Below are 144,179 nucleotides of genomic sequence, written 5' to 3'. Positions count from 1 at the left end.
ACCATGAGTGTACCGATACTGGAGGATGGACTACATCACTCAATCACTCAATCAAAGCCAACCAGTGGCGGCTCCTGAAAAAATTCTCAGGGGGGGCAATTTTTTTGATAATGATTAAGGCGACCCATTCAGTAGGTTCATTAAGTTAGCTGATTAACTCATACAGCAATACCTTTTTGTCCACTATTGGCAGCACACAACAGTAATATGTCCCCTCTTGCTACATAGCTAGAGTAGCAAGTTACAGGTGGAAAGCTATGGAAGAAAGTTGCATCCAGGAGCCTTCATAAGCAAACATGATGTGGCTCCACATTAAATTATCCCACTTTTTCATTATCCACGTGTCTCAAATGTTGCATGATGTAACATAGCTTAACAGGACACATGATATGTCCAGTAACATCATAAAGAAGGGGTAACATAAGTCAAAACCAACAATATTTATTGACTGATCTTGAAAGTATTGGCTTACAAAAGCAAAATAAGTCATCACATAAAAAATTATTCAGTGTTAGTGCAAGAAGCGAACTGTGAAACCTATGAAAAGTGTCAGTGGTATATGGAATACAGACCGCTTTAGCCACTTCACGAACGCGATTTTCTTTCGTTCCAATTTGTCAGGCTTTTCTCGGGGATTGAACCCGAGATGCTGGATCTGGGGAACTAGCGCTTAGCCCAGTGTGCTAATGAGAGGACCCAGTTGCAGGATGTTAAAAAGGATTTTTATTACAAAACAGCGGTAATCCAAAACACAGGAGAGCAGTGGAAAATCCAAAAACAGAGAAGATATGAATCCAGGGCAAAAGGCCATAAACTAAAGTAGCTACTAAAAGTGTAGCTATCAGCAGAACTATGCCCTAGCAGCGAGAGGCGATGCTTGAGAGCAACACGACAAAAAGCAGTACGAGAACTGCACAGTGAACGAACCTTGAACTCGCTCTAGGCATAGCAAGGAAAACACTAACGACCCGATGAGGGCCACAGCGATTAGCCAGGAATTTATACCCTAGCTAATAGAGGGAAGTGACAATCACAAAAACGCGAGACAGGTGGGGAAGAGGTGAGAACACAAATCACAATGGGGAACAGGTGAGGGCACACAAAGACAACAAAGGCACATGTGGACACAAATGAGTTCATGATGTCCCTTTGGCCACCAGAGGCCGCCAATGTGCCAAATGGTTGCCCGAAGTTGTGACACAATTCTTGGATGTAGGATTTCCCTCCCTTTGTAGAAACCTGTTGAATGGAAACATTTGGTCTAGGAAGTCCTAATTTTTTAGTTGTCAATTTATCTTCATTAGTACGCCGACTAAAAAGGAGTTTCTGTCAAAGAGCGAATCGGGTTATTGCACTGAACAGGGCAGCCATCTTGACAGAATATGCCTCCGTCGAAGCTGTATGACGTTCGTATAGGCTTTTACGTCCACTACTTATGACACGACATGGAGGGGCGAGCCCTCCCGGAAGCCATAGAGAATGCATTGAGAGCTCTGTTTTGTGAAAAAAAAAATGTATTTAACATGGGAGAGGTCTGGGGCGATTTTCTGGGGCGATTTTCATTTCGCCCCAAATCGCCCCAGAAGGGGCGGGGCCATTTGAAGCACGACTTTAGGCTGACTGAACGACTGTTACCTGATTCCACAATGACATACAGAGGCAGATCAGACGGTCTAGTGGTAGAATCCGACAGAAAAAAAATGATTACATCTAAATTTACATGTAATTTACGCGACTTACAAAGATATTGCGTTTATACTGTACATCAGGATGTTTTTTTTTTTTTTTTTTCCTTTTCCCCTAGGCAGTGCGTCGCCCCAATCGCCCTTATGGACCCAAATGAATTTGTCCGTGTGGTACCCTGACTCTCTTCCCTCATATTGTATTCCTCATGGACAAGCTCTTCTATTTATAAGTGTTCATTTGTTGCATTCATATTTGGCAGTTTGTGTCATGTACATAAGATGGTCACTAGGGCTCTCAGGATTGTTGAATTTTCAAAATTGAGAGCAAAACAATTTGTAAAGTACAGCACTGTTCTGTCTCATCCATGATTTGAAGTTACCACATTTGAAAGAGAAGGTGCTGTGTCTACCCATATGATTTATTATGCTGCCGGTTAATTATAGTTCAAATCATGTCTGAGCAATTACTACATCTGTTCAATTTGTGTCCTTTATTTTTAATTGTGGACTCAAAATAAAGAAGTTAAATGTGTGTGTGTGTGAGAGTGTGTGTCCTGGGAAAGGTAATAACTATTTCTCAAATGGAGGCCATTCAGGGCAGGGAAACTCTTACAGCGAAGTAATAGATTCAGCCACTATCTTCCTTTAGAATTTATTAAGTGGTTCATTTTCCTCCATTTCCTGAGTAAGAAAGGCAATCTGAGAGCCACACTACTGTAACAAAGAGAGGAGGGAGGAGGCTGAGAGAGATCAGAAAAGAAGTATCGTAAAGAAAGTGGCATGTTGTCTGCCGTTCCACCCCTACTCTGAGCTACTCTAAGGCAACTGTGGCCTGGCCTGCCTATCGCATCTATCTGTTTAATAGGCTTCTCTCCCTTCCATCTCTCTACTCCATTTGTGCAAAAAAGGCAAGTTTTGGTATTTTTTTTTCCTTGTGAGAAACGTTGATGCCTCCTTTATCAATCACAGGGAAGGTCCAATTGCAAATGCATGTAACATGGCCGATTGGCGATATACCATGAACACACCAATTTTCAACGCAGAGGAATATGATACCACATCTCACTATCGACTGGTCATGCTGATCACATGCACAATTATCACTCGCACACATACAGTGTGAGATGGCACTTGGTGTTGATAATATGGAGAATAAGAGGAGTTAAGTTTAGTATTTTTTAAACAGGATTCAACTTTGCTAGAGCCTTGATGGAGCTCTTGTTGTGTAATAATCCCTACATAATGGGTTTCATCTTGGAGTATGAAACATTCATAGACTTTTAGAGCAGCAAGTAGAACTTTTATCAGAATAAACCATCCTGAAGTTTGGTGATAGGCCTAAAATTAAAGGCATCAATAGAAACTTAGAGCTAAGTCTTTGAAGCCGCTACTTAGGATTCCAGTCGTGTTTATATGTTTTGTTTAATATTTATGACCCAAAGCAGGGCCGAGCACATCTGACACATCAGATCAGGGCTTCAAGATTGATCTCTTCACAATACACCACAGGATAGTCTGAGTAGATAAACACTGATGACCAGTCCTTTGAAGGGTCGAACTGATGGAAACTCAGTCCAATCTGTATGTTTCCCTGTGTCTTTAGACCCATTAACACTGTTTAAGAAAACATGAAAAAGATAGGCATACCATGTAGAGTTGAAATAATTTTGTTTCCTGTGTGTGTGTGTGTGTGTGTGTGTGTGTGTGTGTGTGTGTGTGTGTGTGTGTGTGTGTGTGTGTGTGTTGTTGGGGCTGAATATACAGCAATCGGCACCATCTCATTTACTCAAGCTGAGTTTCTGGCTTATTAAATGAATTCTGTAATATCACAGAGCAATTTGTGCACTGATCCAATATAGAATATTAAAGAGAGCTGAAACGGATGCCAGAAGCCTTCTCACATTAATGTGTTTGTTCATCAATTATTCAGCAACTCTCTCCATAAATGTTGTCACACCCTTAAAATACCTGTATATAGCCTCACTTGTAAACCTTCTGAGCACACACATTTGCAGAAACACACACACACACACACACACACCATAAGACACAGCATAGAAACACACACACACACAACATAAGACACAGCATAGAAACACACACACACAACATAAGACACAGCATAGAAACAACAATAGCACTGAGAAAATTAAATCAGTGCTATGGCTTGCTATGATTCAACTTGATGGAAAAGTTTGATACATACTAAAAGTAGTGTATTTATTGCTTGCCTTATACCAAAAACAGAAGAAACAGAACAAAACAGAGAAAAACATTACACAGTGTTGACAGAAGGCCCACACATACAGATAAACAGATGTGGCTAATGTCTCAGTATAGTTTTGTCATGCGTTGCTATGGGCACACTTGTCTTGTTTTGATGAGGTTGTGAGAAAGTTCTGCCCATTATTGGTTCAGTTTGGTGATGTCACTTATGCCACCCCTGGGGAACTGACTGAGGTGTTTGTTTCCAAGTAATTCAATATCTTTTCCATTCTCTCTTGAATTTTGTCTTTCTTTTTTCCTTTTTTTACATGAATGGGGCTGCATTATACTGTTTGCTGTTAGCAGTCCACCGTCCACAGGAGGCTATGTGTTAGAGTGTGCATGCTTAGCTTGTTTGGATGAAATACTGAGAAAGGCATGCTCATTTTATATCCCTGGGGCACTGATTCAAATCAGTGATACATCTCTCAGAAATGGCCTAGATAATAATCTTAAAGCATTGATATAAATATGCCAACTTTCAAAAACTCCATCTGTTCAAACTTTTTTTAATCAAAATCAAAAATGGAATGGTTATTTATAGAATTCATCAGTGACACTTTAATGAAAATTTTCACCCTCTGTTTGTGTGTCTGTTTGTATCTCCTCACCTGTGCCTGTGTGTGTATGTGTGTGTGTGTGAGTGAGTGTGAGTGTGTCTGTACGTGTGAGAATGTCATGTTTATGCCTGCATACACCCACATCGGCCGCAACTGTGTTTATTTTCTTCTCCTCGGCGATGGCCGTCGCTTGGGTAAACAAGGCAATGAACTCCACTATCAGGCTTGGTGGTAATGGTCGCCGAAAGAGGGGGCGGTGTACACGCGGATGCAGGGAGGAAACAACAGCAGCTCATTAAATCCGCCACTTATTACCACACTGCTTCAGCCACACCGCAGCATTCATCACGTTTTAACCCCACATGAGGAATCACAGCAACAAATTGCACCCCAATAGGAGCGGAGCGAAAATGAACTCAGGGAATGGCGGCGGCGGCGGCGGCGGCTTCAAATGGCACATCTGTCTGCGGCCTCAGTGGACTTTGTGGACTTTGCCTTTGCATTGTCGATCCAAATGTTCCCAGAATATTCACTGCCTAAATCAAGAAAGAAAGGAGCCTTCATTATTCAGGTTGAAGTGTTTACCTCTGACAATGACAAGACCCAATTATGCTTTTTAGACATAGTGCAGCTCAGTCTGAGCCTCAGTGCTAAATTGAAAAGCCGTTGTAGTAGAATCCCATTAAATTAGGACCAATAATTGGCTGCCATCCTTCAGGGACCTGGACGGATAGAATTTAGGAGGCTAAAGTAATTGCATGGGCAGGGACTTCATTATTGAAGTTATCTGCCATCATATTTTTTTTCTCCATTCTGTCTTGCTCGCTTTCTTTCCTTTTTCCCCCGTGAATAGAAACGACAGACTCCGTGCTGCATTATAGCTTTTGCAGTTAGCAGCTCACTGGCTCTGTGCTCCTGTCTTCTCTACACATCCCCGGTGCCAAAGCATTGATGCTCTGTAATGACATTTCAATGTTTTCAACTTCAACAAACACTGCAAACGCACAACAAAAGCTTTTGCCTTGCAGACGATTTTGATTCTTTTGATCGGAGATATGAGGATATAAACTCACACGTGGTGGTGTTTTATTGTGTTCATTACGGTTAACTGCCAACACACATCCGTCTGTCTGTTGGTTGTCAGCTGATAAATCTTCTAGATCTTTCCATATCTATTCTAACTGCCATCTTGCACTGATACTCTGCTGGCGATATCCATGCAATAACACATTTCTCAAAGTGAAGTAAATAGACACAAATAGCCACATGGGGAAAACTATATTAAAGAGGGACAGACTTTGACATCATTGTGCCCTCATAGCTCAGACAAGGTTCATATACGTGTCAGACATGACACAGGTTTCACACATCTCCCCTCCCACAGCATCTCGGTAATGGAGCTCAAACACAGTGCAGTGACACCACATCAGACAGATGAGTGTAATCTAAACGTCGGCACAAATAAATGGGGTTGCCGTAGACAGAGGGGAGGGAGACGAGGGCAGGACCACCGTCGGTCATCTCTCCTTACTTGTGTAATTGGGGTTTTCACATTTACCCAAACGCACACCCACACATACTCACACATACACATACATGCTGCCTCTACCTCTCACTCATTCTCACGTTCACATATATACAAAGGGACATCCAAAACAGGTGGTCAGAGCTCATTAGTGGGGAGATGTATCATCGGCATAGGGACCTGTGGCGGTGTCATGTTCCTGCGGTTGCCGTGAGTAACTGTGTGGCGGGGTGCCAGAGCACTGGCAGGGAATTATGTGGCACTAATCACAGCTAGTGATGCACAGTCAGGCAGCGAGTTCGCGTCATTACTGCCCTATGACGGCAGGGGATGCACACACACACACAGGAACATAGAGAGACACGCACACACTTACCTATACAAGACAAACATGCACACATGCACATGCAGGTGCACTGGTACACTTACAGGTACACATATTTTCATGCCAGTGCTCTCATATAGAATAATATACATTCACGCACACACGCATACACATACACAGAAACACACACACACACACACACACACACACACACACAGCCATGCCGTATTCACACCCACTGGCTGTCTGATGCCCACACGCTAACTCTCAGACTAACATGGACGTCCTGCTGAGAACGGCTCCATTTCCTTGCCATCTCATTCCAGCTCCCACCAGTCACAGCAACCCAGGGATCCTCCTGCCTCACGGATCTCACAATAATAGGCCCTGATACCTACCCTCTCATACCTCATCTCTCTTCTCTTTCTTCCTCCACTGGGCGTCCGCACAGAACACAGAAATGATGTGTCTTTAGGCATTTTCCCCCTCAGCAGACAGATACCGGAGGTTCCGGCCCCCAGTGTGAGATCAGGAACAGGAAGTGAGAAAGAGGGGAGAGAGAGTGAGAGATGATGATGATGACGGTGATGGTAGAGTATGAGAGAAAATGAGAAGAGAGAGGGGATCGTGAAGAGATGAGAGTTTTTCACAGTAATAATGATGTGTTGTGTATGTTGGCAGCTCAGATTGAGGCGGTGTCATCTCCGCAGCCAGCCATGTTAAGACTTCAGACGTGCACTCATTAAAAAGTGCCTCGCTCTTCATCAACTTTGGCTCGAGGCGCGGATATGATGTCCCTGTGTCAGTCAGAGCGCAGGCTGTTTGACACAGCCGACAAAAAGCACAGATGCACGGCTTGATTTTCGTACTCCGTCAAAAGTCCAACTGCTGTTCACAGCAAAGATGTCAAGACACTGATCCTCTGGCATGCCAGACGCGGTTTATTATGAAGCGTGGATGGGAGCAAACGCTTAAATGAGAAAGGAGGCTGAGAGCGGGGGGAGGGGGGAGGGGGGGTGGCGAGATGGCAGCTGATCAGAAAAAAACAGCTCTTAACAGACAGCCAGGGATAAAGCCATCACAATCAGCCCCCTCGAGCCCCTCTCCAGTTAACCAAGCACCTCTGCTTTGGCAGATGAAACAACACAGGTGAGCCGGAGCACAAAAGCCCTGTCCACATGTCAGGGCGTGAGGGATGGAGAGGTGGACAGAGGTAGCGGGAGGAAGATAAAAACTCACCTCACTCTTAATGAGGAGGAGAGAGAAAGAGCTGCCAGGTGATGGAGAGATGAGGAGGAGGTGTGACGGAGGAGAGTGGGGGCAGGAAGGAGAGAGAGAGTGAAATGATGAAAGAGTGACAGAGGGGGGAAAAGTCTGTGAGTGACAGACGAGAAGAGAGACGGAGGGCGATGGGATGACGAAGCATGAAAGGGTGAGAGAGCGAACGATCGGGTACGTCGGAGTGGAAGAGAGAGAGAGTGTGGAGGACAGGGAGAGATAGACTGGCTGGATGTGGAGGAACAGACAGATAGAGGGCTGACAGAGACAGATAGACATGTCAGAAATGAGTGGAGGATTGAGAAAGATGGAAACAGCAGAGAAGGAAGCCAGAAAGCGATAGAGGGAGCGAGAAAGAAAGAAAAAAAATATATACCACAGATGCCACTTGGCTCGGAGCAAATATCCACGTGGGAAGACTCTTAGGAGCACTGCTCACGCGGCTCCCACGGCTCCCACGGCTCGCACGCTCCTTTACTGTCAGCTCACGAAAAGATCTCGCCCCTCACTTCTCCGCCTAATCACCAGATTGCCTCCTCCTCCACCAGCATCAAACTGTTGCTGGATAAATCTAATTAAACCATTTTTTAACCAGGCAGCGCCTCCCCAGCTGACTTTTAATCTCCTTGGCAGCCCTCTTCCACCTAAATCCTGGTGAGATAAATCACTAGGCGAGAGAAAATCATCCTGGAGTGCTGCACTTGATGAATGCTGCGGGGGCTGGTGAGATCTGGAACCAGTTATGGGTCATTAACGAACGGATTATTACCAATTAGCTACTCTGCAGATCTCATTGGGTTATTGAGGGCGGAAACCGCTGTGAGACGTGGAGTGAAATATGATCCTTACATGTAGAGAGAAGAAATATAAACAGAGTCGTTCTCCGTGCCGGTTCGTGTGGCCGACACGGGTCAAGAATCTGAATCTTTATTCTTTATTCAGTCAAAGTGATAAACAGCAGACTGGATCCAGCCTTTTCTATTGCTACAGTTGTTCTTGTTGCCAATAAAAGCTATGAAAAGACCAGCAGGATGGTCTGTGTTGCATAATATATTATATTTTCCAAAGATATTTTAAAGAAATGCTAAATACTAAATAACATTTACAGTTCAAGTTCAGTATGAACTGCTTTGCAAGATGGTTTGTCAGTAACCATGTTATCAGTTAGTCAGGATAGCATGATATTCTATTTTGAAGAAGTCTTTCTGCTAAATCTGGCAATATCCTGGAAATGCATGTCTGTCCCTGCTTTCCTTAGTGTTCGCCTGCATCACCCTACCTCTATAAAGAGCCTGGACTGACTCTGAAGTTTGTACTATATCAATGATCCTCTCAGTTCTATCATCATGTTTTAATTGGTTGTCAAATGATATGTATCTTTAGGGAGATGCACTTTATAACAGTTTGGGTTTTGGCCAGTCCAACGGTCCACGTGGCTTGGTCTCATTGTAAGAGTTTATGTTAACATACTGAGGATGGTTAATGGGCGGATGAAACTATAAGGGTGGCAATTAATCCAGTAAAAAGAAATGCTCACTGCCCCTTTATCCCTCTCCTTCTCTCCTTCTCTGTTCTGGCCGCGTACACATGAGTCTCCCATGTGTGTGAGTGTGTGCGTGTGTGTGTTTCAGAGCAATCACGTATGGTCCTGTAGGACACAGTGAAGGAGAGTCTGTGCACTGCGGGGAGAGGACCAAAGCACATAACACATAAAGATGATCCCCAGATCCCTAGAGTGGTCAGCCAGAAGAAATTGTGGGGTGAGCAAGGCTTAGAAGAGCAGAATAATTCTGTATGCACCATGCCTCTAACTTATGAAGAGAGAGAGAGAGAGAGAGAGAGAGAGAGAGAGAGAGAGAGTGAGAGAAAGGAAGAAGTGAATACATAATCTAGGCACTTGGGAGCAAAACAACTGGGATAAACATTAGCAATTAAACAACAGGCCAACTGAAATGTGAAGTGATCAGAGGGGAGCTTTTCTCTGTGCTGGCACTGAGCTGGTGAGATGGTTATTGTGGTCTCAGAGCAGGATTGCTGTCCAAGGTGCTGTAAGGTGCTTACCTCATTTACTATACAGTAGGAAGGTAGGTAACACCACAGGAGAAGCACTAATCTGCACTCTCAGGATGCATGACTCAACGGCATAACTATATTCTTTTCATATCAAAGTTTCTTATATAGATATACATTTTTGTTGTTGCTTTGTCGTTCTTATTCTCTCCATCTGCCTTGCTTCCCATCTTCCTTTGTTTGCTTTCTCCTCTCGCTGTCATTTTTTCTCATCTTGAATTTGTGTGAATGCCGTGTGCGTCTGTGTGTGTACGTGTTCTCATGCCGTGTGCGTCTGTGTGTGTACGTCTTCTCATGCATCTCAGCCTCTCCTGTTCCACGGGTCTGCAGTGCCCTCAGGGATTGTTTACTCACTAACATTCCTCATGTTCTCTAACAATGGTTCTCATGTTCTCTAACAATGGTTCTCATGTTCTCTAAAAAGGCTCTGTGTTTCTCATAGCGCTTTAGACACTCGCTCACTCCCTCCCTCCCTCTTTCACTCACTGGCCAAATGGCTATCTCTAAGGGTCAGGTGACCTTCTCATTTCCATCAATCACTGTCATTATCAGGACAATGAGTGGCAGACACTGATCAATTCAAATGATGAGGAGTGGTGATATGAGAGTACTGATGTTTAAAAACAGCCCCTGGTGCATTGGTGGTTACTTAGTCAAAGAGGAAGAGAAAGAGAGAGAGTTGAGAGAGAAAGAGAGGCAGAGAATGACAAGGAGAGAAAGCGAGGCAATATAGCACAAAATATTCTAGGATTTATTTTCTCCGGCTGCCTCATTTAGTGCCTTTCAGAACTAATAATAAAAAAAAACCTTATCTACACACCTACACACATGTAAACCCAATATTCCATCATTATCCTGTTTTCAGGAGGGTTCACGTTTGATTTCTCTTCCCTGGGTGTTTCTCCCTCAAAACACCTCTCCTGAATGGCAGGAGCGTTAATAGAAAGCTGAGAGCAGAAAAGGTGCGATTGTTTTGTCTGCTTTGGAACAGCATCTCATTTCTTTCTCCCATTTCCATTTCAAACTTCACAGCTTCTTGGGTGAGACTTGCGCCTCGCTTCCTACCCTATTAGGGTGTAGGAAGCAAATATATGATCATCCTTACAGAGAAAGACAGAGAGAGAGGGAGAGAGAGAGAGAGAGAGAGAGAGAGAGAGAGTGGTAAATGTTACTTTTTACAAAACATGTAGCTGTTGTTGGCCCCATCATTTATAGACAATTCACAAATGTTCTCAGCTCAGCTTTGCCGGTGTTACATAACAGATCGCAGACCTGATGATAAGAGAACAGAAAAAAGACCTGTGTGCGTAAGAAGACAGTCAAAGTGACTCAAAGGGGAACTCAGAGAGAACTCACAGACACACACACACACACACACATACACCAGTGGTGGCTGGTGCTTTTAAACACTGGGGAAGCACAGTTGAGCTTCTAACAGCATAAATACATAAACTGATGCTATCTGTGTCGGCACCCAACTCAACAGCTAGTCACTAAACACTACCCCACTTAACAGTTAACTTGTAAAACAAACACAGCTTACCAGATACAGAAGTCTGCATTAAACGTTGTATTGAATTTTGTTTAAGCTGCACAGTAAATGATGAGACTGTCACATGCCTATGATATTCGTATTATGGTTAACTAAATTGCCGTGCTACCTCCATATTTGACACTCATGAAGTGGCTGACAGCTAAAACTTGGCATGTTACTTAGTCCTACCCAATTGAGACCCAATTGGTGTTCAGAAATGCTGTCCTTCGGGGCGTGACAAAAACTAATTTAGAGAAGACTACTGTCCAATCAACCTTGAGATATTTTAGGCTGTACAAAATGCATTCAGAGCCCTCGCATAGACTCCCATTGAAGCTGTGCATCCAGGCGTGTCTCAAAATGAAGATTTCAAAGTCTATTGTCCAATAAATGTCTATCTTCTCTTCATTTAAATGAAATGTACTTTGAGCTGCCATCAATGGGGTTGTATGGGATGTGCCTCCACAGCATAGCATGGCCAAACAAACGCGAAAGCAGTTTAAGTTAAACCGAAAAAACAGTGCAGCAGTCCTGAAAGATATTGAACTTTTCAAGTCTATTCTCAAAATATTACTGACACATTTCACCGAAACAAAATGAAGGGGAAGCCGTGCTTCGTACAGTGGTCACCGCATGGGAACTCAGCATTTGCATTCAGCAAATATTCCCTCTCAGGGGCCAAGCCCACAACTTCCATTTCTGAGGAGACAGGTGCAGAACCGACCCCCCGGCCTCGGGATTTCAGATTGGAGAGCATCATCTCTAACAGGTCTGCGATCCACACCTGGACTGGTTGCATATGTAGCAGTCCTAATGGCGTCAATGATGACGCTGCTGTAATCAGACAGAGGAGCTGAAGTTGAAGTTGATATGCAGGTAGATATCCTGCGCATCTTTGCCCTTCTTGGTTCCACACATTTCATGAACTTCTTTGGAGCCAATGTGGTAGAACAAGACACTCATAGGATCTCATCCTGAATGTAAATCTCAGAAAACACCTGTGCCTGGGAACTAGCAGAATATGGAAGTTTTTTGGGTCTAATTTCACAACAATTACCCTGACGGACTTCCTCCAACATTCTTTTCCTCGTTACCATGTGGAACTTGTATATGCACAGCGCTTGATTCAATCGCCTCAGTTCCAAAAAATCCCCCATCCTTTTTGGGAACAAGAAAGTAGCAGCTGTAATTACCACAACGACTACTCTAAAAGCTTCTTTGTTAGAGAAACAAGTCATCTCCCTGACTAGTCTATGAAAACTCTGACATTTGCTGGATGCCGTGCAAATTGCTGAGCATAACCCCCCTCTGTTGCTTTTAGGACCCAGGTTGACTCTTTTTATACTGCGCCAATTTTCGAAGTGAACAGGGGGGGTCCCTTTTCATACTTAAAAGTGGAGGAGGCTGATGGGTAGTGTGTGCTTGTGACTATAGTTTGTGCCGTCCTTGGAGGAGAGGGGCAAAAGGGACCTGGTGTGGTAAAAGTTCTGGCAACCCAAGGAGGTGGGAGGATGCGTGCTAGGCAAGTCCATGTGTTTTTTTTCGCGAAGAGGGATAATGATGCTGTAGGGCTGTCTCCCATCCTGTTCATGCTCAGCCGCCCGTCAGGAGTGCCACGGGCGCTGTGAAGGTCACACGGAATGTGTTGTCTGCGCCTCCAGCCTGAATTCACGCTGTGCCCAACCCCTTCCTGTCTTAAGCTTCGGGGGGGGGGGGGGGGTTGCACTGCTGTGCGGACGTCATCCACTCTCCACTGCACTCTCCTTGTACTTTTCAGCAACATTAACGGCTTCCCCAAAGAGGCCATTCAGAGACAGAGGGACGTGCAGGAGGAAGGATTTGTCCCTATCCTGAATCTGAGTTACAGTCAGCCGCAGATGACATTCCAATATGGTTACATTAGACGTCATTCTGCCAGCAGTCTGGGCTATGCACTTTGTTACATGGAGAGCTATCAGGGAGCATGTCATCCTTAGCTTACCCTTTACCAGCCTCTTCAGCATCTCTACCTCAGCATCTCCACCTGACCAGCCTGCAACACAGCCAGTTGAGGGCTGCTCCCGTTTGAAATAAGCTTTCTGTGCCATGGCTGATGTAGTCCTACAGGGCTTCAAGGGCAAGAGAGGCTCGGACTTCCATTGTGGCGCTGCCAGCAGGCACAGATGAGAAACCGTGGAATCCTCCTGCAGATGGCATGGCCATGTAGCCAAGGTCTACGATTCCATTCACGTTTGTGTAAGCCAACACGCACAGCGTATGGCGTTTTCCATGACCGCTTCAGCTCCTGGTGTACCTCAGGGAAGATGGGAGCCTTGGCGTTTCTTACCTACCTGTTTCTTAGCCAGAAATCTGTCTTCAAGAGAAGATGGGGCTCGGGGGGTGCCTCTGGCCATTCTAGCTCCAGGAGCATAGCCACAAGTTTAAGGACCTCGTAAACTTGCTCACAACTGAAAGTGTAGCTTGTCTGCTTCACTCTCAATGTCGGGCTTGGAGTGGAGGGGAGAGACGTCACCGTGAGAAAAAAACGAAAACCCTGTTAGTGTCTTCACACACAGGTGGGGTGTCTGTCTGCTATTATTTCTGGTGAGAACAGCGCCAGCCACCCCTGGAGAGCGTGGCAACGGTCTCCGTCAGAGGCTGTGTCATTTTTGGATTTGTCCTTGTGGGAGGTCACTGTGTGAGCAGCTCTCTGGTCTCTTAGCGTTTTACCCAAAAGGGCATCTCAGTGGCGGCAGTCCGCCTCCGGCGAGAGGCATGGTCCATCCCTAGGCACTCTAAGCACTCGGAATGAGTGTCAGGCAATAAGATGCCTGTGCCACAATGGCAGAGTTTATCTGCCATGGTTTGCTTTCTTTTGTAGGAGGCCAGGGCTGCGAAAAAGAATGTAAGGTATGTATGGATAAGAGAGGTCATATGCCCACTACCGTCCAAGCTCAGTAGTTCAAGAGCGGTGGACTGTGGAGGCAGCGATCCAGGAGAATATTACACAGCTTACAGAATACACAGTCAGGGGTTCAGACACGCTGAAGGAAGGACGCATGCAGACAGAGCACGTGGATTTATCGCTGCGACACGGGATGATGCCGTGTGTCTTTGGACAATTCAATGACCCTTGGTGCTATACAGCTCCAGTAGTTACAAAAGAGAGGCAGCATACCAACACATTTTACATTCTTGTTTGTCTGCCTATGCTTGTGTCCACAACCCTATTCCTCGAAAGATATATTTAGTAGCACATAACCTTGTTAACAGTAAAACTTTCTTTCAGTAAAACAGTAAAATCTTCTTATTCGTCACCACTTCAGTTGACATCCAATGACATGACAGCCTATGCCAAATACGTTGATCACACTTTATTTGGATAGTCCCCTATAGACTATTTACAGACACTCAGATTGTAAACAAACTATCTGTTGAAACTCTGTTAACAGAAATGAATGGTTAGGGTTAGGGTAAGGGGTTGGGTCTGGTTAAGGTGATGTCCAGTGAACAATTAGAAAAACTTAACTTGAACTTCAACAAACCATCTGTAAAGTCTACTATCTAAATACTGTGTTACCAATACTGTCATAGTGCTGTCAATTACTGATAATGGTCACATGACACTGTTACATCACCGGACAGTGACTGCCAGTTTATGACAACATTTGTAATCTGCCATGGCGTGGTTATATCAGTCTTATGATGGAGAGGTGCAAGAGCAGTGTCACCAAATATTCATACAATACCATGGTCACATGTAGTGTGTCATCAGCATTGGAAGTGTAGCTTACCATTTTACCCAGTACTTTTGCAGGGAAGTTGCTTAAGGGCTTGTTATACATCATGTGTAGGGGAGGTTGAAAGTGCCAAATGTAGCAGCATCTCTTCTTAATGCAAACACATTCCTCTCCTCTCAGTCTGCAGGGAAATCATACACACACTCTACCCCGCAAATACTCTCCACTCTAAAGTGCAAAACTTTTTCCCATTAATATTTCACACGTGTTTATGATTTCGATGTTCCGACAGAAGCTCACAGAGACTTGCACGCTGCTTCATTTGCTGTACATTTTTGATCAGCCTATCTTCCACATTAAAAAATAACAGCATTGGTGATGTTCATGCTCCTGTGTATGTCATCTCTGATTTATGTCATTGTCATTGGCTGGGTTTCAGCAACACCCGCGTCTGACGCTGCCAAACCCCATCCATTGGCAAGGAGTAGAGGCTATCGAGCCAGATGGAAACACCACTGCATCAGAGTATGCATTTTTAAAACATGACCTTTTGTACCTCATATTCACTAAACAGCAGCTATACGTCCATGCGTAATTATGCACAGTGCAAGGTGGACAAGCATGATAAGCACGCTTATATAGTAGTTAATTTAAAACAATTATCTGACTTAACAATGCCAGGTTTTATTGAGAGGTAAAAATAAGTAGAAAACATTCATGGTTTTAAACACACACATCTTTGCCAGCTCATTTTAGAAAAAGTCAGTATATAATATTGTAGCTGTCAGACACTTGGAAGGCCTTGTGGAGAGAATGAGAGAGAGAAAGTTGGGGTGTGCTATCTCACAGCAGTGGCACTGCCAGCAAGGCCATTCGCAAAGAGTGATGACATAAAACTATATCAAACAGAAATATGGATGAAACTGAAAAAGAGAAGGAAAAGACAGACTGATAAATAGATAGCTAGATAGATAGATAGAAGGGATGGATGTGAATGTGCAGCTTTTATTGCATTTCGTTGATTTGAATCACTCATGGCCATCTGCTTGATGTGATTAAAGGAAAACAATGGCCTTATTGAATTTCATCTCTGCAGAGGCGGACAATTCAGCCGCATGTCTCGCCACAGAGCAGCGAAACGCACAATGGGAGCTGAGCTCCAGTCATGTGTGTGAGACCACACAGCAGAAGCCCTTCTGTTCTCCCATCTCTCTCTCTCTCTCTCTCTCTCTCTCTCTCGCTCTCTCTCTCACACACCTCCCCTCTCTGTCCTGTTTTAACAAGCTCTGTGTGTGTAGCTGTCAAGACATACAGTGTGGCCAAAGCAAATCATTTTATGACTTGTTATGCTAATGCTGCGCTAACTAGAAAGATTGGAGTAAGGAAGGAGGGGAGACGTCCTTTGTTATAACAATATAGTATGAGGAACAGGCAGCATGATTCTGATGATTCCTGTGTTTGGAGATATTTATGCTTTTTTTTATATTAAGTCGCTCTATCACCCTATTCCTTACGAGACAGCCCAGTTCTCTTCTGTCAGCCTCCATGTTTGGCCAGACTGCACACACATTCTTTTTACAATATTCTTCGATTTCAATCTATAACGGAATGTACTAGGGTACTTTCTTTTTAAGGTCCCATTTTTTGAGTTTGTACTGAGCTTGTTTGGTTTTAGTGACAGTGAGTGACAATTCCCTTAGCATCAGGACACGCAGCCATCCTCCCTCTCCCTCCCTCTCTCTCTCTCTCTCTCCCTGTATATTTGGGTCTTTCTGTTTTTCTCTGACACCCTTTTTCTTCCTCTGCTTTTCCCTACCTCTTCCTGTCAATGTGTCTTTCTTTCTCTCTAAGCCTCACACACAGGTCAAATGTGGTAGAGAATGACTACTGTTTTCTCTCCGAGTAAATGATTCCTGTTGGCTGGTGCGTATCATTTTCATTAATTTGTGAGGTAAATAATCAACGTCAGCAAAACCGACAGAAGAAAACCATGTTTTGTACAGCCATAGAAATCATATGTTGCCAAGGAGTGTGGTTATCGGGTAAATACAAATATGACAGTCCAATGCTGTGCACCTGTGTTTGGAATGTGAAATAAACAACATACAATGGCTGTTGTTAGCATTAGGATCAAGGGGCCCTAGTCTGAGAGCGAGACCGCTGGTGGAAGCTAAAGACACATGTGCATTGTTGCACAAAAACGAAAGTTTCAAAGAAAGAGGTAAAGGTGTGGTCAAAGGTACTAAGTGGGCCAAAGTTTATTAGTGACAGGTTTGGTTAAAGACGACCAATAGCATTGCCAAGAAATCCCTTTAACTTTGAATGTAGATGATGGCAATACTGCTGCTGGCTCTGGGCAATGTGCACAAGCAGCATTTTTCCAAGATATAAACTTTAATTGTAGCTTCTTTTGTTTTTCAAAACAATTAAATTCATTGACGCATAATTTTAGTGTGTCAGGCACATTTTAAAATCATTTTGAGCTGACTATATTGAGTATATTGTTAATCAGGGTATGTAATTTTCATGTTGTTTTGCTCAGTTAGATTACATGATAAGCTATTTTTTGTCAAAATCAATATAGCCATTAATTTATTTAGGCCTAGCATGTAATACATATTCATGTGAAACACATTCCATTTATTCACCTTAATTCATCTGATGAAACACATTTGCAACATCAGAGCTAAGTACTGAAATGAAAAAATTATAATGTATGTATAATGAAATGTTACGAAATTCACTGTTTCTACATTTTGTTTAAGTTTCAGTTTCCTGCAGTCATTTTCTACACTTCCTTTACAGTTATTGAAGTAAACAGACACAGGTAACTCTACAGTTATTGAGGTAAACTGACACAGGTAATTCTTTACAGTTATTGAGGTAAACAGACACAGGTCTATCTTTACAATTATTGAGGTAAACAGACACAGGTAACTCTTTACAGTTATTGAGGTAAACAGACACAGGTCTATCTTTACAGTTATTGAGGTAAACAGACACAGGTAATTCTTTACAGTTATTGAGGTAAACAGACAGGTCTATCTTTACAGTTATTAAGGTAAACAGACACAGGTCTATCTCTGTATGCATCCTTTTCATGTAGTCAGACACTTATACACATATAAGCCTTCCAGTGGCGGAAAAAAACAGTTTACTTTGCATAGATGCATGCCCCATGGGATTACATTGTATAGCCGTTTTGCGGTTGTGTGTTATGACGTTCTAACTCAATACTGGACCGATTTCAATCGTTGTCCTTAGTAAAAGTTTGAACCCAAAAAATAGGGCCCAGGTTGAAAAATCCCAAAGTTTCCCTTTAAATGTTTCAACAGACATTTTGGCACTCACTTCGGTGTGATTTGTGGGAGCATGAGAGGTCAGCTCTATTTTCTATGGAGATGGAAGTTTTGAGATGAAAACCCGGGTTTTCTTGGTAGGCTATGGTGTGGTAGGCTATGGTGTGGTAATGGTGTGATAGGCTATGGTGTGGTAGGCTATGGTGTGGTAATGGTGTGGTAGGTTATGGTGTGGTAGGCTATGGTGTGGTAATGGTGTGGTAATGGTGTTGTAGGTTATGGTGTGGTAGGCTATGGTGTGGTAGGTTATGGTGTGGTAATGGTGTGGTAGGTTATGGTGTGGTAGGTTATGGTGTGGTAGGTTATGGTGTGGTAATGGTGTGGTAGGTTATGGTGTGGTAGGTTATGGTGTGGCAGGCTATGGTGTGGTAGGTTATGGTGTGGTAATGGTGTGGCAGGCTATGGTGTGGTAATGGTGTGGTAATGGTGTGGTAGGTTATGGTGTGGTAGGCTATGGTGTGGTAATGGTGTGGTAGGTTATGGTGTGGTAGGCTATGGTGTGGTAATGGTGTGGTAATGGTGTGGTAGGTTATGGTGTGGTAGGCTATGGTGTGGTAATGGTGTGGTAATGGTGTGGTAGGTTATGGTGTGGTAGGTTATGGTGTGGTAATGGTGTGGTAGGTTATGGTGTGGTAATGGTGTGGTAATGGTGTGGTAGGTTATGGTGTGGTAGGCTATGGTGTGGTAATGGTGTGGTAGGTTATGGTGTGGTAGGTTATGGTGTGGTAGGCTATGGTGTGGTAGGTTATGGTGTGGTAATGGTGTGGTAGGTTATGGTGTGGTGGGTTATGGTGTGATAGGTTATGGTAGCTATGGTGTGGTAGGCTATGGTAGCTATGGTGTGGTAGGCTATGGTAGCTATGGTGTGGTAGGCTATGGTGTGGTAGGCTATGGTGTGGTAGGTTATGGTGTGGTAGGCTATGGTGTGGTAGGCTATGGTGTGGTAGGCTATGGTGTGGTAGGTTATGGTGTGGTAGGCTATGGTGTGGTAGGTTATGGTGTGGTAGGTTATGGTGTGGTAGGTTATGGTGTGACTTAGTGCTGTCAGCACATGCACAACCCCAGCAGAACCGAACAGGTGGGTGAAAGCTTGTTTAGCTGAGCGTTGGTGATCGGGAGATAGTGGACATTTAAATGTATTCATTTGACACAATGCTACTGGTGCCTGCATGTGTAAATACAGTGGCAACCATAATTATTGGCACTCTCGATAAAGATGATTGAAAAGGTTTAAACAAAAATCCGCTTTATAATCTTAATTCACATTATAATCTTAATATTATATTGAAAATAGAAATGTAATCTTTTTTTAGGTATGTTTAGCCTAAGAATAAAAAAACATTTAGTGACAAATACATTTTTAAAACAAAATCACATGTCAAAATGATTGGCACACCAAGAAATTTGAAGGAAATGATCCCACACATACATATTTAACTAATTTCAGTGTTCAAGTGTTTCTGTTCCAATATTCCTGTTTCCCAAATCCCAAATCCCTTAGTCATCCATTACCATGTGAAAGATTCAAGAGAATTCCATTACAATAAGGCAAATGTGTGTTGACTTGCACAAGTCAGGGAATGGATACAAGAAAATAGTTCCTCGACTTAAAATGCTCATATCAACAGTCAGAGCAATCATTAGGAAGACTACCATTAACCAGACTGGAAGAGGACGCAAGGCTATTTTGTCAGCAACCACAGTGAGGAAGAGGGTCAGAGAAGTAAAACAAACCTCCCCAAGACCACAGTTTCAGAATTACAGAGTTTGGTAGCATCTTGGGGTCACCATGTCTCCAAATCCACCCAAAGACGTTACCGCTGTGCCAACAAACTGTTTGGAAGGTATGCCAGAAAGAGGCTTTTCCTATCTTTTCATCACAAGCACAAGCACTTGGGGTTTGCCAGGCGCCACTGAAACTTTAACCAGTGCTGTGGTCAGACGAAACCAAAATGTAGCTCTTTGACCCCAAACTCTCAAGGTGGGTTTGGCATAGAAATAAAGATGGCTACATAAAACAGCACCTAATACCAAGCGATAAATACGGTGGAGGATCTGTGATGCTGTGGGGCTGGTTCTCATACATGGCATTATGGATTATTTGCTTATCAGGCTCAAGCATTCTGGACTGTATTCATGACAATGTTTACACAACTCAGGGGAATTTTCACAACTACTCGAGAAATAGACCATGATTTACCGTTGGTACCATTTTTTGCTACAGTGATGTTGGTTCCTTATCGCAGTTCACTGCGATATAACATAATGGTACATGACGTCAGTCATGGCTACAAATCGAAGCATTTATCTATTCACGCCTGAAAGGCCGCGAGATCTGTCAGCGCGCGCTCCTGGCCCCGCCTGCCAGGAGTACTATAATATCATTACGCGCCCTCAGATCTGCCTCTTTTGAAACTTCGCAAGACGGAGTGAACATCTCCGAGCATATCTCAAACGCTCTACCACAGTCAAAAGAGTTTTGTGTGCTTTCGCTCTCTACGGGTTGGTGAGTTATCCAGGTTCCTTAACCCTCACTAGCTCAGGGCGCTATGAAATTCATTGGCTTAATTTCATTTGAAAGTAGTGGCTGCTATCCTTGCTGCCTGGCTGGCTAAGTCTCTGACTAGCCTGCTAGCTTGCTAACAATGTGTTCGTTGCAGATAGTGTGCTTGTGTTTTAACATTCTTCTCTACTTTCAGATTGATTAAAGATGGCCAGACACTACCCCGACTGCGGTCACGTCCGTCCCAAGGGCGACCGCCACCGTCGGTGCGTGACCTGCCTAGGCAGGGACCACGCGGAGGGCGCGTTTTCAGGCGAAGCCCCTGTCTGTCCCATCTGTGCTAGCCTCCCGCTAGCTAAGGCTACCAGGCGCCTTGCGTTCTGGAAGCGCAAGGACGCCGAGGAGACTGCACTAGTTCCATCCGGGGCTGATGCCCCCGTAGGAATGAGTGTGTCTTCAGCCTTGGACTTGGTGAGCGTGAGCAGTCGCCTTGCGGCGGCAGCTCCGCTCCCGGGTCTCTCCCCGTCTCCGCCGCCTGTCAGCCCTGGGGCTGCGGGCAGCGAGGCTGAGGAGCTTCAACCAAGCGGTGTCCAGCCCATCCCCCACGATGCGCTCGAGCTGGACATCAGCCTGGATGATGATAGTCTGCTAGACTTCTCCGATGAGCACAGCTCATTCGCGGAAACAATGCAGACGAGCCATGACGTCAGGTTGCGGGTGGAGACACCTCCTACCTCGTCTCGGCTCCTGGGCCAGCAGCTCCACGAGGTTGCGCTGAGAGCAGCCAGCTGCCTCGGGCTCCCTCTCCCTCCCCTTCCCAGTGTGCGGTCCTCGCTGCTGGACGGGGAGTTCTATGCTGGCTCCGCCGCGTCAGTTCCCAGTTGCATTCCCTTTTTCGAGGAGGTGCACGAGGAACTGCAGGCGACATGGGGGATACCCTACTCGGGCCGAGCCCCGGTGCCGGGGTTCGCGCCCTACATGCAGCTCCACATGGCTAAGGAGAGGGGCTACCTCTCTTTTCCTCAGGTGGAGGATGCAGTAGCGGGCTACCTCTCTTCCGCATCCCCCACGATGCGTCTCGGCCAGAAGCCTCTCCTGCCCACGCGGGTGGGCAGACACCAGGCTCAGCTGGCAGAGAAGTCCTACTTGGCTGCAGGGCAGGCTGCCTGCACGACCAATACGGCGACATTGCTACAGCGCTACCAGGCAAAGCTCCTGACTGAGCTTGCCTTGTCGCTGGGGGAAGATCACCCGTCTGTGGCAGAACTCCGTCGCGCGACGGATCTGTCGCTCAGACTAACTCGGTGCACGGCACAGGCACTGGGGAGGGTGATGGGTGCCGCGGTGGCTACCCAGAGGTCTCTGTGGCTATCACTGGCTAAGCTGTCAGACAGAGAAAAAGCACCACTCCTCGACGCCCCGGTCTCTGTCCAGGGCGCCTTCGGGGAGGCAGTGGTCACAATGGCTGCCAAGTTCGAAGAACAGCAGAAGAGCAGAGAGGTATTCCAGGCTTGGATGCCTCGCTCTAGTGGCACGGGTGAGACGTCCTCCTCAGGACACACCACACCCGCACCGGGCCGGAAGAGAAGCAGGTTCCGCTCGCCAGCGCCTCCAGCAAAGGTATCCACCGGGCGAGGCTGGTAGAAACATCCCTTCCGCCCTCCAGCGCAGCCTCCAGCACAACAACCAGCTGCGCGCCCTGCCCAGGGCGCAGCCCAGGCTCCGCGGCAGCACGCCTCTCGCCGCGGGCGAGGCAGAGGGAGACCTCAGGCTTCCTGATCGTGACAGTCAGCCGCTTGTCACACAGGGGGGAGCGGTGGAGTCCACACCGCCTCCACAGAAATCAGCCCGTCGCTCACATGTGGAAATCATGTCCAGCACGGTAAGCAGGTTTTCACAAGCACCACAATCATATGTCCTAACTCCTGTCCCAGATGGCGCAGTGCCCAGACATGCTTGTGTAACTCCCCCCGCGATGCACACAGTGCAATCGCACCCCCACATTTTTTTCAAGAACATGAGGGGGCAGCCCCAGATCTCGTCTCCCTCCCTAGGCGGAGTGGGTGTAGATCTAGGCTTAGACTCATTGACCATGAGCGGGTTAGTCCCCGACAAATTCAACTCAGAGCACAACCTCCCTGGTTGTGCGGAAAGTTGGCGCGCATGCGCAGTGTCACCATGGGTGCTAAAAGCGATTACAAAGGGTTACGTGCTGCAATTCGCCCGTTCCCCTCCGCCATTCAGCAGAGTAATACAGTCTGTGATGCAGCGAGATCAGTCTCACTTCCTACAGGAAGAAATAAACTCCCTGGTCAGAAAGAAGGCCATAAGTAGAGTCCCTCTCAAGGAGAGGAATGCAGGCTTCTACAGCCGTTACTTCCTCGTACCCAAAAGAGACGGGAATTATCGGCCAATATTAGATCTACGTGTGTTAAACAAAGCACTCATGCCGCTACGGTTCAGAATGTTGACCCCACGCAGGCTTGTGCAGTTTATAAGGCCAAACGATTGGTTTATCACGATAGATTTAAAAGACGCGTATTTCCACATTCCGATCCACCACAGACATCGGAAATATCTGAGGTTTGCGCTCGGAGGAATAGCGTACCAATTCAACGCACTCCCATTCGGCCTGTCCCTAGCGCCGAGGGTATTTACAAAGTGCGTAGAGGCAGCTATCGCCCCATTACGTCTACGCGGCTTGCGCGTTTACAATTATTTGGACGACTGGTTAATTGCTTCTCATTCAAAAGCTGCAGCAGTGCAGGATGGCCATCTAGTGGTGGCACACCTGTATCGACTGGGTTTTGTTGTTAACAGAGAAAAAAGCGTTCTCGGCCCCAGGCAAGTTACGCATTTTCTGGGTATGATCTTAGACTCCACCCCCATGGAGGTCAGGCTGTCTCAAGAACGGATAAATGCCATCAGAGCATGCGTGCGCCAGTTCCGACGGGGACAGTCAGTCTCGTCGCTACGCTGCCAACGCCTGTTAGGGATGATGGCGTCGGCCGCTATAGCGCTCCCGTTGGGGATGTTGCGTATGCGGCCATTCCAAATATGGTACCTGTCTATGAAGCTCAACGCAGTCACAGACAGACACCGCAGAGTAGTGGTGTCCTCCAGATGCAGGAAAGCCCTGGCGATCTGGAGAACCCCCTGGTTTCTCGCCGCGTCGGGCACTATGGGCATGACCACAGACGCTTCCACCAAAGGCTGGGGAGCGGTCTGCGAAGGGAGAGGCGTGAACGGTCTCTGGTCTGTGACACCAGAGGTGGTGGTAACCCCATTCCGCAATCAGGTGATTGAATTAGCAGTTTTCTCGCCTCCTCCTTTTGCGTCAGCAGAGGAGGAACGTTTGAATAAACTCTGTCCAGTGCGCGCTCTCCGCTGTTACGCAGAGCGCACTAGAGCTTTCAGACAGTCAGATCAGCTATTCGTGTGCTTCGGTGCACGCGCAAAAGGCAGACCTCTATCAAAACCAAGCCTCTCCCGTTGGATAGTAGAGGCTATCGTGTTGTCTTATAAGAGCTTGTCTTTAGATCCCCCGGAGAAGTTGCATGCGCACTCTACGCGGGGGGTCTCGTCTTCCTGGGCCTTACTAAAGGGCGTCTCAGTGGAAGATATTTGCAAAGCTGCAAGCTGGAGTTCTCGCCACACTTTCATTAGATTCTATATGTTAGATGTGGCTGAACCTAGTTTTCTTCATAGCGTTCTGCGGGCAAGCGATCTCTGAATCCCTTGGCTCGAGAACGATATATATGATAAGTGTGTTCATCGGTGTCTACATGTTTGTTGCACATGAAACACTCCAGGGTGGTTTCCTACAGGCGCAGGATCGCGATCCTTGCCGCCTATGACAAAGGTTGCCCTGTTAATATGTTCACCGCCAGCGGCCGTATGAACCTCTATGAGGGCAAAGGCTTCAGTAGAGCTGGTGTGTGTAATTGGCTGCCACTGTATTATCACACGGGAATGTATAGGGTCCCATTATGTTATTTACTTACGTAACCTCGGTTCCTTAAGCAGGAACCAGATATAACAAGGTTGGCGTGTACAGTGTTACCTTGGATTGATTGTCTTGCTCAGTTTCTTTCCAAGGCAGATCTGAGGGCGCGTAATGATATTATAGTACTCCTGGCAGGCGGGGCCAGGAGCGTGCGCTGACAGATCTCGCGGCCTTTCAGGCGTGAATAGATAAATGCTTCAATTTGTAGCCATGACTGACGTCATGTACCATTATGTTATATCTGGTTCCTGCTTAAGGAACCGAGGTTACGTAAGTAACCGAGACGTTAACCTAGATATAGTTTTTATAGGGTTAGAGGGGTCTAACACCTCAAACAGGCATGGCCAGTGGCAAGTATTACCATACCAAGTTACAGATATGAAGACACACCCAATGTATCATCTCTGGAACTTCAGGTATACATCTGTAACTACGTATATGTGCAAGCAGATTTTTGTTGTTGTTACCAATTAGGTCCCCCTGAGATAAACTGAACAAAGATATGTGGAACAGAATGGCGATGGTAAGGGCTTCACTGTTGACATGAACATATTGCTAATCTTGACATAGACAGAGTTTTCGCTGTCCTGCTCTCATTTTAATTCTTATCTGTGCTGCTATCGTGGGGTTTTCATCATGTCCGCTGGTAGTCTCACGTGGAGCAGATCAATAAAGCCCCAGAGGCGGAGTGATGAAAGTCTGCTGGGCGATCTGTGGCAAAAACAACTGTGGGAATTACACAACAAAAAAGGCACTTTAAATGAACAATCCGGAGGCTTTCAGATACCTGCATGTAGTCCTGGAGCTATATGCTGTATGTGAACCCTTCTGTGCTGCTTTACACTGAGTCACTGAGTGTGAAACCAATCTTTTAGTTTCCTTTCATACAGGCAAACCTCCGGGTCACCAGAGAATCAAATTCTCAAAGGATTAGAGGATAGTTCTGAAGAACAAGTAACACCTTTGTCAGAATATAGAAATATCGTAGTGTATTTTATACAGCAACTCCTACTGTATGGATAATATAGATAAAAAGCATGTTGAGGTTCCTGAGAAATACCTCAAAGACCTCGCCTTAACAATATTTTTGAGATTCTAAAAGACTGAACTGACATGACACACTAAAAAGTCGAATAACTTTATTATGGAATATTTAAAGTGGAATTACTGCTGCACAATGATTCAATGAAGCCAGTAGCGTGTAGAAAGTACAGGTCCCAGAATGGAATGCTGAGAGACACCAGTGTGGAGGCAGTCAGTGGGGAGACAGAGGACACCAATATACCTGGAGCTGCAGCAAAATGGTCTACGTAAGGATAGGTTAAACATGAAGACATTAAGAGCAGTCCCATAAATTTACCCCCATTGCTTCAATCTGTCTGTTCAAACGGAATGACCTAGAGTGTCAGATGCTCCACTTAGATCAAGTGGCACTAAAATGGAAAGCTTCCCATCATCACTCATCGATGGAACACTGTAGATGTAAAGAGCAGTGTCTGGGCTGTTCATCCTTAAATGAGAGCCTAGACTATTTGGGCATCAGCCGTGCACTGTTTAACCTGATTGAACATAGATACATACATATGCAGACGTTTAACCACCAAAATGCATTATTCAAAGAAGGAGTTCTGGGTGGAAAACTATAAGTATTGCTCCTCTTATGTGCTGCCTTTGTGTGTCAAATGTGCAAGCTCTAAGTAAGGGTCCTGGGCGCCGAAGTGAAACCAGAGAAGTTCTGCATCACTTACACGCTGCTTCTGCATCTGTGCTTGAGGACTTAGATTGGACACGGTGTCTCTTTGCGAAAAGAGTCAAACTAGTCAACAAAGCCATGTTTATTCTACCATAAAGATGTTTCTAGGCCAATAGCAAAAACCATGGAAGTCACTGAGATGCTTTCCTCCTTTTCTTATGGACCAGTGGTAGAAAGACTGTACAGATGTGCTAAGACTTTCTATCACAAAGGCTAATGAATCGAGTTCAATCTAGAGTTCATCATCATTTACCGCCATGTCATCACAGGGTGTTCCAAATGTATTGTTTTGGCCTGTTTGATGACATCAATAACTTTCAAATCTAAGGAACCTCATTACTGTTCAATATCTGTGTGCTGCTTGATGAGCTAACATGGCATGAGGAAAGGCATACTGATTTAAAAAGTGTAGGGTACTGCTGTAATACATGCCCAAGAAAGACACTGGGCATTTCCTGGCAAGTGGTGAAACCCTCTTTTCTAATTTAGGATGATCAACAGTCTCAATACCAAGCAGGGGAGTGTTTCTACAGAGCGTCGTTGTCTAACCACCATCGCAATCTTGGTCGTTACAGCCACCGCTTGGATAGCGGGAACTAAAGTGTAGTTCCCACTATCAATCGCAAACATGAGATTGAGAGATTGTCCCTCTCCCACCAACTGAGAATTTCACTTATCATATATTTTAAAATAAATGCATCTTACTACGGAACCACTGCACATGTGCAGGTGGCTGTAATTAATACAATTTTGCTAGACAAAATAAATCTCTCCTTACACTTGGGTAAATTCTTTATTCTCAACAATTGCGTATTAGGCCGCTCAATCAGCTGCTGTAGTAAATGTGTAGGACTCATTTTTACCCTCTACATGCTGCATTACGTCATTAACAACATTGTTAGAGCTATGGTGGTTTGAACGACAGAAGTTGCTATTTGCGACACAGCTACTACAGTTTTGAGAGGTAGTTATTTCAGCCAACACTAAATTATTTGCATCATAATTATTCAAATGAAGCACAGATGCCATGAACTGAGGCTACATACAGGCACTGCCTTTTTTAGTATGTGAAAAACAGACTTTTGGACAGACTGCATACAACAGATCACTGACGTCTGTTTACTGATTACTTACATTCTAACTTCACATTAATAATAAGCAACACAATAATAAGTACTTTCCTGTGCATGTGAGGTGAACACTACTTTACTTCCTTGCTTTGCCAAGGATGGAATTTAACATCTGTACTGACAGAGACTGAGAAATGTAAAGAGGATGCAGAACAATGCAGCTGCGGTCAAAGATGTCACTCTCAAGTTCCATTTGAGTACTCATCAGACAACAGTGTGGAAGCAATTGACAGAGTTAGAAGCTAGCTTGAAAAGCCACATGAAATAAATTGAGGTCAAATCCTGTAAAGGCAATTTTATCAGTGCATGTGGTGAGAACCTCCAGAGTGCCAAAGTTGTATCTTCTGTTGGTGTGGGATATCATGATTTCCATTCTTTCCATTCATGAAATTAGAGCAGCAGACCATTGAGGAGACGTGTTCTGAACCCTGAAAGCCCTCCTTCCGCCATCATGGCCAAGGGTTCTGTGAAAGGATTAAACTGTCTCATTAGATGGTTTTGCTCAGTGGGAATAATATAAATCCTTTTGAATCCCAAAGGCGCTATCACTACCCTGTTTTTTATTCCTCACCAGCTCAGAGACACAGATGAGAGGAGAAAACAAAATAGAGGAGTAAAGCCCTTCACCAGCTGAGCATCGGGAGGGATTAGGTGCGAGAGGTTTGCGGTGGAACAGCTAAGAGGAACTGCTGAAGAAATTAAATGTATTTTTTAGACTTGGCTGTGTGTTGTTTTTTTATCATATCATTATATATATATATATATAAATATATATATATATATATATATAATGAGAAGAACATTCTGGGACATCTGAATGAATGAGAGCGAAACAAATGCAGGAACTTCCAAATACTGACTTTTGATACTAAAATTGTCAATGCAAAAGGAGTACCCATCATGTATCCATCGTGAAATTTGTGCAGGGGAAAATCTTAAATGAGACTATAATCTATCATGAAAGAATTAAACTAGGTTCCATGTATTAGCAATGAAATGCCAACTAGCAATTAGCATACAGATTGTTATTAATATTAGCTAATGTAGCATGAAAGGAAGCATATCCAGCTTATCCCTGGTATCCCTGAAAAGAAAGAAAAAATCTTTCACTGCTTCATCCACAACTAATATGGAACAGTGGACAAATTGTGTTTTCTATTTTGCATCTATCCATGAAGCAAGTGGATTTCTGGAAATTAGTTACAGGCTCAATTGGCCTCTAGGGTGCTTGTCATTACAGTACAAAGTCAACCCTGCCATTTCAGGTTAAACAATGTATGAAATTTACTTATAAATATTAATGGACTGCAAAATAATGCTTGCTGCCTGCCCTGGTAGCATGGCAATGGAGAGAGAATGTTTGAAGGTTTTCCTCTGTGAGGTTGTACCTCCATTGCCTGCTGTGATCATCATGTGATTATTCCCCATAAACACAGTTTCCTGCTTTGATATAAGCCTGCCGTAATCATTTGTAACAAGACATGCAGGTGGTTCTGAGTCTGCGTGAACATCACTGTTATTTGCTTGCTGTAATCTATGAACATTCCAGGTAATGGCAGACTTAAATCATGCCCCAACAGCAGGCGCGAAGAAGCCATCAGGCAGTTTCCCAGAGGGCTGCTCTTACCAGGGCTGGTGTGTTTTTTTCCCTTAGATATTACATAGCCCATACAGATATTCAATACGCCATCTTAGCCCCAGCGACACAGCTGGTGCAACTTTAAGGCTTTTGTCCTCACAACTGCAAAGTATCCAGCCCTTGGGCAGCTCATTGTCAAAACATGGATAGAACGAGGAAACCCACAGCTGGTGGTGCGGAAGAGGAGCAGCAGAAAAGAAAAATGCAGAAATACCTGACAGTCTGCTGCTACGTGATGAGAATAGGGAAGAGGCAGGAACATCATTGAATGCACAGGGAGCAGGTGTCTGTCATGCTAGGTGCTGTGAACTAGCTAAATGAACTAACTAAAGAAGAACATGTTTTTGTTAACCTCCAAAACTGGGCTTGGAATGCTTGAGTCCCACTGCAGGTTTCCAAGGGTTAACTAGTCAGTGAACTGTTTAGATGAGATAATGCTTAATCTCTTTAAAGTGCTCCAAATTGAAAAATAAAACAGGTCATCCCTTTGTTTGACTGTAAAAGAAACTATTAATTAGTTAAATGATGAAATAATGACTGGAAATAAGAATGATTTTTGTAATAAAATAAAGACAATGGGCTGCTAATAGCTGATCTCCATCAGTAGGCTGGAGGAGGGAGAAGGAACCAGCACAGATCTAACTAGAGGTGCACTATTGAATGTTATTGTGTAACTGTGAAGTAAGTTAGAGCACAACATATCAATGCATATGCTCAGGTTAGACTACTTAATTCAAATTATTTATTGTTGCATTACAAATAAAATCAATGGCAAATATGTTGAATAATACACCATGTTTTTACCTTTTTAGCATTGGAATATAAATTCTGAATTCAAAAAAATACAACATAATATTTGATGCTCTTGTCAGACAATCTAAATTATGTATGTTTCATGCATTTCTAGGAAAGAGGTGAACACAAGTCAGATAGGAAAAGTTTGGCATCTTTGCAGTGACCTCTATGGAGACGTTTTACTTTCTGTCCATACAAATAAGGGGAGGAAAACCTTTGAAAAATTAGGAGCAAATTCCTGGGCTGCCAGTCCGCCCCTGCCTGGCAGCTTACACCTTTTGAAAGGTGCAGAGGGTAATTGCGCAAATAGCACAATCTGCCAAACTTTCTCCTGTCAAAAGACTGAATAGTGCAGATTAAATGGTGCACCTGCAGAGGATCCAGCTTTTTGTATCCACTGCAGCATCCAGTTGTCAGGCCTGCACAGAAAAAAGGGTAACCATATTTAGTTTCCCGTTGGAGCTACAAAACATCAGTTTCATCTAAAGGATGCAGCAAACCTTCCCAACTTTTCCAACTTTTAATGGTTTTCACACATCATTTGCACTGTCTTTTTTAAGTATTAGAGGAAAGACTTAAAATAATCAATGCTCAATTTCCCTGAGCAAACTGACCTTTACCACTGACCTTTTACATGCGACTGAGTGTATGAGGGCTCTCTCTTACTGAGATATAATTATAGGTCTCTCTCTCTCTTGCCACCCTATACGCAAGGCTAACCACACAGCGAAAGCTAGCTGAGATACGACTCATGACATTTGCAGCTTCCATTACATTGCACTTTATCACTGAGTCAGCCAGAAAAACTGGCAGTGAACAGCCAATTTGGTGCTTTTGTTTGCATTATCAGCTTCAGAGAGGGGCTTAAGAAACCCATCAGCAAATGTTTTGCAAATGTTTTTTTTAAATATATTTTTAAACTTACAATGAGGATTTGAAATTATGATGGTCAGACTCTGCATTAACCGACGATTAACTGAGTAAATGGATGGATAAACCTTTTGTGGCTGTTATCTTACTTCTTTTGTTAAAATGCAACCAGCCAAAATACCTATTCTGATTCTGTTGATTCTGACAGACATTCTTGACAGATCTTAAATCAGAGGTACACCAAACCAACATCAAAGAACTAGTGGTAACTGCGGCCAACTTTTGCATTGCCTCATGTTGCCTGTGTCTGGGCCAAAAGGTTGTAATTGAACACACCACAGAGACTACAGCCAACGGCCAACTAGCACGTTTGTTCTGCTATATGTATTAACAGAGACTACAGCCAACGGCCAACTAGCACGTTCGTTCTGCTATGTGTATTAACAGAGACTACAGCCAACGGCCAACTAGCACGTTCGTTCTGCTATATGTATCAACAGAGACTACAGCCAACTAGCACGTACGTGCTGCATTATTTATTAACAGCTGTGTTCAGTGCAGAGGCTAGTTACTTTTCTGCTTGGGTACACAAGAGTGTGGCAGACTTGGACACCATGAACACTCTAAACTGATACAGCACTATTTTTTAATATGGACATTATATTGAAAACCATGCAAAATATGAACAAAATATTTACAAACTGTGAGTTTCTTCGTCTGAGGCATATAATACAATATTTCTACAATATGTCTTCATCATACTCGTATAACAGTCAATCAGAGTGATCTCTCTCACCGATGGGCTCCACTGCCAATTGAACATGCTCAATTGGCCGAAAAGCTACTGTCAGGTGTCTTATTAATGCCAACGGTGCACACCGCAAAAACTAGGGCCATGGCCGATGATCGACCCGGTGTGTCACGGGCCATAGGCACTAAAATCAGACACATGAGCAGATACTGCATTGCCCATATTTGCACAAACTAATCAAGCTTGACACAGTTCACACTCTCCAGGTAAGATACACTGTCAACCCTTGAACCTGTTGGTCATGAGGCTATTTTCCTAGAAATATAGAGAGGTGCCCCAGGAGCAAAGGCATAAATGTTCATGATTTAGGAGCCACAAACCATTGCAGGGCAGCAATAGTTCTCATGCGTTAATCATGCGGAGGTAGCCTGAGAAATGGCTCAGGGTCAAATCACTGGACTGGGGAGTGAGAAAAGAGCGAGGGTCTTAATGGCCGGCTCTGGCGGGTCACGCCGTGAGGAATGTGACTCAGTGTTTCGGTAGGGAGCCGCTGTGATTGCAATTCTGTGCAAATGACGAATGGGGCAATATGGAGGTGTGGCCGGGCTCAGTCGGAGCAAAGCAGGTCCCTCATTCCTTATATCAGCCTGATGGAGTGCCATGGTAACATGAGGCGACACAGAACGTGCCTGGGGGGCATCACCGGGGCAACGCATCCTGGACCAGAGATGCAGATAGAGCCCTCACTTCACATGCGGATCAGCGCATCCAACTATTCTGTTTATCTGTCCATGTTATTAGTCTTTCTTCCTCCATTTCTTCCAATCTGCCTGTCTCTAACTGTAACCTTTCTCTTCAATCTTTCTTTCTAAGTGTATATATTGTTTCTTACGTCCCCCATCTCTGGAGGGTAACAGGGGGATTTGGAAAAGAAGGATAAATGTTCTCACTTTACCCAGTCTAGATTCCGCTCCCCATGGATTCTGACAAAAGCCACAGAAGAGAGCATATTGGGAAATCAGGGGTTGTGAGTGATACGCGATCGAATGAGATGTGCCCTCACGAAACATGCAGTATGGGTGACCTTTGACATTCGCATTCTGATTTGTTGTTTCACCATGAGCAACAAGAGCACAAACATGATCCTGAATTTTGGATAGGACTTAGAGATATATCCTTCTCGCTAGCTTTAGGTTGTCAGCTTTGCTCTGCTCTTTTCTCTCTCTCTCTCTCTCTCTCTCTCTCTCTCTCTCTCTCTCTCTCTCTCTCTCCCTAACAGCATACACACAAACTTCATCGTACTCGCACAATGACATATTAACCAGGTCTCTTGCTAGATGAAGCAGTTCCGTGACTGCCGGCCACAGAGAGAAAGGGGTAATGGAAATGAATATCATTATTCATATGGCAGTCACAGCGGCCATTTGTTTCCATTAGTAGAAATATGTACTTATCATATTTCAAAGTCAAATTCAATCAGGTGGGATATGAGGGCAGAATGAATGTGGCTCCTGGAGCACGGAGGTCTCCACAGGCTCAGCCAGTGGCAGGGCAACACAAATTACACACAGCACCCAAATGATGAAGCCATGCGTGGAGGAAACAATGTAACTGGCCCCGATATGTAAAACTGTGTCTAATCAGTGTCCCGTGTAACAACACATCCTAGGACTGAGCGCAATGCTTTGAGGCAAGCGACAAAAGTGGACATGCATTTGGGCTGCCAGGATTCAGTGAGATGTGAAGCAAGCCACACATAATAATATAATAACTGCAGAGACAATTACAAATAAAACACACAGGCAGGCAGAACAGAAGAGAGAGAGAGAGAGAGAGAGAGAGAGAGAGAGAGAAAGAGAGAGAGAGATAGAGATAAAGCAACAAACTGATCCATATAAGAGAACTGAGCGGTACATTTATGCATGAAACTGGAATTAATAAATATCCTACACATTTGTTTTAAAGGAGGAAGTAGCAGTGATGCATTTCTGGAGTTTGGAGTCTCAAGTACTCTCTCTCTCACACAAGCATAGACTCAACCACTCAGACACGTACTTGTCTCATGAAGACATCTAGTGGTGTTCTTTTCAATTGAGTATAACTTTTATGTAACATAATGTTGGTGCTCAGAAATAATATTCATTATGTCATTTTCAGATATTATTCAGTTATAGTGGAAAATTAAGTGTATGGCCCGGGCACAGAATAAAAGTACTTCTCTCTGTATCTCTGGAGTTCGGAGTCTCTCACACAAACATAGACTCAACCACACAGACACGTACTTGTCTTATGAAGACATCTGGTAGTGTTCTTTTCAATTGAGTTTAACTTTTATGCTTGAGTTTAAAAGTTTAACATAATGTTGATGTCATTTTCAATCATCATTCAATTTTCAATCATCATTCAAGTACTTTTAACAAAGAAAAAGCTAAAAGAAAACTTCACTACAATTAAGAAAAGCTTTCCTGGATCCATACATTTGTATTGTATGTCTAGAAAGCCTTGATGACTATTAATGTGCTTCGGGAGGTATATACCATTCATGTGGGTTTAATATGTTCAAGGTAGGCAAGGGGAAGGAATTTCAATATGATGTCACTGTCTATAGTACTGCAATACCTTATTCAGGAGAAAAGCATGTTTTACTGTCTGCAACAAATCCTGCTGCTAACTTTATGATACCATATCTAAGGTCTGGGAGAAGTACATATAAAGAGAATATATAATTCTGAGAATATATAATCCTAAGTATATAGAGAAGAAAATATAATCCGGAGAGTATCTTGAAGTCCACAAAGAACATTGATGCAAAGCTGCTAAGCTTGCAGCTCAGTACATCATTTTAATAACTCACCTGTCGAATGTGTTTACCATGCAAAAAAGGTGCGTGGGTAGGTTTGTTCTGCAGTTTTAATGCTGATATAAATCAGAGACAGCGAGGGTGTGTGTGAGGACATTGGAAGTCTGCTGTAAATACATGAGCAGGTGTCCTCATTCAAGTTCAGTTGGACTGTGTGTTTACCCAGGTTCGTTTGAAATAAGTCTGAAAGATGCCAGTATCAGAGAACAGTCATAATATACATAAATATGGGAACACATACAGACGTTCTCTCTCTCTATCTATCTATCTATCTCCCTCTCTCTCTCCCTCTCTCTCTTTCTCTCCCTCTCTCTCTCTCTCTCTCTCTCTCTCTCTCTCTCTCTCTCTCTTGCTCGCGTAGGCTACACACAATCAATCAGTAACATCGATTTATATATACGATGAGTCAGCACTGCATTGGGATTGTCTGAGATTCATGTGTATAGATCGGTATGAAACAATAATCATACACATACTTGTCAACAGTAGAAAGCCATTTTCAAATCAGCACAGTTCACAGAAAAACAATGAACAGTGAAGTATAACCATTTAAATGCTAATGTCAGTCTCGTATTGATAACTGTAAGTCTATCCTCTCTGGTCTTCCTTTACAAACTCATCTATAGGCATTCAGCTGCCCATATCATTACCAGAACCTTCCATCATACATATTACTCCTATCTTCCAACAACTTCACTGGCTACCTGTCAAATACCGTATCGATTTTAGGATTCTGCTTCTGACTTTTAAGACTCTTCATGACCTAGCACCTCCATATCTCTCCGATCTCCTTCACATCTCCTCACCCTCCCATACCCTTAGTTCCTCCTCTTCCATCAATCTCACTATACTTCCTGTCCGCCTGACTACCATGGGATTTAGAGCTTTTAGCCGTGCTGCCATTTGCCTCTGGACATCAGTAATATTGACTCTTTAAATCCCACCTAAAGACACACCTCTTTAAACCTCTTCTTTTTTTTTGTCTTGTCTGAATGTTGATTGTTTGCCAAGTGTTGGTGATTTTTAGAGTGTGTTTTGTAAGGTGTCCTTGAGTGCCTTGAAAGACACCTGTAGATAATAATTTTTCTGTTAACGTGTTTTGGGTCGTGACTCCAGCATCCCATAACTTCAGGAGGGTGAGTCTGACTGAGTCTCAGGAATGGCGTGAAACTTTGATTTGCTCCGTCTATCTCATGGGTAGGCTTTCCGTTTCTTTCTCTTTCTCCAGGCCTCTCGCTCAGCCCAGTTCCTTCTGTTCACCATATTGGAGGCTGCCATCTTCTTGTAATTTGTCATTGCACGCAGGCTGGTTTCAATGTCGCTTTGGGTCACCCAATCTGTTCAGGAAATACGCTTTGTCATACTAAATAATGTCACCCAACGGGTTCTTGTAATTTGTTTGTTTCTATCCCCATTTCAGGGAATGCATAATGCACATTACAGCCCCAAGTCTTGCACACTTGACAGGAGCAGATGTAAGATATATGCAAGGATTGCTTCTGCTTGTGTGTGTGTGTGTGTGTGTGTGTGTGTGTGTGTGTGTGTGTGTGTGTGTGTGTGTGTCTTATTTTTCTTCCTGTTATTCTTTATGCTTGGGAGAGAGATAGCCTTTGCCAATTGCTGCCATTCTGCCACTGGAGGAATATGCAGCGGATTAGCTCTACATTCACAAGCCAATAAGGAGCCATGGAGACCCACTGAGGACCAAAACAGAGTAATGGACTTCTTTCTCTTTCTGTCTCTCTCCCTCTTTCTGTCTCTCTCTCTTTCTCCTTCCCTTTCTCTCTCTCACTTTGTTTCACACTCTCTCAGAGAGGGGGCAGCCGTGGCCGAAAGGTTACAGAAGTGGACTTGTGACCGAAAGGTTTGCGATTAGATCCCCTGGACTGGCAGGAAAAATGTGAACAGGGAGAGTGAATGAACAGCGTTTTCCCTTCCCTTAACATCCATGGCTGAAGGGCCCTTGAACCTAACCCCCAACTGATCCTCGGGTGTGGCACTGCTGCTGCCCATTGCTCCATGCTTCTAGTGTGTGTGTGTGTGTGTGTGTGTGTGTGTGTGTGTGTGTGTGTGCTGTCACTGCTCCTTGTATAGGATAGGTCAAATGCAGAGATTGAATCTCACTGCTCACTGAAAGTGTGTGTGTGTGAGACGATAAAACCTAACTTGTATCACTGCCTCTCACTCACTTTGAGGGACAGTGAACACAAGAAATGTTTGAGCACTAGAAATGCTTGAAGGAACGAAAGACGCAATGATAGAAGAAAAGTAGAAACAAACAAACAAAAATACAGACGTAAAGAAATAATACAGTTTTTTTGTGGTCCCAGTATTTAAACCTGTAACCATTTGAAAGCGAAACAGTGGCTCACGTCAAGCCGACGCAACCAGGCACTTTAGCAGGCGCTGCCATTTTTCTCCATCCATCCTGTGCTCTGCTCCAACTCTCTGCATTTAGGCCCAGCCCCGCTTCATTACAGATCGCATTGATTGATGCTATCGAGCTGGCCCCCACATTTTATGGGAGGAAAAAGAAAGACAGCAAATAACATTCTGTTGGGCCTCAGCGGTCTCCTACAATAAGTCAATCAGGCAGCAGGTAGCAAACGAACACAGTGGGTGCCAAATTAATCACCTTGAATAAACTGGAGGCTGCGATTTTTTTATTTCTTATTTTTTTTGGAGGTGGTGGTGGTTGTGGTTGTGTTTTTTTTTCCCCAGACCCCATTGCTCAAAATGACATCGTGAAAACAACCTGGCACCGATGATAAAGTGCATTTGATGTGACACTTAATAAGTCTCTGCGATCGATGACACAGGGAAAAGGGCAGACTGGTTCTCACGCACAAAACAAAAGGAGAAAAAAAATACGTCTGTATTCTCTTTATCCCTAGGGGATGAGAGCTACCTCCCCTTTTTGGAATCCAATCCAATGTCCCCAACTTTTTGGCTTGCTGTCTCATTGTCCTCCTAGTTCCTTTTGTTCTCCATATTCATCTCTGTGGAGTTCCTCAAAAGCTCACTTTTCTGCGGCTGTGGTTGATAGCGGCTGGTGTGATTAAGTTGCAGAGAGAAGGAAGGGAGACTGAGAAATGTATCCAGCACAAATGGAAAAGAGAGTTTATAGTCATTCCATTGTATAGCCATTAACTCGTCTACTTTATGAAATAACACTAGCATCAAAGTAAGGTGTGTGTGTTTGTGTGTGTGTGCGTGTGTGTGTGTGTGTTACTCCCTTTGAGTTCTGCTGCCTTAGACAGATTACTTTATTTTAGCCCCAGTAATGAGCCAAGGGAAGTGATGGAATTCAAAGGTGGCATAATTGTATGTGTCTCTCTCTCTCTCTCTTTCTCTCTCATTCTCTCTCTCTCTGTCTCTCTCCGTGTGTGTGTGTGTGTGTGTGTGTGTGTGTGTGTGTGTGTGTGTGTATGTGTGTTGTATACAATAAATGGTCACAATAGCTCAGTTTCCATGGTAATGCCACAAGGAATATGATTCAAACAGCAATACTGCTGCTATCAATTAGAGGGTGGCAAGATATTACAATATTTTTCTATTCTTTTACTTTCCCTCTTTCACACACACACAAACACTCACGCATATGTATTCACACTGTTTGCTCATGACAATTCCTTCCTTCCTAAAATTCAAGCTAATGTCATTTTTTTTTACCTTTCGTGTTTTTCCCCAGAGCATGAAAAACATCAAAATGAAGCAGATGAATGAGACATGCAGTTTCATTCCCACACACAGAAGCCCCTTCACAGATTGTGGGCATGAAGTTCTTCATCAGAAGCTTGTTAAGTTCTTCAAGACAAACATCTATGAAGCTTTTTTTTTTTTGCCAAGCCAACCAACCATCGAGGTAAACTTTGGTTTTTGCAGACTTTGACACCAGTCCAGAACTCGGTGCTCCTCTGAAGATCTCTTTGTAGAGAGAAGAGAAAAAAAGAAGAGAACTCTGAAAGAAGGAGGGGAGACACCAGCTGCCACGGCCGACGCCAAGTGCTCTGTCCTTGAGCGTTTGGACTGTCTGATCTGGGATCAGTGGCAGTCGCTCTGAGCTCATTAGCACTCTTGGATCATCCCCCGCATCATCTCAACAACGCACAGGCAACATTTCCCCAGTGACCTGAAAGAAGAGGGTAGAGTCTGTAGTTAATGTTGTCTCTCTCTCTCTCTCTCTCTCTCTCTCTCTCGCACACACACTCACATATCCCCTCACACAGACACATGCACACACACACGCACACACACACACACTCACACACACAAACACACACTCACAAAGACTCACAAACATATCCCCTCACACAGAAACACACACACACACACACACACACACTCCATGGGCACCATGGGCAAGCATTGAGTCACTGGTGTCCCCCATGGACGAGCCTGTCTGCGTCACCAACCCCACCAACCACCATTATAGTTCTCTATATAGGCTACAAAAGTCCTGAATACAAATAAAAATGATTTTTAACAATCATTTTAAACAGATTTGATTGGTTTGTCGATAGCAGAAATGACCTGGTTGTGTGCTAAGTCTTACAGTAGGCTTATGTAAGGCTGGTCTTCTAGTCCAGTGTTTCTCAAACTTTTTCAGGCCAAGGACCACTTAGCCAATAAAAAAAAACTTGCGGACCATCTAACTAAATATAATATCCCCGGAACAACAGGCCTCCTACCCAGACCTGGCACCAGACAATTGTTAGCGGCACATGATTTTCGCGGGTGGGCACTCTTTTTTTTATCGGTAGGCTAGTTATAGATATGACAATGCGCCAGGCAAAGCATCTGGAACCCTGCTCCATGCGTGACTTGGTTAAGTTACAAACTATAGTTCGCTCACAGCCTCATACTCCCATCACACACTCAGACACGCCAATGTATCACTAAACACCAATAAACACAACGATGCTCATATCGACCACGCGACCGCAGTAATTCACTACCAACCGTAGGCTAGCCGACTGGCATTAATATAGCCATCCTAGTAGTCAACTTTTTATAATTATGAGTTGTCATTATCCAACGTCACACAACACAGAATAAAGTTATCATCTTGCTTGCTGTCTCCGCAGCGGGAGAAAAAAAATGCTGTTTGAATGCAGCTCCGCGGCGGGAGTGACCCTTCTCCTTGTCTGTGTCAGAGGCATTCTCATTTAATTTTCTTTTCATTGTCCCTGTCTTAAACCACCGATCCATGACCTTCTTAATAGATTAGGCTACTCTTTAATAGATTAGGCTTCTACTGACTGTGTTCTCTTCGTTCTGAGTTGTATGTTAGAAATGTCGCAATAATTTACTTGTGGCCGTCGCGGACCACTACGGGGCACTTGCGGACCACCACACTTTGAGAACAACTGTTCTAGTCTATAGTTGAATTGGTTGTAAACTTCAGTCTGAGCTCCACCTTCAAGACCAGCACAACGTCCTTTTAGTGTCAGTGAATATAATATCTAATTTTGATTGACAGACACATCATTATGACCAGACAATCAAATTTTAATCCATAATCTGTATTCCATATTCTATCGAAAACATCCCTCCACTGGGTTTATCTGATATAACGAGACTTCACTTCACTTCTGTTCGTCCTAGTCACGGTTTGCAGTTGTTGACAGGTGAGTGAAAAACCTCTTCTGATGGTGCTGGACACATAATTAGTGATGTTCCTGGGATCATTGGGAGTTTGGGGTTGTTCAACATCATACTCCCTCCCCCAGATGATCCAGCAGGGGCTGATCAGACCCCTGTTTTTGCCCAGCTGGCAACAACTAACTACTTCACCTAGGGGATATTCCACGTACGTGGTTTAGTGACAAACCTGGATAAATTAACTCAGAGTAAGTGGTAAACCTCCTAATAGAAGAGCCCTCTGACGTTGTTTTGCTAGGAGAATGAACCAATGGGGGTTCTTTTATTAGGAGGTTTACCACTTACTCTGAGTTAACTTATCCAGGTTTGTCACTAAACGTTGTTTTGCTAGGAGAATGAACCAATGGGGGTTCTTTTATTAGGAGGTTTACCACTTACTCTGAGTTAACTTATCCAGGTTTGTCACTAAACCATACCCCCCTGGGGCAGTTCTCGCTGCAGCCATAGCCATGTGGACGGCACACTGCTGGTCTCATGAATGGCTGTTCTCTTTTCTTTGTCTTTCGATGCCAAGTGTGCTGAAGGCTCTGGACATCGAACATCGAAAATCCCGGCATCCAACTTCCATCAGCAGACACTTCTCCTTCCACCCTTCCATTGTGTGCTTGAGAGTTCCACATCATGAGCACAGTGGGCATGTTGGGGACTCTATTCTGCTCCACGTGGGGAGGTTAGCTGAGCTAGGTAGATACCCAGTGCCCAGTTCACTTTCCTTTCAATAGCATGATCCCATTTTGTCCAGGCTCCTTGACAAATACAGGATTCATAGTATTTAGGCATTTAGGTATTTAGTTGTAGGCTGTTCCTTGAGTAAAGATATGGATTCAAGTGTAGGCTGCAGTATATTTTACAGTATATTTTTTTTCTTCAGAGGTGATACCTCCAGAACACTCACACTGTTTTCAAATTGGAATATTTTGGTTTGAAGTGTGAAGGTGTTGCAAAGTTGCAGTTGTAGCCCACACTTTGGCTGACAGGCTTCAGACATTAAACGCTAACCCCAAGATGACATCCTTGTAACATTCTTTTAATATTTTGAAATAACGTGCTCATATAAGGTAACACCAGAGGCAGACCTTCAGGGCATGGCTGCTAAGCCAGACCATTTTAAAAAATGAAGAAAAAATAAATAATATTCCATAACACTTCATTTGGATAGTCTACAAAGACCTTACAGGTGGTTTGCTGAAATTTAGTCTTTCTAATTGTTCATAACATCACGTAAACCAAACCCAACCCCTACGCTAACCTTAACCATCAATTATTCTTAACAGAGTTTCTGTCACGAATTCCCCCTCAATTCTAGTTTGTTTTTTCACCTGGTTTGCTTTCCTGCCTTATCACTCTCCAGTCATTTCAGATCCTGCCACTCCTGCATGCCTCACAATCGACTCATCCCTCTCACCTGTGTTTCCCCGCCCATATCCTCACCTATAGCTCATCTCCTCATTAGTCCCTCAGTATTTATACCAGTCCACTTTCACTTGTTCCCTGCCAGGTTGTCTTTGTGTTTGTTTTGCCAAGCTATCCTGTGTTTTGTTACCCTGTTTTGCCTGACTTCACTGTTTTGCCTGACTTCACTGTTTTGACTGACTTCACTGTTTTGACTGACTTCACTGTTTTGCCTGACTTCACTGTTTTGACCGACTTTACTGTTTTGACCCTGTTTGCCTGTCTACTGGATTCTGGATACCCTGCCTGCCCCTCTTCGGATTTGTTTGTTTGCATGACGGATCTCCCTGTTTTGACCCTGCCTGAATATACGAAGTAAACTGAACTTTCACTACCCACAGTCTGTCTCGTTGTCCTGCTTTTGGGTTCAAATCTATCCGTACCTGTAATCGTAACAGTTTCAACAGAAAGTTTGTTTATAATCTGAGCATCTGTAGTCTATAGGGGACTATCCAAATAAAGTGAGACCTAATATTTTAGTGTAGGGCAGAAGGTACTGTTAATAATCTATCTATGCCTATACCCATCCCATCTCCCCGTGATGATGTTTCTCTCCTTTGTTGTCTGACTGACGCACACACACACACACACACACACACACACACACACAAAGCAGCTCAAGATGTTCCATTCCATTGTGACTTACTATTGACGCCACACTCTCTTCAAACTGGCGATCATAATAACTGTCAGAGCCTCTGAGGCTCCTCATTTGCACTTGATGATGCCTGTGTGCGCACACCACCCGCCCTGTTTTCTCTCTCTTCGCTCATGCAAGCTCTTTGGTGCCTCTTCCCCGACACTGCCAGGTCCTCATTAGGCACGGCCCACGACTGTTCAACCCCTGCAGATGAGCCCTGGGGCCCTTCACTGAATAAACAAAACATTGATAAACATGCAGGCCCCCCCGCTGAAGTCCAGCAGACAAAAGAAAACAGATCGGATAGAGAGAGAAAATGAGAGAGAGAGAGAGATAGATCAGCTCTGAGAGTCTCAAATGTGTCTGCTGCTGAGCCATCCTCCATTCCGCATTCTGCTCCCATCTGCAGCCCTCTCCCACACCGGCAACTTGACTGTCTCCTGGAGCATCCTGGGAAATAAGTCCTTTTGCTTACCCAGATCTCGATCCCCCTCTCTCTGACTTTCTTCATTTGAAATCACTTTTGTTTACTCCATTATCAGGTGAGCGTGAAGCGTTTGGTCCCAAGTGCAGCGAGCGTAGTTTAGCCTTGGAATCTGAAGTATCTTACTGATCTTTCAAGGCTAAATTGTGATGGTTTTGCAGACAAGTCTGATTAGGTGGGGTATGTCATGATGATGGTGGACACTATCAGCACAGAATAAAAAGGGGAATAGCCTTGTACAGATACAAGTTATCACTGACCGTTTAACACATGTGTTAGATAGATACACAAACTACAGTGCAATAGAGGGCAGTCAAAAACAAACAAACAAACATGTGTGAATAAAACCTACTGACGAGTAGCCTGCATTGTTGGGAGGAGTATTTAGGCTCAAAAAGGAACGTGCATCCAGAGTGTCTGAAACATAGTTCATGTTTGTTTTGTGAGAGGATTGCACTGCATAAAACATGTCTGTTTACAAGAGGAAACGGAGTTATGGATATAAGAAGCAGAAAATCAAAGAGGGGCCTTTCATGTTTTCTTTTTGGATGTTGTTGTTCTTCATCTTCGTCTTCTTAACAGCCACTCCATTCGTCTGCCAACTCCCAACAGGCCGGTGTTTCTCTGTTCTGCTAACAAACAAAAAGAGGAGCCTTAATAACCGCGCAGCAGAGAAGGGCTACGGCGGAATAATATGGTGGAGAGTTACGCAAGACATTTCGCTTTCTATTTAGAAATGGGGCTTTGGAGAGGCAGCCAGTGAACACGACGATGCTTGTACGCGAGGCATGAAAAGGATCATCAAACAGTCGCACCGGCATGTCTTAAAAGAAGCTGCATCACTCCGTCTTGCATTAGAGGTGAGCCGCTCACCTTTAAGTCTAACAGTGCCGCAACTTACACTTTTTTTATTATTGGTATGACGCTTGGAAATGCAAAATTTACTTTTTCAAAACACTTAACACATTCACCACATCAAAAGTGAAACTAAACTTTCTCTTTTGCATTGCTTTGGTACAAAATGCATTCAATGACCACTTTTTCTGAAATTTGTGAATACCTTTCTCAGTTAATGTTCACCACCAGCAGAACCCTGTTTTTGCAGACGTTATGATACTCTTTTCAGAGCTCCTTCCATTCAAAAACAACATTTAGATTAGGAAATAGGCTGACAAATGAAACTATGCACTTGAAATATTTGAATCTTTACCATCTGTACAAAAGTGTTTGTACAGAAATATTTTTTCACTGAAATGTGCACGTATACAATTTGTAACATATTGATGTAGTTATCATGGGTTTAAGTAAGTCACGGGTTCTCAAGTAAATAACTACAGTAAATTCACCATATCTGGTATCTATAGTATTGTGGCAGGCAAACCAACAGATTTTTCAGTTCATTGTATTTTGAGTGACAAAGTATTTTTGTGGGAGAGAACATTTGCTATAGTTATGGCAGCACCAGTTTTGGGTGAAGTGTGTTGGTGGCTGTAGTGCAATTTGCACAAAAGGTAAACTGATGTACTTAGGTGTGTTATGGTAAAGCACACAGTAGAGGTTTGGAAAAGTGGACATGGTATTGAGACAAGTGTGGAAATGATTGTAAAACACTGTAAATAGAATTTGGATGGGGTGTTGGATGAACACTCCAGGCAGAAGATGGAAAGTGTTTGTGCATGCACACACACACACACACACACACACACACACACACACACACACACACACACACACACACACGCACACACACACACACACGCACAAACACACACACACACACGCACACACACACACACACACACACACAAAGAACTCTGCTATCTTCTTTTGATCACCACTTGCACAGGAGTGAATCAAATATTTATGTTGCCTAGCATTCAGGTCCAGCACCAGGATGAAGTGAATGTGAGGGCAAATCCTTTTATATAGTAAAACAGGTTATCATCCTACTGTGACTATTTCAGCCATTTTTCCATCCTGTGGTCAGAGATATAGTGGTGTCTTAACCTGATATCAACAATTTTCTACCTTGCCTTTTCCATGTGTTTGTGCCCCATGGCCATAATATGAATTCGGAATATTTGGGGCATTCTGACCTTGCGTGCTACTTGCTTGATCAAATCTTCTGTGGGAAGAGGAGTTAGCAGATTAAGTTCAGGCTCGGCGATATCATTGCTGCTGTTGGGCTTTTTTCTTTTTTGGCTAAGCAAACAAGCTATGCAACACAATGGCAAAAGATGAACCAACTATGTAACAAGCAAACTTTATTGAGGGTTTCAACATTTTCTTTACACATTGCTTATAGTAAGGTTCAAATACAGGATATAAATCTTTTGACAATGCACATCCAACAACGCTGTCCGTGGTTCTGAAACCTTAGGAGGGAAAAGAGACTGAATCAGGTAACAAGCTTCAAACATTTTATGGGGGAGACCCTCAGAGAAGGTGTTAAATTACTGTTGTCTCTATGACACTTTTGCTAGCATCAATACCAGCGGGTCCATCTACCCAAACCATTCTACCTCAAGACCCCTCAACACCCCTTCCACACCCCCTCTCATTCCTAATTTGCTCTAACCACATTTCTTTTAAGTATGATAAGGCCCTTTCCAAAACAAGAGTAGAGTAGTTAAGAGAGAGAAAAGGGAAGAACCTACAGGACTAAACTGTGTAAATCTCTGAAATAAAGATCATGAAATAGCACATGATGACTGCAGGGCAATTTTGTTCTTTACGGATTTATGGTTGTGAGGACACCTTTCTGGGAGCGATTCAGTAAATTCCCCGGAATGAAAAGACATTATGAGATGTTTAACTTTAATAATTGAGTGTCATGGCCGGCTATCCATATTGAACCTGTCCGTGGCAGAGACTCCTCTCAAGGGCACCTGCTCTTTGTACTTCCACTCAGAACAAATGCGTGACTAATGTATTACATTATCATAGCAAGCGGCATCAGGAATACATTGAAATATTTTAGCCTGGTCTTTGAAAACGAGAGCATTGAGGACAGAAGCAACTTTCAAAGGTGGGAGGAATGAATGTGACGTTACACACGCAGTTGCTAGCGCACGTCCCTTGGTTGTTTAATGTTCCCCATTAATTTGAGGTGCTGATGAACAAATGCACCCTGACTATGATGAAAGCCTACACACGGCATAATTTATGCCCTGCATTTGAAGCCCGAAACACCTCCGAGGTACATGGAAGGTGGCAGATCAAGGCAATAATGTACCGCTCACCTTTCTTTAAGGGAGGTACCGCCGAGGGACGCTTGCGGCATTAAAATGCAGCTCGTAGACGGCATTGGGGCAGAATGTTAGAGTGGAACTGGTACACAATCTGAATTCAACATGAGAATGGCTCTTCAGGGAAGAAACATGGTGTATTTATACTTCGCAGTCCAACATCAAAACAGCGACATGCATTTCCAAAAAAGGAGAATTTAGAGAGACGCTAACAGGTGTTGTCACTGTCAACAGTGTTTAGTGTCAGGTGCCTAAAATAGGTCATTTATGGGCCTCGTAAATTATGCAGTGGGGGAGGGGTACAAAAATGGACATTCTAACAGTTAAATCAGAGGAGCTTTCAGAGGGGAAATTCATTGGAAAACCTGTTTGAACTGCACTGAATGACACCCACACTCCACCTGCTACCTTGTCACTCTCTCAAAGACCCCGGGGTCTTTTGAAGTCCCCCGTGTGGGGAAGGAGCCCATCAGAGAGCTCACTTCACCTATCAAGCACTATTTGTGTCACACTGACTCACGGTCGAGGCAGACGAAGACAGCTTCAGTAGGGGAACTGACGTTTTGCTTCATTCATTCACTGGTTTCAGTGTGGTGTGTTTGTGGTTTGTTGAGTGTAGAGTGCATTTAAGATATGGAGGGTGTTGCACGTGGGCATGAGATGAGGAAGTATCGATGGGTTTCCCTGAACCTCACCAGTTGAGTATGTGACAGATGGACCAATGTTGTCATTTTGACATTTGGTTTCCTTTGGTTCAACAGGGCAAGACAAGCTAAGGAAAGCTCAGCAAAGTGTAAGACTCACAAACCCAACCCCTTACTTAACTGACATGAGACTGCCCAATTGTACTCCAACAGCTATCCAATACATACAGTACATATACAGTACCGTGCCTAAAAGTCTTAGCCACTTTCAAAGAAATGCCCTTATTTGAGGATCCTTACAAAATAATGACCTGAATAGTTTTTACTCAAATGACAACATACAAAGTGCAGTAAACAGAAAAACTTGATTCTTTCTGTCACTTCATGTAATCCCAAATGCCAGTTCAGAGCTGGTAGGCTTTAGTTTATCAATATGCAATGTAGTCTGTAACTGTGTTACTTTCTTTCTTTAACAGCATATAAATGTCCCACTGGAATACTTTCTTTTAATTTATTTACAAGAGTGTTGGAAATTGTAACGTGTGATATTTCTTATTGATACCCTAATGCTAATAAGGATAGAAAATAACTGCCTGACTAAAGTGCCTTAAAGCACAGTATACTGTTCTGCACATACAATAGTCATATACAGTACAGACATCAGCAATATAGTGACAAACCTAAAAACTCTTAATGTCTATTGCCACTCCTGTTCTCCACCTATTCAAACAAACAGTGAAATCTAAAATATAGTATTTACATTTCAGCTGGTGTTTTCAAACCTCATAATGCATTGTTTCAGCTTTAGGGTAGTATTTCTCACATTCATGTTTATGAGCCACACTGAAATGCTTGTCAATAAACCTCAGATGCAGGCAGATTTAGATTCATGCCTTTTAATAAGACGAGAGCTCCGCTTCAACTATGTCCCTCCAGAGACTCTTTGGCGTATTTATAATCATTTACTAAGGCTATAGATTTCCGCTCATGTACTCTCCCGCCCAGCCACTCTCACTTACTTTGTGGAGCCATTCAAAAGGGACCCATCCTTTATTTCTGTCAATACAGTCAAGGTGTGATTCCTGAGTAAATGTTACTTTTGGCTGGATGGAGATGGGTTTTATCCGCTAAGAAATATGATCAGCTATCCATCTCTTCACATCCCATCATCGCCAATCAAAACACTTTTCAAACATTTACACTATAGAGTTGTTTCTAGTAGCACAGCACCCAAACAATTACACGGACTCTCTCTGCAGGCCATGTAAGGCCATTCCAGTTCTTCTGCCATTAATTGAGAAGCTCTTGGACAGGGGCTGACTTGAAAGATAATGGATATTCATTTTCTCCTCCACTGCCCTCTAATTCCCATTTGTGAACTCCCCTTGCAGAATGCAAGAAGAGACACACTTCACAAAGTTGGTGGCCTTCTTGTTCTGCAGATCCAAACTAGCACAGCAGAAAAAGGCATGAATCAATCTTTAATACAACAACTACAGGCATTGTCGTGAAGAAATATAAATAAGATTTACCATATAGATGAAACTACATTTCTGAAGGGCTGATGTATGAAGAATATGTCTCATTCCTGAATACTTACACGTAAAGCAATTAGTACAAACAAGTTCAATCATGTTCTGAACATCAACAATATAAACAGCAGAAGTTTTATTGGTTGGATGGCATTTCAGATCCAGTGTTAAAATGCTCAAGTCTTTGGCTGTGGTGGTGAGTGCATGTTTTGTGTTTGCTGGGTATAATTTTCCTTGTGTCCTACCTCGAGAGCCTTTGAGGACTTTAAATCCAACCCTTTACCTACGGCATTTCCAGCTATCAGTTATATTACCCTTTATTCACCCAAATATAAGCTTCCAAATGACAGGGACTACTTTATTACACATTAAGTGCAGTGTGTTTAACCAGAGAGTCAAACAGCACACGCGCAGCTATCTTTCTGTTGACTGTATAATCAAGCAGATAATGTTGCAGGTGAAATCAACAACTCAAGAGCAGTTATATGGGTCTCATTGTAATTTCATTCAAGTGATTGCCGCTACGTCTCTATCTCTCCTCAACACCTTCTCCCTCATTCCATATGTCGTTAATTAGCAGAATGAGCAGAAAGTGCTGAGGGCTAATTAACAGTAACTCATCCAGTAGCTGCAGCTTAACCAGCAAAATGAGACTGTAGGTTCGTACAGCATGATTAATCTCTTCGCTGCTTGCACTGGATAAACAGAAGGCCTCAACACCAGGACAGGAGCATCTTGCTGGAGGCGCGCTGTTGACATCCACATGAGAAGCAGCCGAGCTGGTGTGCTGGTTCACTTTGGCGTGACTTCTGTGATGTGTTTCTGAGCTCAAGGTTTTATAGAGTGTGGAAGTCGACCAGATGTTTGTAGTTTTTAGTGTTAGCTTTTTAACACTTCCTGGTTCCAAAGAAAAAATCCCTATAGAAAAATGAAAATCGGGTTGCTGCAAAATCAGTGAAAATGTTGTGTGAGTGAAACAATGCCAGTAGGAAATCTAGGCAAACCATTTGGTCAGTCTTTTCTCGTGAAAATACAGATGTTGCTACCAATATGGTGAGGCAGAAAAAAGAATGACTACAACGTGTCGCTTGACTCAAGATTGGGATCCATGGTTACAGACAATTCTTTACTCACACCCCACAGTTTCTAATGAAACTGAACATTACAGCTCTAATGCCTAAAACATATGATTTACTATGCATCAGATTGTGGCTATCAAATCCTTAGGTAGTCGATATGTGTGGTTGTTGTGAAATCACTTGTGATCCCTGATCGGTAAAGCTAACTATGGTTAGCTGCTCCTCACCTTGTGAAATTGGTGACGTCTTAGTGACATATTTTAGAGATATAATGGGTCTAAAGTCTGAACAGAGATGACATACACATGCATTTTATCAGACAGAATCAAATGCTCACTACCACTACCACTTCAACTCCCACTCTCTATTGGTGTGTTTGATTTCCTCAAGCAGCATATATTTCACCTTGACGTTTTCATTGTATAATTCCCTTGCCATGGTATTTCCATGAAAGATGGTGTAACATGCCTACGGTGAGATGGCAGATTGAAATTATGTCTATTTACAGGATTGTATGTGTCTGGGAGCATTCAATTTGATGTGTACTGTATGTGTGTTTTGTAACATACTCTCAACTTATTTGAAAGGTAGAAAAAATCCTATTGGGTACAGTTTACACTGCTGTACTAAATGAAAAGACATGCTGAGAAGAAGGGTGCCTGATGTAGTAACCTGTTTTAAGGTCAAATTAAGGTCAAACAAATATTTATCATGGTCTGTGTGTTTTAGCTGGGAATTCTTCATCAAAAGTAAATACCTTATACTGCCTGACTTCACATTGCTTTTCTCCAGCACTTTTATCCATATTGTTGAGGTCACATTTAAGCCATTGTGTTGTTCTCAATCTGACAAGTGAAACATGGGAGTGTTCAAGACAAGATTCATCTCTTCATTGGACACCATAATTACCACACCATTTATCTCCATCCACCATTGCTTTGTTATGCAAGTCTCCCAACCAATCCAGCCTGAAGTTCTTGAATTCGTCCAAAACATTTACCTGGACACAGAAAAAGATGATTTGCAAAGAAAAGCGAAAGCTGGTCGGGTGCCTCCACATTTCTCCATATATCTATAGAGGAATTCAAGCCATTGTATTGGTCTCCTACGGATGAACATAGCACTGTTCAAGAAAAGATTTATCTTCATTGGCTGAAACATCAGAGGTCTTTTAATTTTCCTGATTGTTCCCATTAATTGGCCTCACGTAACCTCATCAGGGCTGAAAGCCCCAACTAGCAATCCCAGTCGTGTCCTGCCGTTACATTTTCCTCTTTACCTGCAGTACAGAAGCTGGAGCCCTGACAGAACCAGGAGAGGCGTACGGGCATAATCAGACCCAGAGAGTACAGCCAGGGAAAGGGAAACATCTGCGGAGGGCCAGGGGTCTGTGTCTGACCGCCGGTATCTTCTGCCAAGGCAGTGAGCGGCTATTTATCATCTGAAGCCTTATCTACTCTGTCTTTTCAAATGAGATGCTATCAGAGACAGCTTAATCTGGTTTCCAGTCACGGAGCTCAATGCCCTAGGGAAAGGAGGAACCATGTCATACCCCATGTTTCATTGTTTCAGCAGTGGGAAGGATGGTAGAAAGCAGTAGGGTGCTCAGAGGTGAGAAAGCATGGGCTTTCATGATAGACAGAGATAGTGGGGGTCGGAAGGAAAGAAAGAAAAGCAAACAGGGAAAAGAACGGCAGAGATAGAGGGGCAGGGAGAGAAGGAGACAGAGTCAAGCACGAAACGAAAGACAGACAGACAGAAAGAATGAAAGAAATCAGTTTTCTAGGCCAAGGGCAGTCTAGAATAAAAAGGGAAAGCATGGACAGACTTCATAAAGAGAGGGAAAAGAGAGGAGAAATAAACACATTATGAAATGAATGACTGACAGATGGAAGACACTCGTTCACACATGCTCCTCAGGGCTGCTGAGGGCGCTGTCTGTGATGAAGAATACTCTTTGCATGTTAACACTGTATACAGCTGGCAGCTCCTATTTACTCTTATTGATTATTATTTATGTCTGTCATTTGGTTGCAGCTGGCACGACTGCTGGCCTTCGTTGTTTGTGTCACAACACTGTCTAATTGCCAGGACCTTCGATGCATTTAACATAAAACATCACCACTGAGCCTAATGGTGCCCTCAGTGTCAGCCATGTAGAACAGGTTTTTCGACATTTGCAGAACACGAAAAAAAAACATAGTTTTTACATGGAGTTAGACAAGCAACTGGCTACAGGGATTTATTTGGCGCCCACATCTCTTCAATAATTTATGATGAAACTGTGATTTCCAGATCTTACAGTACACATGCAATTTCTTTTTTTTTTTTTTTCATTACACAGTGTGTCCTCAGAGATGATGGGTTGAGTCATTAGGAGCATGTTGTATCTCCAACTGGCTTAATTGCTTAGCCAGACATTTTTTTCACACACACACACACACACACACACACACACACACACATATTTCTCCAATAATGGCAGAGTGACGAAACAGTAAAGCTAAATCTGACAAACTCCACTCATCAACAGCAGCGATGCAGTCCACACATCTGACAAGGTACACCCACGTCAAAAGGTGAAAGTCTCATGCTTTTTCAATTCAAAGTCAGCTGGGAGATTTGTTAGCAAGTCTGGGACAATCTATCTAGGTCTTGTCAACACTGCAAGAGGCCCTATGAACTATGCCTTACTGGAAGAACTTACTGTGGTCATAACAAAAGTGTCAACATGAACATGATCCAACACGAGACTCTGTAACCTGTAACACATAGCATTCTGTGTATGATGGCAAGGGGAGGACAACCATATTCACCACAAAACAACATCCAGAAACCTCCATTGTGTGTTCATGAAGATAAGCGTGCAGGGTGATTAATTGCAAGCTCTTAGAGCTGACAAATACAAAGGCCACATAATTAAAGTTCTTCCATACAAAGTGCATGTAAAAAAGAATCACTTCCCAGCTCCCACTCTGAGTATAACTACATTAGTGACCCTCTCTAACACTTAGTTGAGAACTAAATTGTCTATAAAGCAATGGAGCGTATAGTACGGGTTTCACTACAAGTCTCTTTAGTGAAATCCTAAATTATGTTGAAAAGGTCAGTGTGTATGTTAGATAGTTCATTAGCGAGTGGAGGTGATTTGAAATATTTCTCTTGCTCTTTCACCATCTCATTCTGTGATTATTCTGCTTGATTTGTTCTTTTGCAAACTGAGGGGTGACTTGTAAGAAACTTCCTTTGAAAATGACATAACATAGTGGTTGGTTGGTAACATAGTGATTAGGCACTGAAATTGGAATATATTTGGCAATTTCTCCTGTAAGAATGACTTTGCAAATTAAATTTCCTCTCAGAAGAAAAATATGCTTTTGACATTTCCTGCAGCGTCCCCCATAGTCCTCCTGTCATTTTGACCTTTCTGTTCAATTGCCATGCATGTGTCTAATCAGAGGACAGTCAAGTAACTACACAGAAATGTCAAGTTGGTGAATAAATAATGAAGAAATGTATTGTACTGGATGACAGAATGGTATGAGCTTTTACTGTAGTCCAAAATCCCTACAAATGATCCCAATGAAATGTAGAAAGTACATTTTAATATTTGGAAGATGTTGGTTAGTGGCACATTCTGTTCACTGCTGAGTCTGTTTATTTTGATTACCCCCAGTTACATTTCTTCAGTTAAAACTACAACATGATAATCTAATCAGGCTAGTTCTAGCCACTCATCTCTCTCTCTCTGTGCCCTGCTCAGCCCATCACTTGAAAATGACTGAAGTCCTGAGGGCCAGAGACTCACTAGAAATACTCTAATTCTGTCCAGACTCTTCAATGAGCAGGGCTTATAGAAGCTTTTGTGGATGCATGTCCACATAAAGATGTATTTTGAACCCATTTGACACAACAAAAACAAATTACTGAAGCCTGAAGTAGAAAGAGATATACGGTTGACACACACTGAAACCTCTGCAGACTGTATGAATCCTGGCTGCACGGCTGCTCCTCCAGACATCTGTCCTTCATTCATGTGGGAAATGTTTCAGTGGTAGCATCAAAGTCGAATGTAAGCCATACCACCTTGCTCACACACTGTAAAGGTAACTGATTTGCCTGGGCCCTTAGCCCATCGTCATTTTTGCTATACAACCAGACAAAAACAGGCAGGTGAAAAAAAAAACATTGTCTTACCTTGAAATTATTCAATCTAGTTTTATAGATATAATAGAAATAGAGATAGAGATAGAGACCGATAGTTGAAAATCTAGATTGATTTATGGTTTGTGATGATGAACAAAACTGAGTCTTACAATATGCCTCAGATCCACACTGAATAATATCTGTACATGTAATGGCTATCTGTTTGGTTGCATACACATAAACTCCGATGTTGCCCAAGTTGTAAAGAGGAAGGAGTTCTGAAACACAAAATGTAGCTAGTTGTTGCAACACCAATAACGGTAGGCAACAAGGCACTGAAAAAGCCATCTTGCTAGCTGATATACATGGTGACTTCCTGCTGTTCTTTTAACTGGGTTTCGTGCCCAGACCACAACTACTACACAGTGAATAGCCTGCGTGATTAATTGGAGCAACAGGTCTGATCTGGTCTGGCTATCTCTCCTTCACATGACAGTGTCTCTCATCAAAATGAATTTGAGGGCATTGTAAAAACAGGTTACCTCCACAAACATATATACCCGTGAAACACAGTGAAAACCTGCATGTGGACCTAGTTGCTTTCCTTTGATGGACACCCAAATGACCTCAGTCAGATATATATCAGAGTTTTTAAGGCATTTATTTATTTCTATTTAAAAGTTTTAACATTGTAGCTCAGCTCACATGACCAATTGCCTGCGAAAAAGGCAGCAGCCTGAAAAGATGCTCGGAAACACCATAACATAAAACTTCATCCCATCGAGAACTGTCTGGAACACCTTATATTACACCGAAACACACACAGACAGAAGAGCTTTACTGTCGTCTATTCATAACTGTATCTCATTGACACAAACAAAGCTTTATGTTAGTCATCTTGTCTTGTAACTAGAGTAAACAAACTAGCATTTGACTGTGCAACTTCATTCTAGACTCTGATTGGTTATTGAGGCGATTAATTGTTTCGTTTCTAGGCCGCACATTCAATATCAAAATATAGCATGTAGCCTACAAATCCAAAAATATTGTTTCGTATTCCACCATAAATTCATGAATAAAATGTTTATCTCAATTTAATATATATGTGTGTTTATATTTGATCTCCAAACTGTTTTTTAAAACCCACAAATTGATGGGATGGGGAAATGATTGAATCTGCCGTTCACTTAAATACTCTGCTTTTACTCAGACAACCATGTTGGTTTCCTGTGTGCTCTCTGCAGTTTTGAAATCTAACTGGAGTAGTAAATTGTGTTGTCTTGGTGGAAATGAGAAAACTATAAGTGAGAACGTTTAACTACAGTGATTTGTCTAAGTTACATAGTCTAGTATCTTGAACTTTGGAATGTATCGACGCGGAGGCAGTAAGAAGGATAAGAATAACAAGCCTGCGAAGGAGGAGAGTGATAGCAGCAAGTATGCGGAGCTCCTGGTTTTTGGCTATGCCTGCAAGCTGTTCCGGGACGATGAGAGGGCTCACTTCCACGAACAGGACAAACACCTTATCCCATGGATGGGAGACAAGAACATCATGATTGATAGGTCGGTTGAACAAACTCACATGGATACATACCTAACCAACTTTGCCTTCCGAAGGGACCTCTTGGATTTCCTTTGCACCAGGCGCGGTTCCAGTGTAGCCAAAATTGTAGCTAGCTTGCTAACGTTAGCCCAATCAGTACCAAAGAGACAGAGGGACTGCGTCCACATCTATGTCTCTAACACAGTTTCGTTTTTAGCTGGAAGAAGACGAAGAAGCAGTAGCGTTAAGTGATCTAAAACATTATGGCAAGATGCACTGTCCTCCCACAGGACCGACTCTGTTTGCTAGCTAGTTAATGGTTTGCTACTATAACAGTTAGCTAAAGCCAGTTAGACAGCCTCATTTGCTGTAACTGTTATACCCCTTAATCACTGGCCGCAACTTGAAAGATGTAAGATTGTGCTTAAACATCACTTATGCATCTGTTGCAATGACCTGTGAAGGGTAGGCCTCGTGCATCTTGTCTCATGGAAGGAATTTGCTTTGGTCACAGCCACATTGAATAGAAGGTTTTATTTTGTTTTGAAAAACTCACGTGTTTAGCTGCAAATCACAGCAAATTCCTTCACATAAGACACTACTGTTGTGAAGCCTATGCCTGATCTAAGGTGGCTCTCCATTACAGTCACAATTCCCAAATATCTTTGTAAATATGCTTGAAGGAAGCCCCCCCACTCCCGCCTTATTGCTTGAGGTCAAACATCAGACTCTGGGTCTGAATGAACACAGTGTTGACTACTAATAAAATATTCTCTCATGAGCCACCGTAATCAGCATGGTGCTGTTTCCTGTTCCAAATGTGTATGTGTATGTCTCTCTATCACGTAATCAGACCTTATTTCCCCAGCAAGTATGGCTAAAGGGGTCCCTCCGGCCCCCCCATTTGCCAACCCATCTGCGCACTCCTCTCCAAGAGAACTGGAACGGAGAGGTGGGAAAAAGGAGCGAACGCAGGAAAATTTCGTCCATTTGGGTTCTTGCGGATAGGTATTTATGTGCTCGGGATTGTGTGGATGTTACCTCTTTTTTTTTCTAACAGTAATAAAAAGACAAAAATCGGAATGATGTTAGCGCTCTCAAGTTGTAAAGGGGTTCAAGGTGGAATGTTTTTTTGAACCATGTAAAGGTAAGAGGTGAGCCGTTTCTTCTTGTTTTGTTAGTTCTGTTGCTCTTATTTGCACTCAGAATAGGGACAACTGAGAAGGAAATAGTTTTGATTTCAGTCAAAATCCAGTTTCTAGAGCAGAACAGGTTGGCCTGTATGCATCAAGAAATGCTCCAGTAAGGCTTCTGGCCTTCTCTTCATCCAGGGATGTATACTGTCTTTGCTCTACAGTGTTGAAGGAGTAAAATGTCTTGTAGGAGAACGTAGCTTGTTTTTTTGTTTGTTTGTTTTTTCTTCTTTCTTTTGTTAACCACTTTTTCCATCTGTTCATCTCTTCATTTTGTCCAACGATCCAAATCCTTTATTTCATAGGGTCACCCAGAGCGGTGAGTATGTTCTGTGTGCTTGGCCGCCCAGTCGGCTTTCCATCACACTCTAACCATGCCCCTCACATTGCAGGTACGATGGGCGGGGTCACTTGCATGACCTTTCCGACTATGATGCAGATTCCTGGAACCTTGATTACCAGCTGTCTGAAGAAGAGGCCAGGATTGAAGCCCTTTGTGATGAGGAAAGATACTTGGCTCTTCACTCCGACCTTCTAGAGGAGGAGGCCAGACAAGGTGAGAGAGAGGGTGGGAACGAATGTATGGCAAGATGTTTTGTTTTTGTTGCACTTTGTCCAATGGAGTTTACTTCACAAAGAAGTTCTTGTGAATGAAGGTCAAGTTGGATATTAGCAGTGAGCGGTTCAGCAATGTAGGTGGCAGAGCAGCCAGGTGTATATGGTGGAGATCCTTGAATTGAAACCCAAGGTCCTGCTCTCTGAGTTTCAGCAGTCTTTCAGTCATAGTTACCAAGGCAATGGAGCATTACACTCTTTGCTGTTTTCTACATAGATGTTATTACAATTGTTACTAAAGTTACAATTTCTGTTTCTAATGCATGAGTACTCTAAGATCAAATGCATTGTTGCACCCAGTCAACAGAAAAGAAGTCCAGAATAAAGAATGCTGTGCAAAAGTAAACAATTCGATAAAAAAATAAAGATAAAGGATATTGACGGGGATGGCATAGGTTTAAATGCCCCTTTTCCATTGGCTGAGGAATGGGAGGAATCTAGTGACATTTCTCCACATTCTCCACATTTCTGTCGGGTGCCATTCAGTCCCAGCGCCCCCCAACCCTGCTCATGCCAGGGCTCCCCCAAACGTCCCATGCAGGCAATATTCGCTTGGCTCACCCCAGTGCGTCTGCCTGGGACTCCCGATGGCTTTACGCCGAGTTCTTTTGCCAGGTCAGTGATTAAGACCTACTTGACCCTGACGTTGATTTGTTCAAATAATCTAGCCCAGTCATTTTGGTTTATTTATTTGCGATCCCGTCTTTCTTATTGTCTCATAAGTATGATGATTACAAAATGTGAATGCGCTCTGGAATGTCAGCAGTTATCAGTGGATCTTAATTAGAGGGGTAACAGTCCATAGTGATTAAATGACCTGTCTCGTATAATAGAGCGGACCATTAAGCTGTGCATAGTGGAGAGAAGGGGATGAATAGTATCTCTATCACTATGCAGCAGGGTTGTGCACCAGTCATCACGGTCATTAACCCACTGCTCAAGAATGAACACACACACACACAGATCATGCCCTTCAGACAGATACTCAAGCCTGTTTTGTTTCAGCATGCCTCCATCGGTCTACATTAAGATCAGGTGAAACGTAATAAGCTTTATTGATTATGTTAAGTGTGGTTTTGTCCTTACTGCTCTTGTGCCAGCGCTTCAGTGATTGTGATGGAGAATGACACGGGCCCTGGCACCATAGAAGCGGATGTAGAATGGGCTGTGTGACACTGCCCATCATTCATACATCCAGACCCAACTCTTTAAAAACAGATGAGGTTTGCAGGTTGTCTCTTGTGTCAGGCAAGGGGAAGGTAGATGGGCTGTCTTTAGACTTCTGCACTCCCAACCACTGTACTACTCTGCCAAGGTCTCCAGAGAAGAAGATATGCATGAGTTATGCTCTCGAATACTGATTGTTTTTAGTTTTTTTTACTTGGAAAAAGCTGGTGGTTGGAAGTTTCCACTTGACTCATAGCCACTGAGGGGGGAATGTAAATAACAGTAGTTAACATTTGATAATACGATAAATAACAGTAGTTGACATTTGATATTCTGCTTCCATTTTCATGATCTTGCCAATCCCGAGCACACCAACTCTTTCCTGCTCCCACTGCTGTTTGGCAAGTTTGTGTCAGTTGTGTTCAACCTCTTCTTTTGGAAGTTGTTTACAAGAACAAGAACTAGTGTTAGACATTCAGTGTAAATCCCAGTATTTCAGGGTCATTGTACCTTGCCTCGATGAGCAAAGTAGAAAACCAAATTGGCCCTACCTGTTGTTACATTGCCTTGCTTATTTTAGTTTTTAGTTTGCCAGGAAACCCTGTCCATGTGTCCTTGGAGCACTTAGGGATTAGGACAGGCTATTTCCTGCCAACAGATACTGTTCTTGGTGTGCTGACTCAGTGCCTGTCTTTAAATAGGTGCTTGTTTAGGGACTACCGAACCATGGCCATTGCTTCATCTTCAGGTGTTTGGTAATATATCACTGATCAAAATGCACAGCCCTTTTTCTCAAGATAGATCAAGGACTTACACTGTGTGTTTAATCCTTTTCGAGAACTTCCTTGGACTCAGGCAGCTGTGTTACGTAAATACTATACGCCTGAAGTGAGTTCTCATTTATTATTGATGAAGAAAATGCACCGCCGCAGGGTTCTTCTAAGGACTTCTCAGCTTAGCTACCCCAGAGGATGCTTGTCACAATCTAGACAAAAAGCCTATCCATAAAAGATCGTCTGTGTTTGTTTTAATCCGTGAGAGCCTGGTCAAACATGAAATGCTTCACTTAACCTGACTATGTATTTATAATGGCTGTTATTTTATCTGCCATTAGCCACGGTCAGGTTCGTTTTGTTCAAACTGTTGAATCTTTGATTGAATGAAACATTCTGCTCAAGTCTGACTCTCAAAGGTTTCTTCGCCAGAAAAACACTGTATTTGTTGTGTACAATTTTCAAATAGCTTTGAGGGTTATCCTAGATCATCACTTGTATCTTAAACTGATACTAAAAGAGGTGAGGGAGTCTTAATGGGTTCACTTTGTGGAGACTTTAAAATGTGTGTACCTATGCATGCTTTCTCATTGCGACCTCTAGATGTCTGTCAAACGAGGTCTATAATTAGAGCTCAACCGATAAAAGGTTTTTAAGAGTGATACCGATTTTGTTATTTGATCATTTAAAAATCCAATAATGACATCAGACGATTCACTTTTCACAGAAACACCAAGATTTTCTCCAACTTTTTGTATAGTGATTCGAAGAGTTCTGATCAAGAGTTCTGCTCTCGTTTTTAGATAATACATTTGATAAGTATAGGTAGGTATGACAAACCATGGCATTAGCTAGCTTTCTGGCTAACTTACTTAACAACTGTCAGCTATATAGCCAGGGACCTTGTGGGATATGATGAGAGAAAATGACATGGCCTTTATTAATTTATTCAGTACAACTGCCTTACTTAACGTAATTAATAAATCAGCAATCAAGGTAGCCTCCATCACTCAACTAATGTTAATGCTAACATTTATATTGCTGTCAAATGTAAGCTATGGTGACTGATGTTACTCGCTTTTTTTGCTTTCCCTCACTTAATTAAAAAACATGGGTTGGCAGTTATAAACGCAGATACCAATTTATTGGTCAGGCTTTATTTATAATTCACTGTTGTTTCTCTTATGAGGAAAACGATGTCTGTTTATTATCTGTCTCAAAAAGATGCACTGTGATACACACAGAGAGGCTCTGTGTCTAAGAGTTGTGATTCTATTTATGTATTTACTATTTGTGTTTGTTTTGCCTAGTATTATAACAATATGTGTACATCTTATGTTTTTCAGAGGAGGAATACAAGCGCCTGACTGAGTCGTTGGCAGATGAGGGCACTTACACTGCTGTGGGTTACCGCTACAGTGCAGACTACTATGACCCCTCTCAACCCACGGAGGAGGAGGAGGCCAACAGGGAGGCTGGTGAGAGCGCATGGACCCACACCTGCACTCAGATGGCCATACACACGAGACATGGGGAATTTCTTCCTCTTAAATCCAGTTCCATTAACTGGAGGGACATGGGGCTGTGTAGTGGTGATTTAGAGGGTGGCAAGTGTGAAGACATGAGAGGAGGGATAGTAGTGACAGGTGGAGGAGGAGAAGAAGACGACAAGGGCAGGAGAGACGTTACAGCTGAACCTCCCATGTCTGCCTAACCCTCCTGTCTGTTTCTCTCTCTCTCTCTGTCTCTCGCTTGTACGCACAGCTCCACTTAAAAATATGCACCCACACACTCATATATATATCTCAATGGATTATAAACTTGACTACCATGTCTATTATGTAAATACTATTTCCAAAACCGAATTCTTAGTCTTTCTCTTTCTGTCTTTCACACTCATACACTGACAGACACCAAAATCTCTGTGTGATGAATGCTTAAGCAGTGGCGCTTCCTGGAAAGGGCCCCGGTTCTGTTCTGAAGCTGCAGGCTGGTAGCAGGCGTGGTGCTGTCGGCCCCTGAGCAGAATGAGAAGCAGATGCTCTGCTCTGCTCTGCTCTGCATGCACCAGCCCTCTCTCCATCTGCAGCTCGCTCTCCCCTTAGGCTTAACATTGCAAACCTTTCTCCGTTTGCCCAGCTATTACCCACGTATACCACAGTTGCGATGTACTCTCTCTCTCTGAGAGCTTACCTTCCGAAAGTAGTAGCTGCACTACCTGTGCACATCTCGCCTATGGCTCCAGCGAGAAGAGAATACTAACACGTTGTAGGTATACGGGACCAATCCAAAGGGTCTTTCCACTGTTGTGATTGAGTACGGGCTTCTGTTGCGATGAACAGTGCTGGCCCGAGCGCTAGCAGGCCACAAACCTTGTTGAATGTTCACCAAATTTGGCACAGATGATCTTGAGACAAAGCCAGATCAGATACATTTTTTTAATTTTCAAAACCGTTCTTCTATTACAGCCTATTGAGTTTGACAGCAAAGCCCCCAAACAGGAAGTCAGCTCATATCTAGGCATCTCATATTTAGGGTTTCCATGGCAACTTTGCCCTGCTGGGCTGTTTGGCCCCCTCATTGCTGCTTTCAGCTATATTGTTCATTAGGATGTATATTCACATGAAGGACATATAAACAGACCTGTCAATACCACTAGCTGCCCAGGCTATGCTCTATGTAGTTCAGTGGTCTTGGATGAAGCATCCAGCTTTCACAGTATAGCATCGGCAACTATATTACCAAAAGACACTAATTGGCATGCAAGCAAGCTTTTATCAATGCTTAGTGTACTGTTGTTGGTGTTCGCACATGTTTTAGGTAGTTAGCTTGCTAGTTGTCAACCAAAACTCCGTAGTGCTGCTGGGAGTCTGAATGGGATGAGCACATAGCAGGAGCTCATCTCACCATGAGTGGTCCTGGAACACAAGTGATCTATGTGATTGGCATCAGAGCCATCAGTGGGGGCCCTGGATAGTTAGCTCTGGAAGCCAAAAGCAGGCCACACTTTGGGCTCTTCATAAACTGATTTAATCAGCTCATGCAGGCCCCAGTGCAGTCATTGTGTGGTTTGGGATGAATGCAGATAATGGGGTTGAGAGGGGGTATGGAACAGTGTGAGACATTAGGGGCATGGGCAAGAGAGAGATGTTAGAAGCAGGACAGATGCTTTTTGCTGAAGTTGCCAGAGTTGGCATGAATGCACCAGTTGCCCTTATGCCAGAAAAAAGCTTCTACCCAGCCCATCTCCGCCTACCAGTGCAGACACAGCATGAAATTTTCATTCCCAGTTTCCAGCTGATCTAACACCCACTGTTGCTGACATAGGAATGGGTGTGTATTGAGTGTGCAACTGTGTGTGTGTGTGTGGCCTTATTGAATGTGTGTTTGTGTGGAACGGATAGGGCTTAGGTTAGATTGGTGGAGTCCCTAAATGAGGTTTGACGGGAACCGCTGGTGCTCAGAAAAAGGTTCCGGTAACTAAAAGTGAAGCCTTAAGTGCACGTGGAGTTCCAGGCGGTGGGGGAAGAAGCAGCGCCGCTGCCTCACGTCACGTCACACTGCCTGTTGTTGATTTTGTGTTTGTGTTCTGCTGTCTGGTCCTGATTGGTTGTGCCCTTCACCCGCAGAAGGGGAACAGGAGGACAGTGAAGAACCCTTCGTAGCCCCCCCTGGCCTCACCATCCCCCCTGATATGGAACTGGTAAGTACACACGCACTCACACACAGACATACATATACATCCACTTTAATATACTATATTTGAAACATTATTCTGTTGCTATTTTTGGTGTCAGGGTGGGCGATATGGACAAAAATTTCTATCATAGTATTTTCATCTGTTTGGACAGTATCTGTATCATCACAGTAGTTATCATCTAGAGTCGGTGCACTTAATACAATTTTATCTTTCCAGTTGCAAAAGCCCCAAAATTATGCAAAAGTATGTATTTTCAAAATAAACCTTTCAAAGCGTAAGATGATTCTTATTAACATTATACTCGTGGCTCAAAGAGTTTCTCTAAACGAACGGTTACAATAACACAATCACGACGAGGCCCCTAATTACTACCACAGTGTACTCTGTATGACGGTAAACTAAAACAGGAAACTAAAACTTCAGTGTAAATTCATCAAAATAGCTATTAGCCCTCAAAGTTCTGACCAGCCTGTTAACATTTTCCAGCTTGAGGGATGTCCTGGTGCATGTCACAATAGACATATGAAGACATACTTTAATCTTTCTACTTTTCATGTCTGACTGCAGCAAAAGCAGTCACACAAAATAACATTTAATTTAACATTAGCTCAGTGGTGTAGGCTAAGCTGTTGACAAACTTGATTGCTTACAGCAGCTTATAATGCTGTGCATTGCTAAATTAGTTACCCACGAAGCTGGCTAATGCCATGTTTATTAGCGGAAGACTGCTAACATCAATGATCGAGAAACCGTTCTCGATCTTTCTACCTAAATGACGCAATGGTAAACATATCAGCGACTCACAAGTATGTACAGTCTGCACATTGGAAATGGTTTAACCAGATGGGATACATTAAATAAATGTGAACTATGGGGTCTAGAAGGACCTCCACAGACACAGAGGAAGACTGGGAAAAGGGTTTTGTGGAGAATTTGAGAGGGGAGAGAGGGAGGAGCAAACACTGGCATGGCTTTACGCAAGAGACAGGTTATGTAACAACATCAGACTATATCGGTGTAAACGATATTGTCTCATCCTGTAGCTCGTTTGAAAATATATCGGTATATCTTATAAAGTTGATATACCGCCAAGTCCTGGAGGATGGGTGCCCCCAGTCTGCTTCAACCTCCCCACCGTCTCACCTTTCCTCATTGGCCCTTCCACCACACACACGCACACACACTCACACGCACACACGCACACGCACACCCAGAGCTGTACCCCTTTCATCTGCCAGCAGCTTATATGTGAGACTCCGGGTCTTTCATCTCTGCATGCTCTTGATTGGGAGCCTACTCATGCAGATATACACACACACACACATACATACATACATAAGCACGTACACACACAGACACATGATGCGTCATGAGTGGAATTCCGCAACTGTCTTTGTAGCTGGAGCAGTTCCCTTTGTTCTGCATCTTTTCTGGAGATCCCCCCTCCCTGTCACTACTTGCTGGGTCTCCCACTCCCCCTCTGCACTCCTCTCCCCCCCTGCGCTCCTCTCCGCTCCTCTCCTCTCCTCTCTTGTCCTTTACTATCATTTCATTTCTCTCCCTCCAGGCACCAGCTTTCTTCATTTCTTACCTGTGCATGTTTCCGTCTCTGTTCTTTTCTCTCTCATGTTTTCCTCTTTCCTCGACCAATGAGATTTGGGTTTGGGACACTAGCGAAACCTTCAGCAGTGGCAGCGTGATGCACCCAATTAGTTTTAAGCAGGTTAGGTTCTACAAATGCTCGCTCTGAATTATTTATCTCCCCTGCCTCTCTCTCTCTGTTTTTTTCATGGTGAGCCCCTGTCCTCCAGCCGCATCCTTACTGGTCTGACTGAGGAGACTCTCTATCTTTGTAATCACAAGTTTATTTGATGCTGAGGTGGATGACTCTCTTACCCCACCCTCCCTCCCTGTTCTCATCTCCCTCCTCTTTTCTTGGCCTTTTCTCTTTCCTTATCAGTCCCTAAGGCCATCAAGCCAATACGTTTGTCTTTATTTGAAACGGGCCGAGGCCAGCTTTGCATTTCAATTCGTAAATTATTTCCCATGCCAAGTCTATGTGCGTGTATGTTTGAATGTGTCTGAATTGATTTTCTGTCAAGGTAACCCCCCCCCCTCTCTATCTTTACTGCACCTCGAGCACAACTTATCACCAAGAACAACGTCAGAACAACCAGTTGGGCAACAAATCAAGCCTGAGCTCTATGTGATCATCATTTTGCCTGTCGCTCTCATGAGTTATTGTAAATGGGACGCCTTTAAAAGGTAGCATACTGTCTCACGGGCCCTTATTTGTGTCTCTCGCTGGATTTACGGGACACGAGCGCGGTCTATATTACAGAGAATGCCTCCCTGCGTGCTCTAGCTGAGGTATCTGGATCAGACAAGGCACGAGTTGTGAGTGATGAATACTGCATGCAGCAGCTGCTGCCGCGGTCTTTCAATTTAAGTTACCTTAGGTCGGACTGCATTTTCTATGTAGTGCAGAACGGCATCACAGAGCCATTACAAGCTACCATGTCAGCCACTCGATGCCACCTGCATCTCCTTATGCATGCATGCACACACACACACACACACACGCGCACACACGCACACACACTCTCTCTCACGTTAGACAGGGGGGAATCAGTGAGATGAGTCCTGGTCAGTCACTAGTCAATGGAAGCATTTTTGTGACATTTTACGGGTCAGACGGGTAAACGTAGCTCAAATCTTAAGCAGTTGGCCTATATCGTCATTCTATAAGAGTTTATACTTTTCAAAAAGCACCCAATAGCATTTTGTGTTCTTCATTCTCTTTCCCCTGCAGCCAGCAACCATAAAGACCCACGCCATCATTGAGCGCACTGCCAACTTTGTGTGCAAGCAAGGTGCCCAGTTTGAGATTGTGCTGAAAGCCAAGCAGTCAAGGAACTCCCAGTTTGACTTCCTGTGCTTCGACCACTACCTGAACCCCTACTACAGGCACATCCTTCGCGCCATGAAGGAGAGCCGCTACGTACCCATCTCTGACAAAAAGCAAGCTAAACAGCAGGGTAGGATTCAAATCACACTCCACATGCACATAGTCTCCCATTTCCATACTTTATGCACACATACTCTCTCACTCTCTCACTAATACAATCACACACACACTCACACACACACAATCACTCTCTCTCCCTCACACTCTCACTCTCTCCCTCTCTCCCTCACACTCTCATACTCTCTCTCTCTCACGCACACCACTAGAAGACTTCCTGAGGTCATCAGATGTTAACAAGCCGTAATATGTTCCATGAGACAGGAACAAATGACTCTGCACTCTGAAACAACACTGTGATTAGTGATGTGTACTCTTTCTGCAAGCTTAGATTTAGAGGCCCTCTTTATCATCAAAGGTCTAATGGTGTCCGTCCTCTCTCTCTCTCGCTCTCTCTCTCCATGTGGCTCATCCACAGACACACAGTCCGACGACTCCGACGATGACTGTGGCGATGGCAATTACCTGCACCCCAGCCTCATGGCACCCAAGAAGTGCTCACGGCTGGAAGAGCTGATGAAGGTAAGGACCTACCTCCACCCGCAACCTCCACCTTTCCCTCCCGCCCTTCGAAGCTGTTTTTGGGAGTATCACTTACTGACTCCCAAAGGTCAAATATAGCCTCATTGTATCCCCACTGCTGACATAAGTCAGCATGGAATAAAATATGAACCAGGGTCATATCCACCCCTGTTTTGATCTTAGCTCTTCCTATCTTTTGATAAACAAAATCAACCAACCTAAAAGACTTCATATCAGCTTATCTATTAAGGATTCAGAAATCCTCTTAATCATTTTAGATGTGTGTCCGTGTCGGCCTGTCAGGTCAACAGTGTCCAGTGGCGGCCTAGACGTCCATCAGCTTGGATCACTGCGGCACCGTCTCAATACTCTTTTATGTGCACTCCTGTCCTCGTTCACTCCTCCATATCGCCCATAGCCCATGCGCTCAGCATTTGCATTTTTCATGGGGTATAACTGCTCACTAATTGCAGCCACAGATTGGATTTTGCAGCGTTCAAGATGCCACAGACTTTTTTTTTACATATTACTATTAAGTCATACCAGTCCCGACATAATTGGGCCTGATATCAAAGCGTCTAACTTCAAAGCACTTAAGATTGTTTGTTTATATATTTTTTTTTTCTCCTTTTTTATTTATTGTAGAATGACAAGTAAGAAGCTGTGTTTTCTTTCTCTGTCATCTAATTATATATTCTGTACGGTTAGCCCATGTCAGACAATGTCATTTGCAGTGTGGCGCACAACCCACTTATCAGATCTTCCATCCAAATTAAACAAACTGTTTTTTGTTTTCCTTTTCCCAATATGAAAGAAGTTTGCTCTTTTTCTTCTTCTTTTGCTCGCTAAACTGTTGATGGGAGTTAGAGAGATAGGAGAGCTAGGCTTCAAAGTGTGAATCTCATCTTCAAAGTGTGAAGCTATTTAGGGGTCCACGCAGCGATGCTGCTGGATCCCTAATATATTTTGACCATTTATTCGAAAATGGTGACTCACGCAAGTGAATTTACAGAGATTTTATGAGATTCTTTGGACACTTGCCAAATGTGGTGGAATTTCATCCATAGAGGGCACTGCAACATATACATTTCATTGTCTTAAGAACTGTTTAACCTAGAAATTTGGAATTTGGTGTGCTTTTACCTTCCATTGCAGCTAGAGGTTAGAGAATAGCATTTTAGAATATGATTTGATTTGGTCTGTGTAACTGCTCTGTATGAGGCTAGTTCTTATATAATGCATTTTGTTTAAGACAATCCATAAACCGGGTGTCAAGCCAGTCACTGAAGGTATTAGTGTTGAACATCTCCATAAGTGCCTTGATGATTTATATGATTAGTTAAAGCCCAGAGTAGTTGCTCTGTCACCTAGTCTCATATCGAAATCATTGTAAAACCACAACCCACAGTGGCCCTTCAGGAACATGATTGTCTGCCTCTGTTTGCTGCTGGTCTCTCTCTAACACCTGCTTCTATTCGGCAGCCCCTGAGAGTCATTGACCCAGATCACCCACTGGTAGCGTTGGTCCGCAAAGCCCAGCAGGAGAAGAACAGCATAGCTGCTGCCGCTGCCGCCGCTGTTGCTGCTGCTGCCGCCCCAGTGCCAACTCCAACACCAGCTCCAGCTCCGCCTGAAGAAGAGGTGGCTCAGCCTGTGGTGCCCACACAAGCAGAGTACACCGATCGTGAGTAAAGCTTCTTTATACCATCCATACTGTGGAAGCGAGAAACTGAGGCAAACACTAAATTACTAGCTTGAGAGGCCTTCAACAGTTACTGAGAGCTTCTTCACAGATGATGGCTTTCACACAGCATGGAAAACTCTCTACATATGAGTTTCTTTAGCAGGAATTGCTAATCAGCAGGTTTGATTCAATGAAAGGCTTTTGGGGGTCATCACTTTTCAAACTTCATGTTCAGCACCATTTACAGGCTGGCCATTCAGTGGAAAATGTTTTCAGATAGTATGAGTAAATGTTAATAGCTTCACATTCTCTGAGCCAAACTTGATAACTAGCTCGTATGCAGAGAGCATGCCCTGACAGCGACTTTCCACTCGGTTCATCAATAGAATCTGTTGCCTCTGCCTACTCTGGTAGAGATCGCACGGAATGCTGTTTGGCTTCCAGAATGCTGCTTGGCTTCCAGAATGCTGCTTGCTGTTGTGGTATGACCGCTAAACAATGGAGTCTGGTTATTTGATATTCATGTCCAAGCCAAGGATATCCTCTGAAAGGATGTTTGTGTAATTGAGGTGACATTGGAAGCGTAATCTGTTTGTATAAATCTTTATCAAGACGGAGAAGTTTTGTTTTCTTAATTAAATCTCCATGACTTGTTATGTCAAGGAATTCAACTCCCTGTACAAGTGTCAGCCATTCACCAAAGGGAAAACATTTTGTGAGCCTCACTGAGTTGGGTTTCTTGTCTGTTTGAACGATATTGCTGTGTATGTGTTCACACGGAGCTCATTCAAACAAGCAAAGTTTTACTCCGTCTACGTCATCCAGTTCCCTTGCTTGCAGTCCATTCTTTTAGAGAATGGTAATTCTCCCCAGAATGCAGTTTGGCTGTTAGAAAAGCCCTTTATTGCCACTGAGTGCAATGTTCAGTATATTGGCCGGGAGACAGATATGCTTAATCGTATCTGTTGTTGATATCCTTCAGTGTCTCATATGAAAGGGAGCTTAACTTCCTTTGTATGGTTATTAACCTTGGATGGCATGTCATTCATGTAAATGTTTATATAGGAAAATGTGTTGAATTAATCTCCTGGAACGGGAATGTCAAGGAATTAAAAGCACTTGTGCAAGTGTCATACACTGACTCGAAAGATGTCTTCTGTTTGTGTCATTGAATTGTGTTATTTTTCAGTGTGTTACATCCGTTCATCCGCTTCTGAATAGACTGCAGATTCTGTCCTTGAGGTGGGGAGAAGGCTAGCAAGACTGTCCTTTCCGTCTAGTATATTCCGACTTCAGACAAAGACTTCAACCTGACAGAATTGTGCTGTGAACAAATAGTTTTCTACAAGGCAATCCTGCATTGCAGTTCAGGCAGCTAAGGCTCATTCCCTTTATGGAGACCCTCTCCTTTTGTTCAGCTAGCCAACAGATCAATCCAACCCTTAACTGTCAATTTTCAAGTGATGATAATGGTTTGTTGAAGTTTTCTTTGTTTAATGCAGCTACTGTCAGTGACAAGATGGTGGCTGTGGTCCTGCATGCATTATTGTGCTCAGAATGGACTTGAATGACATTGACCGTGTCCTTACCAATGTCTTACTTAAAGGTTAGTTTAACCATGTGGAAGAAGAAGAACAAGAACAGTGCACTTAGTCATTCCACTTTAAAAAGGCAATATGGCATGTCACTCTTTAGTAAAGGTATGATTTGTGATAGCGTTGACATTATACCAATCTGTCTTTCACAGCTGAAAGCCCTGGCAGTCTGTTGTTTTCAGACAAAGTACAGAAAGCTTGAGCCCAGCCTTGCGTCCACAAGCCGAGTTTGTCTGTGTATCTAGAAGGTCAGTGCTTGAGCAGGGAGAACAGGAAGGACTATTAGTCTCCCACACACTCTTGTATCTCCCTGACTCTGGGTTGTAAACAGACAGCAAGGCCAGAAGCTCCATGACAAAAAAGCAATGCACACACACACACACACACACACACACACACACACACACACACACACACACACACACACACACACACGCATGATGGGTCTCTTCTCATACTCTGACGTTTATGTTCGGACACAATCTAGTGAGTCCTCATGTCGAGGAGAAAGGGCAGGGATTGCTACTGGGTCGGAGGGCTCCTTAATGCGTTCTCTTTTCCACTTAATGTTTATTCTCTCCAATTGCCATGCATTTAGAGGGTCAGGACAAATGAAACTTTGGAGGCGGAGAAATAAGCTCAAAGAGCAGGGGGAAGAGAAAGATGTAAATGTGTGTAAATGTGTCAAAAAAATAAAATATATATATATACTGTATATAGAGAGAGAGAGAGAGACTGCTCAACCATATCCACTCGTTTGTCTCAGTTTGCATGACTGACATCGGTGAAGAAATTCTTGCTTGCAGTGAGCAGACTACTTCCCCCCTGAATGTTCACCTTCACATCGTTTCAAAGGCAAACCTCCTTCATGTTGCAGAAAGTGGAGCCCTCTGCATTGCATGACTTCTTTTCTGCCTGTTGCTCTGGTCCTTCACACAAGTTCCAGTCTCGAGAGGAGCAAGGTTGAAGCCGCTTTTTGGGATGGGATGTTCCCCTATTTGTGCATCAGGATGAGCAGAGAGGGACCAGACGGCACGGTCTTAACTCCTGTCGGAGACTCATTGTCTGTGTTTGTTGGCGCCGGTCGCACCGTTTTGCACTATTGATCAGGCAACATGGTTTGATGTACTAAAACTGACTCCGATATTTTATTTTTCCCTCTGAAGGACTTTTATCTTTTAAGGCTTGGAAGTAAAGAGCATTAGTTATTTTGCTTCCCTCCAAACCACTGAAGCAGAGACCACTGAAATATGATTTTGGGGTCAGGGAAATTTTTTTGTGGCAGTTAATTAAATTTCCCTACAGTGAATGTTGGTTTATTCCAACTCACTGAATGGAGCGGAGATAGCGATGGAAATTGACCCCGTCACGCTCCACAGACGTGAGTTGATGCCTCATCTCCGTGGTGTGGGAGTCTGCTCGGATGCGTCCTGACCCAGACTAATGCTCAGAAGCTGGCGAGCTGCACAGCGGACCCCGGCCTCCTCTGCCGCAGCCCTTTGTGTAGCCAGGCGTGTGACCTCTGACCTGTTCTCTCGGGATCACCCCAACTCCAAAGCTGCGAGCCACATGGTCACCACACCTCATTAGACCTCCTCTGCATGGCCGTGCTCAATCATGAATGTCCAGGATGCATTTGCTTGTTGGCAGAGATTCAGTCGCCCACGGTCTCGCTGCTTCCACCAAACCCACTTAGCTCCCTGATAATGCCAGCCAACCACCACTAGGCTGTCAGTATGGGAAAGGAGAAAGAGAACCGAATCCCTGGGTTTTCCTTCTTTGTTTTTCTTGCTTCACTTGGCAGCACTAAATCACACCTTCAAGCAGCCCCGGCCTCAATGGATTCCTCTAACTCATGCTCCTTTCCGTACATTGAGGCAGTGTGTTTTTTTTTTTTTTTTTAGAAGACAGATGTTGAAGGCAGGTGAGGGCCAAGAGAACCTTTGATCTCGGCTCTGATGGTAATGCAGTCAGCCGGCAGTGACGGTGTCCCAGCAGTACAGGAACGGGGGCAGTGTTGCCGTTTCACTGATGACTGCTTTGCCCTTAATCTCGCAAGAACTGAACCCCCCCCAACCCCCCCCCCCCCCCCCCCTTCATCAGCATCCTGCTGCTGCTTGTCCTAGTTTGTTTTGTTGTTGTGTGCATTATTCTGGGTAAAATATCCCTCATGCCCTGGAGGTTCCCAGAGGAGCTCAAGGTTGAAGTCACATACCTTACCTTTCTGCAGGCCCTTCCGTGCGCAGTGATCTGATGCTGGGAGACTGCGTCTCACAGAGTTACCACTCCAGACTCTCTGTTGGAGGAAACTGCTTGTCCCCCAAACAGAACCTGGGTCTTATATATAAAACTTAGGTCAGACCTGGAAGTGTGCAAGTGCCTTTTGTGTACCGTTTCTGTCTGTGGCTACTTACACACACACACACATTCCAGACTTGAGAGGATCAAAGTTGAAGCCTTTTTAGGATGATTTATTCCCCTGTTTGTGCATCAGGATGAGCCGAGAAAGGGATTCATGTGCATCTGTGAGGTCTTGATGCCTGTTGGAGACCTATTGTCTGTTTCTGGGGACCACTATTGATCAGGGACGGTTTGTCAGGGCCGAGACCACTTTCATGATCTTGTTGTCAGTCCTTTGAGTCCATAATGGTTTAGTGTTCAAAGACTGACTCGTTTGTTTGTTTTTTTTCCCCTCCTCTGAAACACTCTGAAAGATCTTTTTAGGATTGAAAGTAAAGGGCATTATCTCTTCTGCTCTCCTCCAAACCACCGAAGCAGTGACCGCTGAAATATGATTTTGGGGTCGGGCCATTTAGTTTGTGGCAGTTAATTAAATTTCCCAATGGTGAAATGTTGTTTTATTGGCTTATGGCTGGTTTTTCTCTCTCTAAATTGACTAATTGATCCTGCAGACAATCCTCTACTAAAGACTGCGTGCTTAAAACGAAAAACATTCAATTAGGTGTAGCTCTGGCCTTTGGGGACGTCAGTGAAGAATCTTGCAGTGAAGTGTTTTTCTTTCAGCATAGGGATAAGCATGTGGGGTAAAGTTATCTGGCCTTTGTGTGTGGCTCCCTCAGTACCTTCACAAGGAATTTAACATTTTGTCCTGTGTATTATTAAACAACTTGTGCTGAAAAGAAGGCGTGATGTCAAGAGCCTTGCCAAATTAAATCAATATAACGCTTTTGTGACTCCTTGGCAGCACAGTTCATGCAAGTAAGTGGCTCTGAAATGACTAAAGCAGAAGGTTTGGCAAAGATTTGCGAAGGTGTAGAGCATTTATCCTCATGCTAGGCGCTCCATAGCAGTTAGGCTCCACATTTTATGGATGGTCTTGCTGTGTGGCTTTATCTATCTGGGGGTACATCACTGTGGAGGCTCCTCGACCTAATGTGGAGGCTACCCATGTTCCTGCTGTGCACGGGAACCGTCGTCCGCCCCACATGTTTCAGACCCAGAGTGTTTCCACAGTGGTTCTCCTTGAAAACTGGTGCGAGTCACTTATTTCTATACATGCAAAGGAATCATTTAAGAGACTACCAAAAGTGTAGGAGATGGGGAGAGAATCTATAAGTTATTTATGGAAGGCTGTTTAAATTCAGAGCAGCATGTTGCCAGTTAGCCTTGCTGCCAACTTCAAATTACGAATCCCCTCCAACAGCATGTTCAATGTTCCACGTTTCCATATATTTATCTCTCTTTTTCTAAACTGCTCATTTTAGCCACTGTGATTCATATCTGTCAGTCATAATTTTCCTTTTTATACTTGGGTACATTAACATTTGCAGTTTTCGTATACTCTCCTAAAAATAGTGGAAGTGAAAGAACATCGAGCTCGCAAGTACTTAATTGTTTTTTCTTTAGTCAGAGTTTCAGCGGGCCATTTAGATAGTCGAGGGCGGATGAAACTGATGTCTAATAGCTGTAATGAGAGGCTTTTGGGAAAATAGACATTGTGAGGAAAGACACAGGGTATATCCACTTTACTTGAATCACTTCCAGCGCAATCTGATCATAATTACTTTTGGTGGCATGGAACAAAAGGCAGATTTAGTGCCCCCCCCCCTTTTTTTTTTTTTTATCCTATCTTGTTTCATTTCATCCTTTTGCTTTTCCTGCTCATTTTTTTAAATCCATTCTGACGAGTACATTTAATTAAGCAAACCACGATCCAGACGTCAGATTATTTTAAGTTTCTCATTTATATTAACATCAGATTTTTTTTGTTGTCTGTTCATATGGGTGGGAGTATATATGAAATATACCATATGAATGTATGTATGTATGTGTGTGTGTGTGTGTGTGTGTGTGTGTGTGTGTGTGTGTGTGTGTGTGTGTGTGTGTGTGTGGGGGGGTGTGTGTGGGGGTGTGTGTGGGGGTGTCTGTGCGTATACATCAATGTGCTTGGATGTGCATGTCTTCCCTGTGTTTGGCCTCCTGCTCCTGCAGTGAAGGTTGAAATCAGATTAGCGTTGAGTGGCGGCCGGTCCTGGATGGATGTTTCTTCGTCTCTCCCACTCAGAGCAGTGAGGCTGTCACACTTGCTGGGAGCTTACACGTGTCATAGACACAGTGGGGAAGGATAGGGGGGCACGGTGGGGGGGGGGGGTGGCGGTGTAAAAACTGTTTGAATACATTTATATGCACATTTTTTTTAATCCTTTTTTTAAATGATGTTCTCTCTTGCTTTTCTTTCCCTCTCTCTGCTCTCGCCTTGAAACCACAGCTAATGTTGCTGCAATGTACTATGGGTACTGCATGCTCCCGGATGGCACGTGCTGTCTGGCGCCGCCTCCTCCTGGGATCGACGCCAGTGCATACTACGGCTCTCTGCCCCATGGCATGATGCCACCTCCTCAGGCCTCTGCATTGCCACCGCCCCCAGGGACGACCCCTCCACCTGAACCGATGCCCATCGCCCCCCCCATCCCTGTCACCATCTCAGCTCCCAGTCAGATGTATCACATCGCCCCGGCCATCAGCACTGTGACAAGGTGTGTATGTCGTACCCCACACTCTCCCTCTGTCTCTCTCTCTCACACACACACACGTGCGCACGCGCACACACACACACACACACACACACACACGGACAAAGCCTTTGCTCTGGTGTGCCATCTGGGAAGTACAGATGGAAGGGTGAAGTGGTGCTAATCACTCAGTCCCGCTCACTCTCTCGCTTACTGATTCATTGTTTGTACACTCATGTTATTCCTCCATCTCTTCTTATGTGAAATGTGTTTTTTTTTATTTTTTTTATTACCCAGCACACAGCCCCAAGCGCCGGCCGCACTGCCCACGCCGCCCGCGCCGGTTGCGCCGGTAGCCCCGCTTGCGCCGGTAGCCCTGGTCGCCCCGGTCGCCCTGGTAACAACAGCACCTAAAGTGGCGACTCCTCCCCCCACCATCATCCCCCCACCCCCAGACATACAGCCGGTCATCGACAAGCTGGCCGAGTACGTGGCCCGCAACGGTGACAAATTTGAGACCAGCGTCCGCGCCAAGAAAGACCCACGGTAAGCAGGCTCCTCCACCCCCTGCTTTCTCACGCATCTCACTGTAGTCAAAGGAGCAGAGGGAGAGAAGGTTACTCATGCCCTTTCATTGGATTACATGATTTACATGTTTGACTTTCACCTTGAATTCCAACAACCAGGCATTCTAACATATTGCATAGATGTATACTTTGTTCTGCAAAACATCTGCCAAAGGTTTTGAGTCTTTAAGTTCAAACAGATCCAATGAGAAAAAAGCAGGAAACTTTGAAGAGAAATGAAACATTTAAGGATAATTATTTATTTCTCTAAATTAAATCTTGGACTGGGATCAGAATCATTGTGACACCGCTTAGGTTAATGCTTCTAACATTTAAAGAGCTTGTTCTCGTTTGAAAGCAGATTTAAGCTTTATTGCAGATCCAGGCACCACCGCCTATGCACGAGTTCTTTAATTTTTAGTGTAATTCTACCACATGGCGAGCCAAGAAAGTTTCCCTGTGGTCGCAAACTTGAAACTTCACTTACTTTGACAGAATCACTTTTTTAAAGGGAGTAATTGCGTGTTGCACTACAAATGCTCCTTTGGTCAATTGCTGCATTTGTTCCTTTTACTCTTCGGCTCCCCGATCACTCAAACCCCCCCGCCCCTCTGCCCGCAGGTTTGATTTCCTGCAGTCCTGGCACCAGTTCAACACCTATTACGAGTTCAAGAAGCACTACTTCATGCAGAGAGAAGGGAGAAGTCTGCCAGAGGTACTGTTTCATGGTCTATTTCTTGCCCCAAACTCTTTTTTCTCTCTCTCTCTCTCTCATCCTGGGTTCATCACAGGCTATAGGGTTGATATGATTGTGTTTGGGTGGCACCCATATTCCCATGGAGGTGGGATAGCTTTCATGAGACAATCCATTACTTTTGTTCAGGTAGGTGGAGGGGATGGCCTCCTATAATGGAATGCCAGGCAAGCCCCAATTTCTCTGTCCTGTGTCTCCGAACAGTAGTCCCTTTACCATCATTTGAAGATGACAAGACCTGAAATTTCCGTTCCCTCTGAGAACCAATGTTTCAAAGAAATCGGACATTATGGGGATATAGAAAAGGTCCCGGAGTGTGAAGAGCTATAAAACAACTTACTTCTCACTCAGTGAAACCCCATAGGCAAACACAAGAGCCTACTTGCCACTAAGCCCAGTTTGCAAAACACACTAAGCAAATGGCGGAGTTGTGACATCCAAACGATAAAAGCATATGAATAAATGAGCAATTTGCCCAGTCAGCAGCTAAACAGATATCTCTAAACTGCTATTGGTATAAAGCAGAGATGTCTGTGTGCTTAGAAAATGGCAATGTAAAAAAGGCCTCTGAGATCCACCATGGTAAATCAATGTCCTTGGCGTATGGAGGTTAATGGTGCATTCCAGTTGTAATCGAAAGTCAGAATTTCCAAGATGGCTGCCCCCGCACGTCAACTTTATTAGCACTTCTGTCTTAATTGTGTCACATTAAATCAGTCATACACACCGTACTGTCCAACTTCTATCTGTGGACATGTTGCTATGGTATTTGTATGCGCAAAATACCGTGTAATGCATTGTTATCAACTGGTATTGCTAACATCTGGTAACAATTGCTAACAACAACAATTGGTATTGCATTTGTTTTCCGACTTGTTACTGGAACATGATGTAATTCCCAGCTCAGAGTTCCAAGATAAATGGAATGCACCATACCACCTGATGATGTGTTACCATTTTGAAGATATATTTAGCTTGCTTGTTGAGGGCACAATGAATTGGCGCTCTGGGACATGGAGCATAAGCAGATGCTAAAACAGGGGTGGTTTTCTGTCAAATCCAGGCTAGCGAAGATAGAGATGAAGCTAAGTTAGCCATCTTATTGAAACCAAGGCTACACCCTATGTTTACATTGTACATAACGTTACAGTTTCATTGTTAAGATATGCACTCTTACTCAAATGTAAGTCATTTGAAAGTATTTAGAAAGACAGCATAATATATATATATATTTAGTCGAAAAAAATACACCTGCTATACGTTGGAATAAACACGAGAGGGCGCATTTAGAACAAATATTGGCAAAAACCAAAAAGGATCGAAAAGTGTCAAAATAGGTCAATATTATGGGTCGACCTTTTAACCTGAGGGCTAATGAGACCTGACACTTGATGTAGAAGGGGCATAGTTTGTACTTCTGACATTGTGTGAACGCTTGACTTGTTTGTGCTCCTTTTTGGTTGCGAATATAACCGAGGTGGAGCAATTTAGCTAGCGCGTGTCTCTGTCTGGAACTCGAACCCTGTAACAGAGGAGTGGAGGGGTGCTGGTAACGGTTGGAGCTCTGGTGGCAAAAGGCTGCCTGGCCCAGGGGTTTAGACGGCGTGGGCCTGAAGCAGCTGCAGCTATTTGTGACTGTTGCTGTTCCCTCTTGGGGATTCTCTAGACCGGCGGCCTTACGGGCGGCCGATGAGTGGAGGGGGGCGGGTGAGACGATGCTTACGAGGCAGCATCGCTCTCAGGGCTTTCCCCTGTTTACCTTTTAAACCTCAAAAGCCACCTGTATGCCATTCACAGCTGGACCGAAGAGGCATGTTTGGGAGACGGGCTGATCCAGGAAATGCACTCATGTCTGACAGGTTGAGTCACAAGTGTCTCTCTGCAACCACAGCCAGGCCTATTGTCCGGCCTGTGGACTGATAGACTACATTATGCACACCACCCGCTGCTCTTTAACAGGTTCCCCCTATCCAACATGCCTAACATGTCCTCCTCCTGCTACGCAAGGTATGTTAGTAACATGGACACTTTGTATTGAGCTCTAGCTGTCTGGATGGCAGATTTATAGATTTTATCCAGTGTAGCAGCCCAAAAAGCGTGTCTGCTTGCTGGGTAAGAGGTCGGCAGGTCTAATGGCAACTGTTGACAGGCGGCACCAGATAGCTAGCTAGGGACTGCTCACCACAGGGGAGTGACAGGCCAATCAACCCCCAGGCGTGCTGCAGCTCAACGGCAAATGTCCAAGTAATCTGTATCTGCCTGTGGTGTGCAAGGAGAGGATGAGGCCAAAGGTCGGCCATCATACTTTTCTCTCTCATGTCTTCCACCATGACTTCATCTGAGTCTAAGAGGGAGATGGAGTCAACCTCGTGAGCGGGAGCAGAGGCAGCTCCCCCAAGGGAAGATCTCCACCCTCTACGGCCATCTGGCTAGGAGGAATCAGCGCAGGCCAGTCAGATTTAATTAATGGAAAGGGGGAAAAAATCATCTAAAAGCTTGTTGGGTGGTAGTGAGATTATGGGCCATTTACCTTTTCAAGGAACTCGATGTGCTCTGGCAACGTGTTCTCCATGTGGATGCAATGCTGGCATTCTGCAGGGTTAGCCAACCCTGCTTAAGCATGTTTAAACCCAGGCAGTTTAAACACGCTGCGTGAGAGTCCCCTTGATCAATTGCTACGCCTCAGGAGTTAGGAGTTAGGACACGGACGGTATCTGCAAGCTGGTGTAGATCAACGCATGTTGCAGGTGAAGGCAAAGAAGAGAGTGAAAATAAAAAACCTTGAGGGCTAGCCATGTCCCCCAGCTACCACTGCTAATAGTAAGTGTAAGAGTAAGAGCTACATTAGCAGTCAGGAGAGGGAGAGAGAGAGAACAGCTAAAGGAGTTATGCTGAATAAACTCTGATAAATGAATGCAATGCACTTAAAACCACCACAGCCTGAATCCCAGAGGTAAGCAGAGAGTATGCTAACCACCGGGGAACTTACATGGTTAGCATTAGCAGCTAGATAGGTGGAAATGCTGAGAAGTCGATCCCTACCAGACAAGCAGTTACTACAACGCCTCAGAGAGGAGTGTAAGCTCTGCAATTGGGACAGTTAAGTCGTAGAAACGTGGAGTCCTGGTAAGTAAGCCAAGATAGAAAATAAGCAGAGGCTTCAAGAGTTGAATCATGAGTTCTGAAACGACGAGTTATGATGGAGGTAATGATGGGCAGTGGGTTATATAGTTCATGACCAGGGCAGAGTTAGGCTCCTCCCAAAGGCTTGATTGTAGGTGTATCAACGTCACAGTGACAGAAGGAGAACTGCCCAGTGTGTGCGGGAGTCTAGTCACGTTGCTGGTAGCCACATTGGAAAGCTTTCTGTTTGCTTGCAGATATCATGTTTAACGAAACACAGACCAAGGCCTCTGTTGTTGTTATGTTGGTTTGTGTGTGGCCACATGTGTTTTACATGAGTTAGTTCAAGGTTTGAATGGCTCTCCCTTGTTTGTGTGTGTGTGTGTGTGTGTGTGTGTGTGTGTGTGTGTGTGTGTGTGTGTGTGAGATATCCAAGGTTGTTAGTGCCTCTGTTGCACATCATCACTCTCCACACACATTTGCACTGGAAGGAGGATTTTAATGAGCTAGTCTTTAAATGGTAAATGGACTGCAGTTATATTGTGCTTTTCATAGAGCACCCAAAGCGTTTTACATGTTAATGCTTCAGATATCTACCCATTCACACACAGATGGCGGAGGCTACCATGCATCAGGGGCAGTTGGTGGTTCAGTGTCTTGCTCACTTCGACTCCATTACCTCCTGAACCAGTGAACCACAGTTAATATTTACAGCATGCTAAGGCTAATTATGCTCTTTACTAATCGTTTCTCCAACATTACTCGAACGTTACTCTTTTACTGCTGCATGTTCCTGTGCTCCTTCGCCAGACATCAAAGCCGGCCTCCAGGCGAACACCCATGTCTGATATGCACAGCAGCGGAACATGGCTGAAGGCTTGACTTAAGAGAGCTGCTCTCACCTTGAGTTGCCCCTGCTTTAAAGCCTGATGTCAGGCTCTGTCGGAGGAAGGCAGTTTGGCTCTCAGCATCCCCCCCCCCCCCCCCCCCCCCCCCTCCATCGCTCCCCTGACTGATGGATCCATTTGGATTCTTGATGTTGTGCAAAGACAACATGCACCCTTAAAAGTCATTGATTTTCTTTTTACCATGTTTGACTTTCATCCAAGGACGGCCAAAGTTCCCTGCTACAACCTGTGGCATCAGCTCAACATGTCAGTTTTGATGCAGCAACTGGATGAGCATATGAGTTCATTTGCAAGTCAATTTTCTGGCTGAAAATGATGTATGATAAATTATACCAGTATTTTCATATTGGACTAATATACTTTGCTCTTCTAGTGTTAAGATATGCTATTTTTTGCCATTAAGGCAAAAAAAATGTTTTCCCCCATGTTCAACATTTGTTTGATCAAGCATTGACCTGAAAACGAATTGACACAAACCTCAGAACGGGGCACATTTTTTGCTGTGCCATGTTTTATTAATGACACCCTGTTGTTTGTTAAAGGAAGCCCTATCCTAAAATCCTCTGGGAGAAAAAAACAAACATTACCTTTTTTTTTTTATCCTTTTCCTGTGAAGCTGCAACAGATGTGGCCAAACGTGTAATGGCCGACCCCAATAGCGCTAGCTCCGTGTCGGGGTCTCGAGTGCAGTGCCTTCGATTCAGACTGACGTTCTACACTTCCTCAGTGCACTTCTGTTTTAAAGCACTTAGTTTACTCTGCCATCAATGGCTTGTTTGACATTTATGAAGTCATTATTAGATCCCACCCACCCATATCTCTCACTCTCTCTCTCTTCCCTCTCTCTTCTCCCTTTCTCTCATTAGGGAGTCAGCTCATCTGTCATGTTCACTGACCATTATGGGGGAGATGGACCCCACTCCTTGCTTTTAAAACCTTTTATAAAATAAATAAATTGGCTGACGAGAATCAACTGTCTTCAGGCTCCAAACATAAGCAGGCAGATGTTTAGTTCCCTCGACTGCCTGAAAGTGGCCAGGCTGCCGTAAGTGTCGGAACTTGTGTCCAAGACACACATTCAAACAGAGGGACAATCATGTAGCCATTAAACAAATGGAAAGTGTTTAGTGTCAGGATTTTAATGGCCATCACTCCCTTGGCAGTCAGTGGATTTCTGTATTAACGATGTCATGCCAGGAAGCTGGTTTATCTTCAGACTGGGAAACTGAGTCCACACTTAGATTTGTTCATCGACTTGGATGGTTTTTGTAAACACTTAGATGCTGAGGGATAGGTCTGTCTCGCTACAGACTACAAAAAATGTCTGACCCATGCATCGATCTTTCGGTACATGAACACCTGCATTGAAACAGTCTCTTGGGCCTTGCATCTCCTTTTACTCTGGTTGTGTGACAGAAATGAGGTCACGTTCAATGATCTGTACTCAGATCGGTACACAGAATGTGTTTCTCTACCCGTGCTGTGAGTACAGCGGCATCCTTGCTCTGCTCATGTCCTCTTGCTTCGTTTCCTCTACCCCCCCTCTCTCTTTCTCTCCCCCCCTCTTCTCCACCACTCTGACTCATCCAACTCTTGCTTTCTCTGAGCTTCAGGGAATCCCTCCCTCTCTTTTCTCTGAGGAAAAACACCTTCTTCTTATCAGTCCCTCTCAGACGCTACCGGCTGGCTTCCCGATCCTCTTTCTCCCTTCCTCTCCGTCACAGTCACACATCCAGACACACACACACACACATATACACGCTTTCACACACAGTCAGTCATACTCACTCGCAGTCTAACTCTGTCCCGCAGCAATTCATTGTGCACACACACACACACACACACACTACTCTGTCATCACGTATGAAGCCCTAAAACTGTAGATCAGGGAAAGTGGACAAGGATATAGAGGGGAGAAAGCAAAAGGAGGCATGGTTTGAAGTCACTATAGCTTTACGTGTGCTCTTTCCGTCGGAAGGAATCAGAGAAATCAGCCTGTCTGTGTGAGAATGGATTGGAAGTGAAAGGAAAGAGCGAGCGAACAAGTTTAAAAGAGAAATTCAACAGCAGAGGAAAAACAGAGCGATCTTCAACAGCAGACATTCTAATGTGTGGGATTGTGGCATTTAGGGAAATTGGTGGGGAAAAGCAGAGGAAGGGCATTGTTTGGTCTCGGCGGGATACAAGTGCTGCTCTCGCCTGCCTGCCTGCCTGTGTGCTTATCTCGCTGCATTGCCGTCGTCGCCGATGCCGCCGTCGCGGACGTAATTTATTTCTCTGCCGAGCGGACGGGAGCGTTCCGGCTCAGCGCGCCACACTGCTCATGGTGATCCACTCACCTGTCCAGGGCCTCCCGACGGCTAATCTGGCCAATTTGCTAATTCATTCCACACGCCTCCAAACTTTAATTAGGCATCCGGCTCAATTAAGCACTATGTCAACAGAATAGCGATAATGCCTTCTGTCGACACTGCAAGGCCCTGGCCCGTGCAATCTGTCTCTATCTTACTCACACACACATACACACATACACACACACACACACACACACACACACACACCCACATTCTCTCATATATTTTCTTTCACAAACACACACATACTTACACTCACAGGCATGGCAAAATACCAGTGTTGGTGCACAGACGCCATGCTGGTCTTTGGTGTTTTTTGGCTCTTACTGAGGTGTGAGTTGTCTTTTGGAGTCCTGCGTCTCCCCACTGGCATTTCATCTCTCTCATTAGAATAGTTTGAGCAGTCGGTCAGCGGGTGGGTTGTGTTCAAGAGTAGTGGGTGGCGGGCAAGTGATTCTCTAGTTTCCCATGTGATGCTGTGAACCGGCTTACCATACATTGATTTATCTGTTTTTAAAAGTGCTGCGTGTGTTTTGGTTTTGTGTTTAGTTTTATTGTAGAAGCCATTGTCTTTGTCTTCTCAGAATTGGTCTCCGTTTATAAATAAAAGCTAGTCTGGGACTCTGGGGTCTTTCTGTTTTGGGATTCCAGTTGTTTTTTTGTTTTTTTTTGTTGCCTCTTGAGAAGACATTTATTTTGAGTGGTATGTTTGTGGAAAGGGTAGTTGTCATCGATTTGACCCCCCGTTTCGCCACACACATGCAGACACACCATCTCAATGCGCCATGGAAACAGCTACAAAGTGGTCACGAGGGCGGCAGGGAAAAGAGACCGCCTTTGTAGTCCCTCATGCCTAACTCCCTCAGGTTACCATCTCATGGGAAACCGCATTTTGAAAAGAACCCAGTGACTTGTCTGGATTGCCATGCAAAGTCAAATTAATCATCTTATAAAAGTAATTGATTATTGATTGACTCCTTAGTTGATTTAATGTTGTCGTTGAGTTTTGAGTTCCATACATGCTCTTTAACATCCGAATTTGTGGATTTTTCGGATGACAGCAGAGGCTTACTCATTTAGCTGTTCAATCTGATATTCTACTCTTCAGGCAGTTACCAGAGCCATCCCAGACAAATTCAATCTCTCTGACCAATAAATGGTTACATCATGGTACATAGCATAGCGGTTTCTATAGAAATTAGCTGAAGTTGGATCAAAATGATGTTCTCTTTCAGACACACGTCAGTATTGCAGAGTAATGGTGAGTTGATATAGGACATCATATTAATTGGAGTGCCTGAATGGAGGAACACAATAGCTACAAGGGATAATTCAATATCAAATCAACAGATTTTATAACATTGTCCTGACTGACCATCTTGGATTTAATAAATGTTGAGTCCAATGACATATTTACCTAAAGTATGAAAGAAATCCAAGGTGGTCAGTCGGGAGGCCTCTTCATTTCACATGAAATGACCCAAAGCCCGTTTTAAAAACTGAGCTGTTTGGACAATGGGGAGAAAAAAATCATTTTCATCGTGTTTTGAGCAGCTCAGTTTAAGAGTGAGGCTGATACGGAGGTCACCTACTTTGCTTATCTGGTATGCTGCTTTAACTGCTTTGTCTTCCACCACTCATTGGATACTGTTGTTAATTTGAGTGGCAGATAGCTTTTTTCTGAAACATGAAACATTACTAAAACTGAATGCACAAGGATTAACCGTTAATCATTAACGCCATTATTCTCCCTTCATGAAGTACAGCTATCGCTAACCACATATGCCTGGTTTGTGCCTCTCTCCGAGAGGGAGTAGTTAAACCTTTTTCACACTGCAGCCAGTGCCGTGACTTCATTCTGCAGAGATCCACAGAGGTTGTTGTACACACTCCCGATTCCCTGGTGGGCCGTTGAACGTTTCAGGATATTTGAAGGCAAGCGATTAGAGTGCCCTCAACGTTTAACAGGTCATAAAACTTTCCCCATAATGTAATTAAGGCTTTCTCCCGCCCGTCCTCTCTCTCTCTCTCTCTCTCTCTCTCTCTCTCTCTCTCTCTCTCTCTCTCTCTCTCTCTCTTTTTCTCCCTTTCACTTTGTGTCTGGGAAAGAAGCCTTCGTCTGCTAGGCCCATCAGTGGCATTGAGCCATTCAATTTCCCCTCCTTGGGGAGTCTTTCCCCCACAACTCAGCGAGGAACATGGTCGTTTCAGTGTGTGTGTAGAAAAAAAATCCTTCTCCCTCTCACCGGCTGGTTAAAATGGATCCCTGTATGATCTATCCAGATCAGTACCCTAAGTTTCATCTCCAGGATATTTGCCTCATTTATGAGTCCTTCACCTCGCTTTCATCCGGTGTGATATGAACCAGATCAAGGCCTGCTCCATCGATCACACCAGCGCCTGCATTGGAGACGTGTGCCACTGCTGCCGGTGCTGCCGGCGTCTCCGCGCCCGCAGAGTGGCGCTTGGTAATGGCCCAGCAGTGTCCCCTTTTTAAACTCCCATAGTCATGTAAACAAACAGCTGTTCACCATGGAAACCAGGCACTGGATGGTTATTGCTTTATTGCGTTCCGTAGGTGTCAGACAGCTGCCTCATTGCCATGTTCTCTTCTCAGCTTGGAGGGTAAACAAGACGTGGTAGGGGAAATGTTGTCAGGTGTCCAGGGTGTTTGAAGTTTTCATCTGTGGGTTGTGTCATTACTGGTGTGGTTATGTGTCATTAGTGATTCTGGTGTCAGTTCTAGAACAAATAGTGGGGGAGCCTGCCAGGCTGAACCGCAGACATCGTAAATCATCAATATCATTTACGCTCTCCCTTCTCCATTTCGTCAGTTTCTTCTTTTTCTCTCTCCTTTTTCTCTCTCCATCTCTCGGAGGCTTGTTTGATGGAGAGGGCCTCCGGAAATAAGAGATTGCCCTCGCGCAGAAAAGGAAAAGGCTTTCTGGCCCCCGTCAATGTTGAGTTAAAACCATTGCTCCCCCCCAACCTCCCTCTTTTGGGGGGGGGGGGGCTTTAATGAAAAAGCGGGAAGCTGGGAGCGCACTGCGACTGCGACTGCTTCCAGACCTCAAGGAGGCGGAGGAGCGGCAGCCTGACGCCTCTCTTAGGACTGGTTGGCGCGTTCGGGGGTCCGGTCATGGAAATGCTTAACATGCTTGCCGTGCGTTGTCGGCTTCAGTCAATCTCGATGCAAGCAGGTTAGACCTCCCCTCCCTCCTATAAGTGTAGGTGAGGTGAGATTGTGGAGGTGGCAGGGTTTTTTTTTTTTTTCTCTCCCAACGAATTGAAAACATTCTATTATTCTGAGGTTGAAAAAAAAAAAAAAGAGAAAAGAATAAAGAAACAACTTGTGATGTCTGGTTCACCGCGCGGCAGAAGTGTTGCCGTCACTCCACCCTGCCATTGTGTTAGATGTAGGCTGTCACCGGGTTGTATGCCTGTTTAATGTGTGACATTTCCTTCTCTTGTTTTGTATGGTGTCATGTCTCTCTGTCTCTGTCTGCACAGAACGCTGAGTCCGCAACTCTTTTCTTCTCATTTTTCTTTCTCCCTCCCATTTTCTTGCAGTCTCTCTGGAGTGTTTGGCCAGCTCTGGCTATCTTTTAGCTTCTCCTGAAGCCTGAAAGTTAATTTCTTGAACTTTGAGTTCTTTGAGTTCTCTCAAAGTTGGATAAAAAGCAACAGAATGATGCCAAGCTAAAACCCTAGCGCTAGAAATGAGAGCGGGTTTCAATCAAGGTTAGGTGATCACATCCACATACACATCAGATCATTGGGCAGGCAGCTTGAAATACTTTTGTTGTGTTGGAGTGAAATGTTTGGCTGAAGGCTGTTCTCAGAGCCAAAGGCCAAATCAGAATGAAAATCGTATAATAAAGATGTCCAACGATTTATAAAGATGTCCATACTCAAAGAGCAGACAACTTCTCAAATCTCTCTCTCTCTCTCTCTCTCTCTCTCTCGCTCTCTCTCTCTCTCTCTCTCTCTCTCTTTCCTTCTTTCTCTCTTTCCTTCTTTCTCTCTCTCTTTCTTTCCTTCTTTCTTTCTTTCTTTCTTTCTTTCTCTTTCTCGCTCTCGCTCTCGCTCGCTCTCTCCCTGGGCATGTGTGCGTGTGGTTGCTAAACATGAAGGTAGGTGGTCATCACTCGACACGATGGATGACCACAACCGAGGAAGCGGTTTGTCTTCCCATGTTTTATGGTGTGTATCCACTCTGTGTGTGTGTGTGTGTGTGTGTGCCTGCCTCAGTGTTAGACAGGACGGCAGTGCTCCCGGCGCCCGTGTGTGATTCCGCCGCGTCCCCTGAGGGCCGTCTCTGTGCAGCGGTGCTCGTGTGTGTGTGCGATCGCATTTCTGCCCTCCCTCCACACACACACATCAGACTACCAGCTTTTTTTTCTCCCCAGCCTTGTCACCGTTTAGCGTGATTCATCCTGCCTCCACATCACCCAGGCACGAGTGACTAGAAACCTCTCTCTCTCTCACTCACACTCACTCACTCACTCGCTCTCTCACACACACACACACACACACACACACACACACACACTAGAAACCTCTCTCTCTCTCTCTCTCTCACTCTCTCACTCTCTCACTCTCTCACTCACTCACTCACTCACTCACTCACTCACTCACTCACTCACTCACTCACTCACTCACTCACACATACTCTCTCTCTCTCTCTCTCACTCACACATACTCTCTCTCTCTCTCTCACTCACACATACTCTCTCTCTCAGCATATGGTATAGTCGAGGAACATTACCTAGGCCACCTAAATGAAGCATTTGTACGAATGCTAAGTCATTCACACATAGACCTGGTGTCAGAACTCGGCCTGCCTTGGCTTTGGTGACTAATTAGTGCTGAGAAACTCGACTCCTTGGACAAACAAAGACATCTCCTGCTCTCTCACGGTCAACTCACTCACTCACTCGCTTCCTTTCATTTCATCCCATCCCTCGCTTTCAGTGTCAGTGGCATTCAGCCACGGGCTTCTGTGGTCTTTGAAAAAACGCATTTGTCATATTCTGACGCGTACCTTTCCCTCGTCCTGTCACTCTCTTTCTTGGCATTTTCAATGGCACGCCAAAAAGGTGAGTTAAAAGGCTTCAGCTCTATGGTGCTTGAAGAGATAAACCCGATCCGCTCCCCTTCACAGGTCTCTCTCTCTCTGTGACACATCTCCTTGGTTCCCTCCTTCCTTCCTTCCCTCTTTCCCTCTGATCCCACATCTCTCCGTGGACACGGCAGCTGTTGGCTTCCTTGCCTGGCTGGGAGGGTCCCGATGGCAGCCTGGTGCTCGTCTGGCTGGGCATCAGGACTTCACGAACCACCACCACCACCATTTCCTCAGCAGCGCTGCCTCCCTCTATCTCTCTCTCTCTTTCTTTCTTTCTTTCTTTCTCTCTCCCTCTCCCTCTCTCTCCCTGTGCCAGCGCAGAAACCCCCAGCTCCCCGAGCCGCACAATTAGAGTGTCTAGCGTAGCCATGCTGTTCCAGCCCCCCTTTTGTCCGTCTGATTTGGGCCTTCTTAATGAGCTGTTGGCCCAGCGCTAAGTGGCTGTGTCATGTTATAAATAAATGTACACGCCTGTGTGTTGTTGGACCGCCAAATGCACTTCTTCAACTGCTGAGTGGCCGCCTATGGAGGGGAAGTTTTGTCCTTATGTAACTTGGTACTTTTTCTTTTCCTCCGTCGTTCAGTTTTAAAGTAGCACTCTTTGCCTCTACCTCTACTTCACCTTTCTCTTCCTCTTCCTCTTTCCTGCTACCCTTTCAGTTTTGTTCCTCCTCCTGTCCACTTTGCTCTGCTGCTCTTCAGTGTGATGATGGTTTTGTGCCCCCCCCCCCCCCTCCTATCCATTTTCTCTCTCCTTCTTTTTTCCCCCTTTTACCTCTTCCTCTCTCTCTTTTTTTCTTGTTCTTTTCCCACAGCCTTCAATACTCTGTCTTTTGCTCTCTGTCCTATGCACTTATCTTTTATTCTCATCTCACTATCTCTCTCTCTGCCTCTCTTGCTCTTGTTCACGTCTCTGCTATTCTCCTCACATCCCTTGTGAAGTCACTGTGGGCCGCATTCTGATGTTAGTGCTGCGCTGGGCCGTGCTCTGAGTGGTGTCTGGCTGATCTGAAATCAGCATCAGTCTCGCACACAGTACCTGAGCTTCTGAAGTCCCCAGAAAAAGCACTGGAAAAACATGACTATAAGGGCTTAATTGTGTGTGTGTGAGAATGATTGAGTGAGGGTGTCGTTGTATGGGGTGGAGGATATGTGAGCATGTGCAGTGTGTGGATGGTTCTGTGTATCTGTCCCACTCATTCATATATATATATATATATATATATACACACACACACACACACACACACACACACACACACACACACACACACACACACACACACAGTTTGACTAGTACCCGTGCGGTGTGGTACAGTGGGTGTTGATGTGGGGTAGGCAGGGGGCGCCTTGTGCAAGCGCAGCGCTAGCTAAGCCCCCTCGGAGCGCAGGGCTGGGCGTGTAAATAATCACACTGAGACCACAGGGCCTCCAGCCACACATTCGCCATGATGAGTTTATACAGCACGCCTGGATTAACCAATTCAGCGCAGCACCTCTGGATCTTTGATTTGAACACCGAATGTGTACTCGCTCACTCTCATCCTCTTATCCTCTCCCTCGAGCCCTCTTTCTCGTTGTCTTTCGGTATTTTCACTGATTCACACTCCCTTTTTCCCCCTCTCATTTATTCCCAAAAATGCTTTGTAGGCATGAATTTCCATACACATTGCCAAAGTGGCAGCCCTCTCCAAAGTAACGTCATCAATAACCTCAACTCCTTTCAGCCCAGTGTGAAGGATCATTCCATTCATTATGTCCAAACGCATGGATCACACTGCTTGAAGCACCAGGCCATATTTTCATTAATGTGATCATTTCTTCACTTCCAAAGCTTTTTGTTTCACCGTGCGTGTGAAATATTTAATTGTTGTTTATTGTTGATATGTTGTCTTCTACTTCCTTGTGTTCTGTACTTCACTAGATCTCTCTTATGGCGCTTTGCTTTCTATGTTTTCGTCCAATCGGCTTGTGCTTGCCTCGCTTGTGACTCCCAAATGACTAAATGTAAATGCACGGGGCCTTAAGTTTGACAAGCCCTGTAGCTGCATTTAGGCTTGCGGTTCCATTCCATTCCGGTTCCTTGCTCGCCCATTACTTTACCTTCAGGGTGGCACTGAATGGCACCACAGGAGGCGAGGCGTAGTGCGTAGCGAGACTCCAGACAGGGATAATTGGAGGCCTTTGTGAGAGGACGTCAGTGCTGTTACACTTTCAGCAGACTGAGCTCTTCCTTTGAGCAGTTAATGGGCTTATCACTGCTGGGTAGCTGCTCCTGGTAAACTCCAGCGGGGCAGAGGTGCGTTGTGAGTAAGCCCTTAAGAGCTGCAGGTTGTCTTTTTCTTTAGCCACAAACTGACTTCACCTGTGCACAGTTGGCGGTGGAGATCAAGTCCAGAAGACGAGTATGATGTGCAGTTCGCCCCTTTTATTGTTCTTTTTGGAAATTTGGAGGGCATTGTGCTCCTCTTCCGGTGACGTCACTGGCAGCCGCGGGGCGAGTGGGCCCAGTCCTGAACGAAACGCTGCTGCTGCTGCTGCTGCCGCCTCTGCCGTTGTCTCCGCTGCTGCTGCTGCTGCTGCTGCTGCTGCCGCCTCTGCCGTTGTCTCCGCTGCTTGCCCTTGAGTCGGGACTAGAGGTGATGCGCCCAAATGGAAATGGATGTGCTAACCCTGCCATCTGTGCAGAGGGGCCAAAAAGAACGCTCTGCTCCTACCTGGGAGAGAGAGAGAGAGAGCGAGAGAGAGACGGAGAGTTTGTGTGTGTGTGTGTGTGTGTGTGTGTGCCTGTGTGTGAGCGAGTAAGCAAGCGAGCGCCCTGCACGTGCCTATGAAGCATGCTGTGTGCCATATGACTGGCTGTAATGAAGAAGCTAATGATGTGAAAACACAGCTCTGTGCTTAATCTTCTGAACAATTCACTGACAAATACTGTCACACTCGTTACACACACACTCACGCACACACGTGCACACACACACACACACACACACGTGCAAGCACACACCACATTTCATTTCGAAAAGGGTATGTATGTGAAAGTGCATGCAATCATACACAACACACCTAGATTATTTAGATTTACCATTCAGAGTGCATGCATGTGTATATATAATTTATCCTGCATATCAGCGTCCTTTTGTGTGAGTGTATTCACCTTCACATGCATACTCCATTTCTGCCTGAGATGATTTCTGGGTGCATGTGGCTTCCTGTGTTCTGATCAAATGAAAACAGTCCATTTATCAGCTTCATGCTTGGTCTGTATGGTGCTTCCTCTCAATGTCAGTCTCTGCATCATATATCTCTGTGTGTATGTGCTCTGTAGAATGGTGTTGCGTGAGGAGTGCCATTGCGTAGGATAAGGCGGCTTTAATACTCAGTGAACCAGACATAAAGGAAACATGCATAATACAGCAAAAAGCAGTAAAGACATCTCTAGCTAAACCTAATCTGGCATTTGCTATGAAGGGTGTGTCGAGGAACGACAGGCCTGTTTGTGTTGGTGTGTGTGTGTGTGTGTGTGCGTTATGTCTGTGTTCTTGTGTAATTTTCTGCCTAATGGTGCAAACCCATGACACCGTTACGAGCGACGCGATATTCTAATCCCATGCATTTCAACGGGATCCAATCCATTGTGACGTAGACCACCGTTTTGGGCGACGCGACCGATAAAAGTTGGAGCGATTTTTCCAGGCAGCGGCCAATCAGATTGTTTGGTGTCATCTCTGAAAATGCTATTTCCACATGCTACAACACGCCCACTCAAAGCGATGGAAGCGTATCGCGTCGCTGTCATGGGTTTGCACCGTTAGCGCACACACGCAGAGCACATTAAACATGAACCAAAACACCACACAGGCCTCATTATAACTGCCTAGAGATGAACTTGGCCAAAGCCTAAGATCTCTTCCCCCTCTCCTCTCTGAAGAAGCCCACCCTTCATTATGCACAGCAGGTAGCACATCTCCTCCTATGTTGGGGTCAGGCAGGGGTGGGGTGGTGGGTAGAGGTAGCGCGTGTGTAATCATCTCCCTCGTCAGTCCCTGGCACTTCGTCTCATTTCTACAGTGACCGGGATCAGATGTAATCTGCAACCCTGTGTCCCCTTCCACTCAGGAGCAGAGCGCCCCCCCTCGTTCCTCCTCCATGTCACCCCATTCCTCTCTGCAGTTAAAGGAACCTGACAGAACTGTACAATGTTGGAAGACGTCCACTAGCCACCAGAAACGTTATAGCTACCAGATATATTTTTCATAAAATTTCTTTATAGTCTCTTTTTTTTCATCTGTCTGCCTCGCTTTCTTTCGAACTGTTCATTTTCACTCTTGTCTTTTCCCTCCTCTCGCCCTCCCCTCTCAATCACAGTTAGATATCATTTAAGGGCTTGCAGCGAGAAATGCTGCTACAGAATTACAGAAATGCCCCCAGAATGGAATGTGTGCCCTTGAGGCTTCCTTTATCTGTAGAATGTGATGCATGAATCGACATTCTCTCGGCCTAATCAGTGAATTAATTAAATTGTTTTGCGACAAATGGATAATTTTATTATATGCAGTTCACTTTATGTACTGGTAAAAAGAACACCCTAGTAAAGGCCAAAAGTGCCCTTGTCAATTAAATCCAGGAGGCTTCTTACGCCTTTGATAAGAAAAGTTCATTTCTGACACTGTTTTCCGTGTCTGTTTTGGTCGTGCCAATTTAATACTTCCTCCAATCTCAGTCTTCAGCCTTCCCTCTCTGCATTGCAGACAGTACACTTTGCATTGCTCTGTCTTTCCTTTATCATGCGGTTTCCTTGCCAGGAATCTGGAGGGAGCTTGCTGAAGCCCTCAGAATAGATTACAACATAACCAACGCGTTTGCGATGTTCCTCTATTTTGGAACACAAACGAAGGAACAAAAGTGAAAAGAATCTGGCCACACAGAGAGAAAGAGAGAAAGAGAGTGTGTGCGTTTCCCCAAACTCACCCAAGTTTGCTGCACTCTGCCAGAGTCAGGAGAGTCAGCCTGGAGTCCCTGGGGGAAGACTGGCAGCAGATACTGCTGGGGGGGGGGGGGGGTGTCCCGCTGGGTCCATCACAGAGGAAGCCGGCGCTGAGATGCCGTGGTTTGCGGGCGGGTTGATGGGCCCCTTGAGGGTTACGCTTGCTGTCAGGGTTGCTGGATGGATGGCACTGCCTGCTGCTGTGATGTTCCATTGTTCTCTTGAGAAAGCGTGCCAGAGTCGGCCCGGAACATTCCGGTGATTTTTCTCCCCTCATCCAAGTCTTGGAAAGATGAATGTCGCTGCAGTATGGCTTAAATGAGCCTTGCAGAGCGACCTGTAAGAGAGAGGGAGAGATGGAGGAGAGAAGGTGAGGTAGAGGGTAAGAAATGTCACCCAGTTAAGTCCAGGGGTTTAGGCCAGGCCTGAACTCGCTCTGACTGACTGATAGTGTCAAGGGGTCATCACACTACAAGCAAGGGGCTTCTTATCAAGAGTAGTTGGGAATCCAATGGGACACATGAAAAGTATCAGCCCTAAGCCATGGGACGACCTGCCCTGCAACTGTCTCTTTCATTCTCATCCATCTTTTCTTTCCACTCTTGTTTTCCTGGGGGTGGAAACTGAAAGGTCACAGAGACACTTAGTTCAGTGCCACTCCTCCAGATCTGTGCCATGCAGACGTGTGTGTGTGTGTCAGAGAGAGACGGCAAGGTGAAGAGGGACTTGCATTTGTCTAAACCTGAAGTGGATTGATTTATTTGTCTCACGTCTCCTTTCTCCTTCTTTCTCTTTCTTCTTCCGTCAGGATGGGTCACAGGCGCCGGAGACGGACACTTCAACTAACGGCTCCCCTGACAATCCCCCTGACGAGGGCAGACTAATTAAAGGTAAGCACTGTGGAGCGGAGACGACGTCCCAGCTGCCCTTGGGGGTGTGACACCACCCACCTGCACCTCCACAGGGCTGACTGATCGTTCCACCCCCACCCTTCCCCTCCTAACCAAGCGGTCCTACCTGTCCCCTTCTGCTCTGTCAGGTGGGTGGGGTTGCAGCGGGGGGGGGATTGATCACCGTCCCTGCTGGGTCATTTGTGTAGGATGTCTAGCTGACGGTGTCTCCTTTTTTAAATTCTCACTTTGATGGCTGCAGTTAATCTTGCTGAGGGATGTTGCCACTGTTTGTTTCTGAGGGCGTTATGAAGGGCTGTGTGAAGCTCTCCCTGCGCCTTTCTGGAGGAAGCAAACACATTTCATGAAATGAAACCCCTAGTGATGTTTACTCTGTCTGTAATTCTCTCGTCACATCCTCTTTGCCTTTCCCCTGCTTTTTCCCCTGCACCCAGCATCCTTTGCACCCATCTCCTTCGCCATCAAGGCCAAGGAGAACGACATGTTGCCGCTGGAGAAGAACCGGGTGCGCCTGGACGACGACTCGGACGAGGAGCGTGCCGCGGACGATGCGGCCGAAGGGGGTGCGGCGGGAGGGGGTGCATCAGCCACCACCGGCGGGATCGCCGCGGCAACACAGATGCCCAAGGATCCTGCCACAGCCCTGCCACCAGAGGAGAAGAAGCCCACGCTCACACTGGAGGAGCTGGAGGCCAAACAAGGTACCGCACCCTCAGCACCCGACAGCCCAATCAACAGACAGGGCTCTGCAGAGCCCTTTTAAAACCTTTAACTTCAGCACAGGTTGAGACTGTCTCCTCTCTCTTGCTGTTGTTCACCAATGTCGAAGGGAACCGTGTCTTTGGGGGGCCTTAATTGGAGGCATTTGCATGGAGAGAATGAAAAGGTTAGCCATTAAAAAGAAAAAACCACGCAAGCGCAGCCTGCAACCTGTTTTCCTCTGTCCCTAGAAGCTCAATAAAGGCGCTCCCCTTTCCTCGTCTGCCGAGCGAGAGAAGTTCAAAGCCTCCGGAGCGCACCGGGTCCCCCACCACACTTAATAACTACCTGTCACCTAGAGAAACAGAAATAAATAAAACAATGGCTCCACCGTCCTCATTGTTCTCCTGTAATTTCCCCACCGCTAGCCCACAAGTTGGGCAGCAACTTTTCAAGGCCAGCGTTGAGAAATCAGCCGCTCGAGTTCAGCTGAGGTGTAACTCGCCGAAGTTCTTAATGAGGAGCAGTCGACACATCCTATGGATTTCTTGCTGTAGTGGATGAGGAAGTGGAGAGAAAATGAGAGAAAAGGGCTTTCCTGCAACGCTGCAAAACTGCACCCACTGAATGAAATGAGCCCATTAGCTTGTCAAGTGTCCTTTTCCTCAAAAGCCTGTCTTTCTTATATTCGCTATGACAGGGTGGAAAGCTTGCACAATATTTGCTGTTTTTTAGTCAATTTAAAAACCAGCTCATCTAAAAAAAAAAAAACATAGCAGTTGCATCATTCTCGCTAATGCTCAGACACTTATCTTGTACTCTAATAGTGCCATTAGAGTAGCTTCATTAAAATGCCGTTTTGCTAAGCTAGTTGTTATTTAGGCAATGAATCACAAAGCTGTCGAAAGACAAAAAAAAAAGACAAGAGAGAAAAGTCCCAGACAAGACTCTAATAATCCTCTTCTGAGGACCTGTCCCCAAAAGTGGCAAAGTGGCCCTCCCTGAGACGGTGTAGCTGCGGTTTGGACAGCTTGAGCCTAAATGTCAACACAAGGCTGTCTGCTCAGCACCGTGTGCAGGGCCAGGGACAGTGGCAGCTGACCAACCAGAATCATTTGGTGGTAAACTCAAAAGCTGTTTGAACAGCCTGAGGGATCTAAAGGAGTGCGTGTACATACATTTACTAAGAAAGTGCTCTGTTTTAGGAGAGGTCCTTGATCAGAAATGTGTGTGTGTGTGAGGGAGAGAGAATGAGAACATGTGAGCTTGGAGGTGTGTGTGTGTGTGTGTGTGTGTGTGTGTGTGTGTGTGTGTGTGTGTGTGTGTGTGTGTGTGTGTGTGTGTGTGTGTGTGTGTGTGTGTGTGTGTGTGTGTGTGTGTGTGTGTGTGTGTGTGTTGTGCGCAGTGCCGTATGAGTCCTCCTACGCTAGCTGGCTCAGCAGTGGTGTTGATTAGGTGGGTGTCAATCAGAGCAGCAGCAGGAGCGCGGAGGACGGCACTCAATCAAACCCACTGACTGAAGGAAATGGCCTGGAGCGCTGTGTGCGTGCGTGCGTGTGTGTGTCTGTCGGTCTGTCTGTCTCTGTGTGTGTGTGTGTCTGTCTGTCTGTCTGTCTGTCTGTCTGTCTGTCTGTGTGTCTGTCTCTGTGTGTGTGTCTGTCTGTCTCTGTGTGTGTGTCTGTCTGTGTCTGTCTCTGTGTCTGTCTCTGTGTGTGTGTTTCTGTGTGCAAAATCTGTTCTTTGTTTGGCTCTGGTTTCGTCTATGTGCGCATTGTTTCTTTGGTGTTTGCCTCCACGTTTGCTCCGCATGTGTTTCTGTTGTCTCTGGATGTCTGCAGAAGGACTGGACACAGCCTTAATATTGCAGACGCTAAGAAACAAAATGCTCATGTCCGAAGCCCCACACGCCGCCCACGGGTGTAGGAGAGGCATTGATCATTCCCCGAAAGTAAACAAAATGTATTGACTGAAAAGGGACAGCTACAGCACTCAACCAGCCCCCAAGTCTGCCACAACAAGGCACTCCTGGTTAAACACGGCACTGAGCTTATAACACATGTTTGAGTTTGTGTGTGTGTGTCTAATTGCAGTCAGTGTATGTGTGGAGGTATTTCAAGCTAAGTTAAGGTTCCAGGCACCACGGCCCGGATCTGCCTCTGTCAGTCTGCGGCCTCCTGCAGGTGGAGTTGGTGCAGGTGTCCCGAATATCAGTAGTTACTTCCTGGTTTGGAGCTTTAAAAAGTACTGACTTTACTTAACCTCAGTTGTTAAATCGATCATCTTTAATAAATATATTTTTGGTTATTGCAATCCACTTGTGAACTCCCCTTCCACGTTTTTTATATATAATATTCGACGTGCCTAGAGCCAGGCATTTGTTACATGAGTTATTGTTGGGAAAACGTGTGTGTGTGTGTGTGAGAGAGAGAGACTGCTGTGCTGCCGTCATCATACATCACTCGAACAGTGGAGCTCAAGCTTTGGTCATTCACTACTGCCATGTGTAAAGGGACACGCTTCAGTGAAGCGCCTGCTGCAAGGCCACTGTCGAATACACTAACCATTTGAAGAACTGAAAGGAGGACAACACCAACGATTACACAGAAAGTCAAAACGAAGCGACAGTGTGGGAAATATCAATGCGCGGGGGGGGGGCATTGTACATTGCACATTGCACTACGGTTGTTTTTTCTCTCAAAGCAAGGTCTCAAAAGATTGTGCATAAACTCGCGCAAGCGTGTGAAAAGAAGAGCACCCACACAGTTCCACTACTCCGGAGGCACTGGGGGCGGAGGCACGAGGTCCTTGGGTCTGTGCTGAATGATGAGTATGAAAGAGATGATGATCATCGCCATAATTCCCGCGCAGACCAGTGGGCTAGCGATTTAGAACAGCGAGGGGCGTTGATAGCGGCTTTGCCTGCTCTGACCTGTGAAGGTAGATTAATACAATGGGCTGGCTAATTTGCTGCTGCGGCGGCCCCACAGGGACGAGGCGAACGGAGCGGAGTTAGAGGCGCGTCAGCAGCAGCCTCCCCTCCCGCTGGATGAATGGGGCTTAATGAGGACGCCGAGGATCGTACTGTTCGTTGACGCCGTTGTTCACCCACGCGCCTCCCCAGGAAACGGGCAAATGCAGAGCGTGGTCAGCAACATGGTTTTTTGCCCCCTGGTTTTTTTAAGTTGATGAAGCGGTTTTCAAGTGGCTTGAAGAAAAAACGAAAACAGGCCTGTTTGTCGACAAACCTACTCATTAACACCAAGAGGCAGTAGAGAGAACAAATAAGGAATTAAACACTCCCTTTCTTCCCTGCTCCTTCCACACACCCACCCACACACACACACATAGTGAGAGAAGAAGAGTCACCAGTCAGAGTTAGTTTGTTTTCAGGGGCTGTTTCAGAAACAGACAGGCTGGTCAGACCATACTCATCAAGGACCGGAACAAATCAAAGAGGCATGGTGCATCCCAGTAGTCTCTCTCTCTCTCTCTCTCTGTCTCTCTCTGTCTCATTGTTTTGGGCTCATTTTTTTTCTTTTCTTTTTCTCCCCTATAACTCTCTCATTTTCTTTGTCTTATGCTTGCTGTTTTTTCCCCCCACTGTGCTGTGCTTTTTCTCACACTTGAACGCACACACCCTGCACCTCAAACACACACACACACACACACACACACACACACACACACACACACACACCCAGCTCAATTTTTAGTTCCATTCAGCAGTGCTTTATCTGTGTGGCTGTCAGAAAAACAATATTGACTTTCTCTGCCCATATCCCTCTCACTCACTCACACAGACTTTCTCTCTCTCTCTCTCTCTCTCTCTCTCTCTCTCTCTCTCTCTCTCTCTCTCTCTCTCTCTCTCTCTGCATGCGTCCCCCCCTCTCCTCCTTCTCCTCCTCCTCTTGACTGAGCAGTAGGAGTCCAGCTCCGTTGCCTTCACTCCCCTGCTCCCTGTGATGCCTCCTGTAGGCAGGCCTACCGTTAGTATTCCGAGTCCGGATGACGCAGATCGTACTCCTCTCTCCCGGTCTTGTGTAACTTTTAAAAGACCTGTTTCAAAAGTTCAGCGCTCACCTTACCCTCAGCGGCTAAATTGAATCCGTACCTCTCTCACAGTTGACGCCACTCTTCCGCGCTACCCTTGCTCCGGCTAAATTAAACCAAAGCCTTTTTTCCGAGCCGAAATGCTCTGATGTCACAGCGGCCCTCTCCACGTACTCCACGCACTCCACCGCAAGAGCGTTTCACATATAGAGGCACTCGTGTCCGTATAGGATCCCCTCCTGCGTCTCTGAGATGCTTCACTCTGCTGCACTTTAAGAATGCTAAGTCTGAAGTATGCTTGAGTTCCACACTGCACTCTGGAGTCAGCGTGTGTCTGTGGCTCGTCCTTCCCTGTGTGCATCCACTTTATTTGATGGAAGAGCCAGCGACTCCTAGACGTGTGTGTGTGTGTGAGTGAGTGAGTGAGTGAGAGAGATGTCTCTTAATTCTTTGTGCTTTTGTTGGTCTGTAACAGTGAGTGCTTCTCTGATTCTGTGTGTGCGTGTGACGTCTTTTCATTCTTATGCCTTTGTTGATGTGCACATAAGATGTAACTCTCAATTCCTTCTCTTTTTCTGTGTGTGTGTGTGTGTGTGTGTGTGTGTGTGTGTGTGTGTGTGTGTGTTACAGCCAAGCAGAAGCTGGAGGCGCGTCTGGCAGCAGCAGCTCGGGAGAAGCTGGCTCAGGCCTCCAAGGAGTCCAAGGAGAAGCAGCTGCAGGCTGAGCGCAAGAGGAAAGCCGCTCTCTTCCTGCAGACGCTCCGCGGCCCAGACGCAGACGGCAGACGGCCCGAGGAGCCAGCCGCACTCCCTGAGGTGGGTTTCTGTGTGTGTGTGTGTGTGCAACTTTGAGAATTGGTTGCTGTCTGTGTTTGGTTTGGATTTGTGTTGGTTGGTGTGTGTGTGTGGGGGTGCGCGGGCGTGCTACTTTGAGCATGTGTTTTAACTGTGTGTTTAAATTGGGTCTGTGTCTGTGATTTTGTCAGTTAAGGAATATATGTCTAAGTGGATTTGAATGATGCTAATGTGTATGAGCGTACGTGCATTTTCACAGTGCACACATACCTGCAGACTTATAGGTGCCTTATAGCGCCTCTCAAGCATGAAGTGAAATGTTTATCCTCCTTTTAGAGAACTGCTCTGCAGTCAGTTTTAGTCAGCTGCTCTGCAGTCAGTTTGTCTAATGCACTGGAACCAGTCACAGTGTCCCTGAAGTGCCAACCTGGACCATGTGACTCTGAGGCTTAACACAGAACAATATTATCTAACACACACACACACACACACACACACACACACACACACACACACACACTGTCTGCCAAAGCATTGTGACTCACTTCTATCAGTTTATTTGCCTGAAAGGTGATCTCCCATAACAACAGGGCTTGTTTGCCAGACATAGCCTCTTAGCGGCGACATAATGGATCATTAATTGAAGTGTGATTTTCCTCAGTACCGAGATTTTCTTGGCTGTTTTTGTGCCAAGATGGAGGCCAGCGTTTTTTTTAAATGAAGTTACATTATTGATTCTGCAGAGAATAGAGAGTTCCGGATTCCTACCAGCACATCATCAGCGATAACTGTCTGTCAGAATTGCTTTCTTTCTGGGATGCACATTGATCTGTATGTATATTGGTGCGTGTGTGTGTCTGTCTGTATGTGCGTGTGTGTGTGTCTGTCTGTGTGTGTGTGGGTGCGCTTACCCTGAGGAGCAGTAGCAGACAGTGTGCCTCAGCAGAGAGAATGTTAGCAGCTATCCTTCTGGACCTGGGAGACGTGCAAAGCTTAATTGGTGGAACTGACTGTAATAAGGGCTCCAAGGCTGTCTTTCAGTCTGTCTGTGTGTGTGTGTGTGTGTGTGTCTATGTCTTAGTGTGTATGGAAATGTATGTATTTACAAAAATAGGAGTTGAATGCCTCTGGGAGACCCTCAAGGCAGAAGAGCATCAATCTCACAGGACTGTGTCTGGGGGCCGTCAGATCTCTGCTTTGGTGCACAAACCCACACCACACCAGTGCCAATGAGGAAAGTAGCACTTAAATAAGCTTGGAAATGAAGCCATGCATGTGGTCTTGGTTTCTTTTAAAGCAACTTTGTCCTAAGAGAAATGACTGTGCTTTGATTAGTGCATGTTGTAGCAGAGATTGTGTGTGGTCCTCAGACACACACGAGCACACACGAGCACACACACACAACACACACAACACACACAACACACAGGCATTCACAGGATGTTCCCCCAGGGTCATCCATGTGAATAAGATGGCTGCCTTGTTGTGGTCAGCAGTGTCTGTGTGTTGCTTGAGCCTGCAATGAGAGGTAGGGGTTGGGAGCATTCTTCAGAGCATCTTCCTGTCGCACTTTGTCCCTCTCTCTCCCTCTCCTTCTCTGTCTCTCTCTCTCACACTTTCTCTCTCTCTCTCTCTCTCTCTCTCTCTCTCTCTCCCTCTCCTCGTTCTCTCTCTCTCTCTTTCTCTCTCTCGGCTGGCTCTTCGCTGTTCCGGTCTCCTTAGCCCCGCTCCACATTAATGAGGTCAATGGAGTGTGAAATGGTGAGGAGAGGCAGGCCCCCACAGGGCTCACACCTGAGCAGACACTAGTACCTGTAACCAGCCCGGGCCCGCTGCCGCTCCGCCCCTGAGGTGAACATCAGGCCTCAGCTGGCGCCCACATTAATATTAATAGACACCCACGCCAGAGCCCGAATTAAATGCAAGGTCCCAACCAGCGATGATTTGACATCCTTGCAAAGAGTGTACTTGCCGGGAAAAGTTGAAGCCAGAATTAGCTGATGTCATGTTCTGCGGAACTTCAGCATTGACTCGAGTGTTTAGCAAGGCAAGGGGTCGGAGTTCTATACTGCTCGACTCCTGTCGCTGTTTCTCTCTCTCTGTACCAGAGTAAAGGACTGCAACCATCAGGAAATTTATTGTATTATTGCTCTGTTCTTTCTTTGCGTGGTACAGTTGTATCAGACTTACTGATGGGTACAGTTTAAGATCATTAAAAGAAGATTTGTTTGGCCCCTGGTCTATGCGAGTAAGGATGGCTAGGTCCCAGGTTGGAGCCCAGGCGTGCTGCTTTACAGTGCTGTGCTCCCTCCACCAGCTGGAGACCTCCAGAAGGGAAGCCCATGCTTGCCCAGGAGTAGCCCCTTGGCAGGTCCCTTCGCCTTGCCTGCTCTTCATTTTGCATATGTGCCTCTGCTGCTGCCATCCACTAAGTGGCTCGGGCCTCTCTCCGTTGATGTAACACTACAAGGCTCTGTTACTCCTGGCTTTGCCACCTTCATGTCTATCTTTAGAGCAATCGCTTTTCCCAAGAGTGAGGGGACCCCCCTCCCATCCCCCTTTTTTCTACCCCATGAGTCAGCAACATTGTTGAACAGAAACACTAATGATTTAGGGAGGCTGGGAGTGGTGTTTCATTATCAATTTTCCAGTGCGATAATTGAAGCTGCCACAGAAGGGGGCCTGATGGGCGAGGCTAGATGCTACGTTTGGTCCTGTTTTGGAGGAAGGGGCACAACTCATGGCATTGAGGATGATTCAGGGGGGGGAAGAAACAATGCTGAGGGGAACAGTAACACGCCCCTGCCCTCCTGGAGCTGAAGGGATGAAGAGGGGGAGAAAAGGGAGTGCACCAGCAGAATGGAGCCCCAAGAAAGGTATTACTCCCACAATAAAAACAGATGCCTCCACTCGTCCGTCGGCAAATAGAATGTTATTTACTTCAGACACACCACTAGGTCGCTGCCACAGCCTGTGATCCTCCCCCGATCGATTTAATACCTGCGGACGGAACATTTACTGGCCCTTTTATGGTACCGGGGAACAGACCATAAACCTGCTTTCCTCGCAAGTGAAGCATGCTGAGAATGGCACCTGTATGCCTCTTTTGAAGACACCAACATGGATGACTGCACTCCGGCTGACTCTCCTTCATGTTATTACTCTCTCTCTCTCTCTCTCTCTCTCACCACCACCACCTTATGTGCTTACCCCTTGTTTCTTTGTCCCCCCCCCCCCCTTACCACCCTTTCATGGTTCCATTGAATTTTCCTTGTGAATTTATTGCCAATACAGAACAGAGGCCAGTGTCGAGAGCGTGAAAGACAAAAGCTGCTCGCAAGTAACAGGCCAATGTGCGCTCACCAGGTCCACGTCCTTCACGGAGGAAGCCTTTTAAGTGGAAATAATCCCCCTCGCTCACAAGTATTTGATCTCCTCCAGCATGCCGCCACCGCGCAGGTTAAATACCACCAGGCAGATCCCTCTTATGGCGGCCCAAGTCACGGGGCCGGGGAGATGGATCGTCATCTGGCAGCAGCTGGTGCGGCGTGCAGGCCTGTCACAGCAGTTTTGCCGCGCCGGCCTCTGAGGAGTGACTGTGCCGCAGAGATAGGGGAGGGATGTGGGAACATTGTTGACTTGGAGGGATGTGGGGGGTGGTGGTGGGTTGGAGAGACTTATGCGGTTTCCAGTAGCCATCAGCACCTTTTTCTGCTGGATTAGGCCCGTGGTGCCGCAGAAGCACACTACGTTGCTATACGCAGCGCACTGTTGGGGTGTTTGAAAAGAATTGTCTGAAATGATCAATTAGCGCTTCATTTGGGTTCCTTTAGTTCTGTTGGCCTTTTGTTCCATGTGTCTTGACATAGTAATGTGATTTTTCAGGGTGCTGAGAGATGAATAGGAGTCCTGCGTTATGGGCATTAGGGGAGAGTGCTTCTCCGAGGGTAGTCGGGAAAATCCTCCATTGTCCGAGGCTGAATGGGGCTTCTGTAGCGAAGGGTTCCTCTCTGCGCTGTCACCTCCTTTATTGTTGATCTGTGGTAGCTTGCTGCCCTGTGTTAAGTACAGTGTGTGTGTGTGTGTGTGTGTGTGTGTGTGTGTGTGTGTGTCTGTGTTTGTTCAAGCAGCCATTTTTTTTTGTGGCGCCAGCCCATTTGAGAAGGAGAATCTGCAGTCATCATTGTTTGAAGTGTGCCGTATTGACAAAAAAGGATTGTATTTTGTTGTTGTTGTTGTTGGTGGTGGTGGTTATTCAGTTTTTTTCAACAGTGAATTTCTGTATGTATATGACTCCCCCCAGTTAGAGTGCATCGGGGCAGAAAAAAGCAGTTCAGACCTCCGTCGATAAAGTTGCCCCAGGAATTCACCTGAAATGAGGGGGAAGTGCACAGAACCGACAAGCAAGTACCCCTGTGAGTCATCAGCCTGAACTGCCAGAGAAGTACAGAGGACGTCCTAGAGCCTAAAGGAGAGGGAGAGGGAGAGGGGGCAATGAATCCATGAGGTTGCTCAACTTCTTTGAAGTTTTTTGAGGTCCAAGAAGTCAGCGGCCTCTGCTCCCTCCCTTCACTCCTCTCCTCTGCTCCCTCCCTTCACCCCTCTCCTCTCCTCTGCTCCCTCCCTTAACTCCTCTCCTCTGCTCCTTCCCTTCACCCCTCTCCTCTCCTCTCTTCTGCTCCCTCCCCTCCCCTCTCCTCTCCTAATTGTCCTGCCTCCTACGTCTCACCTTTCAGGCGGTCCCCTTGAGAGCAGAGCTACAGGACGCTAAATATCTGAGAGTGAAAACTCTGGACAGTTTCATAGTTGACTTTTTTTCCTTTTTTTTTGTCAGTGAACGGTATCTGCTTCCATCTCAGTGCACAGAACAAGTCACTCAGCATTGTTCTACTTCAAAAGGCTTTGTTTTCCGGCTGACCATGTTTCAACTCAATATTTTATTTTCATAGTGCTTTTTTTACTGTGCTCCTGGTGCAAGGCACCGTCATAAAACTGTTGCCCAAACCCCCCAGAGCAGGCATATGGCAACAATTAGCGTTGCTCCACTGTCAGATCGAATCGGCCTAAGCAAGGTGAGCAAGGGTCAAGCAGCCAATTCTTCCCAAGTCCAGTTTGTCATGGAGAAAGTCCAAACCATAGCCAGTATGGATTCTTCAACATTGTTAGACAACTGTAGTTTGGCATTTCTCAGCTTTCACAAGCTGTCTCAAGATTTTGTCAAACATTTTAGCAGCTTTGGTTGCTAACAGCTTCACTTGATGCATAGCAGTGCACATACGAGTAGCTTGTACCTTATGATTTCATGCCGTTTAGTCATGAGCGATGGCTGGAGAGACCACTGTTTTTCTCGGATGTGCAGACACATGTATTCCAACAAGTTCCTGTCTAGTCTTGCACAGCATGTGACCAGGGTTTTGCCATCGTGAATGTCACTCTTTTGTCACAGGCTGTAGTCTGACGGTGACTGCATCTCTGAAGGGATCTATAAATGGTATGTAATTCCTCTCCACTCTCCACGGCCCCTGCAGTGTTCACTGAACGTTTTCACCTGCATGTGGACATGCTATGACATTGCTGGTTATCCATGTGAGAATGAACTTTGTGTGTGTGTGTGTGTGTGTGTGTGTGTGTGTGTGTGTGTGTGTGTGTGTGTGTGTGTGTGTGTGTGTGTGTGTGTGTGTGTGTGTGTGTGTGTGTGTGTGTGTGTGTGTGTGTGTGTGTGGTATGCTTTTGTGTGTGTTCTCTCTAGGGTGATGGACCTCTCACACTGTGTGTCATTTAGGCCAGACACATCAGTGGGGGTCTGCAGAGCTCTGAGCAATACGTGCTTGCCTTCCTTCTAATGACTTACGCTGGGCTACACACAATATGCTAACCTCTCTACATGCATGTTTTTTTTTGTCCTTTCTGGTCAACTTGCTCGTGTGAAATGTGTGCATGATTGATGGACATTGTGAGTTCCACTCAGGCTTGAAGATTTTCCATTTTTTTATCCATTTGAACATCAGAAAACCAAAATATAGTTGTTGTTTTTTTGTGCCTATCCCAGTTAAATCTATTCTTGCATTCAGTGCAAGCTGTCAACCCAGCACCACATCAGCTTTGAAGTTTCTCCTCCATCTTTAATGCATAATCTTCAAGCCTGAATACATGAAAAATGTGATGGTTTTATGGATGGGTGCACCAGAAGTTTGCCAAACTCCTGGAATAGAGAACTATTTGGTAGGCGTAAATCCCTCTATGTGCAGTTGTGGTTGTTACACATTCCACAATCAGTCTAATATATCTGGCATTGGGGAAGATGTTTTTGAAGGACCCATCTCACTGATCACACTTGATCTAACGCACAAGAGAGTTGACAATAGTAGGGGGAAAAGGAGACTGTTGACAGGGTCCAATAGGGCACACACACACGAGGGTCACATGGAGATTGGAGAGTTTAAATGCTGGTTTTGTGCCCTCCATTTTGTATTTGTGTACCCAGATTTGTTTTACATTGATGCTAGACACACTGCTCGCTCAGTGTAATCACAATGGTCACATTTTCCAAGGCAAGATGGAGTACTTGTTGCTTCTTCTGTCCTCTCTCTCTCTCTCTCTCTCTCTCTCTCTCTCTCTCTCTCTCTCTCTCTCTCTCTCTCTCTCTCTCTCTCTCTCTCTCTCTCTCTCTCTCTCTCTCCATCCTTACTGTGTCTAGTATATTCCTTTTATCCATCTCTTTCTCTTTCTACTCAGCTTTTCTGGAGACCAGCTAATATGTTCCCGAGAGACTAGCTTCCAGTGGCATTCCTCTGACGAGGGCCACCAGGATGTTATTTCTCTTGCCAGAACAGGCCAATCTCTTGAGAGCCCACAGCCCAGCCATCACTAGAAGACAGGCGCTATCTGATCTCACTCGATCAGTAGGGCCACTTTTACCCACTTTTACACGGTTGAGAAGTGACAGTCACAGAAAGTTGCACGGAGTTCTGTACAGGTGGTGTGTACAGGGATATTTGTAACGTTGATGGGTGGGTGAAAAGGTGATTTTAAGCGATATTTGTTATTTTTATTTGCAGATCTGTAAATGAGACGGTCGGTGAGTTCCCTAGCTGAGATTGAGAAGTTAGATCTAAGCGTTCTCTCCCTGTGTGTGTGTGTTTGTTTGTGTGTGTGTTTGTGTGTGCGTGCGTGCGTGCGTGCGTGCGTGCGTGCGTGCGTGCGTGCGTGCGTGCGTGCGTGCGTGCGTGCGTGCGTGCGTGCGTGCGTGCGTGCGTGCGTGCGTGCGTGCGTGCGTGCGTGCGTGCGTGCGTGCGTGCGTGCGTGCGTCTGCGTGTGTCTGTCTCCTACATAACATAATCCTCAGCTAAAACCCCAGATCCTGCTACAAGCTTAACACGGATTGAACAGCTTACAATTAAAACAGCCGACCCACTGCCTGCCCTCCCACCTACGCATGCATACTCATATATATATATATATATATATATACACACGCACACGCACACGCACGCGCACGCACGCACGCACGCCACCCCTCTTCACCCAGAGAACTGAGAACAGAGAAAAAGAGTGTTTCCAATCAAAGTCTGGTGTGAAGCCTACAGTGACTTTTTTGTCTTTCCTTCATTTCTCTCTTTTTTTTCTCTTCGTCTTTCTTTATGAGTCTGTTTTTGCACTCTTTCAGTTTTCATCTTGTTTATGTCATTCATGTGTTTTAGTGTGGAGGACTTTGAGGAGTTTCTCATTTTGGTATGGCATGGGAGTCTAATGAAAAAGGGGCCAAGTCCAAAGAGTATTTCTGGTGTGTGTGTGTGTGTGTGTGTGGGGGGGTGCGGTGCTTGAATGGGAAACAGAGCCCAGGCCTGCTTGCTGTTAACACTCTTCTGTTCCTTTTGTCATGTTCTGTTTTTTACGTGAGCAGACGTTATTTTTTTTTTATCAGCCAACAAAATGGGGGCAGAAACTCTCAAATAGCTGGGAGTCAATACACCCTGAGGAAACGGGGTCATGTTGCACGTTCCCCGAGTTCTATCACGTTTGTGCCAAATCTCCTGTGTCTGGAGGTTCCACACTCGGCTCAACGGGAAGGAACATACAGTATAGAAATACGAAACGCTCACTGCTGGCCCTGATAGCCTGACCTAAATGGAACAAATTGGAGTCGGAAAAGTTGCCTGTAGATTGGAATTTCAGCAAAGCTTTTTGTTTTCACAGAGGGGGGTTTTGCCACAATCGAGGATGTAGGCAGACGCTATATTTAAGTGGTCTGCTGTGTCCTTGTGTTCTTATTGACTTCACTGTAAACAGGCTCTCTCTTGTTCTGCCTTGTGCGTGTGTGTGCATACTTATGTCCACCTCGCTGGTGTGCATGAATATGAGTTGGTGCGTGTGTGTGTGTGGGTGTGTGTGTCTGTATGTTGTCAGATGAGACAAACTTCATCTTTGAAAGGCAAGCGCATTCTCCAGGGAGATGCCATTCAAACACCTACCAGCTACAGCAACAGACCCACAGAGGTTACGCGTGTGTGTGTCTGTCTGAGTGAATTCTATTTATGATGTATAGCATGTCCACTCACACCGACCTGCCAGCATTTAAATGTGTTTGGATGTCAATATGGCTTTCCCAGCGGTGCCTCCATGGAGCAGAGTGAAAGAACCGATCCCTCCATCTCTGCATCCTCCTGCGCTGGTGGAGAGTGTGAATCACACATTAGCCACAAGCTGCACAGCCAGTCTGGCCAGTCACACACAATTTGTCCGTTGAGTAAACAACCTCTGTATTATTGGTAAAGACATAACTTCTCACCTTGAATTGATGCAGTCTAATTCATTCCTGTGTGTGTGTGTGTGTGTGTGTGTGTGTGTGTGTGTGGAGGGGGGGGGGGCTTCCAGACATGAAATCTTCAGTCTTCCCTTCCATCTGTTTGGAGATGTAAATTGGGCTTGGATTAGGCATGTAGCATGTTGCCACTACATGCTAGAAGCTATGGCTACAGTATGTATGCATGATGCGTGGCACAGGGCTGTTAGTGTGTGTTTGCTCATGGTAACGTGTCTGCCTTTCTGTTTCTCTTTCAGTCTCTGTCTCTCACTCAGTCACTCACTCAATCTCACACACACACACACACACACACACACACACACACACACACACACACACACACACACACACACACACACACACACACACACACATTTTCCCCTCTCTCACTTTCACATTCTCTCGCTCTGAGGCATGATGCCCAAGTTGGCACTAGAGATGATCATGGGCACACATGAGAGCTTGCGAAGATGGGTGCCATCAAGGGATGTCCTGAAGTATATTTCTCTACATTTCTCTGTCTCTCGCTTTCACTCAGTCTCTCTCTCTCTCTCTCTCTCTCTCTCGCATGCTCGCTCTATCTCTCTCTCTCTTTCTCTCACTGTTTTACCTTTCAGTCTTTCTCCTCTCAATATTTCACCTCAGCTTGTCTGAAGTAACACGGCAGTAGAAACGGGTCTGTGCTGCATCTGATGTGTTGTGAGTTTCCCCTCTCTCCTTCTCCCCCCTTATGCCCTGGCATGCATGAGTTTTGAACTTGGAGCTAAAGTGCGCATTGAAAGAGAATTGTTTGTGTGTGTGTGAATGCGTGCGTGCGTATATGTGATGTGCAGCTGTGTATCTTGAGGTGCACCGTTGTGCCTCTGCAGTCTCGGAGCCTGAGGTGTGTGCACGTCATTGTTTGATGTGCCGTGCGTGCGTGTGTGTGTGTTCGTGTGCGTGCGTGCGTGTGCGTGCGTGTGCGTGTGTGTGCGTGTGCGTGTGCGTGTGCGTGTGTGTGTGTGTGTGTGTGTGTGTGTGTGTGTGTGTGTTTGAAGATATTGAGATAGAGAGCGTGCCTGTGGGCCGCTGAGCCGCCGCTCGTGTGATGTGTGCTTGGCTTTGTAATTGATTGGACTCCTTAGCCTGCGCTGTGACACTGCTTTCTGAGGCAGGCTCTCCTGTGAGGGCCCTCACACCCCCAGTCACCAAGACAACCTCTGTCCTCCCCTGAATTATAGGCCCATTTATTATCCTTTATTATGTCTTTCTTTCTTTCTTTCTTTCTTTCTTTCTTTCCTTCCCTCTCTGTCTCTCTCTCTGTCTCTCTCACTCTCATGCATCCAAGAGAAGCTGGTCCAGAGTGACAGGCGCAGTAGTAAATAGGGTTATTTAACACACTTATCTGTATGCCCCTTATTGTCCTTATTGGCTATTAAATAATGAGACTAATGCTGTAATACAATTGTAATGAAGAAAACCTGTTATAGTTGTATGCTCGTAATAACAGTCTCGTTATTTAATAGCCACGCTAAAGGAAAATTTTGATTCGATTCAAAGGGTAACAATTCAGTTATAAAACAATGCAGTTTTTATATATAAATACAAACACTCAGATAGATTTCAACTATGCTTTCCTTTAAACTTTTAATAAACACCTGTTTTGAAGTATTAGAATTCGGTACATTATATTAAAAGTTGTCTCTGCTGAAAGAAGATTACCCACCAGTAGGGCCATGTCTAAACACTAAATATTTTACATTATAATTACAATTATAGAATTAACCAGTTATAATTACAGAAATCCTATGTATCTGTGTTAAATACATGTAAAATCTACTGAAAGATTCATAGATTGTAGTTGGCTATTATGACGACGGAAGTGCTAGCATGTAGGCTAAGTATTAAGCTAAGTAGCAGAGCTATGTTAACTAACTAACGTGTAACTGTACTTGGCTAGCATTACAAGACCCATTGGATTATGTAGATGCATCATGTGTTGCCAGTATCTGGAAGTTAGCTTTTTCCTTCACAAATATGGGCCTATATGTCGCAGTGAAATGATTTGTTTACATGTTCTCTGCCAGTGCTTTTCATTCATCATTGCAACCACACTCTGCAGTGAAAGGCTCTTTAAATTCATTGTGTTGGCATTAATATTTCTCAATGACATTTTTTAAAATCGCTATTTCATTTTCCTGCATTGATGCAGAATCTTTCACTTTCGCAACCCGATGCATTGTAAAAAAAAAAAAAAGCGATAGTTTTCCCCAACTCTATTATATACACTCACTCATACACAAAGAAACGGACAATTATTTGACTGGTATGTATAATTTCTCCAGCACACACACACTTTTCCCTGCCTCTCCCTCCTAATTTGGATGATGGGTTTCATGATTACCCCAAAGTTAAATAATCAATGCCTCACCAACAGATCTATTGCCATGTTGCTTGGCGGGCTGTGAAATTCGTAAGAGGCCTCCCAGTGCTGTGAGTGCCTCATCAGCAGCCCTAGAAAGAGATAATCATTGACCATTTTGTTCTTAGAAGAGCATGATTGTCATGCTACTTTTCAATGGCACGCCAAAAAGGTGAGTTAAAAGGCTTCAGCTCTAATCTACGGTGCTTGAAGAGATAAACCCGATCCGCTCCCCTTCACAGGTCCCTCATTCTCACCAGCCAGTGAATGATGTCACTCGCTCTCGCTCTCTCTCTCTCTCTCCTCCCACGCTCTATCGCTTATCCTTTATTCCCTCGCTGGCTCAATCGCCCACTCATTTCCCCCCTGAGCTGCGCTGTGACGTCTGCGTTCCCGAGGTTGCTCTGGCCACCGCCCGACCATATGTGCCCGCGGTTGCGGCCGCTGGGACTAGCCGTGCCCCTTGTGCCTTTTAAATCCTCTCGTCAGATCACTCGCTGACCCCAATCAAGAGCGCCTGATAGCGAGAGAGAAATAGCGATTAAAAGTTGTCCATGTCGCCACACGTACGATTCACACATACATGCGCAAAAGACTGGAGTGCTGTTTGCCTCTGTCTGTCTTTACAAGACTGCAGTGCTGTCTGCACCTTACTCGACTTCACTTTAACCATCTTAACACAACCCACCGTACACACAACGAGACCAAAATGGCCTGATAACTTCTCTGCAAAACTGGGTTGTTTTTTTCAACTAGCAGTTGCTCTCGATATCAACAGGCTGATATGTTGCTGCTGCCTGCAGTGTTCAGCCAAATCAGGAATGGCTGTTTTCTAGTCATCGGCATCACTTCCAGTTTAATTAGTCAGCCGCAATCCTCAGCAACCCAACAGTCTTCACAAACTCAATCATGGGGGTGTGCCCAAGATTTCCTGTCATAGACACTGTGAACGTTTGTCACGGCTTGCTGTTTTCCTCACAAATACAGCTTCTCTCATTCTTTTAAAGTGGACCTATTATGCTTTTCCATTTTTCCCCCCTCCCTAGTGCGTTATATAGCTTTTTGTGCATGTAAATGGTCTGCAAAGTTACAAAGCCAGAGTACACGCCAGAGGGACAGACTCCCACAGAAACCGATTTTCTCAGCTGCCTGAAAGGCCTGGTTGGTTTGGTTGGGTTGATTCAAGCCCTTTTCCTTTGTTACAAGATGACACAATCTCGTAACACAATTCTTCCTATCTCATATCCACAATCCTGGCTGATCAATGAGAGCACACTGGGCTCCTCGGGAGGTGGGGGGCTTAAAGACACAGGAGCTCTAACAGAGCATTTCAAACAGAGATGTACAATATCCGAAAACAGTACACTTGGAATTGGAACATTGAAGCGTGGAAATCTAATGAGCATAATAGGTCTTCTTTAACAGGAGAGCAGTTGGACAGCTTTTCATGGATGTGTGTGTAGGTACACTGGAATTCGTCCATTGTGGTTGACTTTAATCAGTAACTTGTCTATGGGTTCCCCCGGAAACTACGTCAGGTTTTACCTGTCATAAAAATGTAACCTGATGCTTTTCTTAACCACGCCCACCTGAGCGTGGATAATAGCCGCATCTCCCCAGATGTGACTCCTCTTTTCTCTCTGTCGGCGCCCACCTGGCCAGGACCTCTTCAGCTCTCCCTCCCGGCCTCGACCGAGGAGCAAGCCTCTTTGACCTCCTCACACCGCGTGAGCACACCGTCAACCGGTGAACAACCAACTCTCGTTGTTCTCACTTCTTACGGCCGACACACGCCTAAGATTTCAGTCACCGAACTGATAAGTGAGACGCAGTAAGTGTAGCGAAAGCAGCTAACAACAGACCTGCTAGCTAACTCCACACAACGGGAACAAAAGGCAGACTGCAACGTTCTGAGCGATCAAATCCTCCGACCTAAACTGCAGGGACACAGACATCACAGCAAGGACAACTTTCTCCAGCTACGGACGGTATCATCACTTCTGCTGTTTCAACATCGGACTCGCCAGTACGACCCTTTTCATAAAGGACTGGTAACTCTGACATTAACTGGGCATTTTAGCTCTCCTAGCTATTCACAACCTGGCTAAGCATAAGACTGTTTACATGCCATTGTTCATGTGTTTCATATGTTTTGTTTACTGAACGTAACTGTGATATATATGTTCATTGTTAGCTGGTAGTTGGCTTCGCCACACCATCTAAGGGTTATCGTTAGGATTGCTTCTCAGACACATCGAGTCTTGCATGCATCACTAACCATTTCCCTCTTTCCTAACATGGCACCTTAATCGCGCACGATTACACATACATTGGCCTTCACATAGCCTCACACGCGAAGAGAATACTCGAACTTCGCGCTGCACATAGGCTCGTCCTTGTTCACATCACATGTATGTTCGCGTACGTGCACACACATGCACGCGGAACTACGGTGATCAGACAAAGGAACACACACACACACATTCTTTCTGGCGCGCTCCTAACAGCGCAACCCCGAGCTCACCAGCTCACACACATCCCCACATTCCTTCAATTCATTGGTTAGTTACATTTAGCTAGATTACATATTGTGTGTTATTTTCTTATCATTGTGTGAATAAATACTTTGATTTATATACGCTGGTTTATTTAATGTTACACAAGAATGGACGTTGCCAACCTCTTCTATTCAGAATTCTAATGACCTTCAACTATACTATTAGTAAGGTAACTTTGGTTGTAGTTATTAATTTAATTATTAATCAGAGTTACAAATTGATAGTATAATATATTTTATGAGACTGATATATTTAACGAGACTGATTTGTGGATTATCATTATTTTGACCACGTGGAGGACACTACACTTTGTGTGGCGCCCCCTAGGTGTTCAACTTAATTGATCTGCCTTTGTGTTGAATGGTTGATGCCTGTCCAATCGGGTGAGACTACCAACATATTGTTGCTGTTGCAAGGACAGCACCAGTGTGTCTTGGTGGCCCTCGCAAAGACGGTATCACAATTTACACACAATTGCACCCACATTCACCCGGCTCCTGCTCACAGGGTAAGTTACCTACATAGTCTGGTACTCCCATGTGAGGCTGGTACCAATTTCACCTACATAATTTGGTGCCCTGTGTGAGGATAGTACTGTTGGCAATCATTCATATTTGTGCAATATTAATGTCAGCTTAATTTCAGGCCAAATTCAGAATTTTATATTCTAGTGTTAGACTAGGCAAATAGTCATAACACTCACTGCCACTAGTCTGTCATAGGACTAGGCACTAGCTTTACTTAGAAATAAGTACAAAGCTTTATATATCAAATTGAGCTCACAAGCTATTTGATATTTTATTAGTGAACCATCACTTTTTCCAGATCTTGGAAACCTTGGAACTTGCTATTGCTGCTAGCCATTCAGGTTAAACCTACTCTGTAGGAATTGTGAATTTCTGTCCAGCATTTGAATACCACGTATTCAATGCAACATTGTCAAGCTGTCAGAATTAACTGTGCTAAATCTTCTGCTTCCCTTTTTAACTAAGTCACAGCGTGCCACCGGCCCTGTGAAAGAGAGCTTGTACCTGACTGTTACTGCCTTGCATTCCAGCCAGTGAAAGGAATAGAGACTGAGAGAGAGCCACAGCGTGCTACCGGCCCTGTGAAACAACTTGTGCACCTAGCTGTTACCACCACGTGTTCCAGCTTGAGTCTAGCCAAGGTAATATGCTGACTGTTACTGCCCTGCATCTCAGTTAGTGTGCCCAAACTTTTATGCCCACTAGAGCCACTAGATGGTGCTGTAGCTATACCACAGTCACTGGAAGCTACCCCTCATAGCGTAGGTTACTACACTTTAGGTTAGGCCAGTGTACTGCTCAAGTCACACTGCAAGGTGTCTGCCACTGCAACACTATAGCCAAACACCTAAGTTCAGTCCTACTTTACCCTATTTTAGCTTACCCCTACAGCTAAACATAACGATGGATAACCCCTGTGTAGAGCAGTTTTATCTCTTCCGTAGCGCAAAGCCTGAAACCCGGCTACGCTGAACTCATTAACAGTTTGAGTTTCAGTGAATGCAGGAAGGAGATAGACTCTCTACTAAATAACAGGTATGATGCACAGACTGCATCCAAAGACCCATTGCTAACGTGCTTGCTCCTGAACTTTCACAGGCAAACCAGCCTTGCCTTTCAGAGCAACGCAGCATTAGATAGGGAGGTAGAATACCTTAAAGCGCAGAATGCTAGTCTCCTCCACGAGGTACAGACAGCTAGCAAGAAAGCTATGCGCTACCTAGGAGACCTACACTCAACAGAGTTAGAACTCTGCTTACACAAGGAGGAGCTACTCAAGGTTAGGTCAGAATACCCTGCCCCACCACAGTCGTTCAGCCGATGTGAGTCAGGCTACTCTGATTCACACTCCTCCCTTGATGAAAGGTCTACCCCTCCTTCATTCAGATGGGAACACTTCCCGACTGACCCTCAGTCCTTGGGAATGAAGTCAGCTCCTCCACTGAGAGACCGAGGTAACAGCCACCTGACTTCCCATCTGCCCCTAACAGACACTGAAGAAACAGGTAGTTTATCCTCCAGTAGACATACTGCCCATACTCCTCAGCCTCTGATAAATAACACATTCGTCCGTGCCCTTCCCTCCGAAGGCAGGACTAGGTCATGTCCAGACTGTTCAGCCTCCTCTCCATACAGCCACGAGAGTGAGTACCGCTGTCCAGCATCTGCCTCTCACCCAGAGAGAAGCACATTAGCATGTGATAGACATGTCCGTTCCCATGCTAGAATTACCTCGCCTTCTTCAGAAAAGACCTCACAGAGTCCCCGTCTAGAAGTGCTTGAGCTCATAGCTAAGGACATTGAAATGTTTGACCCAGACAACTGTGATCAAGACATTGACGATTACGTTAGGGAACTAGACATCAACATGACTGACCTACCCAACGCAAACCAAAGGGAGAAAATTAAACTCATGTGGAAAACTAGCTCTAAAGCAGTCCACAAGTTTATTCAGGCACAACCTCCCCGTATCAGAGATGATTACGCTGAGCTCTGTCATGCTTTAAAAGAAGAATACTCTTCTCCTGCTGACGAAATCGCATCGTTGGTTGCTGCCTCCCAAATTAAACACTCCCGTCGAGAACACCCTAGGGATTTTTATAAACGTTTGAGACATGCATACTTCCAGGGCAAGAATGCACCAGGCTTAGAAGAAAGTTCCACTTTCAAGTCTCTGTTCTTGCGAAACCTGCATCCATGTGTGCGCACTCACGTTTCCCTCAGGACGCATCAAGGTAACCCCTCACTGAATGAGATCAGGAAGATGACACAGATGGCTTGGGAAACTGTTGTCAATTCCAAAGAAAGGGGAAAAACAACTGAGCCTGCCTGCTCAGATACCAGAGCGTCTCCCAAATTCACTGCCTCACAAGTTCACCCTCACTACAGATCAAAGGGGGGTGACAAACGGCCTCATAGGGACACTGAGCGTAACCGCCATGTCCATCATCAGCGTCGTAATGGGAATACATCCCCTAGAAGCAGTAGAAGGCCATATTCAGAAATAATGGCCCAGAAACATGACCTGCCCCTAGATTCGTCGGATGATGACTACCGTTACACTGACCGTCTCTCAGATCATGGCCACAAGGCCCCAGACAGTGATAGTGCCTCTGACTGCCCCTCTGACTATGGTTACCCAGAGCGTTACACCCCTGAGCCACGAGTCAGGCGAGTCAGGTTCGTTAAGAACTAACTGTCTGCCAAACAACACAAGCCACCCTGCACTGACAGTAAGACAACTGCTTGCTCAGGGACCTCACTTTTCTTGTAGTTGTATAGGCCAACTTGGATTTGTTAGCGACAGCAGCAATTTCCATTATTCTGAACTGGTACTTCATTTAAACCACTGCAGTAGCACACTAGCTTCATACATCCCAGACAAAGCTAGTCATGCACATGTCCACATCCAACACAAGGTTAGGACATTACCATACTGCTACACAAAACCATGATACAGCCATTTGAGCTTTAAGATTTTGAGAATATGATGACACCCTTCCGCAGCAGAATCTGCCTGAAGGACAAAAACAGCAAAGGCTGCCAAGACTAGTCAGTCACTAGCCATCTACTAGTCAGTATTGTCATCCAATCTATTGAGTGGTCCAACAAACACACTCTTGGATTCTCCAGCAATGGCTTTATCATTGTATCAGGTGCCACTATCTCTGCATCTCAGCCTAACAAGTTGACATCACTAACATTTCCTATTCTCACTAACCCTGATGAGTAGATGACCCACTGGTTTATTTGTTGTATGCTATGTCATTGTCATTACTGTTTATTTGGACCTTGTCTTTTGTAACTTAATGATTTTGTACCTGCTTAGCCAGGATAGATAGTATCAACAAATGCCCAGTACTGATGTTACAACTTTGACTGTCTGACCAAAGAACTTTTCCCACACATGGACTATGTACAGTTGTGCTCACTGGATCACACATCCGGTGCAATCCCGTGACCACAGGGGGGATGTAGGTACACTGGAATTCGTCCATTGTGGTTGACTTTAATCAGTAACTTGTCTATGGGTTCCCCCGGAAACTACGTCAGGTTTTACCTGTCATAAAAATGTAACCTGATGCTTTTCTTAACCACGCCCACCTGAGCGTGGATAATAGCCGCATCTCCCCAGATGTGACTCCTCTTTTCTCTCTGTCGGCGCCCACCTGGCCAGGACCTCTTCAGCTCTCCCTCCCGGCCTCGACCGAGGAGCAAGCCTCTTTGACCTCCTCACACCGCGTGAGCACACCGTCAACCGGTGAACAACCAACTCTCGTTGTTCTCACTTCTTACGGCCGACACACGCCTAAGATTTCAGTCACCGAACTGATAAGTGAGACGCAGTAAGTGTAGCGAAAGCAGCTAACAACAGACCTGCTAGCTAACTCCACACAACGGGAACAAAAGGCAGACTGCAACGTTCTGAGCGATCAAATCCTCCGACCTAAACTGCAGGGACACAGACATCACAGCAAGGACAACTTTCTCCAGCTACGGACGGTATCATCACTTCTGCTGTTTCAACATCGGACTCGCCAGTACGACCCTTTTCATAAAGGACTGGTAACTCTGACATTAACTGGGCATTTTAGCTCTCCTAGCTATTCACAACCTGGCTAAGCATAAGACTGTTTACATGCCATTGTTCATGTGTTTCATATGTTTTGTTTACTGAACGTAACTGTGATATATATGTTCATTGTTAGCTGGTAGTTGGCTTCGCCACACCATCTAAGGGTTATCGTTAGGATTGCTTCTCAGACACATCGAGTCTTGCATGCATCACTAACCATTTCCCTCTTTCCTAACATGGCACCTTAATCGCGCACGATTACACATACATTGGCCTTCACATAGCCTCACACGCGAAGAGAATACTCGAACTTCGCGCTGCACATAGGCTCGTCCTTGTTCACATCACATGTATGTTCGCGTACGTGCACACACATGCACGCGGAACTACGGTGATCAGACAAAGGAACACACACACACACACATTCTTTCTGGCGCGCTCCTAACAGCGCAACCCCGAGCTCACCAGCTCACACACATCCCCACATTCCTTCAATTCATTGGTTAGTTACATTTAGCTAGATTACATATTGTGTGTTATTTTCTTATCATTGTGTGAATAAATACTTTGATTTATATACGCTGGTTTATTTAATGTTACACAAGAATGGACGTTGCCAACCTCTTCTATTCAGAATTCTAATGACCTTCAACTATACTATTAGTAAGGTAACTTTGGTTGTAGTTATTAATTTAATTATTAATCAGAGTTACAAATTGATAGTATAATATATTTTATGAGACTGATATATTTAACGAGACTGATTTGTGGATTATCATTATTTTGACCACGTGGAGGACACTACACTTTGTGTGGCGCCCCCTAGGTGTTCAACTTAATTGATCTGCCTTTGTGTTGAATGGTTGATGCCTGTCCAATCGGGTGAGACTACCAACATATTGTTGCTGTTGCAAGGACAGCACCAGTGTGTCTTGGTGGCCCTCGCAAAGACGGTATCACAATTTACACACAATTGCACCCACATTCACCCGGCTCCTGCTCACAGGGTAAGTTACCTACATAGTCTGGTACTCCCATGTGAGGCTGGTACCAATTTCACCTACATGTGCGTGTGCGTGTGCGTGTGCGTGTGCGTGTGCGTGTGCGTGTGCGTGTGCGTGTGCGTGTGCGTGTGCGTGTGCGTGTGCGTGTGCGTGTGTGTGTGTGTGTGTGTGTGTGTGTGTGTGTGTGTGGTGCCCCTACGCCTTTGTCTGTGAGCTTTTATATGACAGCAGCTATGATGGGGATGAAGTGTTTGCTGCATGCAACATGAAGGGTGTTGCTGGTGCTCGAGGCAGAAGCACTGTGGAGAGTTGTTTTGTGTCTGTCTGGGAGCCTTAAATTGGATGGTGCATTCTGTCATGACACACACGCCTTTCTCATTGGCATTGATCTCCGCCATCCTGCTGCACATATCCTGGAGACCTTGGAGACCCGGGCCTTCCCACAGTATTCACTCTGTTCTCCAATCAGCAGACAGACTGTTGCTCGCCACTCCCCTCCACTCAACGAAGGCCAGGCCGTTTCATGTGGGAGCGCTGGCTACGGGAGCAGGCAGATGAGAACACTCTTGTGGTGGCCTTGACGTAGAAGCCACACACACACACACACACACACACACACACACACACACACAAACAGACGCCTGCAACACACAAGCTAACAAGTGTCGTTATGTCACAGTGTCATTCATAGGCCTGGCTGCAGGCTCTCAGAGTGTGTGTGTGTGTGTGTGTCTACTCACTCACTCACTCACTCTACAATACAGACATCTCTCTTTAGTGGGGTAGTTGAGGAGAGTGTTTCTGAGCAACTCTAGAGAATAAACTGGGCAGACCAGAGGTGATGGCCATTTAGAGCCAGCTACGGCCCTGTGGAACTGGCCAATCAGAGAGCTCGGTGATGGCCATTTAGAGCCAGCTACGGCCCTGTGGAACTGGCCAATCAGAGAGCTCGGTGATGGCCATTTAGAGCCAGCTATGGACCTGTGGAACTGGCCAATCAGAGAGCTCGGTGATGGCCATTTAGAGCCAGCTACAGCCCTGTGGAACTGGCCAATCAGAGAGCTCGGTGATGGCCATTTAGAGCCAGCTGTGGACCTGTGGAACTGGCCAATCAGAGAGCTCGGTGATGGCCATTTAAAGCCAGCTACAGCCCTGTGGAACTGGCCAATCAGAGAGCTCGGTGATGGCCATTTAGAGCCAGCTGTGGACCTGTGGAACTGGCCAATCAGAGAGCTCGGTGATGGCCATTTAAAGCCAGCTACGGTCCTGTGGAACTGGCCAGTCAGAGAGCTCGGTGATGGCCATTTAGAGCCAGCTACGGTCCTGTGGAACTGACCAGTCAGAGAGCTCGGTGATGGCCATTTAGAGCCAGCTACGGTCCTGTGGAACTGACCAGTCAGAGAGCTCGGCCTGCTGATGGATGCATTCTTTCGCTCTCCTTCTGTATTTCTTTTATTTATTCTTTTATTTTATTTCTTTTTTTTGTTCCTTCCTGTTTTTCTCTCTCAGTAATTATGGCTTCCTTAAACTCTGCCCCCTGAAAGGAATGTGAACAGATTCTATCCAATTATGCCTGTGATGACCAACAATGTGCTGAGATTAAACTGCACATGCGCTCGCATTTGAAGGAGGAAACCTATTCCCTTAGTTAACCTGAAAAAGTCATAATTTGCGTCCATTCTGTTGGAGAACTGGGGGTGAAGTGTCCCAACCCAGTCTTAAACCTGCCACACCAAGTTCAGCAAGCCAGGTGAAGTCTGAAAATATATATAGTGCATTTCATTCTGTGGTTCGAGACATTTTGTCAATGCAGTATCAGAAAATCTGCCAGATAGGCACTGATATATTACAAAGACCTTTGATACAATCCAACATTCTCAGAAATGTCAAGATTATCAAAATGAGCCTTTGTGTCTGTCTGTCTGTCTTTCTCTCTCTCTCTGTCTCTCTCTCTGTCTCTCTCTGTGTGAGAGAGAGGAAGTCAGTGTTGGGCACAGTGGCACCACCCACTGTCTCTGGCACAACCTGTCTTCTAGTGCGGTGGTGGTGTCATGGTGACAAAGAGCTGGGAGACACTGCTGACCTGTAGCTCCTGGCTACACCCCCCCACTCTCAGACACTCAGCTCTCTCACCCTAAGTCTGTTTCTGTGTGCATGTATGAGTATGATATTCACAGGCCACTGTTACGCTTGCTATCTCCTGAGTGCAGGCCTTAGCCACCGGACCCTCTTGCTCTCGCTCTCTCTCTTTCTCTCTCTCTCTCTCTCTCTTTCTCTCTCGCTCTTGTTCTCTCTTTCTCGCTCTCTCGCTCTTGCTTTCTCTTTCTCGCTCTCTCTCTCTCATACTCTCTCTCTCTCCCTCTCTCTCTCTCTCTCTCTCTCTCTCTCTCTCTCTCTCTCTCTCATACTCTCTCTCTCTCCCTCGCCCTCTCCCTCTCTCTCTCTGCCCCTAGGGGATTAGACTCTTAAATGTCAAGTTATTTATATTCCCCCACCCCCACCCCCCGGTCTGTGAGAGCATAGCCAGACGGCCAGCGCCACTGCTGCGACCCCCAGCCCATTCTCATTATCTGCCATAAGCCAGACTCAGGAATATTTAGACGTTTCACTTATCAAACACCAACTCATCTGCTGTTTCCCTTTAATATTAAATAGTCTCCTCTCTAGCTTGTATGAGCTTGCATCTTGTCACATATACACTCTCTACTGCTATGTCACCCACTACGACTGGGGAAAATCATCCTTTTTACGATGCATCGCAATGCGAAAGTGAAAGATTCTGCAACAATTTTTTTTTTTATGCATGCCGGCATAATGAACTTGATGTATTCCTTAGAACGCATTTCACTGCAATGTGTAGTTGCAATGACGGATGAAAAATGAATGTATAGAAAACATTGCCAGTACATGCTACTTGTAACGTTGCACATTCTTTAGGGTCTTGGAATGAACAAATTATTCCACTGTGAGGTCTAAATTTGTGTATGAAAAGTTAACTTTACAGATACTGATACAGAACACATGTTACATCTACACAATCCATTGGGTCTTGTGATGCTAGCAAAGTACAGCTACACCTTAGTTTGATTATATTTTAAATGCATTTTACTGCAATTGTGCGGTTGTCACACCAGTGAATAAACACATACAGTTAATATAGCTCTGCTACTAGGCCTAATGCTAGTAGCCTACTTGCTACCACTTCCTGTGGTGTCATATTAGCCAAATACAATCTATGGTTCTTTCAGTAGATTTTACATGTATTTACCACAGATACAAAGGATTTCTGTTTTAATGCAGTGTAAAATATTTAGTGTTTAGACATGGGCCTACTGATGGGTAATCTTCTTTCCGCAAACAGACAGCTTTTTATGTAATGTGCCTCATTCTAATATTTATAAAAGCTGAATTTCTGTTCATACAACATTGTGATGTTGGATAATCATATTTATCTTATCTCTAATGAGAGTTGTTTTTGTTATGTAGGAAAGTAACTGAATTATCATATAGGCCTATTAGGAATGCAGAATTAGTTTTAATGGGAAAACAATTACATTTTCATAGAAATACAATGCATTACAAAATAATTTGTGTTTAATGCTGGGTAATCTCCTTTCAACAAGTAGACAGCTTTGTTATGTGATTTAACTTATTCTAATATTTTTAAACAGCTGTTTAATATAACGTTTAAAGAAAAACAATCTTCAATTGCATCTTCAATGCTTCAAATCTTAATTGCTTGTATTCATAAATATAAAACATAAACTGGAACAGATATCGTGATGCATCAACAATCGTTTTATAATTGAACCATTGCCCTTTGAATCGTAATCTAATAGTGAGGTAAAGATTTATACCTCTATCACACACACACACACACACACACACTCTCTCTTATACAAACACACACATAGTTTGTGTTGTGTTCTCACTTGTCGTGCGTATGTATGTGCTCCATTTTCATTTTCTCTTTTCCCTCTTGTTTTCCATCTTGCCCTGAGCGAAGGCTACTCTATCTGGTGCACTCTCAGACTTTTTCTTCCACGTGAGGTGGATGCACGCTCTTTTTTTTTTTTTCTTCCTTCTTTTTCTTTTTTTTTCTTCCCCGAGACTAATTGGGCCACCTCTTTAAAAATGTTCCGTTGAAGACATTGTGTCCTGGTTCTCCCCGAGACTCATGGGAGATATTTGACCTGGCCTCCATGTGCAACACCAGATAATGACAAAGAATCTTGCTACTTATTCTTTCTTTCCTTCTATTTCTCCCTCCCTCGCTCCCTCCCTCATCCCCTCAGTCTCCCTCCCACTCTCTCATACACACACACACACACACACACACACACACACACACACACACACACCCACCCACACATTATTATGTATGCCAGGCTTTGTCCTTCTCCTTCACTGATGTTGTCTCCTCTTGAATATAATGGACATTATTTTTGCTCCAATCCTTTAAGAATGAAACAGTGAGCTGAACGTCACTTGGATGGCGGGAGTGAGCTGGGCATTGATGTGAGGCTAACGTGTGATGTGACTCCAGCGCCGGAGCCCACTAATTTAACCAGACGCGCACATATTGAGCCAATTAACGGCAGCAAAGGCAGGCCAATTATGGCTCCGGCCAGCGCTGCATTGTGTCGCACAGAAACCAATATCGTCCAATTAGAGGAAGAGGAACAGGGGGCGGGGTAATTATGACCCTCTGAGCCATAGGCCCAGCAGCCAACAGGGACGTACACACTCACACTCTCAGGTCATCAGAATGACCCATTGCCCTTTTAGAAATACACACACACACACACACACACACACACACACACACACACACACACACACTGCCCAGTCTTTTCTTTCTGCACATGCACATGCACACACTGGCAGATGTGTCGCCTCAGATGGCCAATCAGAGAATACAGAAATGGAGAAATGGAGGTGGTAAACCCTGCTGTGGAAATGCACACACACACACACACACAGACACTGAGTCAGTCCCAGCTGGAGGGCTGCAGGCGATATTGGATGTTGTCTCTCTCTGAACTTAAAGGCAGTTGGTGCACTAATGATTTAGGCAGGTGCACAGATCTGGGACGGGATTATGGAAATCTGCTTCTACCACTCCCTCGTTGTGTTTCAAGTGCTCTTTTTCCTGCCCTCTTGTCCCTCTCTTGTTTAAGGGGAAAGAAAATCAAGAAAATCTTGTTTCTTTGGATGCTGGTCGATATTTGGGCTTCAAAGCGTCGCACTTGAGTCTGTTGTCTACAAATTGTAATTGTTCTTCCCACTCAACCCCTCTCTCTTTTCCCCCTCCCTTCCTTTCTCTCTCTCTCGCTCTCTCTCACCTTTTCTCTTACTCTCTGTCTCCTTTTCTCTTACTCTCGCTCTCCTTTTCTCTTACTCTGACAGCCAGAGGTCATGCCCATGGCTGCACCTGCCACCCTGCTGTTGATGTCCAGAGTGCCTGCTCTGCCCACGGAGTACCAGTCCAGTGAGGTGCCCGCACCGAGGACCAGCGAGGCGCCAGCGTCGACCTTCTCCGTACCCGCCGCCGTCTCCTCCTCCTCCTCCGCCTCCCGCGGCCCGGCCAGGCAGCGCGAGAGAGAGAGGGGAAGGGACCGGGACAAAGAGAAGGAGAAGAAGAAGAAGAAGACGCACAAGAGGAGGTCAAGGACGAGGTCGCGCTCCCGCTCCAAGTCCAAGTCCAAATCCAAATCCAAACGTGGCTTACCCAGTGCCTACCGCCGGCTCAGGAGGACCAGGTGTGTGTGCGTGTTTGTGTGTGTTAGTCTGTTTTGGTGAGTGTGTGTGAGTCTCGTAGGTGTGTGTTTCTTTCATGAGTTGTGTGTGTGTGTGTGTGTGAGTGTTCCAGCATGGAAGTGTATTCCCGTCCGTGGTCCCATGCACCCTAGTGGTTTCATCCACACTTCCAACAACCAAACATCTCCCCAAACTCATGCAGCACCACCCGCACTGCCACAGAACTCTAACAAGCAATGTTCTTTATCAGTGCAAACTCTGTTCCTTTCCAAATAGGCTCTTAAATGATTTATGCTGTGGAATCTATATCTGCAGATATGTTTTATCATAGCAGGCAGCTGGCCCCATCTGTTGTGGGCTCCCAGCGGATCTTCTCACTGATTATGCACTCCTTATTCATCTCATCCCTTCTTTTTAGATGTTTTCTTTCTTTCTTTCTTTCTCTCTCTCTCTCTCTCGCTCGCTCGCTCGCTCGCGCGCTCACTCACTTTCTCTCATACAACACACACATACACATATACACACACACCACACGCTCTGAGAAATCATGTCCAATTTATCATCAGCTGCTGAACTTGCAGTAATTGCAGCCGTCTCATCCTGTCGTCCTGACAGCCCCTTAATATCATCTCTGTAGATTGAATCATTTCTACCCTGGATTTTAAATCACTTACAGGGTGAATTAAAGACTTAGATTGAAAGCCACCCTACCCTAAACTTCCTCCTCCCCCTCCCTTTCCTTGTCTTCCTCTCAGTCACTCAACCCCCCACAGCACACACACACACACACACACACACACACACACACACACACACACACACACACACACACACACACACACACACACACACGCCCTTGAAGCTGTCCGTCTTCGAATGCACTTTTCTAGTGTGCAAGCTTGCGAAAAATTCTTACCATCTTTTTTGGGAGAGTCAAATTAACTTGCTGAAAGGATTCCCCCCCCCCCACCCCCACCCCCATCATCAGTTAGATGATGTGTCTCCCCCACCCAGGGGGATGTACGTTTGTGTACACACATACACACATTTAGTGTGTGCCTCAGGTACACACATCCTGGGTGTTTGAAGCCTCTGTGTAAATCTCTAATCTGGGTTCAGGACATCGCCCTGAACATCCCTCTCCTCCTGTCTCTCTCTCTCATTCGCTGCTATTTCTATCTCCCAGGAGGAAGCTCCGTGCGTCAGTGGTGTCTCCGCCATGTCATATTCCTGTTGTTCACAGGGTCTCACACTCTTTTTTACACTCTCACTCTTCCACTCCACTGGCTCTCTCTCTCCCTTCTTCTGTCAGTACCTAATGAGGGTGTGATAGTCAATGACTAACATGTGGGTGGCAGCAGTTCCACCGAGGTGACCTCATACGCCCCAGCTATGGCATTACCAAGCCATTAGCATACACACACACACGCACACACAGTCCTTTAAGTTGAAATCGTTAACAATTAAATGCCTCACAGCAATCTGTGCTTTATTCTCCCTCTCCCTCTCTCACACACACACACACACACACACACACACACACACACACACAGACAGACACACACACACACACACACACACACACACACACACACACCACACACACACACACACACACCACACACACACACACACGCACCTCTATTATCATTTCGACCAGAGTCATTTGCAAGTCTGTTTCTCAATGTTTTCTCCAATTACACAAACCCGTATACACACACACACGCACACACTCACACACGCACACACTCACACACACACCTAAAAGCCATGGCATTCCTATTGAGACTGAGTAATTACTATAGTCTGCCCAGTGAGTGCCTAGGTTAGGTCATGTCACCACTGCCCCTTTGAGCTTTTCTTTAAACGGACAGCATCCAACACACAAGCATACACACATATGCACACACACAAGCATACACACATATGCACACAAGCATACACACATATGCACACAAGCATACACACATATGCACACACACAAGCATACACACATATGCACACACACAAGCATACACACATATGCACACAAGCATACACACATATGCACACAAGCATACACACATATGCACACAAGCATACACACATATGCACACAAGCATACACACATATGCACACAAGCATACACACATATGCACACAAGCATACACACATATGCACACAAGCATACACACATATGCACACAAGCATACACACATATGCACACAAGCATACACACATATGCACACACACAAGCATACACACATATGCACACAAGCATACACACATATGCACACACACAAGCATACACACATATGCACACAAGCATACACACATATGCACACACACAAGCATACACACATATGCACACACACAAGCATACACACATATGCACACACACAAGCATACACACATATGCACACACACAAGCATACACACATATGCACACACACAAGCATACACACATATGCACACAAGCATACACACATATGCACACACACAAGCATACACACATATGCACACAAGCATACACACATATGCACACACACAAGCATACACACATATGCACACACACAAGCATAAACACATATGCACACACTACACACACACACACACACACAAGCATAAACACACACACACTACACACACACACACACACACACACACACACACACACACACACACACTTAAACCGGGACTCTGCCCCATTACCTATGTTCAGAAATGTTAATTAGTGGCCTTGTTCCCCTTCAGGTTAAAGGGGGTGTGAAAGACAGTGGCTCACGGTTATTGTGCGTGTGTGTGTGTGTGTGTGTGTGTGTGTGACGGAGAACACACTGATATCCCTCATTCCTGGTTGTGGTATTCCAGCCCAGGCGGTGTCATGCCGTGATTATTTCATTTAAACACTCCACTGAGTAGGTCTCCCCACCCTGTTCTCTTAATGGTGCGATTTCAGTCCTGCCCCCAATTAGACTTGGGTCACCTTTTTTAAAAAGCTACCCGAGACGGCTAGCCTGTGGAAGGAAACGCTAGAACTCCATGCCAATGAGCTCGTCCCGACAGCAGGTTTGTCGAGGTAATGAGGATTGTGTAGTCACTCGTAGAGATTATCCAACAAAGGCGAAGCTTGAAGTGGCGTGGCGTAGCGTAGCGTACCCTACCCTCCCCTCAAGTAGGTTCTTAGCATCGACCACGGGAACTCATTTAAATCTGGTTGGATATGCAGCTCAGTGGGAGAAGGGGGGGCAAAGGTCACATTTTTGCTAAATTAATCAAGGATGTTCCCACTGACACCCATTTCACGGAGTCTCTCTCTCACACCACACACACACACACACACCATCGTGAGCAATTTTGGCTGATACGCCACTTCAAAGCCAAAAGGCCTTAAAACATTTTCAGTAAAGGGAATTTAAGTGAAGAAAATGCTTTGCTCTGAAGCTGTGTCCTCCATACACCTGTATGCCTTGTTTGGTGTGTGTGTGTGTGTGTGTGTGTGTGTGTGTGTGTGTGTGTGTGTGTGTGTGTGTGTGTGTGTGTGGCGGGTGGGAGAGCTCACTGGCAGGGCAGTGTTTGGTGTTTACCATTAGAGTCGAAGAGAGGCCAGTCCAGCAGTTTGCTTCAAAGCAGAGGGTGAGCAAACTTGAACTGCATCCTGGGTAGAGGGGTCGTAGCCATGGGAGCAGGTGTGTCAAAGACTGTTAAATTGGGATGGGGGTTTACGGAGCCCTCCCTCACGCCATGAGGCACGCATACCAAACACACAGAGCGCTCGCTCCAGTCAGAAGTGCCAGGCTTTGCCTCAGGGTGTCCAACTTTTCTTCTGCATATTTTATGGTGGTGTTTCTTTTCCCTTTTTTTCTCCTCTCTCTCCCTCTCTCCCTCTCTCTCTCTCTCCCCCCCCCCTCCTCTCCCCTTTGCTTATTCATCTCATCTCATCTCATCTCTCTGTGGCTTTTGGACCCTCTGCCTCTGTTCTCGCTCCCCCTTCTTATCTTCCTCACTAACTTCCTGTCTCCCTCTGTTATCTCTCCGTCTCAGGTCCAAATCCAGGTCTCCAGGCAGGAGGGAGCGGAGGACTCGCTCGCCCGAGTGGCGGCGGGAGGAGAGAGAGCGCGAGCGGCACGGCGGCAGCAGCACTTATCGCCTGGACAACAGCGCCGGCCTGGGCAGGAAACGCTCTCGATCAAGGTGAGCAGGAGAGGGGAGAGGGGAGGGAGGGGGGGAACTAATTAAGAGCTGTGGTAAGCTGCCTATTGTCTCACAGATACACATACACATATACACACAAACACACACAATCAGGAAATGGGGGATTTAGGGAGTGTGTATTTAAGCACCAGGGGTTGCATGAGTGCGTAGTTCTACAAATCAAGAACTCGTATTCTGACTCGTAGAACTTAATTGCTCGAGTACCTGGGGGGTGGGGCAAACTAATTTAGATCTGTGGTAAGCTGCCTATTGTCTCACGTACACACACACACACACACACAATCAGGAAATGGGGGATTTAGGGAGTGTGTATTTAAGCACTAATGGTTGCACGAGTGCTAGTTCTACAAATCGAGTACTCGTATTCTGATAAACTGGAGTGCTTGGGTACCTGGGGGTTTGGGGTGAGGGGGGTTCGTGCTGGAGGCGTCTAGCATCAGTTGAAAGCAATGCAACTATGACTGGGCACAACGCATACAACTAACGCTATCATCATAAAGATAGCACTTGGTCTCACCTCACACTAGGGGTCCCCAAACTATGGTGTAGGGGTGCAACGGTGAGCAAACTTCATGGTTTGTTTATGCCTCTTGGTTTTGGGGTCACGGTTTGTTTATGCCTCTTGGTTTTGGGTTTCACGGTTTGGTACGTTTTCGGTACAGCAGGGGGTGTCGGAGCAGAAAATAATTGTATTTTTATGAATTTATTTATTTTTCATTTACACATTCAACAACACGATTAACGAGCGCTGAATGTTAATAAAGAGATTCAAGCACTTTCGAGGTTTAGTTGAACTCGCCTTACGCTCATTCAGCCATATAATTTAAACTAGGATGCCAAAAAATGCGAAAGGGGATTTTTCCCGATGCTCCTAGTAAGTGGACACACACACACACACACACACACACACACACACACACGCACACACACACACAGACCAATGCAGTATGATCACTCATGGTGTCTGATCTCTTTTTCTCTCTCTCTCGTTTCTTTCTTAGTCTTCTTCTCTCCGATATCTCTCCCTCTGCCTCTATCTCTGCCACTCTTTCTTTCTTTCTTTCTTTCTTTCTTTCTTTCTTTCTCCGCACTATCAAACCCACCATCTCAATCAAGACGCAGGAGCTGGTTGTTCTGTCGTGGAGTGCGGTTTTGTCAGAGCAGACATAAATTCTCCATCAATTGTCTGCACCTCTGGTGCTGCTCTAAAGGGTCTAAATGTGCTTTATTAAACACACCAAGCATGGATTGTGCAGGATGCCTACCACAGTGTGTGTGTGTGTGTGTGTGTGTGTGTGTGTGTGTGTGTGTGTGTGTGTGTGTGTGTGTGTGTGTGTGTGTGTGTGTGTGTGTGTGTGTGTGTGTGTGTGTGTGTGTGTGTGTGTGTGTGTGTGTGTGTAGTCCAGTCCAGTCCCTGCTGGCAGGCTGCTGTCGCAGAGCCCCCAGAACTCATATGCTCATCCCATTAGGCATGCACTTCCACTCTGTCCCTCTATACCTGCACTCAGAGATGGAGAGAGAGAGGGGGGGGGGATGGACTGAGGGGAGAGGAGGGGAGAGGAGAGAGAGAGGAGAAAAAGAGGAGGAGGAGAGGGAGAGGAAGCAGGATTAGTGGTTACAGCCTGATCACACTGGAGCCACGGCAAGCTGGCACTGTCTTATGTTATGAGTGGTTTACCCAGTAGGACACACACACACACACAGACACACACACACACACACACAGAGAGAGAGCCATGCTGGACTCCTCTGTCCTGGCTAAGTGAACTCTTCCTGTCGGTGCACTTGGCTTGAGCATGAGCATCCTGTTGTCATGGAGATGGTTTACCTGCAGGAGACCAGCCACGAGCCTGCTTAAGCTCACTTAGACCGCTGGGCCAAGTCATGGACGGACGCCATGGCTCTGCGTGCGTGTGTGAGTCTGTGCGCGTGCGCGTTTGTGTGTGTGTGTGTGTACATTGGAAATGCTTCGAAGCTTTAAACCACCATGCTGTCTAATTCCAGATGTTGTGATGGAATACGTCCCTACACTATCGTCATTTGGCATTTCTTGTGTAAAGCCTCTATGCATCTAGGCTCTTACTCAGTGGAGCATGATCAGTCTTATTGTGTGGATACGATCCCACCTTAAAGACACTGAGGACATGTAAAGAAAATGACAAGAAATGTCAAACGTGGGGGGCGCCTGAAGGTCTCTGTTAATGGAACAGAGAGGAGAGAGCAGAGAGAAAGGAGCAAGTATTCACCTGCTGTGTGTGTGTGTGTGTGTGTGTGTGTGTGTGTGTGTGTGTGTGTGTGTGTGTGTGTGTGTGTGTGTGTGTGTGTGTGTGTGTGTGTGTGTGTGTGTGGTGGGGGGGGGAGGGGGGTGGCCCATTTGTGTGGATCCTGTATGTGAAGTGCATGTCACACAGTTGCTTTTGTTGTTGTGGTCACACTCTCCTGCCATGCTGTGCATCAGTTTCTCACCACAGCCCGCTAGCACAAACAAACACACACACTCTCAATCTCACCCTTTCTCTTTCTCCCCAGGGTGCCCTAATGGTGCTAATATGCCACCTCTTGTTGTTCGCTGCCTCCTTTATTGTCCTTTTTTATCTTTGTTCATCCTCTCTACCCCTCTCCCACTGTTTGTTCTATTATCGTCCTCTTTTTTTTCTTTTTGTCCTCCTTTCCTGCGTTCCCTCCTCCATGTCCTCTCTGTCCCGTTCCCTCCCCCATGTCCTCTCTGTCCCGTTCCCTCCCCCATGTCCTCTCTGTCCCGTTCCCTCCTCCATGTCATCTCTGTCCCGTTCCCTCCCCCATGTCCTCTCTGTCCCGTTCCCTCCTCCATGTCATCTCTGTCCCGTTCCCTCCTCCATGTCCTCTCTGTCCCGTTCCCCCTCTGTCCTCTTCTCTGTTTCTGTCCTCTTCTCTTCTCTCTCTCTCTGTCTTCTTCTCTTCTCTGTTTTTCTTCTCCTCTCTGTTTCTGTCTTTTTCTCTCTCTCCTTGTGTATATCTATCTGAATCTCTCCCTAACCCATTCTAATCTGTCTTTCCCTCTCTCCTCTGCTTTGTCCATGTATCTATCCATCTCCCTGCCTTTCTTTCTCCATGTTCATCTCTCTCTCTCTCTCTCTCCAGGTCGCCTCATGAGAAGAAAAAGGGTAAAAGCTCACGGACTCGGGTGGTGAAGGGCTCCTCTCGTTCTCCCTCGGCCTCCCCGGATCGTTCGGGGGTTAAGAAGCGCCTGAGCACCCTCTCAGCCAGCCCCTCGCCAACCACCAGCCCCACATCCAGGTACACACACACACACACACAGGCCGACTCACACCGTACTGCACCACACACACACACACACACAGGCAAACTTGCTCTCAGGAGTGACTTACGTAAGAAAAGAGCTTCATCACCAGGCCTAGGCTCTTTTTGGGGCACTTTTCTGTTTCACCAACCCTAGAGGAGAGAGTTGAGGGACACACCCTAAGATCCTCTCACTTCTCTGACTCACCCATCCAAACGAATGACCCCAGTCTGGAGGTGAACGTGTGTGGTGAGCAGAGCAGAGCAGAGCAGAGCAGAGCAGAGCAGGAGCTCAGTAGAGGTTCAGCATCTCAAACCTCCAGTCAAAGCAAAAGCCCCTCCCCCCCCCCTCGGATAACTCAAACCTCCTCACCTCATGTATTCGGCTGGTACAACCTACTACAGCATTATTTTCTCTTGTGTTACACACACACACACAACCACACACACACAACCACACACACACACATCTCCATCTCACTCACCGTCACACCAACGCCTAGCAACACCTCCGACTACCACGCGGTTGAAAATGGCTAGCTCTCCCCCATAAAGCGCGGCAGTGGCGTCTGGGAGCCGTGCGACAGCTTGACTAATGGCCTGTTCAATAAAGCATGAAAGGCCTCGCCGACACCTCAATACCGATTTAGCTTTTTCACCAGCGGATACCAGACGGAAAAAAGAGAGATGGGGGAAACTGGATGGGGGGAAAAAAAACACATCAAGCTTCTAATGTTTTCTGATTTCCTTTTCTCTACCAGTGTTATGAGATTTTTCTTCTTTTATTTTTTTTTTTTACTCATACACAAGAAATCCACAGAATATATGAATTTCCGAGCGCTGTAGCGGAATGAGATATTCTAATGGCCGTAGTGTGGAATGACGTGAGCTGTCCAGAGAGAGAGAGAGCAGAGAAAGTTCCGGCTATTGTCGAAAGTTTGCTCCAAACTTCATGCCGACTCCTCTGCTCCCGCTGCCCTGCTGCCGGTTGCTTTCTTGTCTGTTCCAGCAGGCCGGTGAATATTTCATACATACATCCATAGTTGCTGTGGTGCTGACCTATGTTTGGGGACTCCACACACACACATACTGTCATTCGTACTCATGCACACACTCATGTACACACACACGCCCACACACACGCCCACACACACACACACACACACACACACACATATATACTGTCATGCGTACTCATGCACACACACACACACACACACACACACACACACACACACACACACTTCTAGTACCGCACATCGTCTTACACACACTAACAAACCCCTATCTTTCAGGCGTTCCTCCAGCTCAGCAGATGGCATTAATACTGCAGAAGACCCTTCTCCCACAAACTCAGACAGACGTCCAATTTACACGTCCTCTGCTCACTCGAGTCTTGCTCTCTTCCTCTCTCCTTCCCTCCCTCTCTCCTTCCCTCTGCAGGGATGGCTCGCAGGAGAAAGACAAACAAGTTTCGTCAGCCATCGTCTCCTCCGTCCAGTCCAAAATCACTCAGGTAGGTCTGCTGTTTGTCCCCTTTTCCCTCAACACACCTGACATTTGCTCAGTCTTTGTGTGTACCTATACTGAGACAGAGAGGGAGAGAGGAAGAGAGTTTGTATTTGTGTGTGTGTGTGTGTGTGTGTGTGTTTGTGTGTTTGAGAGGGAGAGAGCGGGTGTGATGTCCAGGAGGCAGGGGCTTGTGTTCGTCATCGGCTGTCCACAGTTGACTGCGTTTAGATCAGATTGCACTCAACAGCCACTGGCCGTCATTCAGTGTGACACCAGGGTAGTTGATGCAGACTTATGGTCATGTCCTCTTCCCCCCAGAGGCTCTGTGTGTGTGTGTCTGCCATCACAAGACTCTAATCCTTCAGCAGGATCTCATTTAAGCCTGGCTGCACGAGTGTCACAGATGGAATGCGAGATACAGTTTTTTTTCCCTCCATTCTTTTGCCATTTCTTTTCTTGTTGCCCCCCTTCTTTTCATCCTCTTGATCACCTCCGCTAGCTCAGTAGCGCGTGGTGTCCGCAGCGCCACCAGAGGCATATGGCCTCCATCTCCGTAAGCTAACGTATGCTAGCAGACACATCACAGTTGCCCTCTGGCCTCCATCTCCGTAAGCTAACGTATGCTAGCAGACACATCACAGTTGCCCTCTGGCCTCCATCTCCGTAAGCTAACGTATGCTAGCAGACACATCACAGTTGCCCTCTGGCCTCCATCTCCGTATGCTAACGTATGCTAGCAGACACATCACAGTTGCTCTCTGGCCCTGACAACCTGCTGCTGCCCCAGCTCATGACGGTAGGCAAGGCGGTTCAAGGGTGCCCCAGGCATCGGACCCAGCCTCCACGCAGACGTGCCAGGCAGCCCCGAGCCTCCCCCGGTCCACATCCTCCCCTTGTCTCCAGCCCCCCCAGGGGTAGCCCTGATGCACTGCTGTCGCAAATCGATCCTGACACACTTGAAACTGACCAGGTTGTCCGCGGGGCCGTCGAGAAGACGCAGGCCTAATGCGAACCAGCAGCCCCTCCCAAGGACGAGAGTGAAAGCACAAGAGCACGCCTGCCTACACACACACACACACACTCTCTCTCTCTCTCACTCACTCTCTCACACACACACACACACACACACACACACACACACACACACAGACACACACAATCTCTCTCACACGCACACCTTTCCTTCAGGGTTTTCCTCCTACCGAGTGTGGGGCCTCCTGAGGGTGCTGCACGAGGCTGTGAGCTGCGGCCCTCCCGAGCGGAGACCAGGGGCTGGTGTTTGAGCTGCAGTGCGCGTGCCGTGTGCGAGAGCAGTGTTTGATCCCTGCCTGAGAGGTATACTCAGTGGACGAGAGAAAGGGGGAGGGGTGGTAAGTGGAGGAGAAGGAGGGATAAAGGAAAGGGCAACAGAAGACTGAATTGGAAAAATAGTGAACAGCAGAGGAGAAGAGAAGAGGAAGAAAGGAGACGAAAGGAAAGGCACTTGGTGTTAGCTGTGTGGAACACTGCACCTGCCACGTTCCGTTTCAAAGGGCAGCGTTAGCCGTTTGCCGTTTGACGAACATAGCAGTCACCCCACCCACTCAACACCCCCCCCCCCCCCCCCCCCCCCACCTCTCCTCTCCCTTTAAAAACCTCCTGTCAGCTGAACAGGTCCTGGAGGGTTTTTTTCTTCTCTCCTCTTCAGCAACTTGTGTTCCTCCCTTCCTCCCTCATGTCCCCGCACCCTGTTAATTAGCATGTGTGTTGCTTATAATTGAATAGGAAGAGTGATGGAGAGATTGAGAGAAGCTGCTGACTGACAGATGACTGATGGTCTGATAATACAGTGCAGTGTGTGTGTGTGTGTGTGTGTGTGGGGGGGGGGGGGGGTTGGGGTGACAAGTGTGTGTTAGGGGGGTGCCAAGAGTTGACTGGCAGGTCATTAATTTGCCATCAGTAGCTGAACACACTACTGTGTTTGTGAAGGTGCACTGGAGTGGTGAATCACTTGTCACAGGTAGAGTGTGTGTGCGTGTGCGCGTGCGCATTGTGCACATATGTCTGAGCCTAAGAGGATCTCTCGCCCAACTATGGAAAACTTTACCAGAGAGAGACCAGAGAGCTGTGGAACCTCAGAGTGTCAATCCTTCAGCCTCTCTGTCCATCAGTCTGTCAGTCGTTCAGCCTCTCTGTCCATCAGTCTGTCAGTCCCTCAGCCTCTCTGTCCTTCCATCTGTCAGATCCGTGAGAAAGAAGTGAATTCCTAGAGCTGACTTATTCCAGCTCTCCACTGTAAACAGCCCCTTTCAGGCCACACCAGTGCGTAGACAGTGAAGCGCGCTAACATATTCCTGATGGCGCATGAAATGAAATGCCTTGTAGATATGTGGCCGCCGGAACGTTCCCCAGTCCCACTGGTTGATAAAAGGAGTGATTTAGAATGAAGGGGGAAGTATGGGAGGGAGCCTGTGGCCTTTTTTTTGTTTTGTTTTGTTTTGTCTTGTGTTGTTGTTTTTTCTTTTTTTCTAAGAACAGAGTACTGTGAGACTGCTAATAGGAGAGAAGTGGGATGTTGGTCCTGTTATCTACAGCAGTGGAAGACTGGTCTGCATAACAATAGGCCGGTGATTGTATTGTTTACAGCTGAATGCTTCTGCGCATGGACCTCTGTCTGTGCAACATTAAAGACGTATTTATTGTGCAAATGGGCCTTTAACAGTGAGATACGTACAGGGTAATTAAATGAAAGTGGGCGTCCAAGAGCGGCTCCGCTAACTACCACTGTGGAAACTGACCCCAGAACAGCGGATGTATGGATGTGAGAGAATGCGAGTTGTAGGTGGAAGCAGCTGGCATTCATGCGATCAGAGAGCGGCACCCCTCAGCCGTGATGAGAGATGAGAGACCACAAACTGCAGGGGGGAAAAGGACGCTTTGAAGGGACCGGTCATATTCACCTCTCTGCCAGGAATTTCAGCACATGGGTGGCCTTTTGAGAAATGGACTTGTTCAGTGACCGAGTCTATTACAGATCACATCATCTCCTCTCCTTGACCCTCTCGTGTGGGGAAATAAGCTTTTCGTGGTGTATTTATGGCCATAGCCGCGGTGTATGGTCTGAGTCGTAGGGCTGAAGACGACATTACTCATCCCCGTGAAAATTCTCTGTGTGTGTGACAGAAAGAGTTAACCCCAAGCCTTGTGTTGTGTAATTATGAGTAATTAAACTGAAGCTTGTGTGTAATCCACTCAGGTCAAGTGAGTTGGATAGCTGTGGTTGTGTTTCATTATGCCTCTGTCTGCCGTTTCCTTTGTCTTTCTCTCCATCTCTCTCTCTTATTAACATTTGCTTCAGATGAGGATTCTTTCTGTTTATCAAAATCACCTTTCTCCTCCTCCTCCTCCCCCTCTTCCTCTCCCTCTCACTCGCTTGCTTCATTCCGCGTCTGTTGTGAAAAAACAGCTGATGGAGTTATTGCTCTCAGAGGGGTAACCATTGGCAACTGCGCTTTAAACAATGTCCAGATGTTTTATGGGGTTTACAGAAGGTGTCCTTGGCCGGGTGCCGCACTTTTGCCGTCACCATGACACAACTCTATTGTCAACACAGACGCGCACACACACACACACACACACACACACACACACACACACACACACTTTTGAAAGACTGCAGAAGTTTGCAGAACATTAAACTTTATGGTTCTCTTCCCTCAAAGTATGTCTATGGGAGTCCTAAGATGCACTCCTGCAGCTCCTGGAAGGGGCTCAGAGATTTAGCGACTGCCTTTAGCGTCATCTCCATTGATTTTTGTATGGGCTTGTGCAGCTCACTAGCTAAGCTAAAATCTGACTTTTCACCAATACAAATGTATTTAGGTGACATTGAATGAAGTATACATTTTTGTAATTTCTGGATTTGAGAGTTTGTTCCAGATCAATTTTAGATATGAGTAACTATCTACCCTGTCCAGTATCTATAGCCCCATATTGCCCTGCATTCTTCGAAAAACCAGGAAGACCATAGTTAACATTATTCACCCTCTGTCTTACTATGCTAGGAAGAAAAAGTACATTATTTCTGAAAGGGAATTTTCCCTACCACAGGGACAATTGACCACATCAAACAAAACCTCATCCAGTATACTTTCAATTTTAGTTTGAACTATGTTGATACATTGGTTAAACGCATTTGCTAGTGAAGCATTAATCCATCAATTGAGATGATGGAAAACCGCTTTGGAGAATATTCAGAACTTTGACTCCGATGGCATTGTCTTGAGGCATTGGACACACGATGCTTACCGTTCCGTAAACGTTTTCGGCCCCGTGATCCCAAAATATTTCTGAACTCTCATATTCTGGATCCCCTGTTCTCCCCACTTGTACGTATAGTCTCTCTGTCTCAAACAGACACGCACTCACCGCTTGAAATAAGGTGGCACCGAAAGAGAGCTCGCTCAAACAGCACTCGCCCACTTCAGCTCCTATCCTTTGGACATTCTCCTTCCAGTATACACGCACCCTTTTGTTTGTTTGTTGTTTGTTTGTTATTTGTTTGTTTTGTCTATTCGATTCGAGACCCTTTCTTTGCTCAGCTCTGTTTGTCTTTCCCCCTCACCACTCTCAAACATCTGCACGTGGGGGTAAGGATTGAGTGTGCAAGAGACGGAGAGAGGGAGAGAAGGAAGGGGGGGGGGGGGGTGAGGAATGTCAGAAAGCCTAGGGTTAAGTCTTGTGGTTTTGTTTTGATGTAGCCTGGCACAAGCCCCCACTCTGTTGGGCTGAGGTGTGTGTCAGCTGTGGTTGGGAGCTCTTTAGTGAGACACACACACTTAGACACACACACACACTCAAATACACACACACTTTGCAAGATGTTAACTACATAATTTATGTGCCACGACATTGTTTTTGTTCTTTTCTAGCCGACCGGCACAGGCCTAAGTTCACCATTAGCTTCACTTAGACACACCATTTGTTTTATACATAAACACACAAACACACACACACTGACATACTGCCACACACACACACAAACAAACACACAAACACATACACAGACATACTGCCACGCACACGAGCAAACACTTCTGGGTTCATTCTGTGAGTGCTGTCCAAACAAAATAGTCAGAAACGGTAAACACGCTCAATATTCATTGAAACTCTTAGAGATCGCAGCGAAAAGAGAGAGATGCCTTTCAAATGATTGTGTTTTTGTCTGTTTGTGTGTAGTGTGTGTGTGTGTGTGTGTGTGTGTGTGTGCGCGCTCTTAGTAGTGTGTCAGCTCCTCGCAAAGTAAACATGAACTTTCTGTGTAAAATGAGGTATTGGCTGCTGCTTTAATACCAGTTCAGACGAGGGAGATAAAAGGAGAAGCCCACTGGACTCTTTGTTTTAATCATTCAGTTTTGAGACCAGGGAGGCAGAGAGGAATATGTGATGTATGCAGAAATATGCTAATAAAACAAGGGACAAACAGGATCCGGCTGGAGGGGAGGTGGATTACTAGTGGAACACAAGTGGAACAGAGACTCATGTGTTACTGAAGACACCCCCTCCCTCCCTCCCACCCTCCCACTGCTAATGCATGACGCGGCTCCTGGGCTCCCTGCAGTCTAATGAAGTATACTGTATGCAGGTACCAGTCTAGTGAAGTATACTGTATGCAGGTACCAGTCTAATGAAGTATACTGTATGCAGGTACCAGTCTAGTGAAGTATACTGTATGCAGGTACCAGTCTAGTGAAGTATACTGTATGCAGGTACCAGTCTAGTGAAGTATACTGTATGCAGGTACCAGTCTAGTGAAGTATACTGTATGCAGGTACCAGTCTAGTGAAGTATACTGTATGCAGGTACCAGTCTAGTGAAGTATACTGTATGCAGGTACCAGTCTAATGAAGTATACTGTATGCAGGTACCAGTCTAGTGAAGTATACTGTATGCAGGTACCAGTCTAATGAAGTATACTGTATGCAGGTACCAGTCTAGTGAAGTATACTGTATGCAGGTACCAGTCTAATGAAGTATACTGTATGCAGGTACCAGTCTAGTGAAGTATACTGTATGCAGGTACCAGTCTAGTGAAGTATACTGTATGCAGGTACCAGTCTAATGAAGTATACTGTATGCAGGTACCAGTCTAGTGAAGTATACTGTATGCAGGTACCAGTCTAATGAAGTATACTGTATGCAGGTACCAGTCTAGTGAAGTATACTGTATGCAGGTACCAGTCTAATGAAGTATACTGTATGCAGGTACCAGTCTAGTGAAGTATACTGTATGCAGGTACCAGCTGCCCGAGGATACCACTCAGGGGAGCACTGAGGCTTACATAGAATTTTCCCTGCTTCCCTATACATATGAACATACACAAATTGAAACATGCACACATTCTCACTCACTCATGCACATGCGCACACACACACACACACACACACACACACACACACACACACACTCACATACTCACATCCTCACATCAGCGTGATCCTCATACAGAGGGATAAAGGCATTCAGCTGTCACTCGAGAGCTATGATGCCATTCAAGGGAGGTGGAGGTGGGCAGTAGACGGGTGAGTATGAGCGAGTGAGAGAGGGGAGGGGAGTGTGTGAAGCAGAGCAGGAGTGCAGTGTGCAGAAGAGAAGATGGGAAGAGATTAGGCACCTGGAAGAACAAGGGAAAGGAAAACAAGGGGGATTAAGGGGATGTAATGGATGCAGTATGCAGATGAAGAGCTTGTGTGAGAGGGAGGCGATTGGGAGAAAAGAGAAATGGAACAATAACCCAACAATTGTTTTGTGTGAGGGAGTAGGCAGGAGAGATGATATTCTAAACGTCTTTCCTAAGCTGGCCACCCTCGTCGTTCGTCCCGCTGTGTCCTGGCAGGAGGCACTTTTCAGTTCACCTGCCCAAGTGTGCTCTTCTCCTAGCAGGCATCAGCGTGGTGTGGAACCCCAGCCCCCCGCCCAACCCCCACCCTTCAGTCCATGTCTAAAAACTCTCCTTCCTGACCCGTGTACAGAAGAGGGCGTACGCTTTGTATTCCGACTGGCCTTTAGGAACAGCTGCGGTCCTGCTTGACTGGACGTACAGTGCTGACACTGACACACACACAAACACACACACACAAACACACACACACAGAGGCTGTTTTTACCAGAGTGTTGCCCTGTGAAAAGCCCCTCCTCTCTGTCCCTGCTGCCATGGAGGCACTGGTGCTATGTGACGGGCGGAGGCCACAAGGCCTGAGTGATGTATATGGAGACGGGCGCCATTTCTGGAAACAGGAACTGTTTGACATGCAGTTGGGGCTTTGAAGCCAGTCTCTAATTATACACGTCTTTGTGTGAGCATCTGTGTTAGATAAAGCCTCTCTCCAATACCCACCCCCCTCCCCCTTTTCGCATTGTGCTAAATGGTCATCTTTCTCTCATTTGTATTTCAGCACTTAATGTTGTATTCATTGGGCGCTCCAACCACTTCATCCCCCTCTCTCTCTCTCCCTCTGCTTCCCTCCCTCAGGATCTGATGGCTAAAGTGCGGGCCATGCTGGCTGCCTCCAAGAGCAACCCCTCCTGAGGACCCGCACCACTGGAGATGCCTGCTGTGCAACAGGAGAAGTGTTTGTGAAGGAGGAGAGAGCTTCAGAACAACCGTCCTCTGCCTCACCACCAGAATAAAGGCATCGACAACACGCACACACATGCGCAAACAAACACACACATACATGCACACACACTAGTGGCCTTCGGCAGGAGAGTGTGCCCCCTCCCCACACACACACACACACACACACACACAGACACACACACACAGACACACACGCGCACACACACACAGCCTGTCTGCAGGGAGGGCAGCCAAGGCCCCCAGTTTGTTTCATTTGCTTTAATGTTTTTATACCCTCACGTTTCATCCGTTTGGGGTTTGGTTGTGTTGACTTTCTGATTTTAGCATTTGTAGTTTTTTTGTTTTATTTTCACCACCGGGTTTGTAAGTTCTCAACTCACCTGAGCCCCCATCCCACTGGGAGGAAAATGGCCGCAGGTAGGAGCATAGCAGATAGGAGAACCTTGCTCTGCAGCCCAGGGAGCTGAGGTCTGTCACTTCAAGAACAGGTGGAAGCAGCGTTCATCCTACACGGAGACCATTTCGACTGTCCTTCACCCCCTTTAAAATCAAACACTACGCCAGGGGAAATGCATCCTAACACTATGCATGATGTCTCTCAAAGCAAAGAAATGGACAGCAAGCAAGAAACTTTTAAGGAAGTTAAAGTCATTTGTGGATGTACCTGGTGAGTCTCGCTAAAGAAGTGGATGGTGGGGGGGGGGAAGCCAATTTCCTCCAATCTGATGACTGCCGTTTCTTGTGTAATTGGCACTGCAGCCAGGGGCCCTACATTAATGTCCTTCTGTGAAGGATTGTATCATTTGGCATGCTTTCTCTTCCTATCTCCTTTCATTTTCTAAGCAGGTCAGGTTTTGTTCTCCCTCCCTCCATCTAAGTTCTACTGCCATCTTTTTTTCCTTCTGTTTATACAGAACTTATTGCGCAGATGCTTTCTATAACATGAAGTGTTAATAAAGATTTGAATGGTAAATAAAAAAACGTTGCTTGGTTGTGCAGTCATTGGTTGAAGATAAAAGTAAAAGCAATTCATAATGTTTCTAAAGTGAAGTTTTTAAATTCTTCACTCCTAATTAACATTTATGAGTGCCTCTACTTGTGTGACGGCAAAAGATTTTATTTCCAACTGAATATCCACAGGCCGTTTACGCTTTATAATTTCTTAATATTTTCCCCTAATATGTATAAATGCCAATTAAAGTCTCAAAATGTGTTCATTAGTTATGCCAGTAGCTATGTCTGGAATTTTAAAAGCAACTGGGAATATGGATCCAGTCAAAGTTGAACTCCAACCCTGATAAACAGTTCTCGTGCTCAGTCTGATTTCCATAATGAGGAGATGTGAGACAGAGTGCAAGGTGACTAGAGAGCACGGCGCGGCGTGCTACACGAACGGCCATGTTTGAAGCCTCTGCCTCTGGAGGAGTCTGTCGTGTCTGTGACGGTGAGAGCAGCGTGTTGAGCAGGACGTGCTCTCCCCTGAGGGGCTGCAGCAGTAGGCTGGCTGGCTGGCTCTCCCTGGGGATGCGGTGGTGCTGGTGAAGGAGGAGAGAGATCCGGCTGGATCTGTTGGCTCCCGGGGGGGGACCCAGAGCCCAGCGCTGCCTCTGTCAGCCATGCTCTGGTTGGACTGCTCCTCGGAGGCCTCTCCTGAAATGTGACGTCTCCCTCCACTCTTCTGTTTCTTTCTCTCTCTCTCATCTCTTAACAGAATGGTATCATCTTGTCATTTGCTTCTTCTCACTCCTTCAAGTTTGCTCTTTGAATTGTGCTCTGTGAATCATCTTCCCTTTGTTGCATATTCCCCCACCCACCCCCCCTGCCTCCCACCTCCTGTCCTTTGTCATTCTGCGTCTGGGTACTTCTCACATTTCTGTTGGTGTAATTTCCCCTCCATCCATTATTCCATCTATCCATTAGCCCCAACAAATATGGTGTCTGCCACTCTGAAAAGGCTTTAAATTGATTATAGCTGGCAGAGGAGTAAACCTCGGATAAACCATTAAAGTTTAGTTACAGAACAACAGCACTTTGGGTAGTGCTGAGAGCTTTTCATTGATTACTTGTGGGTTTTTCTTTTTCCTCTGCGACTAATCGCCCTCATCAATGTATTTCTCTCCTTGAGGAGCCCAATTACGCCATTTAAGATGCCCCGGGAAAGGAATGAAGTGTGTTTTCATCTACAAAAAAATATGCTCTCTTAATTTCATCTGTTTGTCCACTGCTGGTCCATAATTGCACAACTAATCGAAATGCTCGCATGCAACGAAATGCGCGTCTTAATGGGCCAGCACCAAATGATTAATAGAGCTGGCGTTGTATTTCACATCTGTGTGCCTGTAATTTATTCTGGAGACACACTGTTGAGGAATGTCATAGTTTTTGGCTGCCAAGGCTTGGTTTGATTGTTATTCATTTTTCATTTTGGGCTTGGCTTGGTGTGGTGTGGTGCGGGTGCCTGGGCCTCCACACAGCTGTGTTGCCTGAGTGGACCCAGAGATATGGGGCCCTTTCTCTGCTGGGTGAGTTAGAGCCAAAATGGCAGCTGTGAAAGGAATGTGTTTCTCTCACTCTGAAACTGTCTTAGTGTTCGCCAGGCAGGAGAGGCGAGTCCTCAAGGCCTCGTGCCACGGAGAAGCTAGGTATTGTGTTCCTACATAATCCTCCATTGGCTTTCCCATTGGTTTTTCTCGGGGTCAGTGACATCGGAAATCGCCGCCGTCCGGAATTCGATTTTAAAGCGATTGGATCAGCCTTGAACAAATCACTATTGACTCGCGGCATAAACACTTCTTTTTCAAAACACAACACTTATTTTTCACCTAAATCTATGCCCTTGCCTTGCGTGTGCCAGAACACCTGGGACTCCAAACAGCTCTCAATTGAGCCGCTTCCAGACTACAACCAGCAGACACCAAGCCAAGACATGGTCTGGCTGCGCCAGAATAGTCTGGAGATCTCTACCATTTGTCCTGGAGGATGGCTTGCTGCCATCTTGTGTGTCTCTCTCTCTCTCTCTCTCTCTCTAGCTTTGTACCATTCCCTCTTCTCCGGCCTTCCAACCTCCCATCCACTGTTCAATTCTGTCATTGGCATCATTACCCCTAGGCTGCTCTCCACACACCATCCCTCATCTCTGACACGCTGCTGCCAAAGTGAGTGTTGCACAGCCCTTGCGCAAGGTCCAATTCTCAGACATAGCCCAAGGTTGAAATCTATAGATCCTATGGTTAATTAGCTAATTGTGTCAATTAAGTTAGTGGGAGTTTTTAGTAATAATGGGGGTGAAGGAAGGGTTGGTGTCGCGCTTGACTCGTATTGCATTTCTCATTAGGGTCCAATCACAAAGTCAGACCCCAGAGCCTTTGAACATCTGTGATATCCGTTTAGGCTTCCTCGGGGACCGGCTGACAGATGACCGCTTTAAAGTGTGGGCTTGCATCTTTAAAAGGTTCCGTCTTGAGAAAGCAGAGAAAATAAACAGCGTAAAGACTTCTGACTCGGTAATCTGACCAGCCTTCCATTAATGCAATAACTTGCTAGTGGCCGGCAGTGCCTTCAATCACAGGTTTATGCGCAATTAAAATGTGCCACATGACATTTGCATTGATTCCTCTCCAAATGGCTGCCCGGCACACTCAATTTCATTAGCGGCCGTCAGCTCCGGCCATTTCCTCCGCCTGTGTCAGGCTGCGGGCACAAAATGTGTTCTGTGTCCGGCCAGGGTGGGGAAACTAATCAGCTCGAGCACAGGGGGCGGCGGCGCTAAGGTGATTTGTTCATTTTTATGAGGTTTGAAGGGCCGTGTCCTCAGTCAGACACGCTTACAAGGGATGCTCGCTCGCTTACGACCTCTCGTTCACTCGCTGT

General features: G+C 45.5%; 1 protein-coding gene across 1 annotated transcript; it reads left to right on the top strand.

Annotated features, from left to right (window-relative positions):
* The first annotated feature begins 54,718 nt into the window (after positions 1–54,718).
* LOC105890643 (splicing factor SWAP) lies at positions 54,719–141,290 on the top strand. Its single transcript, XM_012816708.3, has 18 exons — positions 54,719–55,079; positions 56,645–56,808; positions 60,154–60,285; positions 62,437–62,510; positions 65,320–65,545; positions 65,951–66,054; positions 67,537–67,738; positions 74,063–74,330; positions 74,604–74,852; positions 75,494–75,587; positions 92,932–93,013; positions 93,469–93,735; positions 98,414–98,598; positions 123,355–123,707; positions 127,729–127,878; positions 131,020–131,175; positions 132,622–132,694; positions 140,202–141,290. Exons 1-18 carry the CDS (start codon positions 54,883–54,885, stop codon positions 140,256–140,258), a joined length of 3,033 nt encoding a protein of 1,010 aa, XP_012672162.2. The 5' UTR covers positions 54,719–54,882; the 3' UTR covers positions 140,259–141,290.
* The last annotated feature ends 2,889 nt before the right edge of the window (positions 141,291–144,179 follow it).

This window comes from Clupea harengus, chromosome 12 (genome assembly GCF_900700415.2).
Source record: "Clupea harengus chromosome 12, Ch_v2.0.2, whole genome shotgun sequence".
NCBI lineage: Eukaryota > Metazoa > Chordata > Actinopteri > Clupeiformes > Clupeidae > Clupea > Clupea harengus.
This window is presented reverse-complemented; position numbering and strand designations above follow the sequence as displayed.

Coding starts and splice junctions, on each gene's coding strand:
- LOC105890643 (XM_012816708.3), top strand. CDS start 54,883: ATGTATCGACGCGGAGGCAGTAAGAAGGATAAGAATAACAAGCCTGCG. Junction 65,546..65,950: donor AAAGCAAGCTAAACAGCAGG/GTAGGATTCAAA, acceptor GCTCATCCACAG/ACACACAGTCCGACGACTCC. Junction 74,853..75,493: donor CGCGCCAAGAAAGACCCACG/GTAAGCAGGCTC, acceptor CTCTGCCCGCAG/GTTTGATTTCCTGCAGTCCT.